Source organism: Lactuca serriola, chromosome 1 (genome assembly GCF_051521515.1).
Source record: "Lactuca serriola cultivar US96UC23 chromosome 1, Lser_US96UC23_V15, whole genome shotgun sequence".
NCBI classification, from domain to species: Eukaryota; Viridiplantae; Streptophyta; class Magnoliopsida; order Asterales; family Asteraceae; genus Lactuca; species Lactuca serriola.
The window spans coordinates 121,739,474-121,883,652 of record NC_136408.1 but is presented as its reverse complement, the minus strand read 5'-3'; the positions used below and the strand labels follow the sequence as shown (position 1 = coordinate 121,883,652).

At 36.8% G+C, this 144,179-nt stretch overlaps 2 protein-coding genes across 6 annotated transcripts in view; both read left to right on the top strand.

The window, feature by feature from the left end:
• LOC145098116 (callose synthase 2-like) overlaps nucleotides 1-15,202 on the top strand; it is an 18,210-nt gene extending 3,008 nt beyond the window's left edge. The window contains exons 7-43 of one of the 2 annotated variants that reach the window (XM_079035796.1): nucleotides 443-559; nucleotides 640-732; nucleotides 1,925-2,016; nucleotides 2,093-2,219; nucleotides 3,201-3,338; nucleotides 3,418-3,494; nucleotides 3,591-3,675; nucleotides 3,773-3,895; nucleotides 4,017-4,134; nucleotides 4,540-4,874; nucleotides 5,295-5,347; nucleotides 5,436-5,496; nucleotides 5,603-5,684; nucleotides 5,786-5,835; nucleotides 5,921-6,007; nucleotides 6,099-6,233; nucleotides 6,335-6,426; nucleotides 6,534-6,618; nucleotides 6,733-6,893; nucleotides 7,106-7,229; nucleotides 7,311-7,411; nucleotides 7,495-7,621; nucleotides 7,701-7,852; nucleotides 8,884-8,993; nucleotides 9,078-9,203; nucleotides 9,308-9,376; nucleotides 10,319-10,508; nucleotides 10,769-10,925; nucleotides 11,371-11,490; nucleotides 11,581-11,696; nucleotides 11,777-11,860; nucleotides 11,931-12,043; nucleotides 12,109-12,338; nucleotides 12,412-13,206; nucleotides 13,292-13,342; nucleotides 14,429-14,614; nucleotides 14,786-15,202. In XM_079035796.1, the coding sequence (XP_078891922.1) occupies nucleotides 443-559; nucleotides 640-732; nucleotides 1,925-2,016; nucleotides 2,093-2,219; nucleotides 3,201-3,338; nucleotides 3,418-3,494; nucleotides 3,591-3,675; nucleotides 3,773-3,895; nucleotides 4,017-4,134; nucleotides 4,540-4,874; nucleotides 5,295-5,347; nucleotides 5,436-5,496; nucleotides 5,603-5,684; nucleotides 5,786-5,835; nucleotides 5,921-6,007; nucleotides 6,099-6,233; nucleotides 6,335-6,426; nucleotides 6,534-6,618; nucleotides 6,733-6,893; nucleotides 7,106-7,229; nucleotides 7,311-7,411; nucleotides 7,495-7,621; nucleotides 7,701-7,852; nucleotides 8,884-8,993; nucleotides 9,078-9,203; nucleotides 9,308-9,376; nucleotides 10,319-10,508; nucleotides 10,769-10,925; nucleotides 11,371-11,490; nucleotides 11,581-11,696; nucleotides 11,777-11,860; nucleotides 11,931-12,043; nucleotides 12,109-12,338; nucleotides 12,412-13,206; nucleotides 13,292-13,342; nucleotides 14,429-14,614; nucleotides 14,786-15,037 (5,214 nt within the window). In that variant the 3' untranslated portion in view covers nucleotides 15,038-15,202. Of the gene's footprint in view, nucleotides 1-442; nucleotides 560-639; nucleotides 733-1,924; nucleotides 2,017-2,092; nucleotides 2,220-3,200; nucleotides 3,339-3,417; nucleotides 3,495-3,590; nucleotides 3,676-3,772; nucleotides 3,896-4,016; nucleotides 4,135-4,539; nucleotides 4,875-5,294; nucleotides 5,348-5,435; nucleotides 5,497-5,602; nucleotides 5,685-5,785; nucleotides 5,836-5,920; nucleotides 6,008-6,098; nucleotides 6,234-6,334; nucleotides 6,427-6,533; nucleotides 6,894-7,105; nucleotides 7,230-7,310; nucleotides 7,412-7,494; nucleotides 7,622-7,700; nucleotides 7,853-8,883; nucleotides 8,994-9,077; nucleotides 9,204-9,307; nucleotides 9,377-10,318; nucleotides 10,509-10,768; nucleotides 10,926-11,370; nucleotides 11,491-11,580; nucleotides 11,697-11,776; nucleotides 11,861-11,930; nucleotides 12,044-12,108; nucleotides 12,339-12,411; nucleotides 13,207-13,291; nucleotides 13,343-14,428; nucleotides 14,615-14,785 lie in introns of both variants that reach the window. The other variant, XM_079035791.1, reaches the window with a different exon arrangement.
• A 10,006-nt stretch (nucleotides 15,203-25,208) lies between these two features.
• On the top strand, nucleotides 25,209-141,251 carry LOC145098100 (heat shock cognate 70 kDa protein-like). Of its 4 annotated transcripts, none has more exons than XM_079035782.1 (4): nucleotides 25,209-25,312; nucleotides 25,553-25,587; nucleotides 30,280-30,502; nucleotides 139,434-141,250. In XM_079035782.1, the coding sequence occupies exons 3-4, from the start codon at nucleotides 30,298-30,300 to the stop codon at nucleotides 141,080-141,082; spliced, it is 1,854 nt and encodes a 617-aa protein (XP_078891908.1). In that variant the 5' UTR covers nucleotides 25,209-25,312; nucleotides 25,553-25,587; nucleotides 30,280-30,297; the 3' UTR covers nucleotides 141,083-141,250. The 4 variants fall into 4 exon arrangements, with proteins under 4 accessions (XP_078891908.1, XP_078891902.1, XP_078891906.1 ...); XM_079035776.1 differs by having other exon boundaries at nucleotides 25,224-25,312; nucleotides 25,553-25,609; nucleotides 139,434-141,248; XM_079035780.1 differs by lacking the exons at nucleotides 25,209-25,312; nucleotides 25,553-25,587; nucleotides 30,280-30,502 and adding exons at nucleotides 135,788-135,830; nucleotides 136,063-136,119; nucleotides 139,121-139,343 and having other exon boundaries at nucleotides 139,434-141,251.
• Nucleotides 141,252-144,179: the final 2,928 nt, after the last annotated feature.

The window sequence follows — 144,179 nt, the reverse complement described above, 5'->3', positions numbered from 1 at the left end:
GTAATAAGGAAAAATTAGAAGCTACATTGTTATTTCTTGCATTTTGCCCATATTATTATATATGTCCAATTAGAAAGGAGAAACGAATATTATACTTTTAGGTTTCATACTTTGGCCACAACAGTTTTGTCTCTCGTCAGGTTTGGTCCCTGTGTAGAAAATAAATTACAAAAACTGTCCTAATTTACCGAAAAGGTCCCTATGCAGATTTTTTTTACAGAAACAAACAGTCCATGTGTTCAAGACTTTCGTATGTTGGCAGGTTTGGTCCCTATGTAGAAAATAAATTACAAAAGTTCTCCCTGAAGGTCTCTGTGCAGATTATTTTACAGAAACGGTCCATGTGTTTAAAAAAAATTACAAAAATGGTCCCTGTCTACACCATTTCTTGCATTTTGCCCATATTTAATATAAGAGAGATTTTTACTTGTTGAATTTGTAGATACAAGCTTCTGTCTCTGCTCTCAGAAATACCAGAGGTCTACCATGGCCAAAAGGCTACAATAAAAAGGAAGATGAAGACATATTGGATTGGCTACAGGCTATGTTTGGTTTTCAGGTTTGTTGCTTTGTGATTCATACAATAAAATATGTTTTTTTTTTTTAGATGATTTTGGTGTAACTTTTATTGATTTTCAGAAAGATAGTGTCTCGAATCAAAGGGAACACTTGATCTTGTTACTTGCAAATGTTCATATTCGACAATTCCCAAAGACTGGTCAACAACCTAAGGTATTTTACTCCAGAGAGTAGCATTAAATAGTTGTAAGAGTAAATTATGAAAATAGTCCCTGTGTTTTCTGATTTTTACCCTGTTTGGTCCAAACTGAATCCTTTTTCAGTTTTGGTCCTTATTTCAAGGTTTCATATCTGATTTGGTCCTTATTTAGTTATTTCAAGATATTGGGAATTAAACTTGATATGAAACCTTGAAATGAGGACCAAAATTGACAATTCCTAAAACATGGCCAACAATGTAAGGTATTTTACTTCAGAGTGTGTGGCATTAATAGTTGTAAGAGTTAATTACAAACTAGTCCCTATACTTTCTGAGTTTTACCGTGTTTTGTCCAAATTGAAATTGTTTTTCAGTTTTGGTCCTTTCAAGTTTTCATATTGATTTTTTGGTTCATGGTACTTTCACGTGGCCCTTTTATCAAGGTTTCATATCAGTTTTGGTCCTTATTTCAAGATTTTGGAACCAAATTCGATATAAAACCTTGAAATAAGGACCGAAATTGACAATTCCCAACGACAGGCCAACAACCTAAGGCATTTTGCTTCAGAATGCAGCATTAAATAGTTGTAAAAGTAAATTACAAAAATAGTCCCCGTTCTTTCTTTTTTTACCTTGTTTAGTCCAAGCTGAAGCCTTTTTCAATGTTGGTCCTTATTTCAAGGTTTCTTTTGGCCCTTATTTCAAGGTCTCATATCAGTTTTGGTCCTTATTTCAAGATTCTGGGAACCAAACTCGATATAAAACCTTAAAATAAGGACCAAAATTTACAATTCAACAATCTAAGGTCTTTTACTACAGAGTCTAGCGTTAAATAGTTGTAAGAGTAAATTACAAAAAATAGTCCCTGTGCTTTCTGATTTTTCCCGTGTTTAATCCAAACTGAAACTTTTTTCAGTTCTGGTCCTTATTTCAATGTTTCATATCGATTTTTAGTCCATGGGACTTTCTTTTGGTTCTTATTTCAAGGTTTCATATTTGGTCCTTATTTCAAGATTCTAGGAACCAAACTTGATATAAAACCTTGAAATAAGGACCAAAACTGAAAAAAACTTTCAGTTTTTGTACTAAACACAGTAAAATCAGAGAATACAGGGACCATTTTCGTAATTTACTCTATTTTTAATGTACATACTTGCATATTCATTTCTGCTGACATTCTTGCAAATTGTTTTTTTTTTTAAATAGTTGGATGATGTGGCAGTTGATGAGGTGATGGATAAACTTTTTGAAAATTACCTGAAGTGGTGCAAATATTTGGGTCGCAAAGATAGTCTTACGTGAGTTTAATTTTTTTTGTAGTTATTTATTATTGACCCTTTGGTTTTTTAGTTTCACAATATTGTTGTATTTCAGGTTCCCAAATATTCAAAAAGAAAGGCAACAAAGGAAACTTTTATACATGGGTTTGTATCTTCTTATATGGGGTGAAGCTGCAAACTTGAGATTTATGCCTGAATGCCTTTGCTACATCTATCACCACGTATGCAATATTTTGATCCTCTTATGCTCTTTCCAATACTCCTTTTTATTCTTTTACATCAAGTAATTTTAGAAATCTTATTAACATTTTCATTTATACTCGAGTAAATTACTATTTTGGTCCCTGAGTATAGCTAGTTATTTTAATTTTGGTCCCAAAAAGTTTTTTTTTTCTTTTCTTGCAATTTTGCTCCTTATTTGAGGTTTTTGTAACGTTTTTGGTCCTTCTTTCCAGTAAAACAACTTATTTGGTCCCTATGTAGAGCTGATTTTTGCAATTTTGGTTCCAAAATTTGTCATTTCACTTGGGACAGGGACCAAAAATGTACAAAAACCTCAAAATAAGGACCAATATTGAAGTAATTTTAGAAACCTTATTAAGCTTTTCATTTATATTCGAGTAAATTACTATTTTGGTCCCTGAGTATAGCTAGTTATTTTAATTTTGGTCCTAAAAAGCCTTTCTTGCAATTTTGCTCCTTATTTGAGATTTTTGTAGCGTTTTTGGTCCCTCTTCCCAGTAAAATGACCTTTTTGGTCCCTAAGTATAGCTGATTTTTGAAAATTTGGTCCCAAAAATAGTCATTTCACTTGGGACAGGGACCAAAAATATACAAAAACCTCAAATAAGGACCAACATTGAAGTAATTTTAGAAACCTTATTTACCTTTCCATTTATATTCGAGTAAATTATAACTTTGGTCCCTAAGTATAGCTAATTATTTAAAATTTGGTCCCAAAAACCTTTTTATTGCAGTTCTTCTCCTTATTTGAGGTTTTTGTAACGTTTTGGTCCCTCTTCCGATTAAAATGACTTTTTTGGTCCCCGAGTATAGCTGATTTTTGCAATTTTAGTCCCAAAAATTGTTATTTCACTTGGCATAGGGACCAAAAATGTACAAAAACCTCAAATAAGGATCAACATCGAAAGAAATAGCTATTTTCAGTGTCCAAAAATGTAATTTACTTTTTATATTCACAGATGGCATTTGAACTTTATGGTTTGCTGGCTGGAAGTGTGAGTTCTGTAACTGGTGAGAATATTAAACCTGCATATGGAGGTGAAAAAGAGGCATTCTTGATGAAAGTTGTGACTCCTATCTACAATACAATTGCAAAGGTGTGTACATAAAGGTCTTTTAATTTCATGTAAGTTTTAGACTTACACTTCATAATTCTCATTTTATTGTTCCTTGTAGGAAGCTCATAAAAGCAAAGGAGGAAAGACAAAGCATTCTCAATGGAGAAATTATGATGATCTGAATGAGTACTTCTGGTATCTCATTTTTCATAAATCTTGAATCAAATTTCAATTTTTTTTTTATGAAATTTTTTTTGTTAAATATGTTACTAAATTGGTGTAACATTTTAGGTCAGTTGATTGTTTTCGCATAGGATGGCCAATGCGAGCTGATGCTGATTTCTTTCATGTGCCTGATGAAGTTAAAGAGGATGAGGTGAGTATTATTTTACTCTTTTTAAAATAATAAAAAATAAAAAATGACTTCCTGTATCAGATTCTTATTTTAAACCTTATTGTTTATTTATTTTCAGGTGGAAAAACCTACTGGTAGTAGGAGGTGGGTAGGGAAGATCAATTTTGTTGAGATAGATTCATACTGGCATATATTTAGGAGTTTTGATAGGATGTGGAGCTTTTTCATTTTATGTTTACAGGTAATCTTATTTTATTTATTTATTTATTTTTGTGTGTGTATGTGTTATAAATTATAATGCTTTCTTTAGCTTTGTTATATTAATAATTCCTCTCATGCCTAACATAAACTACCAACTGAAGGCAATGATTATTATAGCATGGAATGGATCTGGTAAACTAGGCTCTGTATTTGATGGAGAAGTGTTCAAGAAAGTTTTGAGCATCTTCATAACAGCAGCAATTTTGAAACTTGGACAAGGTAACTAACTAATTACATACTCTGTTTGCAGTATCGATTTTGACTTTTGCAAGTCAAACCTAAAAGTTCTACAAATTCACTTTATCACCATTAAGACTATGTTACTGTTGGAAAAATGGCCTCAAAGATTCCCAACAACTTGTTCAATGAAAAATGATGGAGAAAATTCAACACAATAATTTACATGTAAAACTCCAAAACAAGAGAAGAACCACGACAAAATCCACTATATGATAAATTGTTACAATCACATAGACTAATATCTCAAGTCACTCCAATTACATTAATAGTGATCCCACACAAGAAAGGGGATTAAACCTTTACACAATGTGACTGTGACACTGCTAATCTATATATGATAAATTGTTACAATCACATAGACTAATACCTAAAGTCATTTTCCAGCTGTCATTGATCTGGTGATGATGTGGAAAGCAAGGTTTAGCATGTCATTTCACGTGAAGCTTCGATACATATTGAAGACACTTTCAGCAGCAGCTTGGGTCATAGTTTTACCAATTACATATTCTTATAGTTTGAATAATCCTTCTGGATTTGGTCAAACCATGAAGAGTTGGTTTGGAAGTGGACCAAGTTCCCCTTCTTTATTCATTTTAGCAATTGTTGTTTACTTGTCTCCAAACATGCTTTCAGCATTATTATTCCTCCTACCCTTTTTCCGTAGAAAACTAGAGAGATCAAATTACAGAATTGTCAGATTCATCATGTGGTGGTCACAGGTACACAAAAAACCTTCCAAAATATAAATTTTTTATACTTAAAATTGTTTTATTTTTGTTGTTCAATCCCCCAATCATTTAATTGTACTAAATAGGTCTCTAATGTGTTTTCAATTACACCATTCGATCCTATGTGGCATCCTACATGGCGTACAATTGGCAAAACGGTTCAAATTGTGTCCATGTGGCAATCCGCATGGACGCCATGTAGGCACCAGGTGGACATATAATGTGAACATTTTGTTTCCATGATGCCACTTAGGTCAATGGTGTAACTGAAAACACATTAGATGTTTAGTGAGATATTGAGTACAATTAAAAAGATTAGGGACTTAAATAGCAAAATGGGAATAATTGGTTGCTAAATAGCGACATTAACCATTCAGAATATTGTTTTTAACAGTTTTTAAAAATCTGCAGCTTCCACTTTATGTGGGGAGGGGAATGCATGAAGATCCTCTTTCCCTAATCAAGTAGGACTTCCTTAATAAAATCACATTTGCATATTGGCTGAAATTGTTATATATATAATTATATATACTTAAAAATGTTCTTTATTAGGTACACATTCTTTTGGGTTATCCTCTTAGTGGCAAAGTTAGCTTTCAGCTACTACTTAGAGGTGTTTCTCATGTTCTTAATCTTTTTCGTCCAACACTTATCTACACTTCTTATAGTCTTAGTGAGAATAATTTATTTATTTATTTATATTTTTTCTTATATTACAGATAAAGCCTCTAGTGGGTCCTACAAAAGCAATTATGAATGTTCACATAAGACGTTACCAATGGCATGAGTTCTTCCCCCAAAGTATGCTTTTGTGCATATAATAAACAAGTCCATTAGTAATTAGTTACACCATGAAATGAAGTTGATTATGATTTCCACATTGTTTTTTTTCCTCTTTTCAGCTAGCAACAATCTTGGTGTTGTAATTGCACTTTGGGCTCCTATTATTCTTGTATGTTACTTTTACTTTTATTTATTTTCTTCTATCACTTTCCTCTAAGTTTTTAAACTGTAACTTTTAATTTTATCTTCAACAGGTATATTTCATGGATACACAAATTTGGTATGCTATCTTTTCAACTATATTTGGTGGTTTCTATGGTGCATTTAGGCGTCTTGGAGAGGTTGGTATTTTAAATTTTAACTATTTCTTACATCTTGTTTCTGTTTTTTTATTTTGTTTTCTTATTTGTCAAATGTTTTCTTCTTTTTCAGATACGAACACTGGAAATGTTGAGAAGTAGGTTTGAGCAACTGCCATTTGCTTTTAACAAATGGTTAATTCCAGCAGAAAATAGTGAAAAGACTAAAAGGGGACTCAAGGCTACTCTATCACGTAGAATCACTAAGGTTAAATTTTATCATCTTCTCATTAGTTAACTAACCACAAGGTACACATTCTTTTGACTTTGACTTTTCTTATACTTATCAGTTTTATGTATCTATTTCAGAACACATCTGATAAAGGTGAGGCAGCAAGGTTTGCTCAAATGTGGAATAAAATCATTACAAGTTTCAGAGAAGAGGATTTGATAAATGACAGGTGTTGTTCTACATGATTTAAATCATTTCATACTTTCATATCCCTTAAAAAAGTAAAAAACCTTTTTTTTTTACTGATTTCTACATGGATTTTGTTATGGCTATTAGTGAAAAGGCTCTGTTACTCATGCCATACTGGACAGATGTTGATTTGGATCTCATTCAGTGGCCTCCATTTTTGCTTGCTAGCAAGGTTTCTTACTCATTCCATATGTTGATATATATATATATATATATATATATATATATATATATATATATATATATATATATATATATATTGACATCTTTAATGGTGATTTTGCAGCTTCCTATAGCGTTGGATATGGCAAAAGACAGTAATGGGAGGTACTCTGAACTGAAAAAGAGGCTGAATTCAGACAGTTATATGGACTATGCAGTTCGCGAATGCTATGCTTCATGCAAAAATATTCTCAATTTTCTTGTTTTAGGGGATCGTGAAAAAAAGTATGTAAATAAATTACCATTCTAGTCCTTTCACTATTGAATATTGATTTGTTCATTATATCATCCTACTTTGAAAATCTTCTCAATTATAGCAACATCATCTAATAAAAAGCAAGAAAGTAGGATGCTATAGTACAAATGAACTGTTTCCTCATTTAGCCTTGTTTTATATTTGACTAATTTGTCCTTTAATGTGGTTTGACTATTTTCAGTGTTTTGACTGAGATATTCAACACGGTTGACACACTCATAGAGAAGGGAGAACTTTTAAATGAGTTTGATATGCGGGCCCTACCTAGCCTCACTTTTCAATTTGTTAAGCTTATTGAGTTTTTGGTAAGTAAACTACGTAAAAATTCAATAACATATATTTTTTTTAAAGATATTTGCTTAATTCACAATCTTTGTTTTCTACAGATGAAAAATGAAGAAGGAGACAAAGATGGTGTTGTAATTGTATTACTTAACATGTTGGAGATTATGACAAGAGACATAATGAGGGATGCACCAATTTCTAGGTTAATTCTCAAGTTGCATAATTGACATTCCTGAATAACTATTATTAATTAATTAATTAAATTCTTTTGCTTCCCAAATACAGTTTGATGGAATCAAACCATGGTGGTGCTTATGGAAACCAAGAAGCTCAACACGATAAACAATATCAGAAATTCTTTGCAGCTCTTAATTTTCCTGTTACAAAAGAAATAGATGCTTGGAAAGAGAAAGTAAGTTTTTAGTTTTTACTCCTAACATTTACCTTATTTCATTATTTGTAAACCATGTTTTTATTAATATTGTTTCCAGATAAGAAGGCTTCATCTGTTGCTTACTGAAAAGGAATCTGCTATGGATGTACCTTCAAACATAGAAGCCAGAAGGCGAATCTCTTTCTTCTCAAATTCATTGTTTATGGATATGCCTAAAGCACCCAAAGTTAGAAACATGATATCTTTCTCGTAAGTTTACTTTGCACCTTATTTACTATTTAATAAATATAATCAGAAAATAAATGTCATTTGAAACACTTATAATACATCCTTTGATTATTGTCATCTAGACACTTCCATTTGTGGGTCTCGTATATAGTTAGCAAGTCAAAAAAATATTTATAGAAACTAGCATTTGACGTAAATCACAAAATAGATATTGCGCAAAAACAATATTTATAGAAACTAGCATTTGAGGTAAATCACAAAATAGATATTGCTCAAAAACAATATTTATAGAAACTAGCATTTGTGATCTAGACACTTCCATTTGTGGGTCCCGTATATAGTTAGCAAGTCAAAAACAATATTTATAGAAACTAGCATTTGGCGCATTAGCTGAAAAGCTAGCTGCTAGCTGATAGCTGAAAAACTAGCTGATAAAAAATGGTGTTTGGTAAAACTAGCTGAAATATATAAAATGACATAAAAGGACATTTAAAAGAACGTGTTTCTATAATTAATTAAGGGGTATATTTGGTAAAATTTGAAAAAGCTAGTCTAAGTAGCTTTTTAAAAAGCTAGCTTATAAGCTACTTTTTGGCTTGTCAAACATGACAACTTAAAAAGCTCAAAATAAGCTAGTTGTAACTCTGTACTTTCCATTTTTTTTAATTATAGTATCATACTTTCATATTAGTTCTTATTAGAGCATTATACTTAAAAAAATTTACATAATATAGGAGAAGGTAACCTCAGATTGAGATTTTGATGATATGACATAAATTAACAGGTTTTAATGTCATCTTATTGTTCACATAGGAGATAAAGTTACAAAACACTTTGGCCTATAATTTTCTTTTACCAATTTTCAAGAATGAATATATTCTTTTTCCTATCCTTTTGCTATAATGGATAGAGTTTCCAAAATACAATGCTTTAACAACAAATAATATAAAAGTAGTGTTTTACATATTGGGAAAAGCCATGTTGATAGGAATATAAGTTAACTTTAATAAACACATATTGATATTCTTTTTGTACTACTTTTTCTATCTAAGGGTTCTTACTCCTTACTTCAATGAGGATGTTCTTTTCTCAATGGATGCATTGGAAAAACCAAATGAAGATGGAGTTTCCATCCTTTTTTACTTGCAGAAAATTTTCCCAGGTCAGTTTACTTTATTATTATCATTTTTTTTTTTTGTCATTAAATCCATGTGAAAATGATACTGAATAACTATGTGATATACAGATGAATGGGAGAATTTTCTTCAACGGGTGGGATATAAACATGAAGATGAAATGAAAGGTAATCCAGAAATGGAAGAAGAGCTTCGCCATTGGGCATCATATAGAGGCCAAACACTAACTAAAACTGGTATTTATATTTATATGATCTTTTCATGAATTTTGAGTTTTTAAATTTTGTGTTAACTAAATAAATGATTATCATCTTCTGTTTTAAATTTGTCTGAAAATTAGTTAGAGGCATGATGTACTATCGACAAGCATTGGAACTTCAGACTTTCCTTGACATGGCAAAAGATGATGGTAAGTATATAAGCTTGTGTTTTGTATGATGGAATTGGAGAAGGAATGGAATTGACCATTCCATTCCTTCGTCTTTCAATTCCATCCAACTAAACTCTTTCTCTTTGTTCCCATGGTATTTAACATTAGCATGCTAATATGCTATATAAATCATTTATTCCGTTGGAATGAAAAAAGTTGTTTGATTTGCTTGATGGAATAGAATCTTTGATTCCTTCCATTTCTTTAATTTTCATTCCTTAGGGTTTTGTTTTTTTTTTTTTTTTTTTTTTTTTTTTTTTTTTTTGAAATTGAAATTGAAATTGAAATTCTATTTTAAGTTTTTAACCCATTCTTATTTTTAAATTTAGTGTTAATCTCATAAAAGACCTTATATTTTGTGTTTTTTCTGGATTAAACCTCAACTTTATTTTTTGCCTAAAAAAGACCTTATATTTTTTCCGAAAAAACCCTCAACTGTCTTTTTTTTTTTTCCTGGAAAAACCCTCAACCTTCTAACCTTTCCCAAATAAACCCTCAACTTTTTTAGTTTTTCTCGAAAAACCCTCACATTTAATATTTCTTTTTTTTGGATAAAAATGACAAAGGGTCAGATCGGAAAAAATGCAAAAACTACAAGGTCTTTTTCAGGAAAAAAAATAAATTTGAGGTTTAATCTAGAAAAAAATAACACAAAATATAAGTCTTTTATAGTGGTTTCACAATTTTTTTTTTTCTAAAAGTAACGAGAGAATATTTTTTCTTTATTATAATCTTATTTGGGTATTCATGTTTGTTCACTTTGCTAGTTTTGTAAATAACAAAAGGTAATGACTTATTCCATTCCTTCGTCTTTCAATTCCTTTCAACTAAACTGTTTCTCTTTGTTCCCATGGCTTTTTTCATGGTATTTAACATTAACATGTCATATAAACCATACAAAATCTCTCTTTTTTTTTTTAGAATTGATGAAAGGTTACAAAGCTGCTGAATCCAACACTGAAGAATATTTAAGCAATAATAGATCATTATGGACACAATGTCAAGCAGTGGTTGATATGAAGTTCTCATATGTGGTATCATGTCAACAATATGGAATCCAGAAAAGAGCAGGCCTTGCTCATGCTCATGACATTCTCAGACTCATGACTACGTATGAATCATGAAATTTATTATATTTTTAAATGCAATAAATAGCAATGTACTTTCATTCACTTATTTATTATATCATCCTACTTTCATTTCTTCCTATTACAACATTTTACTTTTAAAAAAATTGAAGTAGGATGCTATAATTCACAAATGAGTTAAAGTACGTTGCTATTTCCTGAATTTTGCACTTCATGTAAAAAATTGGTTGTTATATTGTATGTTCTAACATTTTTTTTTGTATATGGTTACATTAATGATCAGGTACCCTTCTCTTCGTGTTGCTTTTATTGATGAGGTTGAAGAAACAAGCAATGAAAAAACAAAAAAAGTGGTGGACAAAGTTTCCTTTTATTCAGTTCTTGTGAAAGCTGTTCCAAAGTCTGCTGATTCCTCTGATCCAGTTCAAAACCAAGATCAGGTACACAAGGGCATTTTCGTCCATGTGCTGCTTAGTTGATTCTTTTATTTTTTGTATGCTTTCCTTTTTAGTCCATATTACACTCTTTCATTACGTTTTTGTACACAAGGGCATTTTGGTCTTTTCCTTGAGGTGGGTGGTACTAGTAGAATCATCTTCCTGGATTTTTTAATATCATTAAAGTTCGAATCAGGGAAGCTCTTCCATATGAACATATGGCCATTGTTACAAGGAAAAAGACCAAAATGCCCTCATGTGCCAACTCAAGTGAATGAGCCTAACAGTCTGAAACTGAAAGGACAAAAAACATTATGAAACAGTAAAATAAGGACCAAAATGGTCCAAAACCAAAAATCTGTAAAAAGGTTAAATAAAACTTGTGTTGTATAAGATTTATACATATAAATACACTGAAGTGACAATTTATTTATTATTTTTTTTTCAGGTTATATATCGTATAAAACTTCCGGGACCCGCGATACTGGGAGAGGGAAAACCAGAAAACCAAAACCATGCAATAATATTTACACGTGGAGAAGGCCTTCAAACAATTGATATGAACCAAGTACTTATGCTTTCAGTTTTTTCTTATTAATTAATTACACTCTTTTATTTAAATTAGCTTAATATTTATTGTCATATATAAATTCAACAGGATAACTACATGGAAGAAGCATTTAAAATGAGAAATTTGCTTCAAGAGTTTCTTGTCACACATGGCGTAAGGACCCCAACTATACTTGGCCTCAGGGAACATATTTTCACTGGCAGGTAAATAACAATTTTTTTTTTTTTGGTTTATTTATTAATATTAAGTATTAACCTTTTTTTATATGATATTATGCTTTCAGTGTTTCTTCTCTTGCGTGGTTTATGTCAAATCAGGAGACAAGTTTTGTAACTATTGGACAAAGATTATTAGCCAACCCCTTAAAGTAAGCTTTACAATCTTTTAACATTATGTTGAAAAATAGTTTTAATACCAATTTTCCCTGCACATTTCAGAGTGAGATTCCACTACGGGCATCCAGATGTATTCGATAGACTATTTCACCTAACCAGAGGTGGTGTCAGCAAAGCTTCCAAAATCGTTAACCTCAGTGAAGACATATTTGCAGGCATGTCGTTTCTTCTTTTATGTTTCATTTATATATATTTTATTCACATTTTTTATATCTCTCAGGTTTCAATTCCACATTACGTGGTGGAAATGTTACGCATCATGAATACATTCAAGTTGGAAAAGGAAGAGATGTTGGTTTAAATCAGATCTCATTGTTTGAAGCAAAGATTGCAAATGGAAATGGAGAGCAGACAATGAGTCGAGATATTTATAGACTTGGACACCGTTTTGATTTCTTTCGCATGCTCTCTTGCTACTTCACTACTGTTGGATTTTACTTCAATACATTGGTAAGATTTTGAAGTTAAATTCAACGAAGCATATACAAATGGAACCATAAACTTGTGTTCTATTCTATCTCAGGTAACTGTGCTTATTGTATACGTGTTTCTCTATGGACGCCTATACCTCGTTCTAAGTGGACTCGAAAGAGAATTAAGCACAAACAAACAAGTCGTAAACGACAAACCCCTTCAAGTCGCTCTCGCATCCCAATCCTTCGTCCAAATTGGCTTCCTCATGGCGCTTCCAATGATGATGGAAATCGGCCTCGAACGCGGATTCCACAAAGCCCTAACCGATTTCATCCTCATGCAACTCCAACTCGCCTCCGTCTTCTTCACCTTCTCCCTCGGCACCAAAACCCACTACTACGGCCGGACTCTCCTCCACGGCGGCGCACAGTACCGCGCCACAGGCCGTGGATTCGTCGTCTTCCACGCCAAATTCGCCGAAAACTACCGACTCTACTCTCGAAGCCATTTCGTGAAAGGAATCGAGCTTCTGATTTTGCTTGTTGTGTATGAGGTTTTTGGGCAATCGTATAGGGGATCGGTTGCGTATATTTTGATTACGATTTCGATGTGGTTTATGGTGGGATCGTGGCTTTTTGCGCCGTTTTTGTTTAATCCTTCGGGGTTTGAGTGGCAGAAGATTGTGGATGATTGGACGGATTGGAGTAAGTGGATTAGTAATCGAGGGGGAATTGGGGTTTCGGTGGATAAAAGTTGGGAGTCGTGGTGGGAGAAGGAACAAGAACATCTTGTGGCGTCTGGGGTTAGGGGGACTGTTATGGAGATTTTGTTGGCGTTGAGGTTTTTTATTTATCAGTTTGGGCTTGTGTATCATTTGAGTTTGACTGAGAGTAAAAGTTTTCTGGTATGTGATTTGTGATTGTGTTATTTTTGGTTGATTGATAGATGGTGATTTTTTGATTGTTTGGATTTTGTTTTTGTTTGTGTAGGTTTATGGGATTTCGTGGCTTGTGCTTATTGGAGTTCTACTTGTAATGAAGGTATGTTACTTAAGAGTAATATAATTTGAAGGGAAATATCTGAAAATTTTACAATATTTTGGATCAGTTTATGGTTTATTCATAATATTTTGTTTTTTAATAGAAAAGTCCAAATTATCTAATTTTGTAAGATAATTCGTTTTTTTCTGTTGAAAAAAAAATAAGGTATGTTTCGTTATTTTAAATAGTCGGGACTTTTTTTATTAAAAGAATAAAAGTTGGGATTAAACCGTAAATTGGCAAAATATTGAGATTTTACCGGAGATTTTCCTAATTTGAATACTTTTAGAAAATGAACTCTACAAAATATATTATATTTTATTTACTAGGCTAACTTTCATAAAAGCCATTTTTTTGGGTTTAACTACTGGAAAAATATTTTCTGGTTTAACTACCAAGACTTTGATATTTAAAAAAAAACTCTTCATGAAACTTTGAATTCTATAAAAACCATTGCAGTTTGCCATTTTTTCATTTTAACCATAGGAAGATTTTGTATTATTATTATTATTATTATTTTTTTTTTGTGATTTAACCATTATAGTTTGGATTTTTTTTTAAAGAACTTCAACCAAAAATATTTTCTCTTCGGTTTAACCATAGGAAGATTTTATTTTTATTTTATGATTTAACCTTTATAGTTTTGGATTTTTTTTTAAATTACTCTAACCAGAAATATATTTTCTCGATCTCTTTTTACAATCCATTACCAAGAAATAATTCCAGTAACTTTTTCGAAACATAATAATAAACCCGGTCGTTAAACCAAAAATAAAAAAATCTTTCGGTGATTAAACAAAAAAATAGTCAAAATATAGTGGTTTTTATGGAATTTGGCCTAATTATTAATACAAAGCAAACATTATACTAAGAAAAATATAATATATATGATTAATGTGTAGTTTTTATAATGTTAATTATTTCATAATTATGTATTATATTAATTTAAAAATAATCCTTAAAAAACCCCGTCTCTTTTTAGCTTTAATCTATGAAACATTTTTGTATAAAAGTTTTTTTTTTTTTTTTTTTGTTGACTTTTGACCAACATATCAAATCTGTTTGACTTTTTACATCTAATTTCAGGCCATGTCATATTGGAGAAAAACTCTTAGTGCTGATTATCAACTTCTCTTCCGATTAATCAATGGTTTCATAGTTGTTGCATTTGCTTCTACTCTAATCACATTGGTTGCACTTCCACACATGACAATCAAGGACATAGTCGTATGCATCCTTGCCTTCCTCCCTACTGGCTGGGGACTACTTCTGGTTAGTATTTTTTTTTCTTAACCGTATTTACAAAATCACCCCTCAGCAGAATTCTCTACTTTTTGCTGACGTGGCAGGGTTATTTACTTTTAAATCTACTCCACCATTTTCATATTACTATTAGTGATGTTAATCGATGTTGTTTATCTGTTGTCTGTTATCTGTTGTTAGATATCACAAGCTTTGAGGCCGTTTTTGCGAAGATCTGGACTGTGGTCATCGATTAGAACCCTAGCACAATACTATGAAATAATCATGGGGTTACTTTTATTCACTCCCGTTGCATTTCTTGCATGGTTTCCATTTGTGTCAGAATTCCAAACACGTATGCTTTTCAACCAAGCGTTCAGTAGAGGTCTACAGATATCTCGTATTCTTGGAGGTGGACAGAAGAAAGATCGGTCTTCTGACAACAAGGAGTAAATACATTTATGTAAATTGCATACGTAAACGATGTGAGTTTTTATTTGTAAGATGTATAGTAATCTTATGTTTTTATTTTTCTTGCCTATTGAGTTTGAGTTGTTATTGAATAAATTTTGTAAATATGGGAAGTGGGATTTGTATCCAAGTGTATATTTCTTATTATGTATGTGGTGTTGTAGGTTAGGACATGGTCTATGTACTTTCTAAGACTATAGGGGGACTTTTACGGATTTAATATGGATCAAATATGTTGAAAACATTATTCTAACAAACAATCGAATCCCTAACATCATTCAAATTTGAAATAGTCAATGGATTAGATAATTAAACTTCATTTCATCAAATAAAGTTCAATTCTAACTTATTGAGTTATTGAGTATTTGCAATTGCTTGGACATAAGGCTTGAAATATATGTTCTTGATGTATTTAGTAACTTTTCTTTTTAAACCTTCTCTTGTAATGTTTGCTCAAAAATTAATTAAAATATCCTTGTTTACAATCATAATTCAAAATTAAAAGGGAAGTGATTCGTTCAAAATAAATTTTTTTTCCTGTACATAGTAATTTAGGGTTCTTGATTAATTTCTATCTAGCTAATTAATCTCTTAATCCTTGCCGACCAACATTAGTGCTAACGTCAAATGTTTTTTTTTTTTTTTTTTTTTTTAACCGTGAGAATTAGTAAAAAGCAAAGCTTAAACTACATATGTAAGAAATAAACTAGAAATTAGGGGTGTAATTGGTATGGTATCAATTCATTTTTCTCTAAATTGTGTACTGTACCAACTATAACCGGTATAAAAAAATTGCTACCGGTACCGTACCAAGTATACTTGGTACCAATTTATTTGGCTACCAACAAGTTTGGTTGGTACAAATTGGTAATGGTATATACCAACTTCTTTTAATTTTCTATTATAAGATTTAAAAATAAGCAAAGACATTGGGATTTTGATGTGTAGTATAGAAATTAGTTACGTAGTTCTTTTAGTTTACAAAAGAATTCTACTGAAGTAATGCTAAAGTAACGTTTTAATATTGTGCTTTAACGTGGTAATAACTATTGACTAATACGACCAAATGACTAATATAATGTTAATAAAACTGTAAACACTAAATACAATTAACAGTTGATATATATATATATATATATATATATATATATATATATATATATATATATATATATATATATATGGGGCTAGGTTATTTTGTTTTTTATATTTATTGTGTGCTAGAATGCACCAATAGAAATTTAGTAAATTAAATAATTATTTAATTAAATAATTATAGATATTAAATGATTTCCATAATTATATGTATATTAAATGATATCCATAATTATAATTCTCTTTTTATGGAAACTAATTAAATCCGTCGTTAATGCCAGCAATAACATTCTTTCAGAATGAATTTGTATCTAAGTTTCTATATATAAGTTCGTACTTTGTTTCAAGACTCAATCACTTAAAATACAATAAAGTTGTATGTAATATGAAGAACGAGAGTGTATTCTACTAGAATACACTCTCATTCTTCTAGATATGAATTTATTCTGAAAGAATATTATTGTTGACATTAATGACGAATTTAATTAGTTTCCATAAAAATGAGTTATAACTATAATATACATATAATTAATACTAAATTTTTATTGGTGCATTCTAGCACAAAATAGATGTGAAAAACATTTGAACCTACCTATATATATATATATATATATATATATATATATATATATATATATATATAAATGAATTGGTTGGTACGGTATTACCATGGTATTCCAATTTTTGTACCATTACCGTACCAACATTGATCAATTGGTATGGTACTACCAACCAAACATGTTGGCTACCAAATATATTGGCTCCCAAGTTTCTTGGTTCGGCTGGTAACATATTAGTTGGTTTTCCATTGTACAATTTTGTCAGCCCTACTAGAAACTAAAGGCAAGTATGAATACTAAGGATATAAGAAATAAACTAGAAATAAAAGGCATGTATGAAGAATAAGAAAATAAGACTAGAGGGAGTGATGGTGTGCTAAGCATGTTACCACATCATTTTTTTGCATGTCACATAAACATAGTATGATGATAGGGAGTTGTGGTGCGCTTTGGCATGACATATCATTTTTTTTTCTAAATCATTATTAATTTTATTTATTTTTAAACAACTAATAATAAATAACATAGACATTTAAAACATAACTTAATACTAGACTAAAACATGATTTAATAAATGACTTAAAACATAAAAACAAGACTGACACATAAAAAGGGAAATCTCCAGAAAAGTCTTATAATTTTAGTCTAATTTATGAAAAAGTCTCAAACTAATTTTTGTTTACAGAAAAACACAGAATATTGGATAAAACTTGGAATACATCCAGTGCTACATCTAGAGGTCTAGTCCCCTAGGTCATTTGATATCTCTAGTCTGAGTTCCGCATTTTTGCCCAATTTCAAAGATTTATCCGGTATTCTGTCTTTTTTCGTTAGTTTGCTCAAAACATTAGGGTTTTTCTGAAAATTACCTGATAACCAAAATATTGAGACTTTTCTGAAAATTACTATGGAATTAATGGATACTATTATTAATAAATCATTTATAAACATATAATTTTTTTATTATAAACAAAGGAAATACATTTTTTGCTAATTTATAAGAATAGAATGGTTGACTATATACTTCTCTATTGTTTGTTGACCACTTCAAAGTCCCTAGGTTCCTCCTATGTATCGTTATAGGTGTCATAGTAAGAAGTAACTTGTTAGGCGTGACCAATACACGATTTGATAATATATATTAATACACAATCAAGTAGTGTCTACTTGCTATTAGGTATGACGGTACATGATCACATGTTATTAGAAAATATCATTACACAACGATTCTTGAACATATAGATAATTTATTATAATTTTTAACCTAATTACCATCTAACCTCCATACATTAACTGCTAACAGCCATCAAATTACAGACATCTATCGAGAGTGAAAAGTAAACTTTGAATGATAATTTAAATATATAATCACCCTTCACTTGTTTCCATATAAACTATCATTCACAGATCACTTTTCACATTTGATGGATGTGTGTTAGTTGATGGTTGTTAACATGTGAGGTATGAATGTTGAGTGGTAGTTAGGTTAAACAACAAAAGATGAACACCAACATTAAAGGAACACTAACTGAGTACATCTCACCATCATATCCACAACAATGCATATGAGGAACGTAAAGAGTTTGAGTGGTCAACAAGCAATAGATGAGTACTTAGACCACCAAATTATTCCTAGAAATTAGCAATAAATGTATTTCCTTTTTTATAATAAAAATATTTTTTATGTTTATAAATGATTTGTTAATAATAATATCCATTAATTCCATGGTAATTTAAAACAAAAAGTCCGAATATTTTGGTTTTGCTGCCTGCGGTGCCTCATGTTCAGATTTCGCTGATCCATGATGTGTCTCAAGCTCTTGTGGTCCGTGTAGATGGTACAACTCTCCAAATCTTGAGAGCGAATACCACCACTCCCAACTCCAGATCGTGTGTGGGTTATCTCGTCTCGTGCGGCTTCAACTGTCATGACGCGTAGGCTATCACCCATCCTCTCTGCATGAGGACCGGTCCCAGTCCGATGATGGATGCATCACAGAAACCCACAAAATCCTGCACTCCCTCTGGGAGGATCAAGACTAGAGCCTCACACAGCCACCGCCGAAGGGTCTCAAACACCGTCTGCTGCTTAGGGCCCAACCGAAAATCTACCCCCTTCCTCTTCAGATGAGTGAGGGGTATTGCAATTTTGGAGAAATCTTGTATGAATCTCCGGTAGTACCCTACTAATCCCAAGAAGCTCCTGATATTCGAGGGAGATTTCGAAACCTCCCACTGCATAACCTCCTCGATCTTGGCCAGGTCGACCAAAATTCCCTCCTGGTTAACGAGATGTCCAAGGAAGTGAACCTTTCACAACCAAAACTCACATTTCAAGAACTTGGCATAAAGCTGATCTCGTCTCAAAACTCCCAGTAGCTCACGGAGATGCTCCTCATGCTACTCCCTGGTCTTGAAATATACAAGGATGTCATCTATAAACACAATGTCCGAGCGATCGAGCATCAGTCTGCACACCCGATTCATCAGGTCCATAAATATTGCCAGCGCGTTGGTGAGCCCAAATTGCATCACCACGAACTCGTAATGTCCATAACGAGTCCGGAACGTGGTCTTCTCCATGTCTTCCTCCCTAATCCTGACTTGTTGGTATCCGGACCTTAGGTTTATCTGGGAGAACCAAGATGATCCCTACGACTGATCGAACAGATGATCCATCATCGGGAATGGATAACGGTTCTTCACCGTTAACTTGTTTAACTCCTGGTAATCGATGCACATCCAGTGTGAACCATCCTTCTTCCTGAAGAAGAGGATCAGTGCTCCCCACGGAGAACTGCTCGGACAGATGAACTACTTGCCCATCAGTTCCTATAACAGCGATGATAGCTCCTGCATCTCAGGCGGTGCCAATCTGAAACGACCCAAAATATGACCCAAAAAATTTTGTTTAAAAATTACTAAAATCATCATATCAATATCATAAAATAAAAACCCATACGTCAATATCTCAAAACCATAACGAAGTATCACGAGAAAAACTGTATCAAGACTATATCAAATCATATCTACAAAAAGCTAATCAACTCCCAGGACAAACTGAAGCTGTGGTGTGTACGATGCCATCATCCCGAGCTCTTTCCTTTACTTGAGGAAGTACCTGAAACCAAAACTAAAACTATAAGCACGAAGCTTAGTGAGCTCCCCCAAACTACCACATACCATACAATAACATATAAAGCACATACTGGGCCTTGCCCATTGCATCGGACCGAAGTCCAAAAACTGCACCGGATTGGAGTCCGGAACTGACCACGGCCTTGCCCTTTGCATCGAACCGAAGTCCAGAAACTGCATCGGACCGAAGTCCGGAACTGACTGGGACCTTGTCCCCTGCATTGGACTGAAGTCCGGAACTAACTGCATCGGACCGAAGTCCGGAACTGTCTGGGACCTTGTCCCCTGCATCGGACCAAAGTCTAGAACTGACTGAACATAGCATAGCATAAACACATATCAACTAGCATAAACACATTTATTGCATACTGTAGCGGACTGAAGTCCAGAAAACATAACACATAGACATGCTTGAATCACAAAGACATCAAGCACCCTGAATTACTGCATCGGACCGAAGTCCGGAACTGACTGCTAACTAGACGGGTCGGCATTGTGGCCGTAGACCCGTTCCTACTGGAAGGAAACTCACCTCGTAGTCTGGCTGCTGAATGAACTGCTCTGGAAACTGTCTGCTGCTGCTCCGGTATCTCTCCGGCTACAATTTCCATAAGTACACTCAATCAAATACTGATAACTATACTGAGGGTAAAATGACTATTTCACCCCTGGTCAAAGTCAACCTCTTGGTCAATGTCAACATACAGTTGACCTGACTCGTCGAGTTGGGCCGCCAACTCGCCGAGTCCTTACTCTCATTTCTCATTTCTGCTCGCTACTACTCGTCGAGTTTGGCATAGACTCGACGAGTTCCTCTTCGATACTAACACTCAGTCAATCTGCATCCGACTCGCCGAGTTCCCCTTCAACATATGAACACTCTGACTGTGACTCGCCGATTTGTATGAACAACTCGCCGAGTCTGTTCTTGAGATATGAAGATTGCCTTGGACTCGCCGAGTCCCTCCATGAATGAGTCTGATCTCCGACTCACTGAGTCCACCCGTAACTCACTGGTTCCACTCGGCATGACTCATGAAGGGGAAAAACGAGGACTCATGACTCGACTCGCCGAGTCTGAAGAACGAATCGCCGAGTCAGTTGCATGTAACTACTATATAGTTGATTCTGCTCAAAACCAATGCATACATGTAACAACGCAAATTTTCAAACAAATTTTTCATTTTAAAAATAAAGTATTTCCATTTAAAACAAGGCATAAATAATGTAAGTGTCATGTCAAATACAAATTGTCTAAATCCCAAGATCATAAAAACATCCTTCAGTGTGTACCGATCACGCCGGCGCCTTCCCACGGTCCTCGCTAGTACCTGAAACACATACATATCAACTGTAAGCATAAATGCTTAGTGAGTTCCCCAATATACAACTTACGCACATACGCCTTTCCAGGCCCTGACCTTCCGGTCCTCAACACAACGCCTTCCGGCCCATAACATAATCGCCTTCCGGCCCATCACATATTGCCTTCCGGCCCACATAACATACATAGCACATATAACAAATAACTTACCACATATAGCATACATATCACATATCATATCTGACCTTCCGGTCACACAGTCAAACCCTTCCGGGTACAGTATAGTGAGAAGACTCACCTCGCGAATGCTGAAAGCTAGCAAATCCTGAAATCACTCGTGCACAATCCGTCGAGCTACAACTTCCCTATAACATCACATATCTCTCATTAACACTTATATCTTCTAAGTGTGACTATCCCTAAGAAGTCAGACTTAGGTCAACTCTGGTCAACAGTCAACGGTCAACGGTCAACGGTCAACTCGACCGGACTCGGCGAGTGCCATGGCGACTCGGCGAGTCTAGACGTCCTCCAATTCTCTGAGATTCCCTTTCTACTCGTCGAGTATCCTCCTTGACCCGACGAGTTACTCCTGGAAGAATCGCGGGGCCACCCCGACTCAACTCGCCGAGTCTGAAGAACAACTCAACGAGTCCCAGTTAATCTTCAAGCTACTCGCCGAGTCTGTTCATCGAACTCGGCGAGTCCATGCCATGCAACCGCTCAAACTGCATCCTAAAGTCAGAACTGCTCCGACCATTCCTAGGTCTGGCCTTCCTAGGCTGATCCATCACGTAAAGTCCTCATTTCAGTGCTCATGATACACCCTATGATTCATAATTTACATTTTGACCTAAGGCATAAGGATTCCAATCCAAAACCTTCATCAATTCCCTAAATGCACAGACATGGGACATTCTGGACCTCCAAAGGTCCCAATACAGGGTTACAATCGATTAGGGGACTAGGGTAACATTCAATCTATTCACAAAAGGGTTCCATAAACCCTAATTCCATAATCACATCAACATAGCAGAGTATACTCGAATTCTTACCTGGATGATGTATTCTGTGTGTCCCCAATCCTCAGAATGTGACTCCCTTGCTATTCCTTTAGCCAATCCCTTCTCTTCCTTGCACAGCAACTCTTCTATAATCAACAATGGCCTATAATCCTTGCTCCAGATGCACACAATCGATTTAGGGTTCTTCTCAGAAGGCTAAAATGAACAATGACGGCCAATAAGTCCCTTTTATACGTCCCAAACCTGAACGGTTAGGGTTTTCGCTAAACAGCGTAGACTCGCCGAGTCCATATCTGGACTCGTCGAGTCCAGTCGCGAACCCGCGACCAAGTCTGCGATCCTACTCGGCGAGTCTAGGCTCTAACTCGCCGAGTCCCCTCTTAAATCACCCCAAAAACATAATTTAACCATACCTGAGATTCCGGCTGTTACAATACAACTTATTGATCTGGGTTCCTAAGGCTTGATTAACACATAAAGATTCTATCTTTACGTGTACATAGACATCCATAAAGGTTTAAAGGCACTTAAAAGAGTAGATCTAGGGCTTTCATGCAAAATGGCTTCATAAAGGTGTTAGATCTAAGTTTTTGGGACTGAAACATGGCTAGATCTGAAGGCTATTCAACCCAATGTGATCTCTCTACTATAATCAAGCTAAGAAATGGATAAGAATGGTCTAAATGGGATTTCTAATGGAGAATCAATCATAGAAACAAAAGGGTTGAAAACCATATGTGCTCACAAGGCTCCCAAGCCTGACCTACTCAATTTATTGTATTACAGGTAGTGAAACAAGAGCATAGATGTGATGATCTGATAAGGGATTATGGATTATAGGCCAGTAGAAATAAATATAATGTTGTAAGGCGTGTATAGTTTCAGTTTATGTTTTTTTTATATGTATTAACAATAACATCCCGAGGATTTTAATATAATGAAAATACATTTCTTCATAAATACTTTGCTAAATTATTTATCATATTTTTGGGAACAAATTCCGCAACATATTTTTCCAAATTATACTCTGATTTTCAAATAAAGCATAAGCAAATCGATCTTTTTTGGCAAAGAAATTAGGGATGTTACAGGTCGAACTGTTTGTCCATTCCTCATAGGTTTTCTTTATGATATTTTCAGGTTTGAGTGCTTCCAGCTGAGCGTCTCGAATTCGGGTGGTGAGATTTGATTAGATTGTTAAGTTTAGAGCCTTTATATGAAGTGGATATGCTCGTTCTTTCTTGCTTAAAGCGTCTGCTACGACATTTTCTTTACCAGGATGATAATGAATTTTGCATTTGTAATCATTTAGCAATTCGACCCACCTTTGTTGTCTCGTGTTGAGCTCCTTCTGATCGAAGATGTGTTGAAGGCTTTTATGGGCGGTGAACATGACACAGTTTCTTCCATATAGGTAGTGTCTCGAAAGTTTTAAGGAAAACACTATAGCTCCTAATTCTAAGTTGTAGGTACTGTAGTTAGTCTCGTTTGAATTAAATTGTCTAGATGTGTATGCAATGACTTTATTCCTTTGCATCAATACGCATCCTAACCCTTAGTGAGAAGCGTTGCAGAATAATACAAAGTCTTTTGTTCGCTATGGAAGAGATAAAATTAGTGCATTGCACAATAATTGTTTCAATTTATGGAAGACAAACTCTTATCTGTCTCTCAAATCGAACTTCTTGTCTCTATGGGTTAGAGTGGTGAGAGGCTTGACTATTTTGGATAAATTTTTGATGAATCTTTGGTAATAGCCCGCAAGTCTTTGGGATCTTTGGTAATACTTTATGTTGCACATGAACGTTGGCTTGAAGGCAACCGCCTCCCTTGAGGGTTTCTTTTCAGCGAATATAACCATCTGTATTTCATCTTCTACAATGAGGTGGTAGGTGTTTCCTAGGTTGGGAATCGAATTTATAGCGAGGATTTTAGTCTTGATGATAGCGAACTTACTATCAAGACCTATGAGGAACTTGTAAAGTTTTTCTTTGTCTTTGATTTGGCTCAAGCTTTTTCCAATGTCACATGTGCAGCTGTTGCATGTGCATCTAGGAGTTGGTAGTGTAGCCTACATCTCATCCCAGATCCCTCGAAGTTTTGTGTAGTAAGCTGAGATAGAAGATCCATTCTGATGAGTTTGTAGTCAGTGTATGGTTCAACTCGTAAGCCTTAGGGGCACTTTCTTTACCAAATCTTTCAAAAAGATCTGACCATATTTATGAAGTGGTGTTTGTGTACTTCACGCTAGTTTTGATCTCCTTCTCCATAGTCTTCGTGATCCAACCTTTTACCATGACATCACATTGCATCCAAGACATATAATATGTTGAGTTCTTTTCAGGTTTTTGAATCGAGCCATCAATGAACCCTACTTTGTTATTGGCGAAGAGAAAGTACATAATCTCTTGGGACCGATCAACATAATTGTTGTCGGTTAGGGCGTCATTGGCATGCAACTATTTTGGGTAGTCAAAAGGATAAATGTAGAGAGGTGAGTTGGTGTCTGAGTGTGGTAACAACATTCTTGTTAGAGGATTCAACATCGCCGGCCATGATTACCGGCTAGGTTTGATGCGGTTTAGGGTTGGATTATATCCCGTGCCATGAGAAAATCGGTAGAGCAAGATATGGTTTTCTCTATGTTTCCTTAATTAACGATAATTACAAAGCAGCTATATAAAAGTCTAAGCAAAGGATAAAGCATAGATCCTAAACAATATAGGGAATAATGTAGAAGATAAATATGGGAATAAAAATATGTCCACTATTCTTTTTGTAATTTCACAGTGTTCACACTCTCTAACGACCAAATTTGTCATTTTAATATCAAATAATATATGCTCACTCTAACAACCATATTTGTCATTTTAATATCGACAACATATGTCAACGCTCTAACAACCATATTTGTAATTTTAATATTATAACCATAAATTATGGAAAGTCTTAAAAGATTATAAGTTTAGATTGGATTTGATCTGAATTGATTAGGTTAATGCAATTTGGTTCTTTTTTAACCCAAAAGCTTCACCCATGAGTATTAATAACTGGGTAATTGGTTGTATATATATAGAGCAAGGAACGGTGGGATTCATTCATTCACTCATAACAGGTGAGATTTTGATGTAATGACATCTTTCTTCTATTTATCGCAATAACATAAAAATTTATTATTTCTTTTATATATAAATTCTATAATAGTTGATTTCATGCTTGAATGTCACGTCTTATTTAATATTTTCAACAAACATTAAAGAAACGTTTGCATGTTTTATTTTACATTTCCCGTGTGAATTAATATGATGTGAAATGAACCTTATACGTGGTGTGCTTGTGATCAATGTACATGCAGGAGGTACACATAAACAAGGGATCATACAAAATTTGGTGAGTCTTCAACTCAAAACAGGTACTCATAAAGCTTCATAAACTTATATATATATATATATATATATATATATATATATATATATATATATATATATATATATATATATATATCTTAGTTGTGAGATCCATATATTATACGGGTTGATTAAAACAAAATGTTAAATAAGAACGATTGAATGATAAGTCTATTTGAATTTGAAATTTGAAATAAATAAAAATTATGAGAAAAAAAATATGCAAAAAATAAATAAATTAAAATTATGTGCTTAGTTATCAGACCCGTATACTAAACAGGTTAATTATAACAATATGTTAATCACAAAGGGGTTTAAACTGTAACTTTATTTGAAATTGAAATTGAAATTTAAAATTTAAAATTTGAAATTAATATCATTATGGTAGGTTTAATTTATAGAAACTAAATTAATAATATATTAGAAATGGAAAATGAAATAAATGACAAGTGAAAAATAAATATATCTCTAAATTATAACAAAATTACATATGGCAATTTGAATGAGAAAAGGACATGTGACAAAATCATTCTTATTTATTAGGGTAATATATATATATATATATATATATATATATATATATATATATATATATATATATATATATATATATATATATATAATTAAAGTATAAAGAAGCTAGCCATTTTTTTTATGTTTATTTATATTTTGTTGCAGTTTACAAATTATTATTTAACTACCATTGGTTTTCTTTTGATTTATTTGTATTCTTTGTCAAATAGAGTATTCATATCGATAACATAGAATAAAAACGAAATTTACCCAAATAAATAAGAATTATTTTGCCACATGTCCTTTCCTCATTTATTTTGATACTTGTCATTTTCTAGATTTTTTTGATTTATTTAATATCCACTTGTCATTTTTATAGGTTTTTTCTTTTTTATTTAAATCTCACCTATTAAATGTCACCTTATGTTAATTAATTCTATAAATATATTTATTCATGTACATTATAACTTTCTATTTTTAAATTCCTCTATTAATATATTATTTAATGTATATGTATATTAATGTAGATAATACATTCCATTTGTGAATTCATATTAATTAATTTTATTAGTATAGATTAATTAAGACCAAATTACATAAATAGTCCATACGGTTTACCAAAAGGTCACAAACTTAATCCTTATTTTTTTATTAACATAGTCTTTGTGGTTACCAAAACTTTCTATTAATAAACCCGTGTAATACACAGGTTTCACACCTAGTAATAAATAAATGCATAGATTTCTTTCTTGTCGGACTATACTTCCACAAAAAAAAAAAGATTAATATACTTTAAAGAGAAATTAAATATCCTTCTACCTTTTGATCCTACCAATCCCCCTATCCATTTGAATGATGACATGTGTCATATTAGTATCCTAAAATATCATTAAATTTCATTAAATGAGCATTAAATGTTACAAATGTCACGAGTTAATTGGATAGAAGGATATTTAATTTCTCTATTTTAAAACTTTAAATGGATGTCATCTCTCTAAGGCCGGATGGACACATTAAACTGCACCGTCTCTGCATTGAGGTGCGGAAAAGGGAGTGGGGATAGAGACTCTACATTTTCTTTTCTGTTTGAGTAAATTACACGAATCGTCCTTCGTACAGGTGCCAATCCCCTTTTTCAAAAATTAACTCGGATCGTCCCTCGTTTGATTAAAAGTTACACACATCATCCCTTATTAGTTTAAATTTACACGCTTTATCCTTTTCGATATATGAAATAACTATTCTACCCTTATTTTTATTTATTTATCTTTAAAGTTATTTGTAAAATAAAAAAATAAAGTAAACACCCCCACCCCCCCACTCCCCCTAAAATTCCAACCTACTATTCCTCTCTCCTACTTTTTTCTCTGACATTTGCTCTCAATGTTATCATCATCACCACCACTCTAGACCACCATCATCGTCGGACCTCTACTATCGGACCACCGCTTCCCGACCAGCCATCTCTCTTCTATTTTGTTACAGATTTGTGAAAGAAAACTATCACACCCCACCCTTTTCCATATATATCGATGCAAGAACCCAATTTCATGGTGATTCTAATGCAAATTTACAACCCTCTTTACAGCTCCAATAAGGTTACCAATGTCGGTGCCTGAGAGGAGATTTGAAAGAGGTGGCTCACCGTAAACAGTTGGACCTTCTCCATCCATCACCATTAACCCACCTTCATCATCTTAACCTTACACCATCACCATTTTGACATATCAACCACTTGTTCATCACTGTCTTTTTCACCCCCACAACACCATCAAACACCCATATACCCTTCATCTTCACCACAACCCAATAACACCCTTATCCCTCCATTACACCCACATAAACACCATCCTAGTCACCATCAACCAAAATTCTTCATCAGCTCTCCAAACCACTCTTCTCCCTATTCATCGCCTACCATCAAACTACCTGAAATTCAAGAATTAAAAGAGAAGAGGGTGTGTTGTGGTACCAATTTTGAGAAGAGAGAAGAGTGGGAGAAAGAATGTGAAACATGCACCTTGATTAAAAGGAAAAGGAGTTGAACCTTGTGTTCTTTTGGTGCGATTGGAGGAAGAACGAGGAGAGTTAGTGCTATTAGATGGTCTTCGTATGTCGATCCAACTGAAAATAGCAAAAAGGAGACGCAAGAAGGCGAGGTGGACCGATGGTGGTCGGCGGTTTCTGGTGGAGAGAAGAGAGAAAGGGTTTTGTTTGTGTCCAACATCGATTTTAAGATTGGGGTCATAGTCTATAGGTATTAGGTTATGTAATATTTTTACACATTTTAATTTAATTAAAAAACAAATAAACATTTAATAAACATTTTCTTTTAACGGACTAATAAACATTTTCTTTTAATAACTATTAAATAAATCAAAAAATTAATAAATAAGGGCAAAAGTGTTTTTTTTTATGTCCGGAGGGATGAGGCGTGTAACTTTTAACCAAACGAGTTATGGTCCGAGTTAATTTTTGAAAATAGGGACTGAACATACTTTTTGGCTTCTGCATGAGGGACGATTCATGTAATTTACTCTTTCTGTTTTGATTGGTTAACTTTTTATTTTTTTGGTTTTTTAATATTTATTAAATTATATACATATTAAAAATTTTTAAAAATATACATCTAAATTTATAGTTTTTAATTCCCTACAAATTAAGTATAATATTTATATGAAATATATTATTTAAAAAGATAAAAAAGAAGTGAAAGATCATTCTTATATACACCATGAGTTTTGATAAAGAAAAGAAAAATAAGGAAAAGACTGACACACAAAATATAAAGTGTCTAAGTAACATCAATAGTGTGTTTACTCTTTCACATATTGTGCATCTATCTACTTATCTACATAAAGCTATTAAACAACAAGAAACATCGTCTTTGCGTCAATATTTAAGCACTTTTCTTCAATTTGCATATTAAATTTTCTTTTACGGCTACTTAAAATCCTGTGAGTTGTGTCATATTAATTCTAATACTTCTATAATAATCAAGAATAATCAGATTTTTATCATTTTTACTACTAGGGAGAATATATCATTGTAGTCGGCTCTTTTTTCAGTTAGAAAATCCATGATTACTAACTAGGGATTGAACCTCATGTATTACATGGGTGTATTTAAAACAATTAAATATGTATAAACATTTAAGAAATTTGAATTTATAAAAAAAAATAAGAAAAATATTGAATTACTAAAATTAATATTTTTTTTCTCTTAAACAAACCATTTAGATAAAATAATCAAAGCAAATTAATGAGATTTTATTTTTAAAATTTAAAATTATAAGGAAAGTCCATTAATGAAATTGATATGCATTTATTATTAAATTTAAATACCATATGGAATTTAATAAAATAGGAAAAGCACAAAATTACATATGGAATAAAAATTAATTCAAAATAACCACACAATAACATGTGACAAAATGAATGAGAATGTGACTAGTGTCAAAAAAACCTTCATTTATTAAAGAAGATATTGCGAAAATACATTTTGTCGACATTGATCATTTTCTCTTATATTTTCAACACCTACGTATTTAGTAATGTTTTCTCTCTGTTAACTTAACCAAGTATGATGTCCAGGTCTTTTCATGTGAACTCATATCTTCCTTTAAGCTTACTTTTATTGTAAAAATTATTTCATTTTCAACGCCTATCCGCAAGACTATAGCTCACCATTTTTAGTCGATGGAAAATAATTTTCTAATAAAGCGATTCTAATATATGTTTCAATTCTCTAATGGATCTCCTTAATATTGTAATTTTAGTATCTGCTTTGTTTGATCTCCTTAAGGATTCTTTCACTTTTAACTCTTATGCACAAGACTAAGTCTCACCATTTTTAGTCTATAGCAAATAATTTTCTAACAAAGAGTTTCTAATATTGTCCTTCCGCAAATTACATAACATCAAAGCTTTATAGGGTTGAAATGTTGCAAAAGGAAAGTGACTTAATGTAACCCTCTCAATATCCAACATTTGATTTTCGCATTAAACATTACTATCCAACCCCATTTCTAACATTGTATGTATTTGCTTGTGTTTTTGTAATTGTTAAAAGATGCTAATGTGACACAACTGCAAATAGTTGGAATCAAGTTAAATGAGTATAAATATTTTAATGAACAGTCATTTTATTTCATATAATGTAGGTTTGACTTGAAAGCATTATGGTTGGGAAAAAGGCTATTGGTATTGACCTTGGAACAACATATTCTTGTGTGGCTGTTTGGCAACATGAGCAAGTTGAGATCATACCCAATGAGCAAGGTAACAGGACGACACCATCTTGTGTTTCTTTCAACGAAGTCGGACGTCTAGTAGGTGAAAGTGCTAAGAACCAGATGAATATGAACCCCACCAACACAGTTTATGGTTTGTATTTTATTGTCTTTTGTTATAGGCAGATTGAGTTCATAAAGGTGTCTTCATTCGTAATTGATTATTACAAACTTGACTTTTCAAATGCAAAACGATTGATTGGAAGGAGATTTAATGACACCAAGCTTCAGGAAGACATGAAGTTATGGCCTTTTAAAGTTATAAAAGGGACTAACGACATTCCGAAGATTGTAGTTGACTACAATGGTGAAAAGGAGTTTTTCGCAGAGGAAATTTCATCCATGGTTCTTGTGAAATTGAAACAAGTTGCAGAGGCATACCTTGGTGAAACCGTGACAGATGCAGTCATCACAGTGCCAGCTTATTTTGATGATTCCCAACGCCAAGCCACAATAGATGCTGGTCTTGCTGCTGGACTTAATGTTCTACAAATAATCAATGAACCTACAGCTGCTGCAATTACTTATGGATTCGACATGAAAACTGATATAACTCACGACACAAATGTGCTCATCTTTGATTTGGGTGGTGGAACATTGGATGTCTCTATTGTCACCATTAATAACAATGGTAAGATAACTGTGAAAGCTGTTACAGGTGACACTCACTTAGGTGGTCAGGACTTTGATAACGCAATGGTGGAACACTTTATGATGCAATTCAATCAAAAGCACAAGACAGACATGAGTGTGAATATAAAAGCAATGGGGCGATTAAGGGTAGGTTGTGAAAAGGCAAAACGAGCACTCTCTTCAACTACTGAAATTACTATCGAAATCGATGTTTTGCATGAGGGTATTGATTTCTCTATGGAAATAACTCGTGCAAAATTTGAAGATCTTAATGAAGATTTATTTAGTAAGTGCATACAGTTAGTGGAGAAATGTTTGGTTGACGCTGAAATGAATAAGACAGAAGTAAATGAGGTAGTTCTTGTTGGTGGGTCAACTAGGATACCCAAAATACAAGAATTGTTGTCAGACTTCTTCAATGGGAAAGAGCTTTCTAAGAATATCCAATCTGACGAAGCGGTTGCATATGGTGCAGCAGTTCTTGCTGCAAAGTTAAGTGGCGAAAATAGTCAAAAAGTGAAAAATTTAGTGTTGTTGGATGTCGTCCCACTTTCACTTGGTGTAAGTATTCGTGATGGCTCTTCATCTGTTATAATCAAAAGAAATTCCCCAATACCAGTCAAACAGGAAAGAATCTATGTTACAAGTGTGGATAACCAAAGTGCTATTACTTTTGATGTCTATCAAGGTGAGAGAAGTAGAGCTATAGACAATGACTGGTTAGGGAAATTCCAAGTTGTAGTACCAGTTGAAGTAAAGGGTAAGTCAAGGGTAAATGTGGTCTTTGAAGTTGATGTTAATGGTATTTTAAATTGCTTGGCTGAGGAGTTAACCACTGGCCTAAAGAAAAAGATTAGAATCAGCAATGACAAGCAGAGACTTTCAAAGGAAGAGATCGAAAAAATGATGAAAGATGCTGAAAAGTACAAACTTGATGATGAGGAGAATATAAAGAAGCTTCTTGCACATAATGTCTTGGAGGAATACATTTACGACGTGAAGGCCAAAATTAAAAGCATAGGAAGCATTGATAACACAAAGATCCCCAAGGAGGAATTGGAAAAAATGGAAAATGCGATAACGAGCGCAAACCAAATTCTTGATCTACACAAGCTTGTGGATGTCGATAATTATGAGAAAACACTAAATGAGCTGGAAAATGTATGTGTTCCAATCATTGGCCAACTTGTGTAGTAAGATTAATTTGTCTATGGTGGTACTGTGGTAGTAATGCTTTTCTTATAAGCTAACAGGCTGGTTTTTATTTTCCAATAAGAGTTGGACATTAGTTCAACATTAAGAAATGAATTTGATTTCATCATGTTTGTATGAATGAGATTTATTTCTCCTTTTCTTTTTCAAGTGTGTAACGTATGAATTTGATATGATCATCAGTGATATTACCATGTATGTCATGTATGAATAGATTATGTGTGTATGAATTTGGTTTGATAATGTGTGTATGAATGGGATTTATTTCTCCTTTTTTTTCAAGTTTTTGTACATTGGTGAATAATTGTTTTTAAGTAAGAATGAAAGTAAATAAACAGAAAAGTATTAAAACTCAAATAATAGATGATTGTTTTTATTTTCAAGCTCCTATAAAGGCTTACAAAATGGCCATTATATATGGTTATATGATGAGGTTAAATTTCGCACTTGCCAAATTTACTACAATCTTATGAACATTAAAAACTGACAATAATTTTCTTTAATTTACCTATTAAATATAAATAAGATAAAAACAAAAGTTATAGAATTCCAATATACTGCCGTAAAATACTGTTGGGGAAAATTGTTAATCGGGGGCCTAAAGTGGAATTTTCAGGCCGATACAGCGGTAAACCGCGACTGACACCGGTCCACCAAGAGCTTTCCGATAATGTATCGCGGTCTCCAAATTCCTGATGGATAAAAAGTTTTCCCGGTTTTAAATTGGGCCTCTTTTTGCCCGCTTTGTCATTCTCCCATTTCATCATAAATAATTATGTTCGGTCTTCTGTGTGCTTCCTTCTATATGCTTGACAACATACATGGACCAAAAAATGACATGTCTTATATTGAACAATACCAGTTCTAGCTACTATTGTAACTGTATAATAATACAATGTTGTAACAAAACAAGCACAACAAACACCAAATTTAACGGTGGAAACCCTTTTAGGTTAACCACTAAGGAAAATCTTATTAAACTTCAATAGTCGACAATTGAAGAGAGGTAGATGAATTGACAAAACATTGTAATATAAGAGAACAATATGATGAATGAATATGAAATGATGCGTCTTATAAGATACCCTTACATAGATTCTAAATCAATTATAAAACTCTTATCCATTAGGATGTATCCTTGAATCATTACTATTAAAAAAGCTTTCAAACGACATTATAAATATATACAAATTGTAAGTACTAGATTTTTAAGACAAATTAGCCGTAGCTATGCTAATGCACAAGTTATAATTATGTCAATGACGTAAAGTGCAATTTTAATCCCTTAACTTTGTAAATTCCATCACTTGCAATCTCTTTATTTTGTAAAATAGTACTTTTCAACCGTATACTTTTTGAAATATCACTTTCATCCCCTCCACCTTTATCTTCTTAAAATGTCCTTTTCACACCTTCACCTTTTATCCATCAACTTTTTATAATCATGTAACACCTTGCTTTAGGTCGTTTCTTAATTTAGAATTGTGGACCAAAATTCGATCATGTAAAGGCTTTGGTCTTTAAGTAAGTGAAGTACAGAGCTCATTGAAGGTTGATAATGTTGGTTATGAGATCTAAACCCCTGATTTGTGTGTAGGGGCCGAAGGGTAGAAAGGGAAAAGTTATATGTCAGGTTTCTTTCATGGATTATGGTTTTAGTTCAAAATATGTTACGACAAAAGTGACTACTTGGGATTGTGGGACTCTTCAATACATTTTCGTGCATATAAAGAACGTCGAAAACATAGTTGACACGAAGAAGTTATGGATGTTTGAAGATGAGATGAGAAATGAGAGTTTTGTAAAGAAGGAGGTCTTTGAAGATGTGCTTGGGGAGTCCAGTGCTTGTAGATCTAGACTCTACTCTTCTTCAACATCCTCTAGGAGGTATAATGCATGAATCTTGCTGGCCCATATGCTAGATCTCTTTAGATTCTTGATTTTCATGTCTTTTGGTCCCATAATCTTGAGTCTTGTGAGTATAAGCTACTCCAGACCTTGTGGTTGTCATTCCTTGTGAAATTTGAGATTGAGGAGTCATAAAAATAGGACCTTGGAATTCTTTATTCATTCATGAAAGAGTTTTTGGATAATAGAAAGTGTTATGAAACTAGAGTTTTGGATTTGAGCTTTATCTAGCCATGCAAAGGCATAAAGTTAGGAACTTTATCACTCTAGATGTTGATTAGGACTAAATCTGAGCAATAGATGGTCGGTCCTTATGGATTAAGACTTAAAAATGGAAATGGCTTAACAACATGTTACATAGGGAAACTAGAGTTTGGATTTGAGCTTTATCTAGCCATGAAAAGGCATAAAGTTAGGAACTTTATGACACTAGATGTTTATTCGGACCAAATCTTAACAATAAATGGTTGTACTTTATGGATTACAAATTGAAAATTGAAATGGATTAAGAGTCTGTGAGATATACCCGTTTAGCGATCGAGGTGAGTCTCTTCAATGTACTCGCGAGTCGAAGGCACTGATGCCAACCCACTGAATTGTGTTATGTAGGGTGCTCGTTGTCTTTATGAGCTTGCATGTGTATGATGGGTTAGGCCCTTTATCCTTACGATGCACTGGGCCTTTTATCTATGTTTTGGGGTGGGCCCGTTTTGTTGAATTTTAAACCTTTTAAAATTATAAGATTCAATTTGGAATTAAAGTATACATGAGGGGTTAATTTTAAAAATTCCAAAACTTGAGGGCAAGTTTTGAAACTATTCAAGACTTTTCATTTCATAACTTATGAGTTTAATGTACATTAAAATGAAGACATCTTCATTTTATGTAACTCCTTCTTATTTAATAATAACACTTTTAAAGAAGTGACTCTTAAACATCCATAACTTGAGGACAAGATATGGAGTCATAAAACAATTTAATGAAATATACTCTTCATTTTTGTGTAACCTATGGCACTTTTATGAGTTTTAAGATTCATAAATGTGACCTTTTATGTAACTTGTGGACAAGTTACAAAAATACATTTTATGAACTACCTCTAGATTAATTTGGATTGAAAACAACTAAAACACAATTTTTTTCATTAATCTAAACTAACTCATAAATCAAGGAAACATAAAATTTTTGGGAATCCATAACTTGAGGACAAGTTATGGACTCCATACAATTTTCATTGAGATCAAGAATTAAACTAACAAACAATTTGCACATAATTCCTATGATCTACCAAAACTCATAAGCATGAACATTCAAAATCAACATTTTTCAAGAATTACATAAACACATATAAAACTTGAAACTTTGATTATAGCATTGAAATTGGTTTAGAATAACCATTACCACATTAAAAATAGGTTTTATAAGTAAAAAACAGTTAAAGGTAATGATTCTAGACCAATTCCAGCACCAAAACTCGTAGATATGCTGTTTGGTGGTCCAACTCGTCAAGTGCATGAACCAACTCGTCGAGTTGGTTGAATTTTGCCTTGGACTCGTTGAGTCCATCAGTGAACTCAGCGAGTCTACTATCCTAGTAGCAAAAAACTTCGATTTTAAGCAGTTTGCATCAAGTATAAGTTAAAACAAACCTAGGCTCTGATACCATATTGGGTTATGAGCATACTAACACTCCTATGGTGTGCATGCAAATATCAATTTCCATGCAAATATCAATTTCCATGCAAATATCAATTTCCAAGGTATTTATCCTAACTAGCATATTATAAAGTATAAGTAATATAAAATCTAGTAGAATTACATACCTCTCTGTTGGTGCTTGATTCCATGGAGCTCAAGAGCCTAGTGCCACAAATGTGACACCTCAAATGGTTCACACAACACCATGAACATTTGGAATAACCATGAGATAAGATATGAGTCTTATCACTCTATGAAATCGGCTTGCCCTCTATGTTGTACCTTGGATCTATGTTTTCTCTATTATACGTGCAAATATCAATTTCCAAGGTATTTATCCTAACTAGAATATTATAAAGTATAAGTAATATAAAATCTAGTAGAATTACATACCTCTTTGTTGGTGCTTGATTCCATGGAGCTCAAGAGCCTAGTGCCACAAATGTGACACCTCAAATGGTTCACACAACACCATGAACATTTGGAATAACCATGAGATAAGACCTTGGATAGTGTGCACATTAGGGTTACACCATGTAACCCATGTCTTTACCCATTCATAATGCTCCGTGGATTTTAACCTCCATGGAGTATGCATGGGCCACAACATGGGTTAAACCCAACATAAGGAATCATGGATCACAAGCCCACATATATAAGAATCAATGATTTACACAATCAATCCCCATATATTTAATTAGTCTCTTTTGATCACTAAATTAATTCCAAATTAATTCTTGATCAATACTAATTAAATAATATGATTTCATATTAATATATTAGAACTTATAATATATTAATATGTCACATATATCTTCTTCTCATTAAAAGGTCTACCCAAATGTTCCAATGTCATGCAGCCCAAATGGACCATGTCGGGTCGGGTCAAGTATATACCAATTATAGCTATGGACTTAGACACTATTCCAACACCTGGGGCACTTCCTTGTTCTTCAAAACCTTCACCTTCCGATCTATGATCGCGATCGGCCTCTCGATGTAATTCAGGCTCGCATCCACTTGAATGTCCTCTAATAGTACTACTGTCGTCTCATCAACCACACATTTCCATAACTGGGACACGGGGAAGGTGCTATGGATCTGGCTCAACTTCTCAGGTAGCTCCAACTGATATGCTACCTTTTCTACCCTGGCGATCACCCTGAAAGGTCCAATATATCGAGGCCCCAAGTTGCCCCGATTCTTAAACCAAATTACTCCTTTCCATGGGGAAACTTTCAGAAACACAAAATCTCCAACCTAGAACTCAAGCTCGGATCGTCGTTTGTCCGCGTAACTCTTTTGATAACTCTGAGCAGTTTGCGACCTCTGTATGACCTGCTGAATCTGCTCAGTCATCTTCAACACTATCTCAGTGCCACCCATAACTCTCTGCCCTACCTCTCCTCAATAGATGGGAGTACGACACCTCCTCCCATAAAGGAGCTTAAAGGGAGGCATATCGATGCTCGAGTGATGGCTCTTGTTATAGGAAAACTCAGCCAAGAGTAGGTATGTGACATCCCCATTTTCACGGCCAGAAAAGACCGATGTTGTTTATGCTTTATAAAAATCAGAGTACTTCATTTTATAAAAATGTTGCGGAATTTGTTCCCAGAAAAACATGGTAAATACGTTATTAAAACATTTTCGAAGAAACATATTTATTTCATTTTAAAACGTTTGGGATGTCATCGTTAATACAGAAACATAAGCATAAACAGAACTTACAATTATTTACACTAGTGATCTACATCTCTTTAAATCTCTCAATGTAATGTCACTTCATATCAACACCTGTGATATAAATAAACTGAGTGGGTCAGGTTGGGAAACCTGGTGAGTACATAGGGTTTTCAACCCACAATAATATAATTATTATGTTTAAACAATCAAACAATCAACCCAATTACCCATCCCCATTATCTTCTTTATTCTTAAGGATCTACCCTAAGAATCAGGTATTTCTCATTCATTCATTCCTAAGGATCATCCTAAGGAAACAACATGAAGTCCATTGTTGCCAATGACACATTGGTCAAGCGCAGCTGCTAATATTGTCACTTAGGCTCAGCTGCCATAATTAGGACATTTTCTATGAGGCGCTTCTGCCGGTATTGACCTTTAAACACTACTGTCATGTTCATAAGGCTACCTATTAGGCGCAACTGCCGATACTATCCTTAGAGCGCAGCTGCTAGGACGTTTACCGTAGATCTAAATCATCTACGGGTTGTGGCGCAGCTGCCAGTGCTCATCTATAGGGTACTAGGTCCACTGCTGCCAATGTATACCTATAGGGCACTAGGTCCGTACTACTAATGTTCCTCTATTTCAGCTTTTATCCATCATCATTCATCTACCCATGTTTTACCCAACATATCTTGTAGATATAAAATACTTTATACAGTTTACATCATTTAAAACATGTATAAAAATCTTTCACCAGCATAGACAGCAAGTATTCAGACAATATGCACACATAGCACGTAAATTTATAATAAAATACTTCATATCTATGTGTAAGATGAAAGTAACTATGCACTCACCTGATTAGGTGGTGATTCCGAACTCAGACAGCACTTCGTTATCTCAAAACAATTTTCCTCGACAAAACCTAGTATTAATACCACTAGGGTTTAGTTTTTAACGTTAACCACGACTAATTAATAGTCTAGCTATTATTACTATTATATAAGCGTTAAATAACACTCAATATAACTCATAATAATAGCCCAAATAATTATTTTAAGGTCCTAATAATGTTACTATAATTAAATAAAATCTATATTAAATATAGTATAGGCGTAGCTTACTTACAACGAGTTTTTATTAAAAACCGGGGCTTCGCTGAAGCAGCGTTTCCAAGCCGAAAGCTTTTCTTCTCGGTGCTGTCGGGCGCTCCGGGCTTTCTTCTCGTGCTAGGGAGGTTCTGTAGACTTGGGAAGGGTTTAGGGAGGCTAGAGAGAAGTTAGAGAGAGAAAGAGAGGCTTATGGTGTGAAGAAAATATGAGGAGTTCACCCTTGTATTTATAGGAAGTGTATAGTAAAGTAGTCTCCAAGCTTCGTCCGTAACTTTTGCATACGAGCTCCGTTTTTGTCTGTCTTTTTACTGTTGAGTTCCTATTAATGAGATCTTCAACTTTCATTTAGACCTCGTTGGCTAATTCTCATTCTATCTCGGATTTACAAAACTGTATCAAATTCGCCACGCTTGAAAAGTAGGGACTAAGCTTCGTCCATAACTTTCGCATACGAGCTCCATTTTTGTCTGTCTTTTTACCGTTGAGTTCCTATTAATGAGATCTTCAACTCTCATTTAGACCTCGTTGGCTAATTCTCATTCTATCTCGTATTTACAAAACTGTATCAAATTCGCCGCGCTCGAAAAGTAGGGACTAAGCTTCGTCCATAACTTTTGCATACGAGCTCTATTATCGACGTTCTTTATATCCACGCGTTGGTATTTACGAGTACTACAACTTTCATTTAGATCCCGTCTGCTAAAAATCGACCGATCTAAAATTCAGATTTTGGGCTGTGCACTGCTATGCTAAATCTTAGAAAAATCATAACTTCCTCATACGAAGTCAGATTTGGGCGTTCTTTTTATCGATGTTCTTAGTTTAACATATTCTACGACTTTCATTTAGATCGCTAAGGCTAAATCTCGCTCTATCGTAAATTCACTATTTACGCTTCCCGGTATCGTGCCGGTTCCGTCGCGAAACTTCAACGGGTCATAACTTCTTCGTTATAACTCGGTTTTCGGCGTTCTTTATATGTACGAAAACCTTGTAACATACTCTACAACTTGGTTAAGATTATTTATTCTAAATAATCTTTTGTCGAAAAGTCGTTTTTGACCCTTATTGCCTCTAATTTGACTAGCCCAGATTTGCGGGCGTTACAAGGTATGTGTCCCAACTCCCACTAAAATCCATAACGCATGCTCGAAACATGTCCTCGAGCGTCTGAATCGTCGGCTCACTCTGTCCATCTGTCTGCGGATGGTACGCGGTGCTGAAATGCAATCGCGTGCCCAACTCCTGAAATTTCTTCCAAAACCGGAAGTAAAACGCATGTCTCAATCTGACACAATCGATACTGGAACTCCATGCTGAGATACCACCTCTCTTACATAAATCTCGACCAACTTTTCTGTAGAAGAGCTCTCACTAATAGCAAGGAAGTGAGCACTCTTCGTCAACCGATCTACAATCACCCAAATCGCATCAACTCCATGCGTCGTTCTCGTTAATTTGGTGATAAAGTCCATCGATATCTGCTCCCACTTCCATTGGGGAATCTCCAAAGGTTGCAGTGGACCATGTGGACATTGGTGCTCTGTCTTGACCTGACGACAGGTCAAGCACCTCTCTACTACCCACGCGAGGTCCCTCTTCATACAGGGCCACCAATAGTCCCTCTTCAGATCTAAATACATCTTAGTGGCCCCGGGATGGATCGAAAATCTCGACCTATGCGCCTTCTCCATCAGAGTGCTACAAGCTCCGCCCGTATAAGGCACCCAAATCCGACCTCGAAAGGTCATAAGTCCGCGGATATCCGTCACAAAATTGGATACCTGGCCGATCACCCACTCCTTCTTGTGGTTCTCCGGCCTCATGGCCTCCGCCTGGGCCTCTCGAATGGTATCCAATACCGGAGTCATCACTGTCATCCTCATGCATATATCCCGAATCGGTGCACTCTCCACCTTGCGGCTCAGGGCATCAGCTACCACATTAGCCTTGCCCAGGTGATATAGAATCTCACAGTCGTAATCTTTTACCACATCCAACCACTTTCTCTGGCGCATATTCAGCTTGGGCTGATCCATCAGATACTTCAAGATCTTGTGGTCCGTATATATGGTACACCGAACCCCGTACAAGTAATGACGCTGATCTTGAGGGAGAACACCACTGCCCCCAACTCTAAATCGCGGGTGGGATACCTCGTCTCATAAGGCTTTAGCTGCCTCGATGCATATGCTATCACGTGCCTTCTCTGCATAAGAATTGCACCTAACCCCGATATAGATGCATCGCAGTAAACCACAAAGTCCTCCATCCCCTCAGGAAGAGCTAACACTGGAGCTTCGCACAATCTCTGACAAAGAGTCTCAAACAAGGTCTGCTGCTTGGGACCCCAAACAAAAGCAACGCTCTTCTGGGTCAACTTGGTGAGAGGAACAACAATCTTGGAGAAATCTCTAATAAACCTACGGTAGTAGCCGTCCAACCCTAGAAAACTCCTGATCTCGGTGGGGGATCTCAGCACCTCCCAATTCATAACCGCCTCAATCTTGGTCGGGTCGACCAAAATCCCATTCTGATTAACGAGGTATCCTAAGAACTGGACCTCTTGTAACCAGAAATCACACTTGGATAATTTGGCATAAAGTCTCTCCGATCTCAATACTCCAAGGACCTCTCTCAAATGCTCCTCATGCTGCTCTTGAGACCTCGAATACACCAAAGTATCATCGATGAACACGATCACCGAACGATCCAACATAGGCCTGCATACCCGGTTCACGAGATCCATGAACACTGCTGGTGCATTGGTGATCCCGAAAGGTATCACCACAAACTCGTAATGCCCATAACGCGTTCTAAATGCTGTCTTTTGAATATCCTCTTCACGGACCCTCATCTGATGATAACCATACCTCAAATCAATCTTGGAAAAACAAGATGCACCCTGCAACTGATCGAACAAATCGTCGATCCTCGGGATTGGATAACGGTTCTTGATCGTCAGCTTGTTCAACTCCCGGTAATCAATGCACATCCAGTGTGAACCATCCTTTTTCTTCACTAAAAGGATCGGTGCTCCCCACGGTGAGCTACTTGGCCGGATAAATCCCTTTCCCAACAGCTCCTGAAGCTGCGAGAATAACTCCTGCATCTCTGGCAGCGCAAGGTATTAGGGTGCCTTGGCGATAGGTGCCGCCCCCGGAAGCAAATTAATACGAAACTCCACCTGCCTCTCGGGAGGCACACCTGGTAACTCCGTGGGGAAAATGTCCGGAAACTTAATCACTACCGGAACCTCAGCGACAGAACTCGGTCTCCCAGTAACATCCTACGTATCTACCACATACGCCAGAAAACCTATTCAACCCTGCTGCAAGCTCCGCCTCGCTCGAGCAACCGAACAAAATGCTGACCCAGACCGGGTACCTTCGCCGTATACTGTAAGCACTCCCCCACTAGGGTTTCGGATGGTCACCAGCTACCGCTCACAGTCGATCATAGCTCCGAATTGACTCAACCAATTCATGCCCACGATGACACAGACATCACCCATCCCAATAGGTACCAAATCTTTTGGAAACTCGACTCCAAAAATCTCAAGCACACAACCCCGGATCATATAAGTCGGAAAAACAACGTGCTCATCAGCTATGGAGACTCTTAAAGGTCGACTCAACATCTCTCATCGGATGCTGATGTGACGACTAAATGCTAGCGATACGAAGGATCGACTCGCACCTGAGTCAAACAACACCAAAGCAGGTACAGAACTCACAAGAAAAGTACCTAAACACATCACAATTAAGAACCAAATATAAACAAAAGAATAAACAAAAGATCACATACCAGGCACAATGTTGGGTGTTGCGCAGACCTCCTCCGCTATCAACTGGAAGGCTCTAACGCGAGCCTTCCGTGCCTCGGCCTTCACTGGCCGACTTTCTGTAACTCGAGTAGTAGAAGGCGCAGATCCTTGCGCTGATACTTGAAGTAATTGCGGGCACTCGGCCTTCCTATGGCCAGTCTGGTTGCAATGGAAGCAAACCGAAAATCCCTTGGGGCAATCCCTCGCGATATGCCCCTCCTTCCCGCACTTGTAACACACACTTACTCTACACACCCCATCATGGCTCTTGCCGCACTTTCCACAAGTGCGTCCCTTCTGACCCCCCCGATCTCGAATCAATGAGATTTGCCTGCTTGGCCGCCGGCTGACACTGTGCCAGCTGCCTATCCCTCCTCTGAGACTCTGCCACCTCCCTAGCCTGAGTCTCTAGCTCAATCTCCCTCTTCCGAGCATTTTCCTGGAGCTTGGAAAACTTTCGGTATGTCGATTTCGCCACGAACTCACGAATATCTCTCCTCAATATGCTCATATATCGGTTCATACGTGCCTGCTCAGTAGACACATGCTCAGGGAAAAACAACGCCCTCTCATGAAACATCCGGGTGATCACAGTCACAGACTCAGTCCCCTGCTTGAGGGACAAGAACTCCTGGGCCAACCGTTCCCTCTCCACTGGGGGAACGTAGTTGTCTCGGAACATAGCAATGAATCTATCCCAGGTCACCGCTGTAAGCTCTGCAGTAGTAAAGTCAACTGTAACAAACTTCCACCAGTCCTCCGCTCCCAAGTGAAGTTGGTTCAGCGCGAACCATACTCTCAAATGTTCTGGGCAGGAACAAGTGTAGAAACACCCCTAAATGTTAGAGATCCATCTCATAGCAGCAATCAGGTCTTGTGTCCCGTCAAACTTTGGTGGCTTTGTGTTGCTGAACTCTCGGTACAACGACGATTCACTGCCCCGTGGCCTAGCAGAGGCGACGACTGCTGTGGCTGCAGCAACAACAGCCTCAGTAAGAGCAACATATCGCACGTCAAATATCTCAATCAGCATGGTCTTGAATTCTTGATAGACCCAAACATCTCTGGTATCTCGGCTCGAATGGCTGCGGCCACCTCCTCATGAATCATCCTACGAATTTCCTCATCGCTGGTACCACTAATACCACTGCCTCAGTCGTTGTGGCGCGTAACCACCATGATGTCTTTGAAACACAAGATAAAATAATTAGAGACTCGATCGAGATCACCCTCACTCGATCACTCACAATTACTCGTTTCTTGGTACCCTAAGGACTCTTACTTGGACTTCTTACAGATCTGATGTCTCCAGTAGTACGGGCCCTATACTACCTTCCACACCACATCAGTTTACACCCCAAGTCCTCCTCCTAGGGTCCCAGTTCACAAGCGCTCTATGTCTCACTGAATACAAGCTACACCCTAGTATACCTCTCATAAACTCCTCTCTGCTACCTACCCACACTCGAAGAAATTCACAGTAGCAGTAACTCCTAGGCTACGACATCACAAATCAGGCCACTCTAGTCCTAGATTATGAAGTACCTAGCCTACTCTCTAACATGCATATCATAACTCATATTATCTCATAACACATAAAGTAAGGGTATTTTGGGAAATCACCATTCAGGCGTTGGCTGATTATACACACTGCTCTTTTCTGCTCTTTGTAGAATCTCTCACTCTTTTTAGAAAAATTGTTTCTTTTTGAAAACATTTCTCAAATCCTCAGTTTGAGTTCAGATATGCCCAAAGGTGTATCCGAATCCCTCAAACCAAGGCTCTGATACCAACTTGTAACAACCAAAAATTTCACACAAAAAATTTTATTTTTAACAATCATAAAACACGTGTCTCATTAACAAAATAAAAATATCCATCAACAAAGTTTTCAAAACAACAAGTCAAATCCAGGATCGACAAACATAGATCCATATTAAGAGTGTGTGTACAATTACGCCGGCGCCTTGCTGCGATCCTCTGGGGTACCTGAAACACATAACACATAACACGGTAAGCATGAATGCTTAGTGAGTTCCCCAAAATACCACATACAACAATTCGCCACTCAAGGTTATACTCTGTACGACCCTCTGGTGACTGTGTCTCAGCGGGACCCTCTAGTTCCGTAGCTCGTTGGACCCTCTGGCCCGGTCTATCTCGTTGGACCCTCCGATCCGGTCTGGTTGAGGACTCTTCGGCCTCATAAATCGTTGGACCCTCCAGTCCGGTTAGAATAGCACATAGCATACATAAATCACAATATACGTAATCTCAAGAAAACACGTATGACCTTTCGGTCCACACATAGATACCACCCTAGGTAATGTATAGTGAGATGACTCACCTCGGATAAACTCGGATGATCTCGTACTCGAAACACTGATCTAGCCTCCGCCTAAAAGACCATTATACCCTTCCTGACCTCTTACACTCATCTTGACCAAACTCTAAGGTCAACAAACGTCAACTCCAGTCAACATTCCATCTTTTGACCAGACTCGTCTAGTGCACTCGGACGACTCGTCGAGTCCAGTCAATTCATGGCAACCCTAGTAAGCTCCAACTCGAAGAGCTAACCCCTAACTCGTCGGGTCACCACTTGACTCAGTTCATCGGGATAAAATCCCAGGCTACTCGTCGAGTTAGCGGCTCGACTCGGCGAGTCTATTCAGACTCTTTTGCATTCAACCATTTTAGTGCAAGATACTTTCCCAAACTTCAGATCTATGCACTCAAGGCTCATTAATCACATAAAGGTTCGACCTTTATGTCCATGCATCACTCATCTATCTCTAATTGACAAAATAACCCTCAAAATGGTGTCTTTGGTTCAATATTCTTATGTAACTGCATAAAGTTGGGTTCTTGGGACTCTCTGGACCTCTCAAGGTCCAGATCTGATGTCTAAGCCTCAAAGGGACTTCACATGCTTTATATCTCAACTTAAAAGAGGGTAAAGAAGCCCTAAATTCATGAGATATACTAATCATATGAAAACATGTATGGATTCATACTTCCAACAGCAGCCTTGAATGAAATAGTGGAAGATCTAAGCCCCCCAAGTCAGTCAAGCTTGAGCCTTCTCCTTCTTCCTTGCAAGAATGCACCAAAATGAAGCAATTAGCTCCCTCTATCTATCTAAGCTCTCTGGATCGATTTGGGCTCTCTCAAGGGGAAGTGTGGCCGCAAATGAAGGCCATAAGAGCCTTTAAATAGGTCACAAACCCGGGCAATTAGGGTTTTCCTCGGCAGCGCTGACTCGGCGAGTCAGATACCTGACTCGTCGAGTCCATTCATTAAACAAGTCACCAAGCCGCGACCCCAATCAAAGAGTTGAGGTACCAACTCGTCGAGTCCCTCCAAAATTCTTAAATTAAAAATTTTAAGAATAATATACCTGGAAAACCGGATGTTACAAATGCCATACAAATTGATGGATAGATAATCAGCATAAGGATCTTGATGATTTTTTTGAGAGTTAAGAGTTGTATTAACATAATGGAGCATGCAGTTAAGTCCGAATTTGTTTTGAAAAAGATTTCCATAACAACTGATGTTTATGATTCTTCACTTTTACCATGTGCCTTTGATCAATAGAGTATTCTTGGTGTAGAATGTACTAATTCTTTCCCTTTCGATTTAGATTTGAGTTTCTCGATTATTGGAAGGATAGAGTGGATGGAATTTTACATAGTATTAACCATATGGAGAGATGGACAAATCAAGTTGTCCTGAGTCAAAGGCAGGGAAAGCATATTTGATGAACAGAACAAAATGATGTTGGTGTAGTCTTCCATCAGGATGAAGAGGTGAGATACATGACGTAGGATTTAGATATTCCTTTTGAGCTTGTATATAAATACTTTATTCAAGTGCCTTGTGGAGTTCATCTTGAGACTAGCATGTCACACCCCAAAATCGAAACGGCGGAAACGTTCTGGGGTGGATGACTTCATGTCAAGTATCACAACACATGCATTATAGTAATCAAAGTACAACAAAACATTGCATTAATAGTAATAATTTTACATGGTTACATTACAATACATCAAAGTAATACAAGTAATAGAATAAGTACAACGTGGTACTAAGCTGTAACAGCCCGAAATTCCATATATTGATATAATTATGATTTTGGGGGTGTTTTAAGAGGGGACTCGGCGAGTTGGAGCCTAGACTCGCCGAGTAGGATCGCAGACCGGGTCGCGGGTTCGCGACTGGACTCGACGAGTCCAGATATGGACTCGGCGAGTCTGCGCTGTTTAGCGAAAACCCTAACCGTTCAGGTTTGGAACGTATAAGAGGCACTTATTGGCCGTCATTGTTCATTTTAGCCTTCTGGGAAGAACCCTAAATCGATTGGGTGCATCTGGAGCAAAGTTCAAGGGCCATTGTTGATCTTGGAAGTGTTGTTGTGCAAGGAAGAGAAGGGCTTGGCTAAAGGAACAGCAAGGGAGTCACGTTCTGAGGATTTGGGGACACAGAGGGCACATTATTCAGGTAAGAATTCGAGTTATGCTCTGCTAGGTTGATGTGTTTATGGAATTAGGGTTTGTGGAACCCTTTTGTGATTAGATTGAATGCTACCCTAGTCCCCCAAACGATTGTGACTCTGTATTGGGACCTTTGGAGGTCCAGAATGTCCCATGCCTGTGCATTTCGGAAATTGATGAAGGTTTTGGATTGGAATCCTTATGCCTTAGGTCAATATGTATGTTATGAATCATGGGGTGTATCATGAGCACCAAAATGAGGACCTTACGTGATGGACCAGTCTAGGAAGGCCAGGCCTATGAATGGTCGGAGCAGTTCTGCCATTAGAAAGCAGTTTGAGCGGTTGCATGGCATGGACTCGCCGAGTCCGATGAACAGACTCGGCGAGTAGCTTGAAGATTTACTGGGACTCGTCGAGTTGTTCTTCAGACTCGGCGAGTTGAGTCGGGGTGGCTCCGCGATTCTTCCAGGAGGAACTCGTCGAGTAAAAAGGGGATACTCGACGTGTAGAAAGGGTGTCTTAAGGAATCGGTGAGTTAAGGGCGAGTGGACTCAGAGTCGTTGAACTCGGCGAGTCTTGGGGTGACTCGGCGAGTTAGATCGCGGGTTGAGTGAAGTTCTGAGTATGGGGACTCGGCGAGTCATAGGATTGACTCGGCGAGTAGGGTCAGTCAGGGGTTGACTTTGACCTTGTCTTTGACCAAGGATTTACCAGTGGTTCCAGGGGTATTTTGGTAATTGTTGTTATTGTTTGAGTTCAGTGCATTGGTGACTGTCCAGAGGTGGAGATCGTATCAGTGATCGGAGCAGCTTGAGCTATCTGTTCAGTCGGCAGTTTCGAGGTGAGTTATCCTCACTATATCGCTAGGGTTTATGGCACCAAGGCCGACCCTTTTTACCGGATGGAAATCCGGGTAGTTGTCATTATATGTTACAGGCCGGAAGGCATTACTATGTGGACCGGAAGGTCATGGTCTGGAAAGGCGTATGTATGCATTTAGTATGTTGACTGATTCATAGGGTAATGTTATGATAGTGACCGGCTAGACCGGTATCTTGTTAGAGTAATGCTATGATATGTAATCTGTTGATCGATTGTTGTCTATGAACTGCTATATGATTATTCGTTATGTTGTATATGCATTTTATGCTTATGGGCCGGAAGGCAATATATGTTGTGGGCCGGAAGGCAATATGTTATGGGCCGGAAGGCAATATGTTATGGGCCGGAAGGCGATTATGTTGTGCGATGGACCGGAAGGTCAGGGCCTGGAAAGGCGTATATGTGGTTGGTATTCTGGGGGTATCTCACTAAGCTTTCAGGCTTACAGTTGTGGTTTTATGTTTCAGGTTATCAAGAGTCTGTGGCAAGGCAAGGGCGTGATCGTACCGTTCCACGCGTTGGTGTTTTATGATATGAACCTGGGAAATTACTCTGTTTAATAATGTATTGAAAACCTTTTTGCATCAATGTTAATAAAATGGGTGATTTTGAAAAGTTTTAATTGTTTTGAAATTTTGGATGTTACAAGTTGGTATCAGAGCCTTGGTTTGAGTGAATTGGGGAAACATTCGTGTGACTCCAGTCTCAAATCGAGGAGGATTTTAAAAAGAGAAATTAAAATGGTTTTCAAATTTAGTAAAAGGAGGACGCGGAGGTACGATCAGCCGGAGCCAGTAAGTAACCCCAAGATACCATACGTGATATTGTTTTATTGAGCTTGATAGAACAGCATGCTAGAGTTAGGCTAGGGATCTTCAGGAATTCATGATAATGTTGCCTGATATGTGATGCCTGTAGCCTAGGGTCCCCTATGGGATGTTCTCAGTGTTCCTCTAGTGGTGAGGGTTGATAGTTGTTATGCATGTTCCCTAGGGTATTGTGGTAGTACTTCATACAAATATGGGTAGGTGTGGAAGGTAGTATGGGCCCGTACTACTGAAAGCACAGGACCCATACGCGTATCAGGGAAACCATGGTCTCTAGGGTAGGGTTGCGAGAGTTGGATCCCAGGATTGTAAGAAGTGTCTGGGATTTGGTATGGTGTTTTCGGTATAGAGATTTCGAGGCATGATGATAGTGGATCCGGATCAGGATCGGGAGCTGGAGAGCGAGTTCCGGGTGGATCGGTACCGTCTGAGGTTATCGATCGGACGAGCACGAACGAGTTGGACGCGAAGGTTCGCGAGATTCTGCGTGATGAGGTTGCTGCATTGCTACGGGCTGAGTTGTCGGAATTGTTTGGGTCGATCAGGACCGCCATGGTTGAGTAGTTTGATGAGCGATATGCGGCTCTCGCAGAGACGGCTGCCGCGGCGGTTACAGCGGCTGTAGCAGCGGCAAAGGGAAGACCTAGTCGGGGTTTCAGTATCGGGACTTCTATTATACGAAGCCTCCCACATTCGATGGAGTTCAGGACCCGATTGTTGCTATGAGATGGTTATCAGACTTGGAGGGGTGTTTCTCCACGAGTTTATGCCCTGCTGATCAGAGGGTGAGGTGTGCTCTGAACCTGTTGAGGCTAGGAGCGAAGGATTGGTGGAGATTGACTACGAGGTCATTTTCCGATGCGCAGAGGGCTGCAGTTTCATGGGATCAATTCAGAGAGATGTTCAGTACTCGCTAGGTTCCGCAGGATGAAAAGGAGAGATTGGCTCGGGAATTCCTTGAGCTGAAGCAGGATGTGGAGTCGGTGACTGAGATCACCAGGATGTTTATTGAGAGGGCGATGTTTTGCCCTGAGTTCGTTTTGGAGCAGGCTCAGATGTCCCGATATCTGAGTATGCTCAAGGGGGATATCAGACAGTTCGTGTCTGCGCAGAGGTGTGAGACCTTGTTGGTGTTGCAGGAGGCCGCCATGCGGCGTGAGTTAGAGGTTGAGTTGCAGTTGCGTGAGCTGAGGCAGGCTCCGATGCAGTCGCAGCCAGCGCCGAAACGGTCCAGTACCGTTGATGTTAGAATGGGGGATCGGAGCGGCCACACTTGTGGGAAGTATGGGAGGGGTCACACCGGAGTTGCTGGTCCGGTGGTGCATGCCGCAAGTGCGGAAAAGAGGGGCACTATGCGCGGGATTGTCGGCAGTCAGTGCCGATTCGGGATTTGAGGATTTGTCATCATTGTCGGCAGGTTGGACATTTGAGGGTAAACTGTCCACAGCTTTTTGCAGGACCGGTGCAGGCTCTAGCACCGGCCACCTTGAGGAGTTCAGGAGGAGGACAGGATGGAGCGGAGCCCAAGGGCTCAGAGTCGTGCTTATCGGCTTGCGGCAGAGGGAGACGGAGCAGTGCCGGAGGCAGCTGCGGGTATAATGCTTTCTTGATGTCTTGATTATCTTGCGTTGATTGTGGCGCATTGTTGTGCTGGTATCTTGTGTGGATTTTGATGCAGTATTCGTTGTTTCGCGGGTTTGGCATGGTTAAGGAATGGTGTTTCAGGTTTTTGCTTTGGCATTCGTTGTTCCCTGATGGTTGGTATGGTTATAGTTGGTGTTTTGGTGCCGGTATCCTTGTGCGGTTTTCGATGTGGTATCCATCCTTTGGCAGGTTGTGGGTTTGGTTACGGGTTATTGTTGGGAATTCCGTTGGTTATCGTTCGTGAGGGTTGTTAGTGGAGATACGGCACTGGGTTGAATGTCGGGTAGCATCTGCAGTCGTAGAGTGGATAATTGAAAGACCGGATTCTTTTGGGTGGTTTGATCAGGGAGGAGATGTGTTTTGCTGAGGGTTGCTTATGCTTGTGGGAAACAGTCAGTGTGTAAATGTTCTCTTTGTGCAGGATTGTTCTGAAAGGTCGTTAATGACGATCGGTGGCAGTAAGTCAGTGCTTTAGTGGGGGAGAATTGGAGAATTCTCCGGGAGATCGATGAGTATGTGAGGGTGCTTAGCTGTTGGGATTCAGCAGTGTTTGTCAGCTCAGAGTATAGGCCGACGAGAGCGAGTGTCGTGTATGCGGGGCGGGATACAGACCTAGGGCATTTGATTGTGGAGGCCTGAGAGAAGGCCGGGATCAAGCTTGAGTAAGTAACCGGGGTTATGCGATCAGAGTATTGGTATGTTTGAGGTACGCGATGGGTTGTACTGCATTAATCCCACGGGATTATGTTGTGCATGTTTCTAGAGCTGGAACCGGAAGGTTCCCAGAGTTAGAACCTGAGGGTTCGCAGAGTTTGGGTGTACGGACCCACAGAGATATAGCCTCGAGTGGCTAGTATGTGTTATGAGAGTCGGTCCAGTCATGCTGGAGACTCTGTTAGTATTGCTGGATCAGTTTGAGATTGCGGATTGTGTATGTTGCAGTGTGATTGCATTGGAAGGTCTGGCCCCGAGTTAGTGATCTTGTTTAGCTGAGGCGGTGATTTGATGAGTGGAGAGAGTGCATGGGATTGAGAGCCCCTGCAATGAGAACCAGAGTATGTGAATAGCGGTTACGCAAAAAGGGTGGTGTCGCTTGGGGCAAGCACCGTGGCACCGGTTGGAGTGGCATTATGGCCAGGAGGGTCCCTTGGAAGGAAAAGAGAAAGGTGTGTAACTCCGAAGGGGAGTGCAAGTTCACGAGAATGAAAGCTGCAGAGCAGAGTTATGGTTAGAGTATTTCGAGTATGGCTTCGAGCATCGTGTTCGCGGCAGCGAAGTAGGAACCCATCCGGTTTGGGGATGTCTGTTGAGGCTCAGAAGGGATGTAGGGGGAGAGAGAATTTTAAATTCTCAGTGTGATTCTGATCAGAGTGTAGGGTGGATGTAGTGGTTCATCTTGGGAGATGTTCGAGGATATCATCAGTGTATCGGGTCTTCCAACCTGCGGGTGTTGGGGCTAGTTCAGCATGTGTATGTGATGGCAAGAGGAGAACTTGTGAGAGTTGCTCTGAGAGTGAGAATGGATCTCTCAGTCGGTCCGGAATGGACAAAGTGGGCTTTGGATCGGGGATCCAGTGGTTCATGGTTTCCTAACCCTTATGGGTCGAGTGATCGTTGAGATTTAGAGCAGAGTTGCATCTTGGGTAATTTTCGGTTACAGAGAGTGATGTGCAGTGCAGAGATCGTGCTTCAGTCGACAGAGCAGATTCGACAGAGCCAACAGGGAAAGTTATACAGACAGATGCTGGTCCGAGCTTGAGTTTCAGGTCGGCGACTTCGTACTCCTGAAGGCCTCTCCTTGGAAAGGAGTGATTCGCTTCAGGAAGAGAGGCAAGTTGGGGCCCCGGTACATTGGGCCATTTCGGGTGATTGCAAGGATAGGCCGGGTAGCCTATCGATTGGAGTTGCCAGCGGAGTTGGGACAGATCCACGACACCTTTCATGTGTCGCAATTGAGGAAGTGCATAGCCGATGAGTCGGCAGTGGTTCCATTGGAGGATATTCAGGTGGATGCGAGCCTGAATTATGCTGAGAGACCAGTGTCCATCAGGGATCGGAAGATCAAGGTTCTAAGGAACAAGGAGGTACCTCTGGTATTGGTTCAGTGGCAACATCGGAAGGGATCGGAAATGACTTGGGAGCCGGAACGTGAGATGCGGGAGCAGCATCTGGAACTATTTTCAGAGTGAGACTTCGAGGGCGAAGTCTAGTTCTAGTGGGGGAGAGTTGTAACAGCCCGAAATTCCATATATTGATATAATTATGATTTTGGGGGTGTTTTAAGAGGGGACTCGGCGAGTTGGAGCCTAGACTCGCCGAGTAGGATCGCAGACCGGGTCGCGGGTTCGCGACTGGACTCGACGAGTCCAGATATGGACTCGACGAGTCTGCGCTGTTTAGCGAAAACCCTAACCGTTCAGGTTTGGGACGTATAAGAGGCACTTATTGGCCGTCATTGTTCATTTTAGCCTTCTGGGAAGAACCCTAAATCGATTGGGTGCATCTGGAGCAAAGTTCAAGGGCCATTGTTGATCTTGGAAGTGTTGTTGTGCAAGGAAGAGAAGGGCTTGGCTAAAGGAACAGCAAGGGAGTCACGTTCTGAGGATTTGGGGACACAGAGGGCACATTATTCAGGTAAGAATTCGAGTTATGCTCTGCTAGGTTGATGTGTTTATGGAATTAGGGTTTGTGGAACCCTTTTGTGATTAGATTGAATGCTACCCTAGTCCCCCAAACGATTGTGACTCTGTATTGGGACCTTTGGAGGTCCAGAATGTCCCATGCCTGTGCATTTCGGAAATTGATGAAGGTTTTGGATTGGAATCCTTATGCCTTAGGTCAATATGTATGTTATGAATCATTGGGTGTATCATGAGCACCAAAATGAGGACCTTACGTGATGGACCAGTCTAGGAAGGCCAGGCCTATGAATGGTCGGAGCAGTTCTGCCATTAGAAAGCAGTTTGAGCGGTTGCATGGCATGGACTCGCCGAGTCCGATGAACAGACTTGGCGAGTAGCTTGAAGATTTATTGGGACTCGTCGAGTTGTTCTTCAGACTCGGCGAGTTGAGTCGGGGTGGCCCCGCGATTCTTCCAGGAGGAACTCGTCGAGTAAAAAGGGGATACTCGACGTGTAGAAAGGGTGTCTTAAGGAATCGGTGAGTTAAGGGCGAGTGGACTCAGAGTCGTTGAACTCGGTGAGTCTTGGGGTGACTCGGCGAGTTAGATCGCGGGTTGAGTGAAGTTCTGAGTATGGGGACTCGGCGAGTCATAGGATTGACTCGGCGAGTAGGGTCAGTCAGGGGTTGACTTTGACCTTGTCTTTGACCAAGGATTTACCAGTGGTTCCAGGGGTATTTTGGTAATTGTTGTTATTGTTTGAGTTCAGTGCATTGGTGACTGTCCAGAGGTGGAGATCGTATCAGTGATCGGAGCAGCTTGAGCTATCTGTTCAGTCGGCAGTTTCGAGGTGAGTTATCCTCACTATATCGCTAGGGTTTATGGCACCAAGGCCGACCCTTTTTACCGGATGGAAATCCGGGTAGTTGTCATTATATGTTATAGGCCGGAAGGCATTACTATGTGGACCGGAAGGTCATGGTCTGGAAAGGCGTATGTATGCATTTAGTATGTTGACTGATTCATAGGGTAATGTTATGATAGTGACCGGCTAGACCGGTATCTTGTTAGAGTAATGCTATGATATGTAATCTGTTGATCGATTGTTGTCTATGAACTGGTATATGATTATTCGTTATGTTGTATATGCATTTTATGCTTATGGGCCGGAAGGCAATATATGTTGTGGGCCGGAAGGCAATATGTTATGGGCCGGAAGGCAATATGTTATGGGCCGGAAGGCGATTATGTTGTGCGATGGACCGGAAGGTCAGGGCCTGGAAAGGCGTATATGTGGTTGGTATTCTGGGGGTATCTCACTAAGCTTTCGGGCTTACAGTTGTGGTTTTATGTTTCAGGTTATCAAGAGTCTGTGGCAAGGCAAGGGCGTGATCGTACCGTTCCACGCGTTGGTGTTTTATGATATGAACCTGGGAAATTACTCTGTTTAATAATGTATTGAAAACCTTTTTGCATCAATGTTAATAAAATGGGTGATTTTGAAAAGTTTTAATTGTTTTGAAATTTTGGATGTTACAAAGCTATCTTCATCAATAGCTCATGGGATGTACCTGTCTAATTTCTGACCTGAGAATACAAGTTATTTGAAAAGCGAGTATCAACATTTTTACAAATACTGGTGAGCTCATAAGTATTTAGTGACATTTATTCAAATATCTTTATAAAGTAGTAGTTTAAGTGTTTACTATGTATTAGAGTTCTTTCCAGAAAATCCTATATTTTCTTTAATAAAGCAGCCTTCTACCAAGACTGGTCAGTGTTTTGTGGTAAAAAGTCATTTTCCCTACATTGCTATCATTATCAAAATACTAAATTTGATTATTGAGGAAAGCAAATGACAACAGGGAATAACATATGCCTCAGCAGTGAGGACTGCTGACTAAGGTAAGGAATCATAGACTCCAAGAGAGTATCGAACTAACGACACGCCTGGTTTAGTCTAACGAGTAGAGACTCAGACCCCAGAAGGTACCAAAGGAAAGGTACAACTGGTAAGGACTAAAACAGTGAAAAACAGACCCCAGACAATATCAAATGAAAGATACGTCTTGTAAGGTCAAAATAGAGAAAACAGACCCCAGACAGTATCAAATGAAAGATACGTCTTGTAAGGTCAAAACAGTGTGACTCTGAAAATGAATTACCAGCATACAGTGTAAATTGTCGGTGAAATACCGTTACCTTAAGGCCAAAGAATTATAAGGTAACCCGAGATACTTGTAACCATACTGACTAGAGTACCAGACGCCCTACAAGCGTCTAAAATATGACATTTGTCACCCGTTGGCTTGGTAGGCCGGGACTGTAGCTAGCAGTCTGGGTGCGGGGGTGTCAATCCCGTATAGATCTATACACACAATGTCCGCTCTCCCTACATGAGATTCTGGTTACCAACTAAACGACAGAGGAGGCCGTGTCCTGAAGATGCATCCCAAATAGTGGGTAGAGACTTCCAAATAGTGGGAAGTGTGTAAGTGTTGAACTAGAGGTAGAGACTTCCAAATAGTGGGTAGTGTGTTTCTAATGTAAGTGTAGACTAGAGGTAGAGACTCTCAACTGAACTGACTAGAGAATTCCTGTATGTCCATACTCATATACATAATATATAACTAATGAATCAAACGACCTTCGGACGACCATCCGATCCCACAAGACCACATCTCAACGAAGAAAAGGAAATAGGACGGACGAGCCTTCCTAAGTCTTTCAATCATTACTTATATGTACCTATATAAGCACAGACATACATCTAACTACGACTGAGTGTGTATCAAGTAGAAGTGATTCTTGTGAAATAGGAGTGTCTAACAAGTGAAGTAGGAGCGGTCGCAAGTGAAGTAGGAGTGTCGAACAAGTATAAGTGTATCACGAAGTAGAGACAACAATAAGTGAAGTAAGAGCGTCTATCAGGTATAAGCGACTACAAGTATAAGTGATATAGAGACAATAATTGGTATAAGCGTATCACGAAGGAAATGTGTTATCAAGTAGGAGTTTTAAATAAGTAAAAGCGAAGCAGCAGTAACTAACAAGTGAAAGTATACGTCGTGAAAGGGAACTTCGATGAAAACCTTGGAAAACCTTTATACTTAGGAAATTCACATTTTGGTATTCTTTGGTAAAATAAGTTTGAAAACCTTTAGAAATCTTTGGAATCTTTATAAACCAGTTTCAAAATGAGTTTAGATAAAGCATTATAAGTAAGAGTTTTGGAAACAATTAAAAACCTTTTTGAAACCATTATAGTATCCTACTCGGTAAAACAGTGTACAATGTGGTAAAATCTTGTGCATGCGGGTTATCAAATCACATGTGATTGATATGATAACTGGCATGTTTAACTTGTATTCCCCCCCTATAAAACATGTAAAAACATTTAAAAGGTTCATTCAGTGGTATGAACTCACCTGGTGTAAGTAGGTCCGACGAGGGTGCCGTTTGGGCGTTCGGTGCCACGTAGGGACTCGAACACACTCAATGATCTATTTAACATATGATAACATATGTTCACATACAATTAGTATATTTAATACTAATTAAACACGTATACGCACTCAAAGGAGTGGAAAACACTTTGGTTAAGTGTTTGGGGTGTCCCGGGTAGCGTCTAAAGGTGTGTATGGCTTAGGAATGGAGTTTACTCTCCGAGAGTAAACCCTTAAACTCATGGTGAGGGGTTCTAGTGTGTTTTAAGGTTTCAATCTTGTTCATGGAATTATTCTAGGTCCAAATCTAAGTGGTATGGATGAGTTTAAGGCTTCTAAGGGCACCATTATGGAGTTTACGGCCCATGAACCATCCCTAAGGGAGTTCACGGCCGTGAACTCCTATACCATGGTTTTATTGAAGTTTCAAGCCCTTATTACACTCCTAGCATTTTTTAGAAGTAGTATAAGGCCATTTGGGGGACAAAACTTAATGTTTTGACATGTTTAAGGGTGTTTACGGCCCTGGTACATGCCTGGGCCGTAAACTCCTTTTGTCCTTCATTTTGTTGTGCTTTATGGCCCTAAGCATTTTCTAAGTTCATATCTAAATTCTATCATGCCTTAGATGGGTTTTTGGGACCATTTAACATGGAAATTGGGTGTTTACGGCCTAAGCATAAGCTTGGGCTGTAAACCCTCTTTTAGGTCCTAAAAACTTGTGTTTTGGTGTCCAAACTCATCTAGGTATATCCCTTAATTAGCATGCAAGACTAAAGGAAGGAAAAATTGGGGTTTGGCCAAGTTTTGGGGTGTTTACGGCCTAAGGAGCTTCTTAGTCCATAAACTCCTTGTTTGCCCCTCATTCTTATGATTTTCTAGATATAAACACTTAGATGTATGATTAGAACAAGTTAGGAAAGAAAATCTTACGTTTGGAAACCGGAATTCGCGGTTTTGGAGTCGGATTCGGGTCTAGAGAGAGAGAGAGTAGTGAGAGAGAGGGTGGAAAAGCTCCAAATGAAGTTTACTCCCCCTTATATATGGGTGGGAGTTGGAGCTCAGTGGGATTCTACCCAATACTACCGGTAAACGGGGCTTTTGGTCGCACCCGATTTAGTGGTCGTAATAATAAAACTTAACATTTTCCAAATAAATGGAAATGTGTGTTATGTGTTTCTTTTCCTTTTATCACGACTTAACAACATATTAAATATAAACAAATGAAAAGTTTATTTAATTGAGGATCTCTAATTAACGGAACTTTTATAAACTGGAAAATTCCGTTAACGGTAACGGGGAAATGTAACGGAACAACTTGGGTTGTCACGTAACATCACATGTCAATGTTGATGAGTTGTTGAGTAGTTGGAGTAATGAGTTCCTTGAAACTAGGAAATGTTATCTCTAGGGCAGGTAATTCATCATCATCTTTTTTTTATCAGATAGCCTTCATCAACGAGCTCTATCATGGGATTGAATTTTGGAGGGGAACTAGGCTGAGAAACTCTGAAGTCGTCGACAATGAGCTTTGTCTTCATTTTGGTTAATTCCAAGCTCCGGTTTACTTGATTATCTTTCATAAATGGCCATTTGAACCATTTTAGTTTTTCTTCTTCAGAGATGATTTTTGTGAAAGAGGGTTTCTTTTTTGAGCTTGGAGAGCTAGGATCACTTTGACACCATCAATCATGTCATCATCCTCTTCATCAATCTCTTTGTTATTGGTGTTTTGTCTCTAAGCTGAAAGACTTGACTTGGTTGCCATTGTCTCAGTTGATAACCACTAGTACTAACTCCTTCTCCCCCTTTTGCAACCAAGGGCCTAGCTTTGGATGCAAGCGCAAATTCTTCTTGAAGATCTTCGAGTTTGGCAAAGACTTTTCGAAAACTTACATTGACAATCTTGGTAAGATTCTCATGGAAAATATGGGTTTGTTTGATAAGTTCGTTTGGTTCAGACACCAAGTCATCATGGACTTTCGGCACTTTGTTCACGGTATCAATGTGAGTATCTAAATTTTCAAAGTATCGTTTGTCGGATTCTTCAAGAACATTATAATATTTGTGATGTGCACAGAAGTACCCACTAATTTTAATATTTATAACCTAACAAACTTAGACTAACTATGCACTTGTAGGCAGTGTACCTAGTTAGATTACAGTATAGCTTGGGTAAGTCAGGTGTCGATCATAGGGAACAGTGTTATTAATTAATCTATTTACTATGTATTAAATTAATCTAATTATTTTAAAGCTAAAAGGGGTTTTTATCTTATTTTGCAACATCAGACTAACTTAACTCAAATTCAATCAATAATTAAAAACACTCTTATCTAGTTCGAATCCACTTCGTCCTTATGGCTAGCTACTAATTATGGATTATTAAGTTTGTTGTTATTATATTTGTAATTTAGGTCTAAATTTACCACTAGTTAATTAATTCATGTATAACTATGTATGGTCACACACAATTAAACACATAACCAATTATGCTTATGAATATGCTATGTAAACACAATTATGGTCATAATCTATGTTCTCTAGCACAGCAAAGGTAATTACTTCAATTACTAACTAAGATTTTGGTTGATCCTAGCTCTAGCAATTCAATGTTCACTAAATTACTAGGTTATCAAGTTCATGCAGTTAATGGTCACTAAGCTACACATAACATGAATTTAAGCAACTAAAGCAACAAAATAAGCATGCTAGGTAACAATAAATCAAACACAAGCCAATCACCAACTAAATAAATCCATATAAAATTATGCCATTCATAAGTTAAAAGCTTCATCTAGCTAGATAAGAGTAGCTAGATTCAGCTGCTCATAATAGCAACTAACACATAAACACAACTTAAATAAGAAAACATGTTCATAAGTATCAAACAAGTAAACTAATTATGGACTTTTACTCTTTTGGTGTTGAAAACCCTTTTTCCAGAACCTTACTTCTGCTGTAAATCGCCTCCTGGAACCTCTTCCTTCAGCCAAAAGTCTCCAATTCGTAACAGAGAGGGGTTTATATAGTTTTTGGAAAATCACGTTCCACGTTGTGGCAGGAAGCTCCACGACGTGACTTCAGGAATTATCCGTATTCGCCAAGGATTCTTTCTTTGCGTACTTATCTTCTGGAAAGATCGATTCCACGTCGTGGCCATCAAGTTCACATCGTGACCCTAGTATATTCCGTGAATGAGTTCATCTTTTATGCTTCCACCCTCAAATGTTCCATAAATTGTCACTTCTGGTCCCTTTCTTCTAAAATGCTTTATTTTGGCTGCAAATAACATTTTATCCTCATAAGTACCATAATTCTTTGCAAATAACAAAAATATTAAATAAAATGGAGATCAATATTGCCTAAAACTATGTATAAATATGACAATATCAATCTGAATCTTCGAGGTATGAAATTTAGAGCAATCTATGAGTTTTTTGTTGGTCATGACGTTTAGAATGTATCACCATGACATGACATGGATGCATGAGAAGCGTATCTCATTTAGATGTCACAACATGACATTTGGGCATGGGAAAACCATAATTTTCTGGGTTTTGAGCCTTATTTAAGGGATGTGACGACTAGGATTTTCACACCCTCAGACTCCATTACCTCCCGTTTTCCATAAAAGAATCCTTAGCCTATATTTTTGAAGATGTCAAACTTTTTTTGGTATTCTTGGTGTCTTGAAGGAGGAGGCATTCTTGGTTTAAAGATCTAGCTTTCAAGTCTTATCATCATCTTCTATCTCATATTTTGGACCTTTGTAAGTGTTCAAGTTCCAAGCTTTATTGTCCTATGTTTCTAGATCTAGGTTTGTGGCATACCCATTTTCATGGTCAGAAAATACATTTTTATTTATGCTTATTTTAAAACAGAGTATTCTTTATTTTGTGGAACTTGGTCCCGTAAATGTATTTTCGAAGAAATGTTTTTCAATGATTTATAACAACTTGGGATATCATAACTTACACATAACATAAGCATAAATTGGACTTACAGTATCTGAGACTATTAGTCTACGTCTACTTGAATCATTCATTATTCATGTATATTTATTCAGTAACCTATGATACAGAGAAGCCGAGTGGGTCAGGTTGCAAAATCTGGTGAGTACATGGGGTTTTAAACCCATAATAATATACCTAATATGTTTAATTATCAAACAACTAACTCGACTACCCATCCCCATTTTCTTTATATTTTTTTTCCTAAGGATCTGTCCTAAGGATCATTTTAATCATCGTTGCTAAAAATACTTTTACAATGATTTCTCTGCAGTATGTGTTAGTACGAAGTAGAGTACATCAAATGGGCACAAGGTCCATCACCTACAGGTTATAAACTTACTGTTCCACAGGACTATCATCAAAGTGTCTGGTGGTCGTCATCTATACTATGTTAGATGACTACATCGCTTATTACAACAGTCCTAGTAAGTTAAGGATTTTTATAATTATTTTCATCTCTCATCATCCATATTCCTCATTATTCTATTCCTCCATCATTACCCATCACTACCCAATATGTTATGTATAAGAAAATACATATATAGTAAATTGCATAAAAATCATCTTATGTTATTTCATCTTACACATAACATTTTTGCATATAATAACATATAACATTCAATTATAAAAATACATCGTATCTATGTGTAAGATGAAAGTAACTATGCACTCACTTGACTTACGTGAGTGACTTGAATGTTGAGTAGCGGTTCGCTTTGGTATATAGCTTTTCTTTTGATGTGACCTAGGTTCATACCACTAAATCTTAGTCTTATATTCTTGGCGACTAAAGATAGTTTAGATTCCTCACTAATTCTAATGTCTACATCAAGATCTATGAAGTAACGAACAACCAGGCAGGATCATGTCGGAGGTAGCGTTCGTTTGGTATACAGAGTATACTTTTGGAAATCCCACTTTAAACACGTCACTAAATCCAACCTAGACATCACCCCAGTAAGTAGACCAATCACTATAACGACTTGTAATTACTGATAAATCTTATTTATAGCTTCATAATAACGACTATGAACATAAATATAAGTTACAATGAAAGAAATATGAATGTAGCTTAACTTACAAAGATTTAAGCGAAAACCAAGAATTATGCATATAGATTTCCGATACCGAAAGCTTCTATTTCGCTGGGTTCTTGGATGTTCCATAGCCTTTATATTACCACTCAAAAGTTACTAAAAATGGCGCTTTAAACACTTAGGGTTGTTTGGGAGACTTTTGGAAGATTTGTGTGAGAAATTAGTAATTTTAGAGGGAATTTATATGGTGAAACATTGTGCACGCCATGCCAATGGTTGGGTACACACCATGCCTTTTGTCAGACGGGGTGATGTGGCAGCCGTCGAGTGGTGACACACGTCGGCATCTCATTGAAAGTTAGATGTTGTTTGTGAGCGTGGCTGCGAACAAAAAATTCTATTTTCTTTAAAAATACATATTTTCTTTACACGAGCTCCGTTTTCAATGTATTTTATATCCACGCGTAGCTATCGAGAAGATCCACAACTTTTATTTAAACAATGTTGGTTAATTTTGATTTTATTTTTAAAGTTATATTTTTAACAAGTTTAGACTGTTAAAGTCCATTAAAAATTCATAACTCTCTCGTATGATGTCTGTTCTTGACTGTCTTTATATTTGAAGGATTCTTATTAATTAGATCATCGATTCTCATTTGGATCATTTTTGCTAAAAATCGTTTGATCTAAAATTCAATTTGTATGCTTACACGGTTGCGATGAAACTTCAAAAATCCATAACTTCCTCATACGAAGTTAGATTTGGACATTCCCTATATGCACACTCTCAGTTTTATCATTACTACGGCTTTCATTTAGATCACTTGGGAGAATAAATAATCTATCAAAAATTCACTTTTTACGATACTTAAAGTTGTGTTGGTTTAATTGTGAAACTTCGAAAAACATAACTTCTTCATATGAAGTCAGATTTCAGCGTTTTTTATGTGTTTGAATTCCTTGTCACATATATTATAATATTAATTAAGATTATTTATCCTAAATAATCTTCTATAAAAAATCACTTTATTGCTTATTTGTCTAGCTCAAATCTGTGTGTGTTACAATTATCTCCCCCTTAGGATGATTACGTCCTGGAATCATCAACAAACCAGGGCTTGTATAATGACTCAACACGTTAACTTTCCATTCTTGGTAATAATTGTCACTCTTATATCTTTTCAAATGAGTTTCTAACTCTTGGACTTCTTACTGCTGGTGGTTCTCAATCTTACACCTGCTCTTCATTCTAAATTTGATCTTCATCGGAGACTCCTGCTCCTTCTAGAATAGAATTAACCGAAGATAAGGTCTTTACTTGGACTACCATAACAGACCGATGTGTCTTGTTCTAATGTGATATAATCACATTCTAGCATGTAGCACTTCTAGCTACAGACTTCTTAATTTTAACGACGATTGCTATAATTATAATGATCACTTTGATTATTTTTTCCTTCAATCTAAAGTCAGACGCTACATCGAACTTAATTGGTAGATTAGTCAGACTCGGTTCGATATCACTAAAAGCGTCGGAATAACATTCATCTTCCTTTTCAATACTGAAATGATGGTAATGATATACATGAAAAAACGAATTCAATTACTAGTGTCTTAGTAACCTTGTGACCATTGCTGATCCAAGTGCGAGTCCTATGCTTTTGGTTATTTCCATACTTGCTCAATTTTAGAAAGGAAACCGATGACGACACCAGGCTCACTGCATCAAAATATATTTTTATGGATTCTAATTAATAGATAAAGAAACACTTTTTTGCTACCAAATTATAGTCCATAATGATATTTTAGTGAGACATTAATCATAAATGATAGAAGATGCATATCATCGAAAAGGAAACTAATGAAAGTTAACAAGTCTAGTTTTACAAACATCAGGATAGTTCCAAAAACAAAATACAGTAAAATAGAATTCTATCTAAACAGAAAGCATATGCAAATAGTGAATAAATAAAAAGAAAGTAAACGCCAAGAAACAAAACCATGGTGCTATTACATAGATCGCTCAATATTTTATGTTAAGAGTGTATGAGTTTTAACAGATTTTGTGAAATTTCATTTTGTGTAATTGAAATTTCAGTTTGACGAAAAGGCTTAACATGTGGTATTTAGAAGTGTGTTAGAATAGAGGGGGTGGTAGCATTTATAACACTTTGCCACATCATTTTTTTCATCATTTTTTTTATTAGACCTACAGATTTGCGGTCTCGGATCGGTCTCAAGACGGTCCGATCTTTTTTTTCGGTGGGTTTCAGAGTGGTCCGGTCTTTTTAGGACAACTCTCCGGCTCTTTCGGTCCGATCTTTTTTGGGACTGGTATTGACCTTTTTCGGTTTGGTCCCGTAGTTTTTTTGTACATCTTTTTAGGTTCGGTTTTCAGGTTTTTTTGGTCGGTTTCCCTTGACAAATATGTAATTAAACTGAAATGATAGATTTAACTAATAAACTAACGTTTAATCAAAGAAAAATAAATAAAAAATAAATAAATAAAGTTATAGTGTGATGAAAAATTGTGTAATTGCAGCTATATCTTGGTGCACACGACATAGTACCCAAATTGTTACATGAGAAATAAGAAATAAGATTCGATTGTAGCAGTTCATCAAACACTTGTTGTGCTTCATGAAACTCGCTTTTGAATTTCATCATCAAATGGCTCGGTAGAGCAATAAAAACAAATAAGCACAAAAATTTCAATCCAGTTATCTACTTATCTACTGAATATCGTCAAAATCTAAAAAAACATAAATCCTTCCTGCATAGAAGGTTCAAATTAGAAATAGAACCAAAGAAGGTGATGGATTTATTACATTTAACATGAACAGTGGTGGTCGACAATCGGAATAACGGAATTCAATTTCCAGTATCTCCAAGAAGAAGAGAAAAGCGCCTTTCAGAGAATCTTATCATCACGATAAACTGAAACAGAAAACATAATTAACCAAATTTAAAACCCTAAACCGAAATCAACAAAAAAACACACCATAAAAGGAGGTGGTGACGGGTGCTCTTGCAAGAGGGTAAGTCGACAAAAAGATTGAGGTGGGAGGCTCAGGAAAAGCGGATCAAACACTGGTATGGCTGCAAAAACCGGTTGCATATTCCAATCGGATATGCCTTCCGAGTTGCCAATCCAAAATACGGGCTTGAATTTGAACTTCTTTCACAAAAGAACTCATCATCGGTTCAATCCTGGGAAAGAACAATCAAAATCGGAACCCAAGAAACGAAGAAATCAAAAAACATGAAATAGAAGATAGAGAAGGAGTAGAAATGGATACAGTGGAAGACAGAAATAAAAACCTACGTAAAGTCGCAAAAGAAACTCATTTGGAAAAAGTGGCCAAAATTGTCAATAAGCAGTAAAATTCTAAACCAACAAAGATATGTAGCAAATCCTACGTCTGGAATTTACTGTAAATATGAGATCAAAATAGATTTATTTGATTGAAATGTAATTTTGTATTATTCATGTCTTTATAATCGGTTTACCTTTTATTGAGATTATTAGTTTATTTTATTAAATCATTTAGTAATATGCATCGATTATTATAAACAAAAATTTGTATGTAATTACATGATTAAGTAAATTGTGTTTTTTATTTTATAAATCACCGCGTTGATCAATTTTCTTTTTTAGAAAAAAAAACATTTTTACTATTAATGATTGGGATTTATATAGGTAAATCAAAAGTTTTAAAACAATCTTAATTTTTTTTAATAAAAAAGTTCAGATAATTAGGAAATTTCTTCAGTTTACGTCATCTTTACCTATTGAGCCGGTCAGCAGCGTCATTTTTACCTATTGAGCCGGTCAGCAGCAGATGTGGCATGCCAAGCTGGACACTTTTCGATATAACAGCTGATGTCAGGTCAACATAAACCCCTTTATTAAAAAATATCGGACTTTTTAAGAGAAATGGAAGGCATGGGATTGAAACCTATGCATCCTCCCCACCACATTAACCAATTGAACTAGATACATTTCATGTTTTCTTTTCTCTACACTCAAATGTATAAAAATGTATAATGCATTAAATTCTTAACTTTTAATAAAACAACTATTATTATTATTATTATTATTATTATTATTATTATTATTAATAAAAACGTAAATAATTATAATAATTCAGACATAAGTATATTGAATATACATATTCTTTTACGTATTTATATATAATCTTTAAATATATTAAGTATTTTTTTTTATCTATTTTATGTATTTTAATTAATTTTTAAGTAATTTAAGTATTTTTGTATATTTTTAATTATTTACGGTATTATGTTGTATAAATATATCTAAAAATACTTAAAACATAAAATTACATACAAATACGTAAAAAGTAGTTATAAATGTATTTATTTATTTTAAGTATTTTTTTTAAAATAATTTAAGTATTTTTTTATCTATTTAATATATTTTAGTATTTTTTTTGAAGTGTTGTAATTATTTTTTAAGTATTATATTTATACGTAAGAATACTTAAAATACTTAAAAAAAACATAAAAAATATATAAACATTACTTAAAAATACTAAAGTATATTAAAAATATGTAAAATAGATAAAAAAATACTAAAAATAAATAAATATAGTTACATGTATTTTTTACTTATTTGTACGTAATTTTATGTATTTTTTATTTATTTGTACTTAATAATACTTAAAATACTTAAAAATATATAAATAATACTTAAAAAATATGAAAATTATATTAGAAATATGAAAAATATATAAAAATACTTAAAATATTTAAAAAAATACATACAAATAGGTAACAAATATGTATTTATATTCAAGATATTCATTTTCGAATTATTATATTTATTTACGTTCTTAGTAATAATAACGGTAACGGTGGTAACGCTAACGGTAATGGTAATGGTAAAGTTATAAAAATCATTCGGCGGTCGACTGACGATAATCGATTAATCGTACTAGGCGGAGATTAATCGGCGATTAATCGCGGACCTTAAACTATGAATAAAATTATTTAAAAAGTTGATATTTCCTAAAACAATTAAGTATTTTAAAATTTAAAATTTTAAAAATATAAAAATTTGAAAATTTTAGTATAATATTTAAAAATTTGAACTAAAATTTTTGTATAATATTTGAAAATTAAAAATTTTGAATTTTTTAAATATTTCCCGCCTATGACTGTCGAGGACCGACAAGACCCGCCAAGGACCGCCAAGCCTGAGTTTGACCAATTGTGACCAATTTCCGCCAAACACCTAATTGTAATTGGTTTAAGGCTATCAAACGATTAATCGGCCGCCAATGTCAATTTCTGCAGCACTGGGTAACGGTAACGGTAACAGTAACGGTAATGGTAATGACAAGATTCTAAAAATCGCTTGGCGGAAGCTCGACAGCCGACTGACGATAATCGTATTAGGCAGAGACTAATCGACGATTAATTATGGATCTTAAATTATAAATAAATGTAATTAAAACATTGATATTTCCTACAAAATTAACTATTGAAAATTTAAAAATTTAAAAATATGAAAATTTGAAAATTATAGTATAATATATAAAAATTTGAAAACTTCAAATTTTAAAAATTTAAAATTTTGGTATAATATTCAAAAATTAAAAATTCTGAATTTTTTAAATATTTTGCGCCAATGACTGCCGATGACTGCCAAGACTCGCCAAGCCCGAGTTTGACCAATTTTGACCAATTTCCGCGAAACACCATAATCGTTATCTGTTCATGGCCGCCAAACGATTAATCGGTAGCCTAGGCCGATTTCGGCAACATTAGGTAACGGTAAGGATAATGGTAATAATAATAATAATAATAATAATAATAATAATAATAATAAAAGCTACATTAATTAATACATAAAACATTTGAGTGGAGAGGAAAAAAATGAAATGCATCTAATTCAATTGGAGAGAGAGAGAGAGAGAGAGAGAGAGAGAGAGAGAGAGAGAGAGAGAGAGAGAGAGAGAGAGAGAGAGAGAGAGAGAGAGAGAGAGAGAGAGAGAGAGAGAGAGAGAGGTTTGAATCCCATGCCCTTTGTTTCACTTAAAAAGTTTGATTTGTTTTAGTAAACAAACTTATGTTGACGTGGCCACATAAAAAAAGTGTCCAACTTGGCATGCCACATAGACTGTTGATCGGCTCAATAGGTAAAAATGGACTAAAGTGAATAAATTTTCTGGTTTTCTAAGGTTTTTTATTAAAAAAAAAGTATTTTTTTACTTTTTCCAAAATATTATGATTTTACAGTAGAAACCCCTTAATGATTTTCTCAAGAGTTATGAAATCATATTTTATTTGCCAAACAAAATTATGTATCTATTTTTGAAATCTATATATTTTTACTTTATCAATCGTGCTTTCAACAAGTATAAGCATTGTATATGAATATACGTATTCATATATAAATAATTATATTCTGTAACGCCCTGACTCGATGAGTTGGATGCCTTGACTCGTCGAGTAGGAACGTTTTTGGCCACATGTTTAAGTGACCAACTCTACGAGTCGGAGGACACAACTTGACGAGTTGGAGCTGAAGGATGAAACCCTAATTCCCGGGGTTTTGCACCTTATTTAAAGGATCCTTTGCCTCCTTAGCCTTCCCTTACAGCCCCTTGTGAGTCCAAAAACCCTAATTCGTGTGTGTACTCCATTCTTATTTGATTTTCAAGCTTGCAAAGTGATTTTCAAGAAGAAGACTTGAAGTATAAGAGGAGTTGTGCAAGAGGGGCTAGTGGATCTGACTCTTATACTTCTTGGCATCAGTTTGAAGGTAACAAGTCATTACCTTGACCTTCCCTCTTTCTAGATCTCTTTATGTTGAATATTAGGGCTTTTCTAGCATATATTAGCCATTTTTGGGTATGGGCTAGGATCTGAAGTTGAAACTTCAGATCTGAGCTTATCTTGGTCTCAATAGCAATAAAGTCTCCAGCTTTAGCAAGTATGAACCTTCCCTTTTGAGTTAAACCCCATTATAAGTTTGGATTTGACATTCTAAGCCTATAGATCCTTGCATGCATGTAAAGTTTGCAACTTTACGTGATAAACATGCCTTGGGAAACTTGATCTGCAATATGGAGCTTTAGAGTGGCTTAAAAAGCATCTGAATGGAGAAAGGAGTGAAGGGACTTGACGAGTTGCATAGTCAACTCACCGAGTCTGATAAATATTGTCGTGCAAGGATTTCTGCCTGGACTCGGTGAGTTAGTAGGATGACTTGGCGAGTCAGCTAGGGTTTTCCTGACATTTGGACATGCATGTACTCGGTGAGTTGCTGGGAAACATGACGAGCCAACGGGGGATTTCACGACTTCTTGAGTTCAGGAAGGACTCGACGAGTCGGTGAACTACTCTCGACAAGTCGGGTCAACATGGACTGTTCACCTTGACCATTGACTGGTACTTTGACCAAGGGTTGACTAGTTGACTTCTGGGGTATTTTTATAGATTAGAAATTTATGGAAATGGTTTTATGGTAAATATAGGTAGTGGAGTTCGTGGTTGTGGTTCGAGAGTTTGAGGTTATCACTTCGATTCAATAGTTGAGAGGTGAGTTACCCTCACTATACTAAGGGGTCTAAGGCACCAATGTCGGCCCATTGGATCTGATATCCTAGTAGTTGGTGATATGTTGAGTATGAGTTAGTTATGCATGCCAGTGTTATGCCGGTTTGGTAGATCTTTGGAACTACCTGTGTTACTATCTGATTTCCTGTATGTGCATTAGTTATGCTATATGTCGACATATTATGTGGCTTGGGTTGAGGTTGTATTGCACCGTGCGTTAGCCAACAAACCCTATAGTATTCCAGATATGAGCTGAGTGTCGGGCAGGGTATGCCAGAGTCATAATGAGGACTCGGGAGCATTCTAGATACGAGATGAGGGTCGGGTGGGACATGCTAGACTCGTATTACGGGCTCGGTGGCAATCCAGATGTGAGTTGTGGGCCCGGAAGGCCAGACTCACACTGTGGGCCTAAGGGTAATCCAGCCTATAAAGATGTGGACCCAGTACATGCTGTTATTTGTATATGTGTTAGTTGTAGTGTATCGGTATTTTGGGGGAGCTCAATAAGCTTTAGGCTTACAGTTTCAATTTTTGTTTTAGGTACATCAGATGATCATGGGAAGGCAATGGCGTGATTGTACAACTCGTCACATTTATGACTTTTTCTGGGATACTCTGATATTTACTATTTTGAAAACAAGTTTTGTAATGATTAATGATATTGAAACGTTTTTAAAAGTTCTAATTTGGCATGATTTTTATAGGTGTTACAAGTTGGTATCAGAGCCTTGGTTTGAGTGAATTGGAGGAACACTTGTGTGAATCCAGTCTCAAACTAAGGAAAAGATTTTCAAAATGATTTTCAAGAAGGTTTTCAAAATATCAAACGAGGATGCAAGGTGTACGATCAGCTAGAGCCAGTAAGTAGACCCCAAAATACCATACGATTATTTGATATTGTGATATGTTATAACAACATGCTAGTACTAGGCTAGGGATCTTCAGGAATTGCATGATAGAATTGCCTGATTACATGATGCATAATAGCCTAGGGTTTTCTTATATGAAATTGACATCATTACTATAGTTGCTTGTGTATGCATCACGACTGTATATAATTAAGATCTTATAGCCTGAGAATGTTTGGTTTGGCCTTATTTCCTGTTCTTGTTTGACGAAGGGATTAGGTAGGATCAGGTATTCGAAAGTCTATAGGGTCCAACATTATGTATGGCTAGCATACACGAGTGCTGCAGGGTTGGTGGAAGTTTCATGGGTGGGTTGTGTGAGACTGGTAGGTCAGTTACGAGATAGTTAGCTTTCCTCTAGGAATGAGGAATGAGCGACCACCATGCATATGTATATTGTTAGGGTGTTGTGATGATACATGAGACAAATATGGGTAGGTGTGGAAGGTAGTATGGGCCCATACTACTGAAAGCATAGGACCCATACGTGTAGCAAGGAAGTCACAACCCCTAGGGTTTAGTTGGGAGTTGGATCCTTGTTGTTATGCAGATTATCTGATATCTTTGTGGTATATTTTCAGAATGGTGGTTACAAGACGCTTTGTGGTAGGATCCTGATCCCGATCAGGATCAGGAGTTGGCAGCCAGGAGTTGTCGTTAGCACCCGAAGTTGTGATATGGATGGGAGCAACTGAGCTAGATGCCAGGATTCGAGAGATCCTACACGATGAGGTTGCCACTTTGTTCCGAGCACAACTGCCAGAGATGTTTGGGTCTATTAAGACCTCCATGGTCGAGTATTTCAACGAGCGTTATGCAACCCTTGCAAACACAGCTGTCGCAGCAGCCGCATCGGCTGTAACGGCGGTAAGGGGAGAAGCCAGCCAAGCTTTTCAGTACAGGGACTTTGATAACACGAAACCCCTACTTTTGATGGGACTTCGGTCCCTATTAAAAAGCCATGAGGTGGGTTTCTGATGTGGAGGGGTGTTTCTTTATATGCTTGTGTCCTACTGACCATAAGGTCAGATGTCCCTGAGCCTGCGGAGGCCCGGGGCCAAGGACAGGTGCAGATTGATGACTAGGTCATACACTGATGACCAGAGAGTTGCTGTTACTTGGGAGCAGTTAAGGGATATGTTTCACACTCATTACATTCCATGGGTTGAGCGGGAAAGATTGGCTCAGGAAATTTTTGGGATTGAGATAGGACGGGGAGTCGGTGATGGAGATCACCCGTATGTTCATGGAGAGGGCAATTTTCTGCCCAGAATTTGCTTCGAAGCAGGCTCAGATGACACGTTATCTGAGCATGCTCAAGACTGACATCCGTCAGTTTGTGTCTACCTAGCGATGTGATACTCTACTGGATTTGCTAAGAGGCCGCTAGGCAGCGTGAGTTAGAGATTGAGTTGCAGTTGACGGGAGCAACGGCAGGCCCCGACTCAGTCACAGCCAACGCTGAAGCAGTCTAAGACCACTGATTCTAGGACTGAGAGTCAGCAGAGCCGCACTTGTGGAAAGTACGTCAAGGTTCATTCTGGGGTTTGTCAAGCTGGTAGTGGGTGCCACAGGTGTGGCAAGGAGGGGCATTATGCAAAGGATTTTCGCCAGCCCACCTTAGTTCCGAGTATGAGGTTATGTTATCACTGTTATCAAGTTGGCCACTTGAAAGCCAACTATTCGTTACTTGCCACACGGCTAGCGTAGGCTCCCGTGCTAGTTGCACTTAGGATTACAGATGGGAGGCCAGGTAGAGCAGATCCCCCGAAGGCTCAGGGACGCAACGTCTAGCTCACAGTACAGGAGGACAGGGCAACATCAGATGTGGTTGCTGGTATGTTTCTGTCCCTTATCTTATTTATTGTATATGTTATGTGCTTATCTGTTTATACTTTTGATTAGATACATTTTTAGTGAACTCCTTGCCTACATTGGTTTTCTTCGACTCGGGGGCGATTCGGTCATTTGTATCTCAGACGTTTAGTAGGGAGTTAAGTTTTCCAGTACGAGAGCTAGATTGTCTGTTGCGAGTCTCTATCGCTAACAAACACGTAGTTTCCGCTTCTTCGGTCTATTAGGGATGTGAGTTAGAGATCTCCCGAGTATCTTTTTCGATCGACTTGATGTTGATCCCTATGGGGGATGTGTGTGTGATCATTAGGTTGGAGTGGCTTAGTCGATTTGGTGTCATGATCGACTACGAGGGTCAGTGGGTAGTGGTTCGAACCCCAAGTGGGGGGGGGGGAGTTGATTGTCTATGGCGAGGGTACCAGAGTGGGATCAGGGTTTTGTTCAGCCGCCAGGTCTAGACAATATATTCAATATATGTGTGCGGGTTACCTAGCGTATGTGGTGGATACGCGAGACAGAGATCAGATTTCAGTTTCAGAGGTTCCAGTGTTCAGGGAGTTTACGGACATGTTCCCAAAGGAGTTACCAGGGATACCTCCGGAGAGGCATGTCTAGTTTTGGATCGACCTGTTGCCAGGTGCGGCCCCTATCTCCAAGGAGTCGTACTGATTGGTGTCACCAGAGATGCAGGAGCTATCATCACAGCTGCAGGAACTGCTTTGCAACCAATTCATTGTTCCGAGCAGTTCTCCATTGGGAGCACCGATCCTTTTCATCAGGAAGAAGGTGTTGGATAAGGTGTCTAAGTCTATAACTATATTTAGTTTGTACTTGACCCAGTTTTTCATGGTCTAATTGATGGGTTTTGAGCATAACATCAATCCTATGGTGTTCATGCAACCCTAATTGCTTGGATCTAGTGTTTCTACTTTGAACATGTGATAAACTTCCAAGACTTACAAACCCTAGATCTAGCATACTAGTAATCAAATTAACATATGAATTAGGATTTATATCTTACCTTGATTGTCATGTAGCAATAAAAATCAATTCCTTGGCTTCAGAAAGCTTAGTGCCTCAAGTGTTGCACCACTAATGGAGTCACAAACACCACTAAGCAACAAGATGAAGAAGAGAAGAGGAAGGAGGCTCCAAAACGTCTAGGAAACCCTAAGGATTCAGTCGCCACATTTTTTGGGGCTTAGGGGCTCCTTAAATAGGTAGGCAATTAGGGTTATCTAACAAGGAAACCCTAATTTGTCTGCTTAAGCCCTAAGCAGTCCATGGACCCCTTCTTTAGAAACCTTTGACGAATTCTTATGGGCTTCCCAATATAATCCGTCCACTCCACCTTCTATGGAGTCCATTAGCCCATCTATGTAATTATCTTATAATTACACAATAAGTCCCTTAAGTTTATTTAATCTCTTTTAGCCACAAAATTAATTCTTGACTAATATTAATTAAACAATATGATTTCTCCTGTAATATATTATTCTCATAATATATTAATAAATCATAATTAAACCTTTCTCTCCTTAATTCATCCTACAAGTTGCTATGGTGAAGGCAACCCAAAAGGACCATAATTGGGTCAAGTACATACCAAAATAATTATGGACTTAGACACTAATCCAACAGTCTCCCACATGGAGAAGTCTAATAACTATTTTGCATGACTTCATAAGCTAATCAACAATCGTAGGTTTCAAAAGCTGCTGTCAACTCTGATCTTATCAAATAGCGTGTCCTTTAGATAAGGGATCATATATTCCTCCATTCTCAAGATATCGTATAGACACATGACATGAATTTCGATCATTCTCTCTATACTGTTTCCCGAATTCCAATTTATGACGACTGACAATAGACTACAATTGAACACATCAACTTAGTCCCGGCTTGGCCAAGCGCTTTTGGTGTCATCACTAAATCATCGAGGGGCCCACATATATCGCTTTTATCCCACTTTGGGTAAAAGGAATGGATAAACTTCGACTCAAATGCTCGCTTTCATTTACTGATCGGATCACACACAACAATAAGTTTTATAACATCAAGTTACTGGTGCGTTTACATATCATCAATGTGTAACCGACCAGCAAATAACAACTCACACGTCTCGTTTTCTAGAATATACAATATTATTGACTCACAATCACTCGTGATAAAATCTATGAAGTGATTCTTATGAGCGTGGGTTTAATCCAATACTCTAATCTTATTAAAGCACTCATGAACTTTGCAATAAACTTGTGCTATGTCTAAACTTTTAGACAATCTACAGACTCTTCATGACAATCTTGCTTCATACCTACTTCCAAAGTATGACCGACTGTGGAGGTTCGAATAACCCAATTATTCTGGAAGTCAAAACATGCAAACTGAAACACAACAATAATACTTAATCCTATATGGCCCAAACTTGTGAGAGTAAATAAAACACTTCTCTTTAACCACCATATTGATTATTCATTATTTATCATTTAATGTTTCGGATAATCAACTCATTACTTGAATTACAACAACAATTGTCCCATGCTCCAAGCATGCACACTTTGTTTCATATGGTCCATGAAATAGATCAATTGAAAACTTTTCCAATGATGCTCATTTCACAATTCCTAATCCTCATCATTATTGTAAGAACACAAGGTTCTTGCCACTACTAGAATATGTTAGATTCTAACATTTTATGCAACGATCCTTTCGTAAAGTCACAACACAAAAGTCACCAAGACTTGGCCAATGAAAATACAAGGTTCTCTATAAGAAATTGTTACAAAATAATACTATAGATATGATGTCTCTTACTCAAAGTACATTCCTTTGAACATCCTTTTTGCATAAAAATTTTCAATCTAGACATAAATTCTTATTTCCAACTCCCAATATGGAAACATTTCCATATTTTCCATACGACAACTTATTCTTAATAGAATCTTATTTATTCATAATAATGTCGATATGGTCAATCCAACACTATACTTCCAACTACTCACAAGCAACAAATCCTTGGCGAACCTTAGATCGTCCTTTGATAGTTGTTTAATTATTTTAGTCAAAAAAAACGTTCTAGTCCCTTTTCCCTATTAATGCGATAAGCATTTGGAAAATTTTAGAATGATCAAACATTATAGCATATTGTAACGCCCGTAGATCCGGGCTAGTCAATTTAGAGATAATAAGGGTCGAAAACGACTTTTCGACAAAAGATTTTTTTAGAATAAATAATCTTAACCAAGTTGTAGAATATGTCCCAAGGGTTCCATACATATAAAGAACGCTGAAATCTGAGTTATAACGAAGAAGTTATGGCTCGTCGATGTTTTTCGGCAAAACCGGCACGGCACCAGGAGACGTAAAAAGTGAATTTATGATAGAAGACTTTTTAGCCTTAGTGATCTAAACCAAACTTGTAGAGTATGTTAAACCGAGAAAATTCATAAAAAGAACGCCCAAATCTGACTTTGTATGAGGAAGTTATGATTTTTCGAAGTTTCGGCCTAGCAGTGTATAGCCCAAAACTCGAATTTTAGTTCGAGCGGTTTTTGGCTTACGCGACCTAAATGAGATTTGAAGATATCATTAATAGGAACTCAACGGTAAAAAGATAGACGAAAACAGAGTCCGTATGAAGGAGTTACGAATTCTTCGCGGTCATTTAACAGTCTAAACGCCTCCTACTGTTAAATTTGAGATCGGTCGAGAATTAGCCAACGGTGTCTAAATAAAAGTTGTAGATCTTGATTTTACCTACGCGTTGAAAAAAAGAACGTCGAAAACAGATCTTGTATGCGAGAGTTATGATTTTTCTAAGTTTGAAGGTTGATACCCGATAGGGGGTGACGTGGCACCACCAGAATTGGACACGTGGCACCACCAGAAGGTTGCCACATGCCCCAACTCGGCGAGTAGGTCCTCCAACTCGGCGAGTCCATCAGTCAGCACCCCTATAAATAGAGGTGTCGGGTTCTCTCACTTCCTCACACCTTCAAACCCTTCTTTCTCTCTCTACTTTCTCTCTCTAAGCTCCCTTAAGCCCCCTAAAGTCTAGGTAAACCCCCTAGCACTTGAAGGAAGCCCCGAGGCTCCCGGAGTCTCGAGAAAAGAGCCTTTCGGCTCGGGAACGCTGCTCCAGCGAAGCCCAGTTTTCGAGAAAACCCACTGTAAGTGAGTTGTACCTATCCTATCTTTAGTATTGCTTATGTTTCAATATAGTAATGTTATTAGGACCTTATATGGAGTATTTGGGCTATTATTATGGGTTATATAAGTATTGTTTAACGCTTATATAATAGTAATAATATCTAGACTATTAAATTAGTCTCGTCAAACGTTAGACTAAACTCTAGTGTTAATGATATTAGGTTTCGTCAAGGGATAATTGTTTTAAGAGTAACGAAGTGTTGTCCGAGTGCCGACTCACCACCTTATCAAGTAATTGCATAGTCCCTTTCATCTTACATATAGATATGAAGTATTTTAATATAAATTACGTGTTATGTGTGCATATTGTCTGAATACTTGTTGTCTATGCTCGGTGAAAGATTTTTATACATGTTTTAAATGATTTAAACGGTATATGTATTCTATATCTACAAAATGTGTTGGGTAAAACATGGGTAGATGAAATAGTTGTTGTGTGATAACACGATGAAAGACATCAATGTTGACAGTGATCCAGTCATCTAGTGGAGTATAGATGACGACCATGGACGATACTAGACAGTCCAGTGGAACGCTAGCAAGCTCGTAACCTGTAGGTGTTTTTTGAACTAGGTGCTCATTAGGTATTTTTGAACTGAGTGTGTTCACTAGGTATTTTTGAACTGAGTGTGTTCACTAGGTATTTTGAACTAAGTGTGTTCACTAGTTACTTTTGAACTAAGTGTTTTCTACATGTTTTGGACTACGTGTTCACCACGCATCATCTATAAGCCTTGGTAATGATGGACTTCGTGCCAATTCCTTAGGATGATCCTTAGGAATAAATAAACGAGGAATAGCTGATTCTTAGGGTAGATCCTTAAGACCAAAGAAGATAATGGGGATGGGTAATTGGATTGATTGTTTGATTAATTAAACGTAATAATTATATTATTGTGGGTTGAAAACCCTATGTACTCACCAGGTTTCCCAACCTGACCTACTCAATTTATTTATATAACAGGTGTCGATATGAAGTGACATTACACTGAGAGATTAAAGAGATGTAGATCACTAGTGTAAATAAATGTAAGTTCTGTTTATGCTTATGTTTCTGTATTGACGATGACATCCCAAATGTTTTAAAATGAATTAAAAATACTTTTCTTCGGAAATGCTTTGATAACGTATTTATCATGTTTTACTGGGAACAAATTCTGCAACATTTTTATTAAAAGAAGTACTCTGATTTTTGGAAAGCATAAACAAAATCGGTCTTTTCTGGCCGTGAAAAATGGGGATGTCACACATATGCAATCAATCCTATACCTGAAGCGTATGGGACACGATTCATAATGTCTCACATAAAAATGTGATGCTTTACCAGTCTTTTGATATAATATTTCTAATTGCCATGTTCTCACAATTCTGATTTATGAAAAGGGATGCCGTAATCATAACCAAATTTTGAGAATGCATTTATCCTTTCCATAAACACAACATTCATATATATTTGACTAAATTTGATTAAAATTCCACAATCTAAGCCTTTAGATTTGAAATGAAGTATAATATTCTCTCCCTTAATTATAGAAAAACAACTTTTCAACCTTTACAACTCTGCCAACTAAATCTTTGTTTTCTATAATTAATATTGCTAACTTGCAATACTTGAAATAATAATCATGCTCCCACTAACACGATGATTATTACCATACAAGTATAACACTTATGCTCCCACTAGCTTTGACATATATCTAGAAAACATCTGAACTTCCTAAAAACAATGCTTATTGAATTCCTTAAGTTCATATTTCTAAATACTTGATGCTTTGATAAGCCTTTATCTAAGCTTCTTAAACTCATACACCTTTGTCTTAGAAAGCTCATATGTGTGTCTAAACAACTTCAGAGCTTATGTTACTAAACCCTAAGTGTTCAGACTAATTGCCAAATCTCACAATTCGAACTATGAAAAGGGATGCCGTAATCATAATCGAATTTAAGAATACAATTTTCACAATTGCAATCTTCTTAAAATCTCTCTTAGTGAAAGCATTTCCTCACAATCATTTTCATGAATGAGATAAACCTTATGACACTTAGATTTTACGGTGTATGTGTTCCTATCCATGTGAATTTGCCAAAACCAAGGTTTGCGACAAATCCAAACTCATATGGACTGAATTTGTTCAATCATGATTTCTCGCCTTATGGCAACATGAATGCCCACCATTGCTTCCATGTTGTTAAGCAACTCACCCTTACCTTATCAATGTACTTCCATTGATTAGGGTGCCTTGCCTTTATGCAATCCAATGGAGAACTCATAGAACTCATAGAACTCATATTGCATAGTTGACTTAATCTGGAATGACACAGAAACAAAGTTATGTCAACACGATAGGTCGCCAGCCTTAAGTCGTGTGCTAGTGATTAGCTATTAGTTTATTCTTGATTTGTTCTTGAACTTTTCATGACAATTGAGACTCCTACTGACTTCTTTACATATATGATTCTCTTTTTCAAGGAACTTTTCTTGACAAAACAGATATGCAAGAGTTAGTACGAAATGCTATCAAGACTAACACTTCGCTCAATTGGTTCTTGTTGGTCTTTGTCTTCTGCAAGACATCATAAGTTACCAATTTCAAATGTGCAGGAATAAGAAGACCTTTTTCCAATTCAACAATTGTTGAGTGTTAGAAACCTACTAAAGACGTGTCACTCAGTTCGCAATCTTGGAGTATGACTCTAAGACTCGATATTGGAACGAAGTATGATTGACTTCTTGATTTAACCATTTTTGCAATTCCCGTTTCCTCTTCTTAGACATACAAATGTACTAAGACTCACTTAGAGGATCAATTGAGATATGGTTCTTAATCATTAAGACTTATCATAAAACACAATAAACGGTATTCTCCCTTCTTCTTAGAATGGAGAAACTTTTATCTTTTTGCCTATTAGATTCTTCTTATTCGTTCTGCTATTCATTGAAAACTCTTTCAATCAACTTAGAATTACACTTAATCTTATAAGTATAATCATATTTACTAAACTTTAGTAAATCATGACGAATACTCTATCTCTCTTTATGGCGGACTTGACTAGTGCATAACAAAGTGTACCTGATCCCTAGCCCTTCACTTGACTCTTTGTCAAGGAATTAGTCTAATTTCCAAATATGAAAGTTTTTCATTCATCACACAATGCAGGTTGCATGATTCCAAGTTTTTGTCCAATTGAAACTTGGGTGATGAGAAACTCTCCCTATTTGGTAGATTCTCGACATTTCCACAAATAACATAATTAAGAATCAAATCCATTATTGCTAATAGTAGAAACATTCAAACATCAATTTTTTCATACATTCCATTGCAAGGATAAATAAATAAGACAAATAACAAATTTTATTTTATTGCGGAAAAACTTTGTCCTTTCAATGCAATTCAACTCAAAAACTATGCTATTACATATTCCAAAGCAATCTTTTCTAACTCCAAGTAGTAGCTCAAAAATTCAATCTTCAAACAATGCGATCGAAATCCATTTTCTTCACGATTAGATTCAGCTCACTTCTTCCCTTAAGCTTCCTCTCTTTTCTTCGATCCCACAATACATCAAAATGTAATCTTATCACGTCATGAATTAAGAATCTAGAATAGGAACTCAAAAGAGTTAGATAAATGATTTTACCTGAAGTAGAGCCATATGCCTTGACTCTCCCATCTCTTAGATCTCTCAGGTAGTTTTTGCAACTTTGTCTCCAATACCCCTTCTCTTGGCAATAAAAGCAAATGGACTCCTTTGGCACAGCACATGGGACAATCTCATGCTTAGTACTTTCTGGACTTCCAATGTTGCCGGTGTCCATTGAAGCTTGGGAGTTTGATTTACCAGATAAATTTGGTAGACCAGTACGCCAAATCATTGCTGATTCAGCAGCTATAAGGAAATAGGTGAGATCAATGAGGGTCACGTCGTGTTCCATCATATAGTACTATCTTACGAACTTACTATATGATTCTGGAAGCAACTGAAGAACCCAGTCCACAGCCAACTCACCTGAAATCTCGACACCCAACATCCTTAACCTGTCAATGTGTGACTTCCTCTCTAAGACGTGTGCACACACATGTTTCCCATCTTCGTGTTTATTTGCCAAAAGGGCTTGAGTTAGCTTGAGCTCTTCAAGCCTTCGAACTTGTGGGTTAGGAAGAATAATTGGAGGAGGTGGAGGAAGTGAAGCATGATCTCTGGTTCCTCGATCATATCGTGGAATATCATCTTCATTTGGAAAACTTGTTCCATGGTATTTGGGAAGACCATTGTTAGATCTAGACATCTACAAAACGGGAGAAAATTCAAGTTAAGTTGATTGAGTCCTTAATAAAACACCCAAATGAGATATTAAGGCTAGGATCCAACACAATACTCAACAACCTAGAAGAGGGATGTCGTAATCTAGTTGCAGAATATTTGAAGGTAGGTAAATGATGATTTACCAATTTCCACCATGAAAAACGAAAATGAACTTTAAGTTTTAAATGAATTGAAACTCCTAGATGTTTTGAGATTCATTGAACTTTTCAATGGCATGTTTAATCTCGATTATGACCTTTTATTTGTGACTGGGATGCTGAGGATGACAAACAAGGTGTGAATAACCATGCAAATGTACATGGTGCACTCAATGTCATGCTCACCTAATCAATGTGCTGGTTAACCTAACGCGCTCCATTGATCTATGATAGACATCGAATCACCCTTCGCTACCAATGTCAATCCCAAATTAGTGTGCCGGTTAACCACACACGCTCCAATAACGTTTCGACAATGGTACAAAGTGTAATTCCATGGATTAGCATACAATTTCACATTTTTCCAAAAGTAACTATGATTTGGGAATTTGTAAAAGCATGTAGTTACTTTGTACTTCATTATACTTATAATGGAAGGTTTCTGTCCTATCCTACCCATTCGGCTAACGACCCCCCACTAGTCAAGAGGGCGGTAGGTAAGAGTGGATACCCATTCAATCGCCTTTTTATAGGCAATTTGCTTAAGCACCCCTTATAGACCAGCTTCGTGAATGAGGCCTACTAACGGTAAGACTGACTCTTTACTCATATATATATATATATATATATATATATATATATATATATATATATATATATATATATATATATATAATATTAGACTTTTAATGTTGCACATATATAGTATAGGGTGTATTTTACACTTTTAAAATACTGGTTGGTCTAATTTAATAAATTATACTTTTAATTTAATTAAATGTGAACCAAAACTTCATGAGTTTATTAAATCTCCTTTAATTATACACCTTAATTAATTAATAAAGCCATGAGGGTGTAATTTGAACTTTTCAAAATAGAAGGTTTTTAGATCTTAAGATTTCAAATTAAGACTTTTAATTAAAATTTAAAATGCAAAACTTGAGGGCAAGTTTTTTTTTTTTGAAACTTTTTCAAACTTAGGGTTTAGAAATTAAATATTTCAAAATTAAACTTTTAATCAAAATTTAAATTCCAAAACTTGAGGCCAAGTTTTGAAACATTTCAAAACATTATGGCTTAACTATTTAAATTTCAAAAACAAAAACTTTTAAGTTCAAATTTAAACTATAAAACCTAAAGGGTGCAAATTGAAACTTTTTCAAGCTTAGTAGGTCAAATATTTATCTAATAATAATCCTATATTATCCATATTTAACTAGATCCATCAATTTTGATAAGGATAAACATTCCAAACATAAAAAAAAATCGATTTTAAGCAATAAAAACGAGTTTTGGTAATTATCCTTAACAAAATCTGCTCAAAAAATCGAAAATCCCGACAACTAACCCACCATGGAACTCGTCGAGTTTGACCATCTCGTCGAGTCCATGAATGGACTCGGCGAGTCAGCCTGTCAGAATGCAAAAAATTTTGATTTTCAGATCTTTGGCAGTCCAATTATGCATCTATTCAATAGAAAAATGACCTAGACTCTGATACCACTGATGGGTTTTGAGCATAACATCAATCCTATGGTGTTCATGCAACCCTAATTGCTTGGATCTAGTTTTTCTACTTTGAACATGCAATAAACTTCCAAGACTTACAAACCCTAGATCTAGCATACTAGTAATCAAATTAACATATGAATTAGGTTTTAGATCTTACCTTGATTGTCATGTAGCAATAACAATTAATTCCTTGGCTTCAGAAAGCTTAGTCCCTCAAGTGTTGCACCTCTAATGGAGTCACGAACACCACTAAGAAACAAGATGAAGAAGACAAGAGGAAGGAGACTCCAAAACGTCCAGGAAACTCTAAGGATTCAGTCACCACGTTTTTTGGGCTTAGGGGCTCCTTAAATAGGTAGGCAATTAGGGTTATCTAACAAGGAAACCCTAATTTGACTGCTTAAGCCCTAAGCAGTCCATGGACCCCTTCTTTAGAAGCCTTGTTCAAATTCTTATGGGCTTCCCCATATAATTCGTCCACTCCACCTTCTATGGAGTCCATTAGTCCATCTATGTAATTATCTTATAATTACACAATAAGTCCCTTAAGTTTAATTAATCTCTTTTGACCACAAAATTAATTCTTAATTAATTCTTGACTAATATTAATTAACCAATATGAATTCTCCTTTAATATATTATTCTCATAATATATTAATAAAATGTAATTAAACCTTTCTCTCCTTAATTCATCCTACAAGTTGCTATGGTGAAGGCAACCCAAAAGGACCATGCTAATAATCGGGTCAAGTACATACCAAAATAGTTATGGACTTAGACACTAATCCAACACTATTTGTGTTGCATGGAATTATAATAATTGGATTGATAAAATGAGAAAAGGACACTTATGGTTTGTTAATATATTATAACCTCTAATATATTAATTAATTAGTATTGATCAAGAATTAATTTTGTGATCAAAAAGTGACTAATTAAATATATGGGGATTGATTTGTAAATCATTCATTCTTATGTAGTGGGCTTATGGTTTATGATCTACTAGATTGGGCTAGGACCCATTGGGTGGTCCGTGGATCCTACATGGAGGTTAAAACCCATGGATCATGGTGGAAATGAAAAGTCATGCACATTAGGGTTTACATGGTGTAACCCTACATGTGGCACACTATATAAAGAGCCCCATGGCAAGCAAAATTGGGATTAAGACAATAACAAGGTGGGCTAGCTGATTTTGAGTGAAAGTGTTTCTTCTATCAAGTTATTCCAAGAGTTGTGGTGTTGTGTGAAACATTTGAGGCATCACATTTAGGGTGCTAGGCTCACAAGGTCTTGAAGGAATCCAAGCTACAAGAAATGTATGTCATTCTACTAGTTTTATATTACAAGTACCCCATGCCATGCTAGTTAGCATGAGAACCTTGGAAAATGAAATTTGCGTGAATATTAGATAAAACATAGATCCAACGTTTTTAGGGTTGCATGTACACCATAGTGGTGTTAGAATGCTCAAAACCCATAAGTAGTATCAGAGCCTAGGCTTGTTTTCTTTGTATTTGATGCAAACTGCTTGAAAAAATCGAGAATTTTGCAATCTGAACAGTGAACTCGTTGAGTCCATGGGGGGACTCGATGAGTCCATGAGAAAATACATCCTACTCGTCGAGTAGGTTCTTGCACTCAGCGATTAGGAGCCCCTATTTTACAGAATTACGAGTTTTGCTACTGGAAATGGACTAGAATCATTACCCTAAACTGTTTTTGGCTTATAAAACCTATTTTTGATGGTGTAATGATTATGCTAATCCATTTTCAATGGTTATTATCAAATTTTCAAGTCTTATATATGTTTATATGATTCTTGAAATAGTTGATATGAATGTTCATGCTTATGAGTTTTAGTAACATTATATGAATTATTTGCAAATTATTTGATGATATAATTCTTGATCTAAGTGTAATTAATGGACTCCATTATTTGTCCTCAAGTTATGGATAACGAAAAGTCATTTCTTTAAAGAGTCATTAAAGAACTGTAGGTTACATAAAATGAAGAGTCTTCATTTTAATAAACCATTAAACTCATAAGTTATGAATATGAAAGGTTTTGAGTAGTTTCAAAACTTTCCCTCAAGTTTTGGAATTTGTAAAGTCACTTTAAAAAACTTTAATTCCATACCCTAGAGTTTTAAAAGTTAAAATTCAACCCTTATACTTTATAATATTATAAATTAATAATACACACACACACACACACACACACACACATATATATATATATATATATATATATATATATATATATATATATATATATATACGAGAAAGTCGGTTTTACCGTTAGTAGGCCACATTCATGAAGCCGGTCTATAAGGGGGGTATAAGGTTGTTGCCTATAAAATAGCAGCGTAATGGGTGTCCACTCTCACCCACTGCTTCTTTGACTGGTGGAGGGTCGTTAGCCGAACGGGTAGGACAAGGACTATAATTCTCATTAAAAGTATAATGATAAATATAAAGTTACTAAACCTTTTTTAAATTCCCATTCATAGTTACTTTAGGAAAATGTGAAATTGGTGCTAACCCATGAAATTACATGTTGTACCTTACCAAGTCGTTGGTGGGTAACCGGCACACTAACATGGACTAGTAAGAGTGGAAAAGGGTGACTTAATATTTATCATAGATCGGTGGAGCGCGTGTGGGTAACCGACACATTGATTAGGTGACAAAGATTAAGGGTACCAAGTTAATTTGCATGGTTGTTAACACCTTGTTTGTGATCCTCGGCATCCTAGTCACAAACTTGAGAGGGCACAATCGAGATTTAAACATGCCATTGAAAAGTTCAATGAATCTCAAAAGAATCTAGGAGTTTCAATCCAATTAAAACCTAATAATTTATTTCGTTTTTCATAGTGGAAATTGGTGAATCGTCATTCACTTACCTTCAAATATTTTATAGCTGGGATTATGGCATCCCTCTTCAAAGTTGTAAAGTATTGTGTTGGGTCCTAGCCTTAATATTACATTTGGGTGTCTTATTAAGGATTCTATATCTAATCTAAACTTATCTTTCTTCTTTTCAGATGTCTTCCAACAATGTTGCTTCTGGCTCAAACCCTACCGGCTCCTTCTCTCTCATGAACCTTTGTGGGAGAGTCATCTTTGATGGTTCAAACTTTAATGATTGGGTTAGGAACATCAGGATGGTCATGCGTTATGAGGACAAGGAATATGTCCTCGACAAGGAGCTAATAGAAATTGATGAGTCTACTGCTACTCTATAGGAGATCGCTGACTTTAGGTCACATGAGAGAGATGCTACCAAGGTGGCATGTATCATGTTGGCCACAATGACAGCTAAACTCCAAAAGTCCTATGAGGACTTTTACCCTTTTAAGATACACATGGACTTGATGGACCGCTACCATCAGAGTGCTCGTCAAGAGAGGTATGAAATCATCTCTTCGATGATAAAAACCCGAATGAAGGATGATGAATCCATCACGGGCCACATGCAGAAAATGCAAAGGTTTGTGGACCGTCTACTAAAGTTGAATGTGAACTTCCCCGAGGAGTTGGCTATTGATATGATATTGCACTCCTTACCTACTTGTTATGATAAGTTCCGAATGACCTATCACATGAACAAGGAGAAGGTCGCACTCAGCAAACTTCAAGGACTTTTGAAGACCGCCAAAACCGGTCCCAAAGGTAAATTAATTGTTACTGCTCCTACTCCTAACACCGCTCCTGTTCTAGCAATCAGGCAAAGTAGAGGGAAGAAGAGGAAGACCCCTTCGAAGGGTACCAAGGGAAACTCTCTTGATGGCTCCTCTTCAAGTGGAACCAAAGGTGGTTTTGTTACTCCTTCTTCCAACCCAAAGGAAGCTCAATGCTTCTATTGTCAGGAAAAGGGGCACTGGAAACGAAACTGTCCCAAGTACCTGCAAGATGTTAAGGATGGGAAGGTCAAACTGACCCATGCAGGTATTTACACTATATTGTATAATAACTCACTGCATACTAATTCTTGTGTCCTTAATACAGGTTGTGGTATTTATATATGTTCTGATTTGCAGGTCCTAAGAAGAAGTGCGGATGTGGAGCACAGAAAGATAAACTTGATCATGGGGAATAGGAAAGCTTCATCTGTAACCAAGATTGCAGTTTATTCTTTGTTGCTAAGTAGTGGGTTAGTGTTATATTTGAATAAGTGTTGTTACTCGTCCGAAATGGTGAGAAATATTTTCTTTTCACGGTTTGTACAAACAAGGGTTTACTTTTTCATTTGATAATGAATGTGGTGGTATTAATGCTTTTTAGAATAATGTTATTTATATTAAAGCATTAGCTTGTGATGGTATATATGAAACTCTGTCGGTTGTAGATAACTTAGGAAATAATGTATTGTATATCGATTCTTCCACTAGTTTAGATAAAGCATCTTTGTGGCATTATCGTCTTGGACATGTTAACAGGAAGTGCATAGGCCAACTCCATAAGGCTGGAGTCTTGGAGTCATTTGACTTAAGGTCAGATGATAGTTGCGAGTCTTGTTTACTTGGAAAAATGACAAAGTCACCCTTCACTGGTTCTTATGCTAGGGTGAAGGTTTGTTGGACCTCATACACACAGATGTGTGTGGACCCTTCACAACCGCCACAAGGGATGCTAATCTCTTGTATGTGACTTTTACAAATGATCACAATAGATATGGTTGTGTCTACTTAATCAAGCATAAGTCAGAAACCATTGAAAAGTTCAAGGAGTTTAAACAGGAAGTGGAGAATAAGCTGGGCAGGAACATTAAGAAGCTCCGATCCGATCGAGGAGGAGAGTATCTTAGTACGAAGTTCCTTGACGATCTTAAGGACTGTGGAATTGTCTCACAATTGACACCTCCTAGAACACTACAACTTAATGGTGTGGCTGAGAGGCATAATCGAACCTTGTTGGACATGGTTCGTTCCATGATGAGTCGAGCTTTGCTACCAATCTCATATTAGGGGTATGCCTAAGAGACCACCGCCCATATTCTTAATCTAGTCCCTACCAAAAAGGTTGCCAAAACACCTCATGAGATGTGGACTGGGAAAGTTCCCAATTTATACCACATCAAGATTTGGGGTTGCGAGGATTTCGTGAGACGTGAGACTCAGGACAAGCTCGAACCTCGGAGTGAGCAATGTATTTTACAGAAATCCTTTGGTTACCTCTTCTACAGACCCGTTGAGAATGTGGTCTTTGTGGCAAGGAGAGGGGTCTTTCGTGAGAGAGAGTTTATAAGCCAAGGAAATAGTGGGAGGCAAATTGATCTTGAAGAACTTCAAGAGTCAAGAGGTTAAGGAACCTCAAACGCTAGCAATCAACCTGAGGAGGAAACTCCTGTTGATGAGTCCGTACCTCTGAGGCATTCCACAAGAGTTAGGAATCTAGCTGAGCATTACTATGGTTTTCATATTACTACGGAAGGTGATGCATTTATCAGTGATAGTACACTGGTAAATTTGGATGAGCCTAACAACTTTAAGGAAGCCATAGAAGGCCCTAAGTCCGCTAAATGGAAAGAGGCCATGGACATCAAGATTAAATCCATGTATGACAATCAAGTTTGGAACTTGGTTGACAATGCACTGGGTCGTAAGACGGTCGGGTGCAAATGGATCTTCAAGAAGAAGACCAACATGGATGGGAATGTACACACTTATAAAGCGCAACTGGTTGCGAAGGGCTTTACTCAAACTGTGGGAGTTGACTATGATGAGACCTTCTCACTAGTAGCGATGATTAAGTCTATTAGGGTTATGCTAGCCATAGTTGCATTTCATGATTATGAAATATGGCAAATGGATGTCAAAACCACTTTCCTTAATGGAAAGTTAACTGAGGATGTTTACATGAGTCAGCCAGAGGATTTTTTTTGATGCAAAGCACCCTAATAGAGTGTGTAAGTTTGAAAAATTCATATATGTATTGAAACAAGCATCTCGCAGATGGAATCTTTGTTTCGATGAGAAAGTCAAAGAGTTTGGTTTTTTGAGGTGCAAAGATGAGTCCTGTATATATGTTAAGGCTAGTGGGAGTATAGATACCTTTTTGGTATTGTATGTGGGGATAACAACTACTCATAGGAAATGACGTCCCAACCTTACAGGAGGTTAAATCCTAGCTTGGGAAGTGTTTAGCTATGAAGGACCTTGGAGAAGCTTCCTATATCCTAGGGATAAGGATATTGAGAGACAGGAGTAAGAGAATAATTGGACTTAGTCAAAGTACCTACTTGGATAAGGTGCTAAAAAAGTTCAGCATGCAGGATTCCAAGAAAGGTGACTTACCAATCCAGAGCAACGCCAAAATGAGTAAGACTTAGAGCCCGGGTATAGAGGATGAGATAGCTAAGATAAGTCGAGTACCATCTGCTTCTGCTGTAGGCTTGATCATGTATTCTATGACTTGTACTCGCCCTGATGTGGCCTTTACTTTGAGCATGGTCAGCAGATATCAAGGGAATCCGAGCAAGCCTCACTGGACTGTGGTAAAGAGTATTCTCAAGTACCTACGGAGGACTAGGGACTGGGTCCTTACCCTTGGTGAGAGTGATGAGTTGAGAGTTGTGGGGTAGAGTGATGTTAGCTTCCAGACTGATGGGGATAATTTCCACTCTCAGTCGGGCTGGGTCTTTACCCTAAACAGAGGAGGGATTACTTGGAAAAGCTCTAAGCAGGAAACAATAACTGATTTAACGTGCGAATCAAAGTACATAGCAGGAAGCGAGGGAGAAAATGATGCTATATGGCTAAAGAACTTCATTGGAGACCTTGGAGTTGTACAAGCTATTAAGGAGCCTATGGAGATTTTCTGTGATAATGAGGGCGCAGTTGCCTTAGCTAAGGAGCCAAAGGATAACGGCAGATCCAGGCACATCGACAGAAAATACCACCTCATTAGACATCAGATAGAAGGACTCCTCGTGATAAAGAGGGTATCATCGGAGGAGAACCCAGTAGATCCCCTCACGAAGGGACTATGTAGGGTTATGCATTTGCAGCATACGAGGCGCATCGGGCTGAGGGATGATATTAGTTTTACAGATTAGATACTTATTTATGAAACTTGTAAAATGTAATTGACATTTGATGATTAAATAAAATTTGTTGTTTATTTATAAGTAAAGTGTTGCTATCTTCTGTCAATTGTTTACTATTGTTTCAATTTTGCATGTTTTGACTTCCAGAATAATTACTTTATTCAAACTCTCCACAGTCAGTCATATGTTGGAAGTAGATATGAATCAAGACTATCATGAATTGGGCTTATAGATGTATAAGGTGTTAGACATAGCAAAAATTGCTACAACATTCATGAGTGCTCATAAGTTTTGAGTATTGGATTCAACCTACGCTCACTTGTATCACTTCATGGAATTTATCTCGAGTGATCGTGAGACGGTAATATCATATAAGTCTTCAAACCTAGAGATATGACTTGTTGATTTTGAGTTGGTTGTGCATTGATTGTACGAAAACGCATTGGTAACTTGATGTTATAAAATGTGCTTTTGTGTATGATTCAACAAGTAGTTAGTACAAGCATATAAGTCGAAGTTTATCTGTTCCTTCTAGTCCTTGGAGGATGAGAAGTGATATCTGGGCCCCTCAATGATTTTGTTTTGACCTATGTATTAGGCCCGGTCAGAACCAAATTGATGAGTTTAGTTTAGTTCTATGTCAAACAAATCATAAATCAGGAAACAAACTACTGGACAATAAGTATGACATTTTTCCATGTATTTGTCCGGATGATATCTAGAATAGAGGATTATATGATCACTTATCTTAAATGGCGCATCATTATCTTAGTTCCACGAGACTTTGAAAGAGCTACGATTGTTGGTCGGTTCTTGAGGTCATACCTGTAACTATAGTTCTTACACTTACCCAAGTGGGAGACTGTTGGATAAAGTGTCTAAGTCCATAACTATAATTAGTATGTACTTGACCCAATTTGGCATGGTCCATTTGGGTTGCATGGCATCATAATAATCGGATAGACAAAATGAGAAAAGGACACTTATGGTTTGTTAATATATTATAAGTTCTAATATACTATTTAATTAGTATTGATCAAGAATTAATTTGGAATTAATTTTGTAATAAAAAAGAGAGTAATTAAATATATGGGGTTTGATTTGTAAATCATTCATTCTTATGTAATGAGCATATGGTTCATGATTCACTAAATTGGGCTAGGACCCACTGGGTGGTCCATGGATGCTCCATGGAGGTTAAAACCCATGGATCATCATGGAAATGAAAAGTCATGCACATTAGGGTTTACATGGTGTAACCCTACATGTGGCCACACTATATAAAGAGCCCCATGGCAAGAAAAATCGGGAATAAGACAAGAACAAGGAGGGCTAGCCAATTTTGAGTGAAAGTGTTTCTTCTCTCAAGTTATTCCAAGAGTCGTGGTGATGTGTGAAACAACTGAGGCATCACATTTGGGGTGCTAGGCTCACATGGTCTTGAAGGAATCCAAGCTACAAGAAAGGTATGTCATTCTACTAGTTTTATATTACCAGTACCCCATGCCATGCTAGTTAGGATGAGAACCCTGGAAAAAGAAATTTGCATGAATTTTAGAGAAAACATAGATCCAAAGTTTCTAGGGTTACATGTACACCATAGCAGTGTTAGAATGCTCAAAACCCATCAGAAGGATGGTTCACACCAGATATGCATTGATTACCGGGATTTGAACAAGCTGAAGGTGAAAAACCATTATCCACTCCCAAGGATAGATGATCTCTTTGATCAGTTGCATGGAGCATCTTGGTTCTCCAAGATAGACCTAAGGTTCGAGTACCATTAGCTCAGGGTTAAGGAGGAGGACGTGGAGAAGACCACATTTCAGATTCATTATGAACACTACAAGTTCGTGGTGATGCCGTTTGGGCTCACCAATGCCCCAACAGTATTCATGGACCTGATGAATCGGGTATGCCGACTGATGCTTGACCGCTTGGTCATTGTGTTCATAGAGGATATCTTGGTATATTCCAAGACCTGAGAGTAGCATGAGGAGCATCTAAGGGAGTTATTGGGAGTTATGATATGGGAATGGATTTATGCCAAGTTATCGAAGTGTGAGTTTTGGTTACGAGAGGTTCGGTTCCTCGGACACCTCGTTAACCAGGAGGGGATTTAGGTCGATCCGGCCAAAATTGAAGAGGTTATCTAGTCGGAGGTTCCGAAATCTCCTTCGGATATCAGGAGTTTTCTAGGATTGGTAGGGCACTACTAGAGATTCATACATAATTTCTCCAAGATTGTAGTACCCCTCACTCGTCTGACGAGGAAGGGGGTGGATTTCCAACAGGGCCCCGAGCAACAAAGGGCATTTGAGACCCTCCAACTGTGACTATGCGAGGGTCCAGTCTTGACTCTCCCGGAGGGAGTTCAGGATTTTTTAGTGTTCTGTGATGCATCCATCACGGGACTGGGGGAGGTCCTCATGCAGAGAGGACGGGTGATAGCCTACGCATCGCGGCAGCCGAAGCCGCATGAGACGAGATACCCTACTCATGATCTAGAGTTGGGAGAGGTAGTATTCGCTCTAACGATTTAGAGACATTACCTCTATGGGGTCCGCTGTACCATATACATGGATCACAAGAGCATGAGACACATCATGGATCAGCCGAACCTGAATATGAGAGAGCACAGGTGGCTAGATGTAGTCAAGGACTACGACTATGAGATCCTTTACCACCCAGGTAAAGCAAACATGGTGGCGGATGCTACAAGTCGCAAGTTAGCTGGGTCTTCCACACTAGTGATATGTATGAGGATATCGTAGGTTTCTCCACTCGTGAGTTTGATTAGAGATGCTTAGGCTAAGGGAATGCGACCCGAGAACTGGAGACGGGAGAGGATCAGGAGCGAGAATGCCCGATTTGTCCAGGATTGCCGCGGATTGTTGACCCAATGCAGTTGGGTATGGGTTCCGATGTTTGGTGGGGTCAGGCAGACGGTTATGGAGGAGGCTCATAAGTATCACTTCTCGATTCACCCGAGAGCCACTAAGATCTACCGGGATTTGAGTTTGAGCTACTAGTGGCTGTGCATGAAGCGAGAAATTGCTTGGTACGTCGAGAGGTGCTTGACCTGTAGGATAGTCAAGGCCGAGCATCAAAGGCCGCATGGCAAGCTGTAGCCTCTAGAGATTCCCATGTGGAAATGGGAACATATTACGATGAACTTCATTACCAAGTTGTCAAGGAAGGTGAAGGTATTTGATGCTATATGGTTCATCGTGGATCGAATGTCCAAGAGTGCCCATTTCATGGCCATACAGGAGAGTTCGTCTGCCGAGAAGCTAGCTGATGTGTATGTCCGCAAGATTGTTGCTCGCCATGGAGTTCCGGTCTCTATCGTTTCTGACCGAGATGTTCGATTCACCTCCCGAACTGGAAGAAGTTCAACGAGGAGTTGGGCATGCGGATGCATTTTAGCACATCATATCATCCGCAGGCCGATGGCCAGAGTGAACGGACTATTTAGACCCTCGAGGACTTGTTGAGGGCTTGTGTCATCAATTTCGGTAGGAGCTGGGATTCCCACCTACCCCTTGCAGAGTTCTCCTAGAACAACAACTATCATTCCGGTATTGGTGCCCTACCTTTTGAGTTGTTGTACAGGCAGAGATGTCGCACCCCGTTATGTTGGGGTGAGGTTGGTCAAAGAGTGATGGGGTGGACAGAGGTAGTTTTATAAACTACTGAGAAGATTCAACCGAGTAGACAGTGGTTACAGACTACACAGAGTAGACAGAAGAGCTACACTGACCGACGCCGATCAGAGTTAGAGTTCCAGGTCGGTGACATGGTACTCTTGAAGGTCTCCCCCTGGAAGGGTGTGATCCGCTTTAGGAAGAGGGGGAAATTAGGTCCCCGATACATCGGGCCATTCAGGGTGATTGCTAGGGCTGGAAAGGTAGCTTACAGACTAGATCTTCCTGAGGAGCTCAGTCAGATCCACAACACTTTTCACGTTTCGTAATTGCGAAAATGCATTTCGGTTGAGGAGACAGTAGTATCATTGGATGAAATTCAGGTCGATGAGTGCCTGAATTATGTGGAGAGCCCTGTGGCCATTCTGGAGAGGAAGGTGAAGGTTCTGAGGAACAAGGAGATACCTTTGGTAAAGGTATAGTTGGAGCACCATAGAGGGTCTGATTGGGCATGGATCCAGAGGCTGAGATGCGTGAGCACTATCCAGAGATGTTCACCGCAACAGACTTCGAGGACGAAGCCTAGTTCTAGTGGGGGAGAATTGTAACGCCCCGACTCTCAGGTATTAACTTTACATCTTTGTTTTTCATATTAAAAGGTCTACTTGACTCTCGTCGGGTAGGAACGTTTTTGGCCACATGTTTAAGTGGCCAACTCGACGACTCGGAGGACACGACTCGACGAGTTGGAGCTGAAGGATGAAACCCTAATTTATGGGGTTTTACACCCTATTTAAAGGATCCTTTGCCTCCTTAGCCTTCATTTACAGCCCCTTGTGAGTCCAAAAACCCTAATTCGTGTGTGTGCTCCATTCTTATGTGATTTTCAAGCTTGGAAGGTGATTTGCAATAAGAAGAATGGAAGTATAAGAGGAGTAGTGTAAGAGGGGCTAGTGGATCTGACTCTTCCGCTTCTTGGCATCAGTTTGAAGGTAACAAGTTGTTACCTTGACCTTCCCTCTTTCTAGATATCTTTGTGTTGAAGATTAGGGATTTTCTAGCATATATATGTTGGATAAGGTGTCTAAGTCCATAACTATTTCTGGTATGTACTTGACCCGGTTGGCATGGTCCATTTGGGTTGCAGCATCATGACACTTGGATAAAAAAAATGAGAAAAGGACACTTATGGTTTATTAATATATTATCAATTCTAATATATTAATAATATTATTTAATTAGTATTGATCAAGAATTAATTTGGAATTAATTTGGTGATCAAAAAGAGACTAATTAAATATATGGGGTTGATTGTGTAAACCATCCATTCTTATATAGTGGGAAAATGATCCATGGTTTATTGAATTGGGCTAAAACCCATAGGGTGCCCCATGGATGGTCCATGAAGGTTAAAACCCATGGATCATGGAGGAAATGAAAAGTCATGTCAATTAGGGTTTACATGGTGTAACCCTACTTGTGAGACAACTATAAAAAGACCCCATGGGCTACCAAAATCGGCATTAAGTGAAGAAAAAGAGGGCTAACAGATTTTGAGTGTGTGTGTACTTATCTCAAAGTGATTCCAAGAGTTGTGGTGTTGTGTGAAACATTTGAGGCATCACATTTAGGGTGCTAGGCTCAGAAAGTTCTTAAGGAATCCAAGCAACAAGAAAGGTAAGTTCTTCTACTACCTTTTATGTTTCAAGTTCCCCGTGCCATTTTTAGTTAGGTTAAGAACCTTGGAGAATCAAATTTGCATGTATCTTAGTAAAACATAGATCCAAGGTTTCTAGGGTTGCATGTATACCTAAGGAGTGTTAGAATGCTCAAAACCCTTCAGTGGTATCAGAGCCTAGCCTTGTTTTCTTGATACTTGATGCAAATTGTTGAAGGAAGTCAAAATTTATGCATTCTGCTGAGTGAACTCGCCAAGTCCATGGGGGAACTCGATGAGTCCATGCATATATTCATCCTACTCGTCGAGTAGGTTTGTGCACTCGACGAGTAGGAGGCCCAGAGTGCTGTTTTAAGAGTTTTGCTGCTGGAAATGGACTAGAATCATTACCCTAAACTGTTTTGGATTTATAAAACCTGTTTGTGATGAGGTAATGATTATGCTAATGCACTTACAATGGTTATTATCAAAATTTCATTTTTTATATATGTTTTTACGATTCTTGAAATTGTTGATATGAATGTTCATAAACTTATGAGTTTGATAGATCATAGGAATTATTTTGAAATTGTTTGCTTAATTCTTGATCTAAATGTTTTTAATGGAATCCATAATTTGTCCTCAAGTTATGGATTACCAAAAGTCTTTCTTTTAAAGTGCATTAAAGAACTCATAGGTTACATAAAATGAAGTGTCTTCATTTTAATAAACCATTAACTCATAAGTTATGAAGTTGAAAAGTTTTGAATAGCTACAAAACTTGCCCTCGTGTTTTGGAACATGTAAAGTCACTTTAGAAAACTATAGTTCCAACCCATAGAATTTTAAAATTTAAAATTCAAACCTTATACTTTATAATATTACAAATTGATATATATATATATATATACATACATATATATATATATACATATATATATATATATATACATATATATATATATATATATATATATATATATATATATATGTGTGTGTGTGTGTGTGTGTCTAAGATCAAGTCGTTTTACCATTAGTAGGCATCATTCATGAAGCCGGTCTATAAGGGGGGTATAAGGTTGTTGCCTACAAATTGGTAGCTTAATCGGTGTCCACTCTCACCCACCGCTTCCTTGACTGGTGGAGGGTCGTTAGTCGAACGGTTAGGACAATGACTTTAATTCTCATTAAAAGTATAATGATTATTATAAAGTAACTAAATGTTTTATAAATTCCGAATCTTAGTTACTTTAGGAAAATGTGAATTTGGTGCTAACCCATGAAATTACACTTTGCACCTTGCTTAAGTCGTTAATGGAGCATGTATGGTTAACCGACACACTAACTCATATTTAACAAGGTTGGCTAAGGGTGGCTTAAGGTTTATCATAAATCGGTGGAGCGTGTGTGGTTAACCGGCAAATTGATTAGGTGATAAACATTAAGAGTACCAAGTAATTTGCATGGTTATTCACACCTTGTTTTGTGATCCTCGACATCCCAGTCACAAAACTTGAAGGGCACAATCGAGATCGAAACATACCATTGAAAAGCTCAATGAATCTTAAAAGAATATAGGAGTTTCAAAACCAATTAAAACCTAATAACACATTTTGTTTTTCATGGTGGAAATTCGAATCGTCATTCACCTACCTTCAAATATTTTGTAGCTTGGATTACGAAATCCTTTTTCTAAGTAATAAGTATGTTTGGGTCTTAGGCTTAATATTACATTTGGGTGTCTTATTAAGGACTATCTGACGGGTTTTGGTCATAAGACATCCTATGTGCTCATACAAACCCTAATGCTTGGATCTAGGTTTCTCTATTGTACATGCTTTGAATCCAAGACTATAAACCCTAATTCTAGCATATGGAAATCAATATTAACATATAATTAGGTTTAATATATTACCTTGATTGTTATGTAGCAATAACAATCCTAATCCTCCTTGAATTGACTTTGGAAGGCTTAGATTCACAAGTGTCACTCCTCTAATGGCTTACAAACACCAAGAGCAAATGGAGAAGATATGAGGAGAGAGGGGAGGTATTGAATTCGTCCCTAGGACTTCTTGGGAAGGCTTTGTCACACCCCCAAACCAGAATGGCGGAAACATTCGGAGGTGGATGACTTCACGTAGTATCACAACCATTGAATATTGTAAAGAAAGTAACACAACCATCACATATATAATGAAAACGTATGTTGTTGCGTTATACATATTAGCAAAAGAATATTACAATAAGATGATAAATGTTCAATAATAAAACATTCTTAGTATTCCCTTCTCCAAAAGCTGGTGGTTACCTGTATTACTGATTCCCTAAGAAATACAAGTGGTTTCGAAAAAGTGTCAACAATTAAGTTGGTGAGTTCATAAGTGTTTTGCATTGAAAAGTGTGTCCTTTTTGATAGTAAATCGATGAACGAGGTTTTCAGAAAATCCAATATTTTCTATAAATGATTTGAAAAGTTTCCCGTGTTGGAGTGCGTTAGTGTTTTCCATACTTGAATAATAGTGATAAAATTTGTGTTAACAATAAAATGGAAAACTGAAATGCATAGATGAATCTCGTAAATCAAACTTGTTTTTATACTTTTATGTGAGTTTTATAACCATACTATTGACACTGACGGCCTGTAACAACATTCTTCAGGTGTTGTAGTGTTATGACATTTGTCACCCCAGACCTGCCGGTCTAACTATAGCTAATAGTTTAGGTGCGGGGTTGTCAATCCCGTATAGATCTATACACAAGTATCACGCTCTCTCTCCAAGAGATTATGGTATATAATACAGGACTTGAAATGCATACATACGAGTACGTTGAAGTTTAAATGTCTCACATTACTTGGTATAAACAGATTTACGATAATAAAGACTTTACTTCTTTTGAAAGCATTTCATTTGTCGAGATGTATATGTAAAATGTATGAATCACTTGAATACTACACTCATTATAGTTTCTCAAAAGTATGTTTCCATTTAGTAAGAGCAACTTGGTGATATATTAGCTCTTTAAACATAACGTTATTTTTGTATCAAAACCCTATAAGAACGATATTATAATTATGTTTATGAAATGATACGTTGACTTGTAATGTACTTGTATTCCCCCCCTAAAGCGTGAAAAGAATTGAAAAGTAGGGGTATAACTCACTCGTTAAGTTTGAAGAGAGAGGCTAGGGTTGAGCAGAACTTCGACCGCGGATGGTTGCGTCGTCGGGCTCTTCGGGGATCTCTGCAGCGTAAATCTTTCGTCGGGGGCTCGAGTGCGGAAACCGAGGTGAGGGAATGGTCTCTGGTGCTTGGAAGGATGTGAGAGTATCTGGAGATTTGAGAATGTGTGCCTAAACTCACAGATGATGCCATCTATTTATAGTGCTGGGAGAGTGAGTACGTGGGGCGTAATTTTGGAGTACGCGGGGCGTACTCACGTATGCAGCGCGTACGTCGTTACGCTGGGCGTAAAAATTGCATCATGGCTTACGACTCCTGGCTAGCTAAGCGTAGCTTGGGCGGGCCGATGTGACTCGACTCTGGGTCTAGTACGCGGGGCGTACTCCCAGAGAACGCGGGGCGTAATCCGGCCTGTCCTCTTCTAAATTCCGTAACTTTCGCGTATGAGCTCCGTTTTTCGTGTTCTTTATATCCACGCGTAGGTGAGATTATGCTCTACAACTTTCATTTAGACTCCGTCGGCTAGTTTTGACTTTATTTTTAATGATATATTTTTAATAGGCCGGGCCTCCTAAAGTTCATAAAAAAATTCATAGGTTCTTTATTCGACGTCGGTTTTCGTTTGTCTTTTTATCGTTTTATTACCACTGAGGAGATCTTCAACTTCCGTTTAGGTGGCGATAGCTAAATAACACTCGATCTTCAATCCGAGTTTTTAGCCCTCTACTACTGTTACGAAACTTTGAAAATTCGTAACTTCTTCATACGAGGTCCAATTTGAGCGTTCTTTATGTTTTTGGAAACCTTGGCATGATATCAAATATTTGAGGCATCCCAACTTAGATACTTGAACACTTTATTTTCGAGGTTAATTCCGTCGTATTTGGCTTTCGAGTGTTACAATGCTTTTGGAAAATATAGGGTTGTCACAGGCTTGGACGAATTCATGAGCCTTAGGGGGTTTATATAGGTGTAAAGATTAGGGTTTTAGTCCTTATCCTTATCTAGTTGCTTGCCCACCAAGCAACCATAAGATAAGTCTTAGAAACCCTTATCCTAGTCGAATTCTAAGGCATTATCACCTTAAATTCGTTCACCCTATATTTAAGATAATCCTTACCTTATTTTGTAACTATCACATAATTACAATTCAGCCCCTCTAGTTTAATTAATTACACTTGATCACAAAATTAATTCTTAATTAATTATTGACCAATATTAATTAAACAAATATGATTTCTCCTTTAATATATTATTCTTATAACATATTAATAAATCATAATAACCTCACTCTCTTTATTTATTTCTCCAATCAAGTTGCTTAGGTGAAGGCAACCCAAAAGGACCATGCACCATCGGGTCAAGTACATACCAAAATAGTTATGGACTTAGACACTAATCCAACAGTCTCCCACTTGGATAAGTCTAACAACTATTCTGCGTATGACTTCGGATCCCGATCTGCAATCGTAGCTTTCCAAAGCCGCTGTCAACTCTGATCCTATCAGATACGCGTGTCCTTAGATAAGGGATCATATATTCCTCCATTCTAGATATCATATGAGATATGATTTCAAATCATTCTCTTTGTACTACTTCTTGATTTCTGATTTATGACGACAGACTAATTGAACAAATCAAATTAGCCCTAGCCCGGCCGAGCATTTATGTTTGTCATCACTAAACCATCAAGGGGCCCAAAGATATCACTTTTAACCTACTTTGGATAAAAGGAACGAATAAACTTTGATACAATGCTTGCTTGCACTCACTAACCAAATCACGCACAACAATATGTTTTATAACACCAAGTTACTAGTGCGTTTACATATTATCAATGTGCAACCGATTTGCAAGATACAACTCATGCATCTCGGTTTCAAGAATATAAGATGTTATCGTCTCACCAATCACTCGTGATACAATTCATGGAGTGATCCAAGTGAGCGTGGGTTTGATCCAATGCTCAAATTCATATTCATAAGCACTCATGAACGTTGCAGCAAACATTTGCTTATGTCTAATGCTCTTTAGACAATCCACACACCAATTCATGACAGTCTTCATTCATATCTACTTCCAACATATGAACAACTGTGGCCCGTTCGAATAATTCGATTATTCTTAATAAACTCAATTATTCTGGAAGTCAAAACATGCAAATGTGAAACACAAGAATAATACTAATCCCATATGGCCTCAAACCTTTGAGTATAAATAAAACGCCTTTTATTTATCACCATATTGATTACTCATTATTTGTCGTTTCGGGTAATCAACTTCTTACTTGAATTACAACACTTGTCCCATGCTCCTAGCATGCACACAATGTTTACCTATGGTTCTTACTTTGTGAAATAGATCACATTGAACACATTTCCAATCATTCTCATTTCACAACTCCAAATCCTTTTTCCATAAGTGAAAGAATATCAAATTCTTTCTACTTATAGAATATGCTAGATTCTAACATTTTATGCAATGATCTCTTTTGTAATGTCACTGTACCAAAGTCACAAAGACTATTGCCAATGATATTACAAAGTCTTCTATCGGAGATTGTTACAAGACAATTCCATAGATGTGATGTCTCTCACTCAAAGTACTTTCTTTGAACATCCTTTTGCATAAAAGTTTCTAATCTAGTCATAGATTTTCAATATTCAATTCCCAATATGGACACGCTTCCATATTTTCCATATGACAACTCATTCTTAATAGAATCTTATCTATTCATAATGATGTCGATATGGTCCATCCAATATGGAAACATTTCCATAATTTCCATATGACAATTCATCCTTAATAGAATCTTTTCTATTCATAATAATGTCGATATGGTCCATCCAATACCATGCTTCCAACTACTCACAAGCGACCAATCCTCGTCGAACTTTGGATTGTCCTTTGATAGTTGTTTAATTATTTTAGCCAAAACCAATTCTTGTCCTTTTTTCTTCTAAATGCGCTAGACATTTGGAAAATTTTAGAATGGTCAAACATTAAAGCATTTGCAATTGATCCTATACCCGAAGCGGATGGGACACGACGCATAATGTTTTATTTGCTATGTTATCAAAATTCGAATTGTGAAGAGGGATGCCGTAATCATAATCGAAATTTTAAGAACACACTATGTACCCTTGACTAAATTTATTAACATTTTTCAACCTAAACCTTTTATATTTGAAATGAAGCATAATATTCTCTCCCTTAATTATAGCAAAACAACTCTTCAACTATTGCGACTTTGGAAAGTATGACTCTTGTTTTCTATAATTAATATTGCTAACCTTGCAATACTTTCCTTAATAATCATACAATCATAACATTTATGCTCCCACTATCATGATGATTATTATAAAACATAACACTTATGCTCCCACTAGCTTCGACATGTATTCATAAACATCTTAACTTTCAGAAAAACAATACTTATTGAATTTCTTAAGTCCATGTTTCTAATACTTAATGCTTTGATAATCTTTTATCAAGGCTTCTTGAACTTATACACCTTTGCCTTAGATAGTTCATATGCGTGTCTAAACAATTAAGACTAATTGCCAAACCTCACAATTCAAATTATGGAAAGGGATACCGTAACCATAATCGAATTCGAGAATGCAATTTTATAATCACTATCTTCTTAAAATCATTCTCAGTGAAAGCATTTCCTCACAATCATTTTTATGAAGGAGGAAATCTTATGACACTTAGATTTAAACGGTGTATTTGTTCCTATCCATGTGAATTTGTCAAAACCAAAGTTTACGACGAATTCAAACTCATATGGATTGAACTTTCTTAATCTTGATTTCTTGCCTTATGGTAGCATAGCTGCCCACCACGTCTTCCAAGTAGTTAAGCAGCTCACCTTTTCCTATCAATGTACTTTCCATTGATCAAGGTCCTTGCCTTTTATGCATTCAAATGAGAACTCATAGGACTCACATGCATAATTAACTCGATTGGATTGGCAGTGAAACAAAATAATGTCTTCACGATAGGTTGTAAACCTCAACTCGTGTGCTAGTGATGATTGATAAGATTTATTTGATTTGTTCTTGAAACCTTTCAAGACCATTAAGACTCCCACTGACTCCTTGACATATAAGATTCTTTTGTCAATAACCATTTCTTGATAAACAAATATTCAAGAGTTAGTGTAGCTTTTATCAAAAAACTTCATAAATTAGTCCTAGTTGGTCTTTGTCTTATCCAAGACATCACAACTTACCACATTTAATGAATGCTATAAACCTTCTTAATACTTTTTCACTCAATGTCACAATCTTAACTTTAAGACTTGTTTTGGAACGAAGTATGATTGACTTTTTGATTTAACCATTTCTTCAATTCTTGATTCCTCTTCTTAAACATACAATTGTACTTAGAGGATCAATTGAAATATGGTTCTTAATCATTAAGACCTATCATAAAGCATAAAAGGTACTCTCCCTTCTTCTTAGAATGGAGAAACTTTTATTTATTTATTTATTTTTTTGCCTACTTGATTCTTGTTATTCGTTCTACTATTGATTTAAACTTTTTCAATCAACTAAGAATTACACTTAATCTTGTAAGTATAATCATATTTACTAAACCTTCAGTAAATCATGACGAATATCATTGTTACTCTTATGGTGGGCTTGATCAACATGCAACTTTGTGTGCTCGAACTCCTTCACTTGACACTTTGTCAATGAATTAGTCTAATTTCCAAATACGAAATTTCTCATTCATCGTGCATCCACGTTGCATGATTCCAAGTTTCTGTCCAATTGAAACTTGGGCGATGAGAAACTCTCCCTATTTGGTAAATTCTCGACTTTCCATAACATAATAAGAACCAAATCCATTATTGCTAATAATAGAAATTTTTTAACATCAATTTTTCATACACGCCATTGTAAGGATAAATAAATAAAATTTAAAATCAAAATTTATTTTATTCCGGAAAAATTTGTCCTTACAATGCAACTCATTGAAAAACTTATGCTAATACATATTTCTTAGCAATCTAATTCTAACTCTAAGTAGTAGCTCAAGAATCTAATCTTCGAGAAATGCGATCGAAATCCATTCCTTCACGGTTAGATTTTGCTCACTTCTTCCCTTAAGCTTCCTTTCTTTTCTTCGATCTTACAAAACATCAATTGTAATCTTATCACATTATGTATTAAGAATCTAGAATAGAAGCTTAAAAGAGTTAGTTAATGGATTTTACCTATATTAGAGCCATACGTTTTGACTCTCCCATCTCTTAGATCTCTTAGGTAAATAGGGCAACTTCGTCTCCAATGCCCATTCTCTTGGCAATAAAAGCAAATCGACTCTTTTGGAACAGGACATGGAACTACTTCAGACATCGCCTTTCTCTTATGATCAATCTTTTTGATCATAGCATGTCTTTCGTTGCCATTGTCTATATCCATAGAGGTCTTGATGGCAGATTCACCAATCAACTTTGCTTTTTCTATTGCGCCAAATCATTGCAGATTCAACAACAATAAGCATATAGGTGAGATCTATAAGGGTCACGTCGTAGTTCATCATATAGTACTCTCTTACGAACTCACTATATGAGTTGGGAAGTGACTGAAGAACCCAATCAACAGCCCTTTCCTCATAGACAACGGATCCCATCATTCTTAACCTATCAATGTGTGACTTCATCCCTAGGACATGTGCACACACCGACTTTCCTTCTTTATGTTTACTTGCCAAACGGGTTTGAGTGATCTTGAACTTTTCAAGCCTTTGAACTTGTGGGTTAGGGAGAATAATTGGAGGAGGAGGTGGAAGTGAAGCATGATCTCTTGTTCCTCGATCGAATCGTGGAATATCATCTTCATGTGGAATGCTTGTTCCACGGGATTTGGGAAGACCATAGTTGTTGAACTTTGACATCTACGATACGGGAGAAAACGAATTCAAGTTAGTTGATTGATTGAGTCCTTAGCAAATCACCCAAATGAGATACTAAGGCTAGGACCCAACACAATATTCTACAACTCGGGATAGGGATGCCGTAACCCTAATTGCAGAATATTTGAAGGTAAGTGAATGACGATTCACTAATTTCCACCACGAAAAAAACGAAAAAGAATTTAAGTTTTATATGTATGAAAACTCCTAGATCTTTTGAGATTCATTGAACATTTCAATGGCATGTTTAAATCTCGATATGCCCCTCTTGTTTGTGACTGGGATGCCGAGGATCACAAAGCGGGTATGAATAACCATGCAAACTTACATGGTGCACTCAAATGTTACAGTTACCTATTCGATGTGCCGGTAAACCACACACGCTCCACCGAACTATGACAAACATTGAGTCACCCTTTGCTACCTTTTCTTAGAACCATTTAGTGTGCCGGTTAACCACACACGCTCCACTAACGTCTTCGCAAGGGCACAAAGTGTAATTTCATGGAATTGCATCAATTCACTTTTGCCTAAGTAACTAAGATTAGGAATTTTATGAAAACATTTAGTTACTTTTATACTTCATTATACTTATAATGGAAGGTTTCGTCCTATCCTACCCGGTCGGCTAACGACCCTCCACTAGTCAAGAGTGCGGTGGGTAAGAGTGGATACCCATTCAATCGCCATTTTATAGGCAATTTCCTTAAACACCCCTTATAGACCAGCTTCGTGAATGAGGCCTACTAACGGTAAGACTGACTTTTACTCATACATATATATAATGTTAGACTTTTAATGTTATATATAGTATAGGGTGTATTTTATACTTTTAAAATATTAGGTGGTCAAATTTAACAATTATACCTTTAATTCAATTAAATTGTAAACCAAAACTTTTATGGATTTATTAAACCTCCTTTAATTATACACCTTAATTAATTAATAAAACCATAAGGGTGTGATTTGAGCTTTTTCAAAACTATACTAGTTTTAGAATTTAACATTCCTAATTAAACTTTTAATTAACTTTTAAATTCCAAAACTTGAGGGCAAATTTTGAAACATTTCAACACATTAGGGTTTAAAATTTAAATATACATCAAAATTAAACTATTTAATCAAAATTTAAATTCCAAAACTTGAGGGCATGTTTTGAAACTTTTTTCAAAACATTAGGGTTTTAACTATTTAAATTTCAAAACAACAAAACTTTTGGGTTCAAATTTAAAATATAAAACCTAAAGGGATTAATTTGAAACTATTCCAAACTTTGTCAAGAATATTCTAGATCACATAATTCAAATAAGGCAATTAACTATAATTGGTGGTTATCTAATTAGATCTAGTTCAAATTCTTGCAAGATAATGATCAAATAATTTCCATAACTTAACATATATCAAATAAGGTAACAATTATCTAATTAGATGACCAAAATCTTTTATTTTGACAAGGATAATCATACGGGATTAACAAAATTCGAATTTTATTAAGTTTAAACAATTATGGAAATTATCCTAAGTCATAATAGGTAAAAATCCCGAAAATCCGCCTATCTGACGAGTTGACTCGTCGAGTCAGCCTGGGACTCGTCGAGTCTACATGGACTCGGCGAGTTCAGCCATGGACTCGGCGAGTGCAGCCTCCAGAATCCAAAAAATCGAATTTTCCAGTTATATCAAGCATCAATACAATAGAAACCAATCTAGGCTCTGATACCACTGATGGGTTTTGGTCATAAGACATCCTATGTGCTCATACAAACCCTAATGCTTGGATCTAGGTTTCTCTATTGTACATGCTTTGAATCTAAGACTATAAACCCTAATTCTAGCATATGGAAATCAATATTAACATATAATTAGGTTTAAGATATTACCTTGATTGTTATGTAGCAATAACAATCCTAATCCTCCTTGAATTGACTTTGGAAGGCTTAGAGTCACAAGTGTCACTCCTCTAATGGCTTACAAACACCAAGAGCAAATGGAGAAGATATGAGGAGAGAGGGGAGGTATTGAATTCGTCCCTAGGACTTCTTGGGAAGGCTTGGACGAATTCATAAGCCTTAGGGGGTTTATATAGGTGTAAAGATTAGGGTTTTAGTCCTTATCCTAATCTAGTTGCTTGCCCACCAAGCAACCATAAGATAAGTCTTAGAAACCCTTATCCTAGTCGAATTCTAAGGCATTATCACCTTAAATTCGTTCACCCTATATTTAAGATAATCCTTACATTATTTTGTAACTATCACATAATTACAATTCAGCCCCTCTAGTTTAATTAATTACACTTGATCACAAAATTAATTCTTAATTAATTATTGACCAATATTAATTAAACAAATATGATTTCTCCTTTAATATATTATTCTTATAACATATTAATAAATCATAATAACCTCTCTCTCTTTATTTATTTCTCCAATCAAGTTGCTTAGGTGAAGGCAACCCAAAAGGACCATGCACCATCCGGTCAAGTACATACCAAAATAGTTATGGACTTAGACACTAATCCAACACTATCTTTATATCTAATCTAAACTTTTCTTTCTTCTTTTTCAGATCTCTTCCAACAATGCTGCTTCTGGCTAAAACCCTTCCGACTCATTCTCTCTCATGAACCTTTGTAGGAGAGTCATCTTTAATGGGACTAATTTCGATGATTGGATTAGGAACATATGGATGGTCACTCACTATGAGGACAAGGAATATTTCCTCGACAAGGAGCTGAATGATCTTGATGAGTCTAATGCTACTCCCGAGGAGATCGCTGGATTTAGGGCACATGAGAGAGAAGTTACCAAAGTGGCATGTATCATATTGGCCACAATGACAGTCGAGCTCCAAAAGTCCTATGAGGACTTTTATCCTTTTGAGATGCACCAGGATTTCATGGACAGATGCCATCAGAGTGCTCATCAAGAGCGATATGAAATAATCTCCTCCATGATAACAACCCGAATGAAGGATGGTGAGCCCGTCATGAGCCACATGCAGAAAATCAAAAGGTTTGTGGACCGTTTGCTGAAGTTGAATGTGAACTTCCCCGAGGAGTTGGCTATTGATATCATACTGCACTCCTTACCTTCTTGTTATTATCAATTCCGAATGACCTATCACATGAACAAGGAGGAGGTCACACTCAACAAACTTCAAGGACTTTTGAAGACCGCCAAAAGTGTTCTTTAAAGTAAATCGGATGTTACCACTCCTACTCCTACCACCGCCCATGTTCTAGCTATCGGGCAAGGTAAAGGGAAGAAGAGGAAGAGCCCTTCGAAGGGTCCCAAGGGAAAGTCGCTTGATGGCTCCTCTTCAAGTAGAACCAAAGGTGGTTCTGTCACTCCTTCTGCCAACCCTAAAGAGGCTGAATGCTTCTATTGCCATGAAAAGGCGCACTAGAAGTGAAACTACCCAAAGTACTTGCAAGATGTTAAGGATGGGAAAGTAAAACCCAACCATGCAGGTATTTAAATTATGTTGTCGAATAACTCACCCTATTCTAATTCTTGGGTCCTTGATACAGGTTGTGGTATTCAAATATGTTCTGATTTGCAGGGGCTAAGTAGAAGTGAGAATGTGGAGCATAGGATGATAAACTCAATCATGGGGAATAGGAAAGCTTCACTTATCACCAAGATTGGAGTTTATTCTTTGTTGATAAGTAGTGGGTTCACATTAGATTTAAATAAATGTTGTTACTCGTCTGAAATGGCGAGAAATATTATTTCTTTTCACGGTTTGTACAAACAACGATTTACTTTTTCATTTGATAATGAATGTGGTGGTATTAATGCTTTCTGTAATAATGTTATTTATTTTAAAGCATTACCTTGTGATGGTGTATATGAAACTATGTCGGTTGTATATAACCTAGGAAATAATGTATTATGTATTGATTCTTCCACTAGCTTGGATAAAGCATCACTATGGCATTGTCATCTTGGACATGTTAGCAAGAAACGCATAGGCCAACTCCAAAAAGATGGAGTCTTGGAGTCATTTTACTTGAAGTCGGATCATAGTTGTGAATCTTGTTTACTTCGAAAAATGACAAAGTCACCCTTCACTGGTAGTTGTGCTAGGGGTGAAGGTTTGTTGGATCTTGTACACACAGATGTATGTGGACCCTTCAAAACTGCCACAAAGGATGCTAACCGCTTCTATGTGACTTTTACTGATGATTATAGTAGATATGGTTATGTCTACTTAATCAAGAATAAGTCAGAAACCTTTGAAAAGTTCAACGAGTTTAAACAGGAAGTGGAGAATCAACTGGGCAAGAACATTAAGATGCTTCGATCTAATCGAGGGGGTGAGTATCTTAGTACATAATTCCTTGACTATCTTAAGGAATGTGGGATTGTCTCACAAATGACACCTCCTAGAACACCACAACTTAATGGTGTGGTTGAGAGGCATAATCGAACCTTGTTGGACATGGTTCATTCCATGATGATTCAAGTTTCGCTACCAATCTCATTTTGGGGGTATGCCTTAAATACTGCCGCCCATATTCTTAATCTAGTCCCTACCAAAAAGGTTGCCAAAACACCTCACGAGATGTGGACTAGGAAAGTTCCCAATTTGGACCACACCATGATTTGGGGTTGCAAGGATTTCATGAGGCGTCAGACCCACGATAAGCTCGAACCTCAGAGTGAGCAGCGTATTTCCATCGGCTACCCACATAAATCCTTTGGTTACCTCTTCTATAGACCCAATGATAATGTGGTCTTTATGGCAAGGAGAGGAGTATTTCGAGAAAGAGAGAGAGGAAGAGAGAGAGAGAGAGACAGAGAGAGAGAGACAGAGTTCATAAGCCAAGGAAACAGTGAGAGGCAAATTGACCTTGAAGAAATTCAAGAGTCAGGTGGTGAAGGAACCTCAAACCCTAACAATCAACCTAAGGAGGAAACTCTTGTTGATCCAACTGACGAGTCTGTACCTCTGAGGCGTTCCACGAGAGTTAAGAATGTACCTGAGCATTACTATGGTTTCCATATTACTGCGGAAGGTAATATGCTTATTAGTGATAGTACACTGGTAAGTTTGGATGAACCTAATAGCTACACAGAAGCCATGGCAGGCCCCGGGTCTACTAAATGGAAAGAGGCTATGGACAGTGAGATACGGTCCATGTATGACAATCAAGTTTGGAACTTGGTTGACAATGTACCAGGTCGTAAGATAGTCGGGTACCAACGGATCTTCAAGAAGAAGACCGACATGGATAGTAATGTGCACACTTATAAGGCTCGACCGGTTGCAAATGACTTTTCTCAAACTTCAGGAGTTGATTATGATGAGACCTTTTCACCAGTAGTGAAGATTAAGTCTATTAGGGTTATGTTTGCCATTGTTGCATTTCATGATTATGAAATCTGGAAAATGGATGTAAAAAACCGCATTCCTTAACAGAAAGTTGGCTGAGGATGTTTACATGAGTCAGCCAGAGGGTTTTGTCAGTTCAGAGTACCATAATAGAGTGTGTAAGCTTCATAAATCTATCTATGGATTGAAACAAGCACCTCGCAGATGGAATCTTTGTTTCGATGAGAAAGTCAAAGAGTTTGGTTTTTTGAGGAGCGAAGATGAATCATTTGTATATGTCAAGGCTAGTGGGAGTATAGTTAGCTTTTTGGTATTGTATGTGGATGACATACTACTCATAGGAAATGACATCCCAACTTTGCATGAAGTGAAGTACTTGCTTGGGAAGTGTTTCGCTATGAAGGACCTTGGAGAAGCTGACTATATTCTAGGGATAAGGATTTTGAGAGATAGGAGTAAGAGAATAATTGGACTTAGTCATAGTGCCTACTTGGATAAGGTGTTGAAGAGCTTCAGCATGCAGGATTCCAAGAAATGAGAGTTAGCGATCCAGAGTAACGCCAAATGAGTAAGACTCAGAGCCCGAGTATCGAGGCTGAGATAGCTGAGATGAGTCGAGTACCATATGCTTCTACTGTAGGCTCGATCATGTATGCTATGACTTGTAGTCATCCTGATGTGGCCTTTGCTTTGAGCATGGTCAGCAGATATCAGGGGAATCCTGGCAAGGTTCACTGGACTGTGGTAAAGAACATTCTCAAGTACCTGCGGATGACTAAGGACTGGGTCCTTACCCTCGGTGGGGGTGATGACTTGAGAGTAGTAAGGTATAGTAATGCTAGCTTCCAGACTGATAGGGATAATTTCCGCTCTCAGTCAGGCTGATTCTTTACCTTAAATGGAGGAGCAATTATCTGGAAAAGTTCCAAGTAGGAGACAGTGACTAATTCAACTTACGAATCAGAGTACATAGCAGCAAGTGAGGCTGCAAAGGAGGCAATAGGGATGAAGAACATCATTGGAGACCTTGGAGTAGTACCAGCTATAAAGGAGCATATGAAGATTTTCTGTGATAGTGAAAGTGAAGTTGACGTAGCCAAGGAACCAAGGGATCACGGGAGATCCAGAAACATCAACAGAAAATACAATTTCATTCAATGTTTTAAAACCCAAGGTTTTAGTTGATCTGGTGTGATGACCGGTTCACGGGTCAACCGGTTGAACTGCCGGGTCAACCCGATTTATAATCTTTTTCTATTTCCATATATTTTATTTTTCTTCATAATGCATAAACATATAAAACCAATAATTTAATTTCCAAAAAATTGAAACAATAAAAAACACTGAAGAAGCTGCAAACGGTTCGTTGTTTTAGTGTTCGCTACTTCTATCCAACTATCCAAACCCCATTAAACCGGGTCAATCCGGTTTTAACCGGTTCGACATAACGGTTCGACCGTGGTTTTGGAGAAACCCGGCCGGTTCGATCCTGTTCGTATTTTTACAAAACACCGTTCTCAATTGACCCGCCTTCTACCCTAGGTCACGGTCCAACCGGTTGAACCGACCGGGTCGACCCGGGTTTTAAAACATTGATTTCATTAGACATCGAATAAAAGAATGACTCCTCGTGGCAAAGAGCGTATCAACGGATGAGAACCCAACAGATCCCCTCACGAAGGGACTGGGTAGGGTTAAGCATCTTCAGCATGCGAGGCGTATTGGGCCAAAGGATGAAATTAGTTTTAGAAATTAGATAGCTTTTGAAATTTGTAAAGTGTAATTGACATTTGATGATAAATAAAAGTTGTTGTTTATTTATAAGTAAAGTGTTGCTATCTTCTGTCAATCGTTTACTATCATTTCATTTTTGCATGCTTTGACTTCCAGAATAATTATGTTATGGTATATCATCTTATTCAAACCATCCACAGTCAATCATACTTTCGAAGTAGGTAATGAGGCAAGACTGTCATGAAGGGTCTGTAGTTTGTCTGGGAAAAAGGGGCTACAGTGTTCATGAGTACTCCTGGAATAACGATTCGAGTATTGGATTCAACCCATGCTCACTTGTATCACTTGATGGAATTTATCTTGAGTGATCGTGAGACGGTAATATCATATAAGTCTTCAAACCTAGAGATATGAGTTGTTGACTATGAGTTGGTTATACACTAATTGTACGAAAACGCATTGGTAACTCGATGTTATAAAACGTACATTTGTGTATGATTCAACAAGTAGTAGAACAAGCATATGAGTCGAAGTTTATCTGATCCCTTTAGTCCTTGGAGGATTAGAAGTGATATATGGACCCCTCGATGATTTTCTTTTGACCTATGTACCAGGCTTGGTCATAACCAAATTGAAGTGTTCAGTTTAGTTCTATGTCAAGCAAATTGGAAATCGGGAAACAAACTGTTGGACAATAAGTACGACATTGTTCCATGTATTTGTCTGGCTGATATCTTGAGAGTAGAGGATTATATGATCACTTATCTTAAATGGCACATCATCTTAGTTCCGCGAGACTTTGAAAGAGCTACGATTGCTGATCGGTTCGTGAAGTCATACTTGCAATTATAGTTATTACACTTATCCAAATGGGAGACTGTTGGATAAGGTGTCTAAGTCCATAACTATTTCAAGTATGTACTTAACCCGGTTGGCATGGTACATTTGGGTTGCATGGCATCATGACACTTGGATGACAAAATGAGAAAAGGACACTTATGGTTTATTAATATATTATAAGTTCTAATATATTAATAATATTATTTAATTAGTATTGATCAATAATTAATTTGGAATTAATTTAGTGATCAAAAAGAGACTAATTAAATATATGGGGTTGATTGTGCAAATCATCCATTCTTATATAGTGGGCTAATGATCCATGGTTTATTGAATTGGGCTAAAACCCATAGGGTGCTCCATGGATGGTCCATGGAGATTAAAACCAATGGATCATGGAGGAAATGAAAAGCCATGTAAATTAGGGTTTACATGGTGTAACCCTGCTTGTGACACAACTATAAAAGGACCCCATGGACTACCAAAATCGACACTAAGTGAAGAACAAAAGGGCTAGCCTGTTTTGAGTGTATCTGTACTTCTCTCAAAGTTATTACAAGAGTTGTGGTGTTATGTGAAACATTTGAGGCATCACATTTGGGGTGCTAGGCTCACAAAGTTTTTAAGGAATCCAAGCAACAAGAAAGGTAAGTTCTTCTACTAGCCTTTATCTTTCAAGTTCCCCATGCCATGCTGGTTAGGTTAAGAACCTTGGAAAATCAAATTTGCATGTATCTTAGTAAAACATAGATCCAAGGTTTCTAGGGTTGCATGTACACCTTAGGAGTGTTATAATGCTCAAAACCCTTCAATATATTATCCTTTTTTGGGTATGGGCTAGGATCTAAAGTTGCAACTTCAGATCTGAGCTTATCTTGGTCTCTATAGCTATAAAGTCTCCAGCTTTAGCAAGAATTAACCTTCCCTTTTGAGTTAAACCCCAATGTAAGTTTAGATTTGACATTCTAAGCCTATAGATCCTTGCATGCACGTAAAGTTTGAATATTTACGTGGTACACATGTCTTGGGAAGCTTGATCTGTAGTATGGAGCTTTGGAGTGGCTTAAAAAGCATCTGAATGGAGAAATGACTGAAGGGACTCGATGAGTTGGATGATCAACTCAGGGAGTCCGATAAAGATTGTCGTGCAAGGATTTTTGCATGGACTCGGCGAGTCAGTAGGATGACTCGGCAAGTCAGCTAGGGTTTTCCCTAAATTTGGACTTGCATGAACTCGGCGAGTTTTAGGGAAACTCGATGAGTCAACGGGGGATTTCACGAATTCTCTAGTTCAGGAAGGACTTGACGATTCGGTGAACTACACTCGACAAGTCGGGTCAACATGGACTGTTGACCTTGACCATTGACTAGGAATTTTACCAAGGGTTGACTAGTTAACTTCTGGGGTATTTTGGTAGATTAGAAATTTATGGAAATGATCTTATGATTAATATAGGTGGTGGAGTTCATGGCTATGGTTCGAGAGTTTGAGGTTATCACTTCGATTAGACAGTTGAGAGGTGAGTTACCCTAACTATACTAAGGGGTCTAAGGCACCAATACCAGCCTATTGGATATGATATCCTAGCAGTTGGTGATATGTTGAGTATGAGTTAGTTATGCATGGTGGTGCTATGCCAGTTTGGTAGATTTGTAGGACTACGTATGTTATTATCTGATTTCCTATGTGTGCATTAGTTATGTTATATGTCGACATATTATGTGGGTTGGGTTGAGGTTGTACTGCTCTGTGAGGTATCCAACAAACCCTAGAGTATTCCAGATATGTGTTGAGGGCCGGGAAGGCCATGCCAGACTCATACAAAGGACTCAGGAGCATTCCAGATACGAGCTGAGGGTCGGGTAGGACATGCCAGACTTGTACTGCAGGATCGGTGGCAATCCAGATGTGAGATGTCGGCCCGGAAGGCAATCCAGACTCACACTTTGGGCCCATGGGCAATCCAGTCTATAAAGTTGTGGGCCTAGTACATGCTGTTATTTGTATATGTGTTAGTTGCAGTGTATCGGTATTTTGGGGGAACTCACTAAGATTTGGGCTTACAGTTTCAGTTTTTGTTTCAGGTATATCAGATGATCGCGAGAAGGTAAATGCTTGATCGTATAGCTCCTCACATTTATGATTTTGTTTCTGGGATACTCTAATAATTACTATTTTGAATACAAGTTTTGTAATGATTAATGGTATTGAAACGTTTTTAACAGTTTAAATTTCGCATGATTTGTATGGTTGTTACATATTCAAATATGATTATTCATATATGATTATGTCGGTTGGTGGCAGAGGTGGTAGTGGTGGCATGGTGGTGGTGGTAGTGATGGCGGTGGAGGCGGTATTGGTAATGGAGTTGGTGGTCATAGAGTTGGTAGAGGTGATCGTGGTTGGTGGCGGAGGTGCTATTGGTATAAGGAGTAGCGGTAACGGTTAAGGAAGTGGTGGTGGCAATGGTGACAGAGGTGGTGTGTAACATCCTTATGTTGAGGTATTTCCAAATTTTAACCCTAAGTATGGTAATTATTACATTTTAGCCCTTGTGTAAGAGAAGTGTTGCAAAATGGCCCATAAAGGCATTTTTGTAAATCTTTGGTCGAAGCTCACGTATGCTAGGCGTACATAGAGTATGTTAGGCGTACATGGCAAAACCTCAAACCCTAATTTTTAGGGTTTGGACCCTATTTAAACATCCTTAGGCCACAAGCCTTGTCCCTTCTATCAGCCTCCAACCTCACTTCGACCCTTTTTCTAACCCTAACCATTTTGAGAGCATTTGTAGGCTTTTAAGTTAATTACGGTGCCCTTGAAGGAGGAAGGAAGAAGAGAATATCATCTTGGAGGAGTGGAACACTTTGGATCCAAAACCACATCATCATTTGGCAACATTTTGAGTTAAAAATCTATGGAGTTCGTTAAGTGTTGATTAGATCTTATTAATTCATGAAATGGTGTTCTTTTAGTCCCATAAGCTTGGTATTATGAGTATGGGTTACTCTAATCCATATAAGTTGTCCTTTCAGATGGTTTTTTTAGCATCTAGAAGCATAAAAATGTAATCTTGATTGTTAGTTTCAATCCATGTATGAGTTACAAGGTCTTGATGGGTTAAGTAGTTAGGGTTTTTTTATTGGGCACTTCCTACCCATGCTATACGATAAAGTTAGAAACTTTACTGTTAAGGAAATGAGTTAAGGTCTACAAATAGAATATGAGCAAAATAGCTTAAGGATTAAGCTCTAAAAAAAGAAGGCGAGATGGACAGGCGCATACGCTGGGTGTACTAAATCGTATGTTGCGTATATGCGGTCAATGCCTAGATTTCTCGGTCAAGTTGAGTGCACCCCACATACAGTTGAGTACTCCCAACATACTCAGCTGAGTTGACTCGACTGGTCCGTTGAATTTTGACCTTGACCAGGGTTTGACCAATTTTGACCTAAAGGTGTTTTGGGTATTTGCTATTAAGTTAAGTAAGGCCATGACTAATTAATAGGTGACGATTAGAGCTAGTATTCGGAGCAGAGATTTATTCAGCTATCGTTTGGACTGAGAGGTGAGTTTTCCTCACTATACTTGTGGGTTGAAGGCACATATTTCGGCCTACTAGGTTATGTATCCTGGTTTATAGGATGGTGTTGTGCTAGTTACATGATTGATTAGTAGATCTGTAAGATTATCTGTATTTACTGGATATGTTTACGTTTATCTGTTACATATGTAGACATATTGTGGTTGGGTTGAGATGGTCCTGCTTTGTGCTGATGGCCAAGATACTCGGGGCGGTCCAGATAGTTTATAGGCCCTGCGAGACGGTCCAGTCAGGCCGAAGGCCCGTAGAGTGGTCCAGATAGGTTGTAGGCCCCGCGAGGCGGTCTAGTCAGGTTGAAGGCTCATATTTGCATACTTCTGTTTGTTACGTTGTGTGATGGTACTTTTGGGGAACTCACTAAGATTTGAAATACATTTTTAGTTTATTGTTTCAGGTACTTCAGAGGATCGTGGGAAAGCGAAAGTCGTAATCATGGACATCTTCTTGTTTTTATGATAATGGATCTTGGGATACTCTAATTATAATTATACATTTGAAACAATGGTTTTGTAAACACTTTTATGGTTAATGGGTTGTTTTTGAAAAACTAAATTCTATGATTTTCCTTGTGATGTTGCATGGTGGTGGTAGAGGTTGCAAAGCTTTCTATGTAATTTTCTCAAATTAATTAAAATATTTAATTGTTGCAAAGTTCATTGCACTATTACATTTGAACGACCTTATTTACTTGTAAATTTTACACTCAATCAATCACACACACACACACACACACACACATATATATATATATATGTTTATAAATTACTGTGTGATGCATGCTTTTTTAGCAAATTCGAAGAATAAATAAATGGGTAAGAAACCACAACAAAACAAAATTGGTAACTTTCTCCCAACTTTCCAAGAAGGAACTTCAATTGATGAGTCTCTAAACCTTTTATAAGAAGATTTATGGTTTACATCTTGGTATCGATATGATGAGACTCTATCTATTGACATCCAACCCTTTCATAAACGAAGTAACAATCCATCTCTACATGTTTTGTTCGTTCATGGAAGACTGGATTATTCAAAATGTGATTATCAGCTTGATTGTTACAATACAACAAAGCAGGACCATGTATATTAACCACAAGTTCCTTTAAGAGCCAACAAACCCATAAAACTACACTTACAATGGAAGCCATAGACCAATATTCAACCTCTCTTAAGGACCGAGACACCACTAATTATTTCTTGGTATTCCAAGAAAGGACATTTCCTAATAAGAGAATGTATCTAGTTTTGTACTTTCTTGTAAATGGACATCCTAAACAATTAGTGTCATAGTAAGTGTTGAGGGTGCAACCTTTTTTTCGAGGAAAAATAACTCATTGCCCAAATGTAGCTTTAAGGTAGCGAAGAACTCATTACCTTAAAGCTATACGATGGTAAGTAAAGAAGTCTTGTGGCTTGTAAGTAGAGAAGTTTTGCCACTATACGATGGTATCAGCTAGCATGCACACACGAATCATTTTCATATTTTGGTTAATTTCAAATTTTGTTCAATGGGAAAAGAACTCTGTTGTCACACCCCAAAACCGAGAACGGCGGAAACGTTCCGGGGTGGAGGACATCATGTACAGTATCACAACAGTGTAAAGTAGTAAATAAGCAACAACATCATCCATTGCATTATAAGTAAAGTTTTAATACATGTGTGTTCTTTCATTGTAATAAGACACCAAAAATATACAATCAAAATAAAAGACGAGACTTGTCTGTGCTCCGTCTTCTCAAAACCTGGCCATCGTACCTGTCTACTGGTGACCTGAGAATACAAGTTATTTTGAAAGAGAGTATCAGCTTAAAGCTAGTGAATTCATAAGTATTTAAGTGACCTTGTCTTGTTTTGAAAAACTATTATGAATGTCATGTAAAACCTTTAAGTAAGACAGTTGATTTAAGTATGAAAAACTCTAAGAAATCCCTTATATCCTACTAGTATGAAATGTAGTCTTCTACCAAGACCCGAATGTTTTGTTATGATAATGTAGTCTTCTACCAAGACCCGAATGTTTTGTTATGATAATGTAGTCTTCTACCAAGACCCGAATGTTTTTGTAAGTAAAAAAAATGATAGCTTTTCCTTTCTATTGACTAGTACCAAAAGTACTTAGTCTAAATCCTCGTTTATGTGAATGTATCACAAAATAAAGTAAATAGGAAAATGTACTAATGTAAGCGTTATCCCGGGGTACTAGGAGTAACACAACATTGTAATAAGCAAACGGTATAACCTAATGAACATCCGAAGATTGTCCACTCATCCTCTGTAGCGGCAGCAGGGTGGAGGGAGGGTTAGTCCCGAAATCGATCTACCTAGTATAAGTATTAACCTAATGAGCATCCGAAGATTTTCATCTCATCCTCTGTTGCAATAGTAGGATGGAGGAAGGGTTAGTTCCAAAATTGACTCCTAATATAAGTAATAACCTTAGGCATCCGTAGATGTTCATCACCCACTGTTGCTAACAGCTGGGTTCCGGAATGGTTAGTCCCGTCCATATATCCCGAGGTACTAGGGATAGGATCCCGTCTAGATATCCCGAGGTACTAGGGATAGGGTCCCTTCTAGATATCCCGAGGTACTAGGGATAGGGTCCCGTCTAGATATCCCAAGGTACTAGGGATAGGCAGGAAAATTTATACAGAAGGTACTAATAAATCATCCTCGCAATTCGAGATACAAGTATTCATGTACATATACACAGCTAAATGTATCTACGTAAAGGTACTCATGTAATGTATTCATGTATCATGTAAGCATATGTAAACGTACTCATGTATCATGTAATCATATGTAAATGTACTCATGTATCAGGTAATGTACTGGTATTGACTCATGAATGAACTGACTCTTGTGTGATTCCTTGTAATAGGAATAATGTTTTTTTCTTCTAACTATCCCTATGATAATTAACTGAAAGGTAATTGGTTGTTCAAGAAGGTAAAAGTAATGGTTTTGCAAGATATCTAAGAGTTTTGAATAATAAGTAATAGTGACTTGATGTCATTTTAATAAACATTTCAAAACTAATACTTTTGTTATCAACGTATTTTAAGATAGAAAACCATTTCATGTATCACATTTTGAAGTATGTGAAATCTACTGGATGAAAACACAGTTATAGAATACATAAGAGTGATTTAATAACATAATGTTTTCTACTTGTATCCCCCTCCACATTAAAGCATTTAAAATCATTTAAAACATGGATTAAGGGGTATGAACTCACCTGTAGATGGTGGTTTGGATGAACTAAACGGTGTAGGATTGTTAGGTGTCAAGTGAGGACTTGTACATACACTACGATCCTAATGAACATATAATCACACATATATGTACTCAATTAGTCTTAAATTACTAATTGATAAAGTTAATACATCCTAGAACATAATAAACACTTTATATAAGTGTTATAAGCCCTAAAGATTGCATCTAAGTTGTTGTGGGACAAGGCAAATGAGTTTAGGGTTCCAAAGGACCCCATACTTGAGTTTACTCTCCATATAACCCCACACAAGGAGTTTACGGTCGTAAACTCTTGAGTTTACGGCCGTGAACTCCTAGGCTTAATGTCCTTTGATGTTTTGAGGTTCTAAATGATCCCTAGAAGTATTCCAACTTGGTGGTTTAATTCTTGGAAGGGTTTAGGGCACTAACAACCTCCTTTGAGGATTTTACGGCCAAAAGGCCAAATCCCTTTGAGTTTACGGCTGTAAACTCTTATGGAAGGGTGTTTTTGATGATTTCAAGTCTCATGCACATGTAGGATAGGTTCTAGACTTTTACCTAAAGCAAATGAAGGCCTTAGGCACACTTTGGTGCCCTAGTTTGATGTTCACGGCCCAAGCACAATCTTAGGGCCGTAAACTCTCCAAAGAGGGGTTTTTGGATGTGTTAAAGTCCTTAATTTATGTAGGAGTAATTCTATGTAAATGTCCAAGGCTTTAGGTGCATTAAAAGCACCCATTGGTACAAGTTTTTGGAGTTCATGGTCCAAGATCTTTGACAGAAAATATTTTATTCCCGAAATGATCTCTAATATAATAGAGTATTGGAATAACAGTGTTGCACAAAACCCTAGTGCATCCACTCTCCTGATATTTCCTGAAGTGTAATCCCTGAATTACTCAAACTTATACGGAAACGTCTGAAAGTTTACTGTGACTGATATAACTTCTATTGAAGTGATATTGCTTGTACAGAATGGAAATTCTGGGTTGTCACATCATCCCCCCGTTAGAAGGAATTTCGTCCCGAAATTAGAATTTAAACAAATAGGAAGTTACAAATAATTAAGCGAAAAGATTAGGGTATTTAAGTTTCATCTGATCCTCTCGTTCCCAAGTGAATTCAAGTCCACGCTTTGCGTTCCAGCGAACCTTCACTATCGGGATACGGCTCTGCTTTGTTTGATTGACCTCTCGGTCCATGATCTCTACTGGTTCCTCCATGAAGTTGAGGCTCTCGTTGATCTCGATCTCGTCGAGTGGAATAACAAGAGTCTCATCGGATAGACACTTTTTCAAGTTCGAGACGTGGAAGGTAGGATGTACATTACTGAGTTCGTGTGGTAGGTTGAGTTTGTAAGCTACAGGGCCAATTTTTGCAAGAATCTTGAAAGGCCCTATGTATCTTGGATTGAGCTTCCCACGCTTTCCAAAGAGTATTAAGCCCTTCCAGGGTGAGACCTTCAATAACACTCGGTCGCCCACCTGGAATTCCAATGGTTTCCTTCGCTTGTCAGCGTAGCTTTTCTGTCGGTCTCTAGAGGCTTTCAATCATTCACGAATTTGAACGATCTTCTCTGTCGTTTCCCGAATGATCTCCGGACCCGTGAGAGTGCTCTCGGGAACTCGTCCCTTCGCTAACTGGGTATCACCTACCTCAGCCCAGCACAGAGGGAATCTACACTTTCGGCCATAGAGGGCCTCGAATGGAGCTGCCTTTATGCTCGTGTGATAACTGTTGTTGTAGGAAAATTCGACGAGGGGTAAATGGGTATCCCAAGCTTTTCCAAAGTTAATCACACAGGCACGCAAAATATCTTCTAAGGTCTGGATAGTCCTCTCACTTTGCCCGTCGGTCTGTGGATGGTAGGCCGTACTCATGTCCAGCCTAGTTCCTAGGGAACTTTGTAACGACTGCCAGAACCTCGAAGTGAATCTACTATCTCTATCTGAGATAATGGATATAGGAACACCGTGCAGTCTTACAATCTCCCTAATGTATGTTCGTGTAAGTTTCTCCATCTTGTCCGTTTCTTTGATTGGAAAGAAGTGTGCAGACTTGGTCAGTCTATCGATGATGACCCATATGGAATCAAGTCCACCCGTCATCTTGGGCAACTTGGTTATGAAGTCCATAGTAATCCGCTCCCACTTCCATTATGGTATCTCCGGTTGTTGTAGAAGACCGGAGGGTTTCTGGTATTCAACCTTCACCTTCGCGCAAGTAAGCCACTTACTTACGAAGGTAGCAATATCTGCTTTCATGTTAGGCCACCAGTATAACTTTTAAGATCCATATACATCTTATCTGAACCCGGGTGGACGGAATAACGAGTGTTGTGAGCTTTCGTCATGACCAAGTCTCTGAAGCCACCGTGTTTCGATGTCCAGATCCGATCCATGAGGTATAAGGGTACGCCACCCTGGACTTGCAAGTTCTCATCCATCCCTATAAGGGATTCACCAGCCACGTTTTCAGGTTTCAAAGCGTCGAGTTGAGCCTCCTTAATTTGCGTGGACAAGTTTGAATGGATAGTTAGAGTCAAAGATTTGACTCTACGACCAGTATATTCTTTCCGACTCAGGGCGTCAACTACTACATTGGCTTTACCCGGGTGATAACGAATTTCGCACTCGTAATCATTGAGTAGCTCTACCCACCATCGTTGTCTCATGTTGAGCTCTTTCTGGTCGAAGATGTGTTGTAGACTCTTGTGGTCTGTAAAGATCGTGCTTTTTGTACCATACAGGTAGTGTCTCCAGATCTTCAGAGCAAATACGACTGCTCCTAGTTCAAGATCGTGGGTGGTGTAGTTAACCTCATGTGTCTTCAGCTGCCTTGAGGCATAAGCTATGACTTTACCTCGCTGCATCAGAACACATCTGAGTCCTTGATTGGATGCATCGCAATAGACAACGAAGTATTCTATCCCTTCGGGGGAGATAGTATCGGTGCGGTGCACAAGGCTCGTTTGAGCGTTTGGAACGCTCTTTCATGTTTCTCTTCCCAGTCAAAGGCCACGCCTTTTTGGGTCAGGGTTGTAAGAGGTTTCGCTATGCTGGAGAAGTTCTGAATGAACCTACGATAGTAGCCAGCGAGACCTAGAAATTGACGAATTTCTGTAGGTGTCTTTGGTGCTGACCAGTTCTCAATGGCCTTGATTTTGGAAGGGTCCACGTGTATTCCCTCTTCGCTAACAACATGACCCAAAAATTCGACTCGTCGGATCCAAAATTCGCACTTGGAGAACTTCGCATAGAGCTTCTCCGCTCGCAATGTTTCAAAGACTCTACGGAGATGTTGACTATGCTCCTCCTTACTTCGAGAGTAGATGAGTATGTCATCGATGAAGACGATGACGAACTGATCCAAGTAAGGATGACACACCCTATTCATCAGATCCATGAATACTGCGGGCGCGTTTGTTAATCCAAACGGCATCACCACAAACTCGTAGTGTCCATAACGAGTTCGGAAGGCTGTCTTGGGAGCATCCTCCTCTAACACTCGCAGTTGGTGATATCTGGATCGCAGATCTATCTTCGAGAAATAGTTGGCTCCTTGAAGTTGATCAAATAAATCGTCAATGTGGGGCAAAGGATAACGATTTTTAATGATAAGTTTGTTGAGTTCTCTATAGTCGATGCACATGCGAAACGATCCATCTTTCTTCTTGACGAACAAGACCGGTGCTCCCCATGGTGAGAAGCTTGGCCTAATGAATCCCTTCTTGAGAAGTTCATTAAGTTGAATGGAAAGTTCCTGCATCTCGGCCGGTGCCAGACGATAAGGAGATTTGGCTACGGGGGTAGCTCCTGGCACTAAGTCGATTCTGAACTCGACTTGGCGTTGTGGTGGTAAACTGGGAAGACGTCGGGAAAGTCGCGTACTTTTGGGATGTTCTAGATGTCTTTCATTTCTTGACTTGTATCGACGACGTGTGCGAGGAATGCATGATATTCCTTTCGCAAGCACTTCTGGGCTTGAATGCACGAAATGATGCGAAGGCTCGTACTAGGTTTGTCGCCATAGATAATTAAGGTTTCGTTGTTAAGAAGGTTAAAACGAACTGCTTTTTCAAAGCACATGATGTCAGCGCGAAGAAGACTCAACCAATCCATGCCGATGATAACGTCAAAACATTTAATTGCGACTGGCATGAGATCTATCTTGAAAGTATGGCCATCTAAAGTTAAGGTACAACCTACGTATATGCAGTTTGTACTCTCTGTTTTCCCGTTAGCCATTTCTACCGTGAATTAATTATCTAATGCACGTGGTTTTTGTTTAAGCAGGTGTGTAAATTTGTGACTTACGAAGCTTTTCTCTGCTCCACTGTCGAAAAGTATGCAAGCATATGAGTTATCGAGGAGAAACGTACCAGTAACTATCGTAGGATCAGCTACTGCTTCCTCGTGGCCTAGGGCCATCACTCTTCCTACTCCTCCAGCCATCCCTGCTTTAGGGCAGTTCCTCTTGTAGTGGCCCACTTCGCCACAACCATAGCAAGCTTGGCCCATACCGGCGTTAGGAACCTGGGCGGCCTGAGCTATCAGAGCCTTGCAGTAACGGGTTGTATGCCCCTTCCTGTTGCAGTTAGAGCACTGCATCTCCTTGCAAGGTCTGTGGTGGTGGAAGTTGCATTTGTTGCACTTCGAAAGAGTTCCAGCATAAGTTTTTGCTGGTAAGGGGTTCACGGGGACAACGGGAGTTACCGTGGCAGCATTGATTGCCACAAGTTGTTGTCTTTTGGAGGATCCTTGCGAAGCCTCTCTTTTCCTCTTAGACCACCCTTTCTTGTTGCTGTTGACCTTTTGTGGTACAGGTGCTGGGATTGTTGGGTTCTGAGGTTTCCTGTGATCTATGAGAGATTGTGCCAGATCCTTGGCACTATCAAAAGTGATAGGCCTGGAGGCTAACACACTTGACTGGATCTGGGGCGATAGTCCCCAGATATATCTCTCTATCTTCTTGCTCTCGAGAGCAACCATATCATGTCATAGGTTCGCCAGATCACAGAACCTATTTGTGTAGGTAGTGATGTCAGATCCAACCATTTGTAGACCCCAGAATTCCTGCTCGAGTTTTTGTACTTCGCCTCGAGGACAGTACTCTTTCATCAGCATGTCCTTCAACTTTTCCCAGCTGATGGAATACGCCACCACCAAAGTCAGATACTTAACATGGCCGTTCCACCATGTTAGTGCTCTGTCAGAGAAGGTACACGCTGCAAACTTGACCTTGTTGCCCTCCTAGCAAGCACAGATTTCAAAGACGGATTCCATCTTTTCAATCCATTGTCTCAACACCATAACACCCCCAGTTCCATTGAAGCTGTGGGGTTTGGCGTTCGTGAAGTCCTTGTAGGTGCATTCCCGAGGGTGTCCATGGCTTTCGCTGTGGTTCGAGGGGGGTGCACCTGTTCCCGATCCACTAGGGACAGAGGCGTTGATTGCTGACACAACAGCTGCAACCGCTACTGTGAAAGCTGCCTGGAACATATTGGTATCGAAGGGGTTAGGTGGTTGAAGAGGTTGAGGTGGTGGTGGAGGTGGTGGTATCGGTGCTTCGTTGTTTGGGTTATGCCTGGGATTTCTGCGAGGCGGCATCTTTAACTATACGTTTAAAAGATGATGACATGGATAAGAATAAATGAATAATGAACGTGTCTCATGGACTAACTCCCCATAGTCCAACAACAAAATGAATAGTATGACTAACTGAAGATGACAGCATTTGGATAATAATTTCCATATGATTAGATATCTGTCAATAATACGAGGATTACAGATGTAACAAGTTCGGGAAAAATGGCCTAGAAGTAGGCCTTACATCAGCCAAGATAGGAAAATTTTGACAGGACTATGAATAGATCATGACCTAACAGGTCTAAGATTTATAAAGATAGGAAATTAGACCATAGTTTTACATAAACTAGGTTATATCCAAAAGATGAGTCGACAAGATTCTATCGGCGACGAGAACTGCTAGCATGAGTTCTTGATCCCGATAGTAGACGTTTCATGTCCCTCAAACGCCTGTCCACTCTCACTTGTTGAGCTCGAAGTTCCCTAACTTTGGCTTGAGTTTCAGCAAGTTCTCTCTACAGAGCTGCATTGTGGACCAGAGTCCTTTCATGAGCAGACTCTAGTTGGCGAATACGGACGGTGTCGATGCCAGAGTTGGCATCAATCTCCAAGAATCGATTGATAGTTGATTGACCCCGTATCGTGTTCCTAGAAATCCTACGAACCATGATGGGTAGGACCCTGTCAGCAGATCCTCCTTCAGTGAGGTTGTGGAAACTTCTATCTCCATTGTAGGGAATGGGTTGACCCTATTCCTGACTCCATCTATTCGATTTAGTGGCCCACAGAGGTGTGGGTCCTTGAAATGCGGGACGGGGGTTCAGGTTTGGGTCTTGAGCAGCTGGGGGTAGGTTGTTGACTTCAGGCTCCGAGTCAGAACTATCGGAAAAACCCTCAGCATGGTGATCATCCAAAGGGATTGGGTGATCATCTTCTGGTTCTTCCTCTAGCCATCCAGCGTTGCCTTGGTTTGGGAAGTACGGATCGCCATGATGAAATCCATCCATTAAAATCTACGCGAGAAAAGGGATATAAGAAATAGCTAACTAGACGAACTAACTAAGATAATTACAGTAAGACCAAATACCCCAATGGTATTCCTTTATGGTTGTGTTGGTAAGTTTTTAGACTTGTTGACACATCACAACCATTCTTGGGCATATGCTAATCACTCCTTGGACCAGCATAGTTGATCAGGCTATGCCATTCCCAAGACTGACCATATATTCCCAGGCTTACTTGTGATATTCAATAATTGTAATACTTTTGTTCTTGTCATTGCGACACTGATTTTAGTATGAATGCATGCACGTATACTTACTTAAATATGTTATTATTCAAAAGTATAACTCTTAGAGAAAGTGTTTTAATCCCAATGTATTTATAGTTAGTATATCTTTTATGGGTTGATATACTACATTCACTATAAACAAAGCTCTGATACCAATCTGTCACACCTCAAAACCGAGAACGACGGAAACGTTCCGGGGTGGAGGACGTCATGTAAAATATCACAACAGTGTAAAGTAGTAAATAAACAACAACATCATCCATTGCATTATAAGTAAAGTTTTAATACATGTGTGTTCTTTCATTGTAATAAGACACCAAAAATATAGTATCAAAATAAAAGATGAGACTTGTCTTTGCTCCGTCTTCTCAAAACCTGGCCATCGTACCTGTCTACTGGTGACCTGAGAATACAAGTTATTTTGAAAGAGAGTATCAGCTTAAAGGTGGTGAATTCATAAGTATTTAAGTGTCTTTGTCTTGTTTTGAAAAACTGTTATGAATGTCATCTAAAACCTTTAATTAAGACAGTTGATTTAAGTATGAAAAACTCTAAGAAATCCCTTATTTCCTACTACTATGAAATGTAGTCTTCTACCAAGACCCGAATGTTTTGTTATGATAATGTAGTCTTCTACCAAGACCCAAATGTTTTGTTATGATAATGTAGTCTTCTACCAAGACCCGAATGTTTTTGTAAGTAAAAAAAATGATAGCTTTTCCTTTCTATTGACTAGTACCAAAAGTACTTAGTCTAAATCCTCGTTTATGTGAATGTATCACAAAATAAAGTAAATAGGAAAATGTACTAATGTAAGCGTTATCCCGGGGTACTAGGAGTAACACAACATTGCAATAAGCAAACGGTATAACCTAATGAACATCCGAAGATTGTCCACTCATCCGCTGTAGCGGACGCAGGGTGGAGGGAGGGTTAGTCCCGAAATCGATCTACCTAGTATAAGTATTAACCTAATGAGCATCCGAAGATTTTCATCTCATCCTCTGTTGCAATAGTAGGATGGAGGAAGGGTTAGTTCCAAAATTGACTCCTAATATAAGTAATAACCTTAGGCATCCGTAGATGTTCATCACCCATTGGTGCTAACAGCTGGGTTCCGGAATGGTTAGTCACGTCCATATATCCCGAGGTACTAGGGATAGGGTCCCGTCTAGATATCCCGAGGTACTAGGGATAGGGTCCCGTCTAGATATCCCAAGGTACTAGGGATAGGCAGGAAAATTTATACAGAAGGTACTAATAAATCATCCTCGCAATTCGAGATACAAGTATTCATGTACATATACACAGCTAAATGTATCTACGTAAAGGTACTCATGTAATGTATTCATGTATCATGTAAGCATATGTAAACGTACTCATGTATCATGTAATCATATGTAAATGTACTCATGTATCAGGTAATGTACTGGTATTGACTCATGAATGAACTGACTCTTGTGTGATTCCTTGTAATAGGAATAATGTTTTTTTCTTCTAACTATCCCTATGATAATTAACTGAAAGGTAATTGGTTGTTCAAGAAGGTAAAAGTAATGGTTTTGCAAGATATCTAAGAGTTTTGAATAATAAGTAATAGTGACTTGATGTCATTTTAATAAACATTTCAAAACTAATACTTTTGTTATCAACTTATTTTAAGATAGAAAACCATTTCATGTATCACATTTTGAAGTATGTGAAATCTACTGGATGAAAACACAGTTATAAAATACATAAGAGTGATTTAATAACATAATGTTTTCTACTTGTATCCCCCCCCCCCCCAATTAAAGCATTTAAAATCATTTAAAACATTGATTATGGGGTATGAACTCACCTGTAGATGGTGGTTTGGATGAACTGAACGGTGTAGGATTGTTAGGTGTCAAGTGAGGACTTGTACACACACTACAATCCTAATGAACATATAATCACACATATATGTACTCAATTAGTCTTAAATTACTAATTGATAAAGTTAAGACATCCTAGAACATAATAAACACTTTATATAAGTGTTATAAGCCCTAAAGATTGCATCTAAGTTGTTGTGGGACAAGGCAAATGAGTTTAGGGTTCCAAAGGACCCCATACTTGAGTTTACTCTCCATATAACCCCACACAAGGAGTTTATGGTCGTAAACTCTTGAGTTTACGGTCGTGAACTCTTAGGATTAATGTCCTTTGATGTTTTGAGGTTCTAAATGATCCCTAGAAGTATTCCAACTTGGTGGTTTAATTCTTGGAAGGGTTTAGGGCACTAAAAACCTCCTTTGAGGAGTTTACGGCCCAAAGGCCAAATCCCTTTGAGTTTACGGCTGTAAACTCTTATGGAAGGGTGTTTTTGATGCTTTCAAGTCTCATGCACATGTAGGATAGGTTCTAGACTTTTACCTAAAGCAAATGAAGGCCTTAGGCACACTTTGGTGCCCTAGTTTGATGTTCACGGCCCAAGCACAATCTTAGGGCCGTAAACTCTCAAAAGAGGGGTTTTTGGATGTGTTAAAGTCCTTAATTTATGTAGGAGTAATTCTATGTAAATGTCCAAGGCTTTAGGTGCATTAAAAGCACCCATTGGTACAAGCTTTTGGAGTTCACGGTCCAAGATCTTCTTGGGCCGTGAACACCCAAACTTTGGTGTTTCTTTGTTGTTTTCTTGTCCCAATTACACCTATATACAAGCCTAAGGTAGTATCACATCACGGGGAAAGGCTAAGCATCATTTCCGGGAGTTTACCGCCCAAGAACACCTTGGGGAGTAAACTCCTAAATCTAGTTGTTTAGCTATGTAATCTATGTTATGACCACATTATAAGCTATATAACACTACTAGAGAGAGGTACTTACAACTTGGGATAAAAACCCGAAGATCCGTGAGAGAGAAAATGGCTTTTCTCTAGTTGTAAATGTAAATAATTAATGAAATTGTTTCAGAATTCTATTTATAGTCCTGAGATTTTTGGCAAAAAATATTTTATTCCCGAAATGATCTCTAATATAATAGAGTGTTGGAATAACAGTGTTGCACAAAACCCTAGTGCATCCACTCTCTTGATATTTCCTGAAGTGTAAACCCTGAATTACTCAAACTTATACGGAAAAGTCTGAAAGTTTACTGTGACTGATATAACTTCTATTGCAGTGATATTGCTTGTACAGAATGGAAATTTCGGGTTGTCACATCTGTCGACATCCTTGTAATCCAGAATTTGCAAGGATATATAACATGTATTTTCTATGACTAAGGACGAGGCTTTCTGAAGTGCAAGCAACCTCAATCCCAAGAAAGTATTTCAAATTGCCAAGATCTTTTATGTTGATCGTCTATTGAGTTCTTGCATCGTATCTTTTATCTTCTTTGTGTCATGGTCAATAATGATCATATCATCAACGTAAATCAAGGCAATAACAAAACCTTTTGTTCGATGTTGAATAAATAGAGAATGATCAGCCTTTGACTGACGAAAACCAAGTTTAAGACGAGCTTTGGTGAACTTGTGGTACCAATTCTGTGAGGATTGCATCACGCCATATAGCGATTTTCGTAACCGAAAAACTCTTGTTTCTCCTTCCTTAGCAAAACCTTGAGGGATCTTGATGTCAACTTCCTCATCTAGATCTCTTTATAGAAAGGATTTGTTGACATTGAGCTATTGTATGATCCAGTCTTTCTTGATAGCCACGACATGGAGATCTCAAACTATGAGAAGTTTGGCAATTGGGTAAAAAGTATCATGATAATCGACACCTTCCATCTTTGTAAAAACCATTGCAACGAGGCGAACCTTGTACCGTTTGAGTTCTCCATTTGGTTTGTACTTCTCTTTGTATACCCATTTTGAATCAACATCATGTTATCCCTTTGGTAAATTTTCAAGAGTCCACGTGTCATTTTTTTCGAGGGCACGAATCTCTCTTTGCATAGCTTCCTTCCATTGTTTGTCTTTCACATCCTAGTGGAAATGATTTGGCTCATCGTTCAAGTTGATGGCAACTGGGAAATCTTTGTGAGAATCTGAAAAAAAAAATTGTAAGGAACAAAACTCATCTAATCCTTTTTATGGATTTTCCGAATTGATATTTAACAATTTTGTGTAAATTTACTAAATGTTTGCTTGCTTCATGTTTGAATTTTATAAGAAATATCCAGACAGATCTACTAAAATCATCAACAATAGTGAAATAATAGTTGGCACCAAAAAAGGAGGGAAAGCGATATTTTCCCCATATGTCACAATGTAATAGATCAAAAAAATTAGTAGTTTCAATTTCACTATATGAAAAGGGAATCCTAGCATGTTTAGCTTTGGAACAAGAATCACAAGTTTTAATGAATGAAAAACTATTAAGGAAATCAATCTTATTGAGTTTTTCATAGAAGTGTGACCTAGTTTTTTGTTCCATGTAGCAGTGATTATTGTCATGACTCTCTTTTCTTTCCCAATCACTCCCATCCAGTGAAGACTCTTTCTGCACTCACCCACAACAATCAAGCTCCTCGTGTAAAGCTTATGCATGGCACAAAAATCTGGAAAAAAATTTATGGCACATTGTAAGTCCTTTCATAGACGACTAACATATAAGAGATTGCAAGTGAATTTCGGTATATGAAGTACCCATTAAGTTTTATTCCACTAGGTAATGTGTATTTTCCCTTTCCTTCAATGGGGATAACCTCTCAGTTTGGAATAAGGATAGAGCTCTCATGATGGGCTTGTTAGAAATATGGTTTAGTGGCACTTGGAAATCTGAGAATCGTGATAATCACTTTCAAATCGAAGTATTTGGGTGGTACTCCCAAATCCTCAATTGGATAAGACTCAGATAAAATCAAAGAGAAAGAAAGAGAGAATGAGATGGTGTAATTTTCGTGAGTACCAGAAAACTGACTAAAAATTGGTTATATACATTCCTTGTCTGAAAACTGTCAAAACTGTCAAAACTGTCATATAACAGTTTTTCTCAACAGTCAAAACTGTTATAAATCCGGGTTTGGTATAAGGATTAATGCAAAGTCAAAATCGGGTCAAATATTCAGCTCGATCCCAGCCAGGGGCTCTGCCCCTTGGACCCCGCTCCCAGGGGCGCTGCCCCCGGACCCCCGTTCGTTCAGGGGTTTCGCCCTTAAATGACAGTGTACTTTGATACTTGATCAAACTTAAACAAGTGTGTACTCCACACCTTCCTTACTTGTTTAATATTTATCAAGACCATTTTTAGTCAACAAAGTAATCCTATTACACTTAAATAACATTGATGATAACAAATCACCAACAGGTCTTTAGTTTTGTTCTCAAGGATGTTGATATCGTGGGTGATATGTTCAGTGGAGCCAGAATCCACCACCTAGTCATCACAATCCCTTTTACCTATCATGTAAATTGTAGGTGTGCGGTCAACCTTAATGATACATTCTTTATTTTCGAAATGTTTCATGAAGGTTTCAAATTAGCTGTTCGTTAAACCTAGAATTGGACTGGTGTTAGTCTCGATACAAGTCGCCTTCACTTTTGACTCATATTTTCCTTTGTTTCAGTTTACTGGCCACCAATCCGAATACCATATCTTCTTGAATAAACCTTCTTGGTTTGTCATGACGTTGGTTGATGTTGCTTTTATGCCGCACGAGCATGTTGGGCTTGAAGGCAGTCGCTTCCCTTGAAGGTTTCTTTTCAGTGGATGTAGCCATCTGTCTTTCATGTTCTACAACAAGGTGGTAGGTGTTTCCTAGGACGGGAATCAAATTTATGGCGAGGATTTGAGTCATGATGACAGCGAGCTCATCATTGAGACCCATGAGGAACTCGTATAGTTTTTTTGTATTTGATTTGGCTCAAGCTTTTTTACAATGTCACATGTGCATCTACGAGTTGGTAATGTAGCCTACATATCATCCCAGATCCGTCGAAGTTTCGTTAAGTAAGATGAGATAGAAGATCCGTTCTGACGTGTTTGCAGTCTGTGTCTGTTTCAACTCGTAAGCCATAGGGGCACTTTGTTTTCCAAATCTTTCTACAAGATTTGACCATATTTCTGAAGCGGTTTTTGCGTACTTCACGCTAGTTCTGGTATCTTTCTCCACAGACTTCGTGATCCAACCTTTTACCATGGCGTCACATCGCATCCGAGACATGTAATATGTTGACTTATTTTCAGGTTTTTGAATCGAGCCACCATTGAACCCTACTTTGTAATTAGCGAAGAGAAAGTCCATCATCTCTTGGGACCAATCGGCATAATTGTTGTTGGTGAGGGTGTCATTTGCATGCATCTATTTTGGGTGGTCAAAAGGATAAATGTAGAGAGGTGAGTTGGTGTCGAGTGTGGTAACAACATTCTTGTTAGAGAATTCAGCATCGCCAGCCATGATTACCTGCTAGGGTTGATGAGGATTAGGGTTGGATCATATCCCGCTCTGATACCATGAGAGAATCGGTAGAGCAAGATATGGTCTTATCTATGTTTCATTAATTAACGAGAATTATAAAGCAGCTATATAAAAGTCTAAGCAAAGGATAAAGCATGGATCCTAAATAATACGAAAAAATGTAGAAGATAAATATACTCTAATAAATAAATATTCATTTTATCACATGTCAGTCTCTCATAAGTTTTGACACTTGTCATTTTGTAGTATTTTTGAAATAAATAATATCCACATGTCAATTTTTGGTTTTTTTTTTCAATTTTAAAAATTAAAAAGTCATATAATACTTATAGTTATATATGTAATGTATTAATCTAATAAATGCGATAGTAAATTGCAATAAATATGTTTTTCTGTTTTTATTTTGAATATTTATTTTAAAAAATATTAAGGGTTTACATTTTCATTTTTAATTTTTCTAATCAACCTATGTAATACACGGACTGCACACCTAGTGTGAGAATAAAACTATGTCCTATATTCTTTTTGTAATTTTCTCAACTAGTTGTGTAACCCGTATATTATACGGGTTGATTAAAACAAAATGTTATAAAGGATTAAACAATAAGTTTATTTGAATTTGAAAAAAAAATGAAATTTACGGAAATAAAATATCTTTAATAATTATAATATTGATTTACACATTTAATACAATAAATACTTTATATATATAATAATAGAAGTATTAATTAATGGAATTATAATTTTTGATTAATAAAGAAATAAAAATCCACATAATGACATGTGGAATTTAAGTAATTTAAATATCTTACATAATGACATGTGGCAAGAATGTATTAGAAAATGACATGTGGTAAAATCATTTTCATTTATTAGGGAGGATGTTAACACTCTAACAACCATATTTGTCATTTTAATATCAAATAATACTAGATTATGACCCCGCGTATAACGTGGGGAACATATAAAAATGTAAATGTAAATGTATAAAAAAGTTGACACTATAAAAAAATAAAGTAACATAAACAGACTTAGCATTACTGCTAACATTTAAATGTTTGAAAAAAAACAAAGAAACACTTGAATATCTATAATAATTGAAGGACCTCTTTGTAAGCATAACTTTTTGTTTTATTAGTTGGATAACCATCCTCGTAATATATGAGTACCTTCAATCCCTTTTCACTTGTGACGCGAGAAACAAAAAATATATAACTGAAAATGAGTGAAGACAAGCTTATGCACGTATAATCCAACATTTGATAATTATTGTCATTGATTTTTATTAGTGGCGATAACAAAATAAACTACTATAGGGAATTGCCTCCGCTGAAAACAGAATAAGATTCTTTCATTGGACAGAGTTAAATTCATGCAAGGTATATAAATAGTCTCCATAAAGAATCTATCATATATGATTCAGGCTTCAATGACGTTTCTTCCAAGCCTAACAATCTATAATCTAGTACAATTGCATAGTCCTTTGGTTTGGTCGATATTACAAAGTAATATGACAGGAACACCTACTTTTAGTCTAAGTTTATGGTTGAAAATTCTAGATGTCCAACACAACCGAAGAGTAAATTGATTCCTAAAAAAAACCTAGTAACTCTGTATCACATAAAGAATTTGAACTCATATGTTTTCCCTTCATCTTTCATCAATCCTAGAATGTAGTCATTGGTAGCATCAAATTCTTCATTTGTAGGGACCAAAATAGCTTTATCTTGAAAATATGATTGATCATCAAGATGATTTTCAAATGATAGATAAATGATGGATACAATTTGAACTCATAAGTTATATATATATATATATATATATATATATATATATATATATATATATATATATATATATATATACACACACACACACACACACAAAATAAATTAATATATTGTTATCATTCTACTTTTTTTTTTTTTTTTTTTTTTTTGCAAATTTCAATACTAAAAACAAATTTTCCCTAGAAAATTGTCATATTAATGACCTACTAATTAACAATTAAATTTATATATTACATAAATGGTTCACATGTGAACAAAAGTACACAAATGGTCCATATTTGAAATGTTTTTTTTACATAAATGGTTTATTACGTAAAAGAAAATGAAAATGTACTTTCCATTAATAAAATGTTTTCAAAAAAATCATATTAATTAGCTCTAATGTAGAAAAAAAAATTGTTCTAGATATGGAAAAGTCATTTTTTGAAACTACGATGCTATTAATGAACTTTTTTGCAAAGTTTAATGCTATTAATGATTTTTATTCCAGAAAACAATCGTTTAAATGAGCTTCAATATACAAAAAATATAACTTTCCATATCAACCAAAAATAATAAAAAAAAAGTCATTTTTAAGAGTATGATGCTATATATGAACCTTTTTTTCAAAGGTTAATATTAAAAGCAATTTTTTTTCCAAAAAAGATCCTAATATAAGGTTAAAAGAACATATTGTACAATATTTATCGATTTACATGAGCAAGAATTAAACGTTTCCATCAATACCCAATAAAGTATATAAATCATGCCTCCTTCTGTAATGAATTCCAACGCCCCACAATGTGGAATCCCCTCAGTCGCAACATTCCATAACTCAAACCACATCCGATAATCAATATGAAGAGAAGTTGCAATAAAAAATAATAATTGTCATCATCTTATACAAATGTTAGAGATTATTAGGGTATTAGATAGTGTAATAACTTGCAATTAAATATAATTTTCAAATAAAACTTAGTATGAGAAACTAACCAATGTGATCAAGGGTCAAAGAAGACATTATAACTAAAACATAAACAAAGAACTATTATGGATGAAACATGAAACTTTAAGAAGAAACATACAAATTTAAACCGTGAAGGACAACAAAAATCGACAAGTATATTTTTTAAGTAATTTAAACCAATATATTTTTAAAGTAATTTAAACCGGGCCACAAGTTTATCCCAATATTGTTCCCTTAAGCATTTCATCAAACATGTAGTAGACAGGTAGACCAAACAAAATTTCCAAGTATCCAAATCAATGTCTTAAATCCTAACACATCAAAAAAAAAAAAAAAAAAAAAAAAAAAAAAAAAAAAAACAAACAAACAAACAAACAAACAAACAAACAAATTTGTGATTTTAACAACCAAAAGCAAAGGATATGACGTACATTGTGTATGAGTCTATCATTTATAATTTGATTGCTTAACTTATTGAACAATTCGTCAAAAGTATGAAAAAAATGGGGAATCTCATAGAAAGATCTGATTCAAATTTCTAAATAACACAACTGTGACAATTAATTTTCTACCACAAAATTTGACACCCTCATAACATAAAAATCAAAATATATTTTACTTACGTTCACAAGAACCCAGATGAATTCGACCATTCTTGTTGTTTGTCAACTCCAATTTCGACCTACAAGAAATCTAAAAAAAATAAAGCAACTTGAGTAACAATCATTTTAATGTTGTCACAACTTTAGCATAAATATCGATAAATAGTACAAATATTAGTTATCAAGAAATAAGCATATATGAGATGACTAAAAAGTTGTCAAGTGGAATTTGAGTTACATGTTTTCTTACATTTATCTGATGTATTTATAATTTCAGTCGTTCAACTACAAATCTAAATCGTTAAGTAAAAATCAAAACAATCTGTTTTCCTTAATTTTCTTCTCCACTACAAAACTTAAGTTAGATATATTATGTAAAGAATTGAGGGAGGCGGGGTATTTTTGTAATTTATTTGTTGTGAGATTTAATTGTCATTAATAGAATTCCTAATTTAATTCATTTTATTTTTGGTGATATTTAATTATCATTAATAGAATTCCTAATTTAATTCATTTTATTTTTGGTGAGATTTAAGTGTCATTAATGGAATTCTAATTTAAAACGTAATATACGTTTTATAAAATCTATTGACAAAAATAAATGAGTTGACAAAGATGATGTCATCAAATAATCCAAAGGTGGAAAAAATATGATTGAAATGCAATCAATGGTCCTGATTTCTTCAGTTTAGAATTAAAGGTTCTCTTTTAATAATATTTAGAGATATGTTCACACTCTAACGACCATATTTATCGTTTTAATATCAAACAATATATGTCAACTCTCTAACAACCATATTTGTCGTTTTAATATTATAACCATAAATTTTGAAAAGTCTTAAAAGATTATAAGTTTAGATTCGATTTGATCTGAATTGATTAGGTTAATGCAACTTGGATCTTTTTTAACCCAAAAGCTTCACCCAAGAGTATTAATAACTGGGTAATTTGTTGTATATACATAGAGAGAGCAAGGAACGGTGGGATTCATTCATTCACTCATAAAAGGTGACATTTTGATGTAATGACATCTTTCTTCTATTTATCGCAATAACATAAAATTTTATTATTTCCTTTATTATATATAAATTCAATAATAGTTGATTTCATGCTTGAATTTTAATATTTTCAACAAACATTAAAGAAACGTTTGCATGTTTTATTTTACATTTCCCGTGTGAATTAATATGATGTGAAATGAACCTTATACGTGGTGTGCTTGTGATCAATGTACATGCAGGAGGTACACATAAACAAGGGATCATACAAAATTTGGTGAGTCTTCAACTCAAAACAGGTATTTATAAAGCTTTATAAACTTTCTATATACTAAAACTGCTTATTTTTGGTTTGCAAATGGACTCACGTCAAATCGTTTTTTGTTTATCTTCCTTTACTTTCTCTTATTAATAAGAAAAATAATAGACGATCGAAATCATTTCCTAAAATTGTATAATTTTTAACATGTGTATATATTTATTAATTTTTCTAAAGTAATTATGTTTTGTAAGTCTGGACGATGTGGACGAAGGAAAGGGTAAGAGAATGTCCCTCTCGGCTGAACGCCGCACCTTGTCTGAGGGAAAAGGTGGTGAGGGAACCCATTCCCTCAATCTCTCACCTATTTTGTATTGGCCAACTTTTTTTTTTTTCTTTTTTAAAACTTATTAGATTATATACCTACTAAAAATCATTAAAAAAAATATATCAAAACTCATACTTTTTAATTCTCTATAAAATGAATATAATATTTGTAGGAATTTTTTAAAAATAAAAAAATAAAATAAACAGTGAGAAATTTTCTCAACCATTCATTGGGTTTAGCCGAAGGAAATCAAGTGAATTAAAATATGTTGTGGCCCACAAAAATGTCACACAGTCTAAGATGCAATTAAATTTTGATTCCCAGGGAAATTTTGGCTTTAAGAGTTTGAAATTGCAAGAACCTATATAAGATCCGGGTCTCTTTGATAATTTCTAAATAGATTCATTCAAAGGTCATATTTAAATGATTAATATTCAACATGTTTCATCCAATTTATGAAAAAATCGAACATGTGAACGGTCTCTAACATTCTTTAAGCCCATTGTTTTGAAAATCGGACCAGACGGGACAGAAATTCAACTGGTTTAACCAGGAATCGGTAAGTTTACGGATTCTCTTAAGCCTAAAAACCGCTTGATTCTCTTAAGCCTAAAAACCGCTTGATTCTCTTAAGCCTAAAAACCGCTTGTAAACAAACAGGTAACGAACCAGCAATTCAACCAAAAACCAGACTGGTCAAACCGGACAAAACCAGAAACCCAATAAAAGATTATAAATTTTATACTAAAAAGAAGTTAAAGGGGCCCTCGCTGTAGTATGGGGGATCCGTTCGTTGTTCGTTCAAAACCAACTCACTCCATTCCTTTTATACACCTTTCCAAAGCATCCATTTTAGTTTTTTGGGCGATGTGGAATAGACTTGAACAGTGACTTTGAGGATTCTCTTCTACATTCAATAAAAGATTTTTTTTTTCTTTTGGCATTACGTTTTTAACAAGAGTTTAAGGAGTAAGTTTATAAATGATTTTAAGGAGTAAGCTTATAAATTATTTGAAGTTGAAATCGGAATGTGCCGTTTCATTTTATATGTTCAAAAATCATGATATATATATATATATATATATATATATATATATATATATATATATATATATATATATATATATAGTTTATATCGTCCGAATGTTTTTAGGACCGGTCGAATCGGTCAAACCAGTTGAACCATCGAACCGGTAAGACGAACGGTTCAATGTCCGGTCCGGTTTTCAAAACATTGTTTAAGCCATTAAAAGGTAGTATTCGTTTAACGAACCTTATAAAACCCTTAATGTTCCTTTTAAATATGATAAATACAATAGTTACTATCCAATACTATTAATGATCGTATGGATGTAATAATAGTTAGATGACCTATATATATATATATCATGATCAACCTATAGATTTTTTATTTTAAATTTCAAATTTTAGAATTGCTACTCTAAATACATTAAATTAATAAAATTAGAATAAAAATTAAAATACAATTAATATATATTATAAGATGATATAATTTCACGTATTTAATTAAATCAATGATTTAAATTTTGTATAACTAAAAACTATATCTTAGTTAATAATTTTTTGAAAATAAATTATTCAAAATAATAGATTAATAATTTTGAGTTTTTACTATGAAAGTTTAATTATTTTTTATAATCATGAATCCTACGGATTATAAAACAGTACACACACACACACACACACACACATATATATATATATATATATATATATATATATATATATATATATATATATATATATATATATATATATATATATATATATAAGAATGATAAATGTAAAATGTTCATAAATATACATGTTCATTTGTGACATTTCATTTGTTTAGGAATTAACATACAAATGATATATATATATATATCTATATATATATATATATATATATATATATATATATATATATATATATATATATATATATATATTGCTTTATAATCCGTGGGAGCCATGGTTATAAAAAATAATTAAACTTTCATGGAAAGAGAGAGACGGAGAGTTTAATTTTTGGAATCTGCTTTGTTTTAAAAGTTATGATAAATATATATATATATATATATATATATATATATATATATATATATATATAAGAATGATAAATGTTCATAAATATACATGTTTATTTTTGGAAACTGCTTTGTTTGATCTCCTTAAGGATTCTTTCACTTTTAACTCTTATGCACAAGACTAAGTCTCACCATTTTTAGTATATAGCAAATATTTTTCTATAAAAGAGTTTGTAATATTGTCCTTCCGCAAAGGGAAATTAAATATCCTCCTACATTTTCTTCGTACCATCTTTCTACTCATGTCAAATGATCACACATGTCATATTTAATTTTCCTTAATAATATTTTAATCCAGTTGTTACCATTTAACATGGGTAAGAAGATAAGTAGAAAGAAATTTTGTGAAGATATTTAATTTCTCTTCCGCATATTACATACATCAAAGCTTTATAGGGGTGAAATATTGCAAAAGGAAAGTGACTCCATGTAACCCTCTCAATATCCAAGATTTGATTATCGCATTATACATTACTGTCCAACCTTGTTTCTATCATTGTATGTATTTGTTTGTGTTTTTGTTATTGTTGTCAGATGCTAATGTGACACAACTTCAAATGGTTGGAATCAAGTTAAATGAGTACACATATTTAAATGAAGTCATTATATTTCATATAATGTAGGCTTGACTGGAAAGCATTATGGTTGGGAAAAAAGCTATTGGTATTGACCTTGGAACAACATATTCTTGTGTGGCTGTGTGGCAACATGATCAAGTTGAGATCATACCCAATGATCAAGGTAATAGGACTATGCCATCTTGTGTTTCTTTCAACGAAGTCGGACGTCTAGTAGGTGAAGCTGCTAAGATCAAGATGTTTGTGAACCCCACTAACACAGTTTATGGTTTGTATTTTATTATCCATTGTTATAGGCAGTTTGAGTTTATAAAAGTTTCTTTATTCGTAATTGATTATTACATACTTGGATTTTCAGATGCAAAACGATTGATTGGAAGGAGATTTTATGATGCCAAGATTCAGGAAGACATGAAGTTATGGCCTTTTAAAGTTATAAAAGGGACTAACAGCATTCCAAAGATTGTACTTGAATACAATGGTGAAATGAAGGAGTTTTTTGCAGAGGAAATTTCATCCATGGTTCTTGTGAAACTAAAAGAAGTTGCAGAGGCATACCTTGGTGAAACCGTAAAGGATGCAGTCATCACGGTTCCAGCGTATTTTAATGATTCCCAACGCCAAGCCACAAAAGATGCTGGTCATGTGGCTGGACTTAATGTTCTACAAATAGTCAATGAACCTACAGCTGTTGCAATTGCTTACGGATTACACTTGAAAACTGATATAAGTCATGACACAAATGTGCTCATCTTTGATTTGGGTGGTGGTACATTTGATGTCTCTCTTGTCAACATTAATAACAATGGTACGATAACTGTGAAAGCTGTTGCTGGTGACACTCACTTAGGTGGTCAGGACTTTGAGAATGCAATGGTGGAACATTTTGTGATGCAATTCAACCGAAGGCACAAGACAGACATGAGTAGGGACATAAAAGCAATGGGGCGGTTGAGGGTAGCTTGTGAAAAAGCAAAACGATCACTCTCTTCAACTACTGACGCTCCTATCGAAATTGATGATTTGCATCAGGGTATTGATTTTTCTATGCAAATAACTCGTGCAAAATTTGAACATCTTAATGGGGATTTATTTGGTAAGTGCATACAGTTGGTGGAAAAATGTTTGGGTGATGCTGAAATGAACAAGAAAGATGTAAATGAGGTAGTTCTTGTTGGTGGGTCAACTAGGATACCTAAAATACAACAATTGTTGAAAGACTTCTTCAACGGGAAAGAGTTTTCTAAGAAGATCCATGCTGACGAAGCAGTTGCATATGGTGCAGCTGTTCTTGCTGCAAAATTAAGTGGTGAAAGTAATCAAAAAGTGAAGAACTTAGTGTTGTTGGATGTGGTCCCTCTTTCACTTGGTGTAAGTATTCATGATGACTCTTTATCTGTTGTAATCAAAAGAAATTCCCCAATACCAGTCAAGCAGGAAAGAATCTATGTTACAAGTGTGGATAACCAAAGTGCTATTACTTTTGATGTCTATCAAGGTGAGAAAAGTAGAGCTATAGACAATGACTGGTTGGGGAAATTCCAAGTTGCAGTACCAGTTGCACTAAAGGGTATGTCATGGGTAAATGTGGTATTTGAAATTGATGTTAATGGAATTTTAAATTGCTCAGCAGAGGAGTTAACCACTGGCCTAAAGAAAAAAATTAGAATCAGCGATGACAAGCAGAGACTTTCAAAGGAAGAGATCAAAAAAATGTTGAAAGATGCTGAAAAGTACAAACTTGATGATGAGGAGTATAAGAAGAAACTTTTTGCACATAATCTGTTGGAGGAATACATTTACGACGTGAATGCCAAAATCAAAAGCATAGGAAGTATTGATAACACAAAGATCCCAAAGGAAGAATTGGAAAAAATGGAAAATGTGATAAGGAGCGCAAGCCAAATTCTTGATCTAAGCAAACTTGCAGATGTTGATAAGTATGAGAAAACACTAAATGAACTGGAAAATGTATGTCTTCCAATCATTGCCCAACTTATGAAGTAAAATTTGTCTGTGGTGGATAATGAGTACGTGGTACAGTGGTAGGAATGTTTTTATTATAAGTTGTGCGCTTGTTTTATTTTTCAATACTAGTTGGACAATTGTTCAACATTGGGCAATGAATTTGATTTGATCATGTGTGTATTAATGATATTAATTTCTCCTTTTTTTTTAAAGTGTGTCATTTATGAAACTCAACAAAAAATTATCTAATGCAATGCTTATTTCACTACTACAAAGCGGCAAATAGAATACTCTTAGTAGAATACGGTTGTATAAGAATCCGTATCATATTAGAGATAGAGTACTGTTCACAAAAAACAATCCGTACAAAATCAAATAGAATACTGTTTTCATAACTAACCGTACTTTATTAACATATATAATAGTATGTATGTGTATTTTAAAACAAAAAACCACCATTGAAAAACAAGAAAATACTACATTCTTCCTCGCAACTTGTGATGTATCCACTGCGCTAAAAATTGGTTTTTGTTAGTTTTTTCAATGAAAATTGATAAAGAGACGACCGAAGAAAAAATTAAACCATATTTTCACCAATATACCTATTCTGCCCTCTTGGTCTCTAACGCATCCCTAAAAAAACAAGCATATTTTCAGGTTGTTGTTTGATCCAAAAACCTAAACATCTTTAATTTTTTTTGTTTCCTCAATACAAAAAAAGTAACAATCTTTATGAATACAAACCATTCAAAGTTAACATAAAAGTTAAAATCAAATTTAATACAAACCAGTCAATGTATTATGAAAATGAAATCATGCAATAAAGATGGACAATAGCCTTAACCACCCACTGCAAGATGGATCAATTGATGATGTAGCAACTTGTAATTGTGCCTCTAAATCCTCCAAGATATTCCCCTACATTAGATGCATGAATTAATTAGTAAAAATGATGGAAAATTAAAAGGCCTAGAATGAAACTAAAGGACAAAATCATGACCAACATACCCCTACACTACTTATTCCTTTTCAAGACCATTCAAAATGGTCAAAAGATAAAACAAAACATACCCCTACACTCCTGCACTACTAAACTGCACCATATGCGTTTCCAAACTGGTACCAAGGACAAAATGGTCAAAATAAGACCCAAACTGGTACCAAGGACAAAATGGTCAAAATATGAAACAAGTTGTACAAAAAAGCAACAGGGCATCAGGGAAGAGCAAGGTATTGCACCAGATTCGACAGTCAACATTAAATACTCCATAAACACTAACAAATTCCATGTACAAAATACATATTCGAACTAATCACAAACAGGTGATACAAAAAATTGTCTACATCATATAACCACTTAGAGAAAGATCACAAAACAGGTTCAAATCAGATTCAATGTGGCTTTCAAATTTATTTTGCAAGAAATAGATTCCATGTATAGATAACAGATCTGAACATTATAAGTTATCTGATTTCGAATAGCATTTACAAGAAAAAAAGCTTAAAGTTATCTGATTTCGGAGTTCATAGTCGCTACCCTGCTGCATTGAAGTGGAAGTCGATGTTCACGATATCACTGGTGAAGTGGAAGTCGATGAGTATATGCGATGGAGAAGAAGGCACCTATAAAAGAAGGAGAAGGGCAAGGAAGGAAAAGATGATGCTTGGTCTCGGTCAGGAGGTTTTGAGATGAGGACCGAATCCTCAAATTTCTTTGGACCGAGTCTGTCGATAATCAAATACAACAGGTTCTGATTAAGGACCGAGTCCTCCTTTCTAACTGGGTTAGCATCATACAAATTAAATTTTGAAAATTCTAAACTAAAAAATCATACCGTTGGATTCCTTAGAGGATAAAAGAAATTAGACAGACAAAGCATAAAAGAAAAGTCATAAACTATAAAACACTAAGGGAAATGGACTTAACAAGGTAATTAACTTTTCAGTTTGTTCACATCTGGGTAACTATCTTTTTTTTGTACACATCTAGGTAACGAACTTTTTGGAAGTGTTCACATATGACCAACATGACCGGCTGTAGCAGGTTATATCCGGTCATAACCAATCATAATGGTCATATGTGAACATTTTCAAAAACTTCGTTACCTAGATGTGTACAAAAAAAGATAGTTACCCAGATGTGAACAAACCAAAAAGGTAACAGTAAAATACACGAATGATCTCTGTAGTTTGGGTAATTTGTGCGTTTGGTCCATAACTTATTTTTTTAACTTAGATGATCCCTACTATTTATTTTTGTTGTGCATTTGGTCCCTGTCCTACCTCAAAAGACTATTGTGCCCTTTTTATTTTTTTTCTTATTTATGTATTTATTTTTTATATATTAAAAAAAATTAATAGACCCCATATATCTGCATCTCCTCACCCTAAATCTGAAACCACATTTGAGAAATTTAAATTGGGTCCCACAATAATCTTTTGAGGTAGCACAGGGACCAAATACACAACAAAAATAAATAGTAAGGATCATCTAAGTTAAAAAATAAGTTATGGACCAAACGCACAAATTACCCAAACTACAAGGACCATTCGTGTATTTTATTGTTACCTTTTCGGTTTGTTTACATCTGGGTAACTATCTTTTTTTGTACACATCTAGGTAACGAACTTTTTAGAAGTGTTCACATATGACCATTATGACTGGTTATGACCGGATATAACCTGCTACAGCCGGTCATAATGGTCATATGTGAACACTTACAAAAAGTTTGTTACCTAGATGTGTACAAAAAAAGATAGTTACCTAGATGTGAACAAACCGAAAAGTTAATTACCTTATTAAGTCCATTTCCCAAACACTAACAGTTGGACGTTTCCGGTCACCACCAATAGGTCGGCAGTCACTCGCTCAACGAAACCATCTTCCGTCGCTAGTCAGAACTCTCTTAAGATATCTCCCTCTCGAATCGATGTATGTATATATGTTGTCTAACTCTCACCTCTTGACTCTCTTTTGCTTTACTTCTTCTCCGTCGGTTCCTTTTGTAGATGAAGAGGTTATTATTATTTTTATATAAGAAAAAACAATCGGTTCCTTTTGTAGATGAAAAGTTCTTAAATGCTAGCTATCAAAAGTTCTTAATTGTGCAATGAAAAGCAATGTTTTAAAAACCGG

Bases quoted from the DNA above. Each gene is read 5' to 3' on its own strand.
- LOC145098100 (XM_079035780.1), top strand. From the start codon at position 139,139: ATGGTTGGGAAAAAAGCTATTGGTATTGACCTTGGAACAACATATTCT. The intron at 139,344-139,433 runs GTTTGTATTTTA...TTGGATTTTCAG, and splicing joins CCCCACTAACACAGTTTATG to ATGCAAAACGATTGATTGGA.